Below are 138,960 nucleotides of genomic sequence, written 5' to 3'. Positions count from 1 at the left end.
TAGCCACTCAAATACTGGTTGAATGAAAAAAAATGAATGAATGAATTCTTGGTAGCAGTATAAATTGGTAGACTCCATAGAAAAATCGATTTAGCAATGTTAATATTTAACATGCATTAACCTTTTGAACCTGTAATACCAGAGCTAGGAATTTCTCCTGTTGATGACATATTCATGCCTGTGTCTAAAGCCGTAAGTGCAAGGGTGCTTCCTGCAACTGCTTGCCATAGGAGAAGGCTGGAAACCGTCAAACTGTGAACATTGAGGGGACGCGCTAAACAAATCGTGATAATCCTCTGCAGTGGAGTTCTGTGCAGAAGTGGAAGAGAATGAAGTAGATCTGTGTGTGCTGATACGCAGCAATCTGAGATATGTCAGTAAGTGAAATAAAGCAGAGTCCTGAACAGAGTGTCACTTTATTTTAATTTGCATTAAAAAGAAAAAGATATGATTTAAAAATATACGTGTTTATGTCTGGACTGTTTCTAGAAGGAGAAACACAAAATAGCTGCCCCTGGGGAGAAACAGTTGCCCCAATCAGTTGGATTGAATACTTTTCTTTTTTAAGATCTATTTATTTCTCGGCTGCGGTGAGTCTCCGTTACTGTCAGCAGGCTTTCTCTAGCCGTGTCTAGCTGTGGCAGGTGGGGGCTGCCCTTCGTTGCGGTGTGTGGGCTTCTCCAGCGGTGGCTTCTCTTGTCGGGAGCACCGGCTCGAAGCGCACGGCATCAGCAGCGGGGGCGCCCGGGCGCAGTGGCTCCGTGGCATGGGGGATATTCCGGGACCAGAGATTGCCCTTGTGTCGCAAGGCAGATTCCTTAACCACTGGACCACCAGGGAAGCCATTAGAATTCACATTCTTAGAGTATACTCCTTTTTAAAGGTGTTTTTTTTTTTAAGCAGTTTCATTGAAATACAATTCACTTATCATAGATCCATCCATTTAAAGTGTATAATTCAGTGAGTTTTGCAGTATGACATTCGTAATTTTTAGCAACTGTGGTAAATATATATGACACAAAAGTTGCCATCTTAACCATCTTAAGCTACACGGTCGAGTGGCACCAACTGCATTCCCAGTGCTGTGCAGTGTCCCCGCTGTCTATTTCTGAAACTCTGTTAGCCTCAAACGGAAACTCTGGAAGTGTCCTGGGTCAGTCGTTTGTGGTATTTGACTTTTTTAAATTGCAGTGTGGTTCCTTTATAACGTCACTTTCAGGTATACGCCATGGTGACTCAGTATTCTTGTACATCACACTCCGTTTAAAGTTATTACAAGATAACAAATGTGTTTCTTGGTGCTGTATGGCACGCCTTTGCTTCTCAGGTTTTATGCGTAGCGTAGTAGTCTGCGTCTCTTAGTCCCACGACCCTGTCTCCCCCGCTCCCCTTCCCTCCTCCCGTTGGTAACCAGCTTGGTCTCCACACCTGGGAGTCTGTTTCAGTTTCATTATTTACATTTCTTTATTTTTTAGGCTTTACCTGCAAGTGATAACATAGCCTAGTTGTCTTTTTCTGCCTGAGCCATTTCACTAAGCATAATACTCTCTAGGTGCAATACACACTGTTGCAGATGGCAGAATTTCATTCTTTTTATGGCTGAGTAATGTACTATTTTATACACACACACACACACACACCACACCTTCTTTATCCATTCGTCTGTTGATAGACACTTACGTTGCTTCCGTATCTTTTCTGTTGTAAATAACGCTGCTATAAACACTGGGGTGTATGTGTATTTTTGAATTAGCGTTTTCATCCCCTTTGTGGACGTAGCCAGGAGTGGCATTGCTGGATCGTACGGTACTTCTGCTTTTAGCGTTCTGAGGGATCTCCATACTGTTTTCCACAATGGCTACACTGAGCTGCATGACCAGCAGCAGGGTCCCGGGGCTCCCATTTCTCTGCGTCCTTACCAGCGTTTGTTGTTTTTGATGCTGTTGTCTTTGACGACAGCCATCCTGACGGGTGTGAGGCGATGCTTCACTGTGACTGTGATCTGCGTGTCTGACGGTCAGCGGCGCTGAGCATCTTTTCCCGTTGGCCATTATGACCGTGATCTGCGTGTCTCTGACGGTCAGCGGCGCTGAGCATCTTTTCCTGTTGGCCATCTGTATGGCCTCTTTGGAACAGTGTCTGTTCGGGTCTTCTGCCCATTTCTTAATAGTGTTGTTTGTTTTTGAAAAGCAATATTTATTTATTTGGTTGCATTGGGTCTTAACTGTGCATGTGGGCTCTAGTTCCCTGACAAGCGGTCAAACCTGAGTCCCCTGTATTGGGAGCACGGAGTCTAAGCAGTTGGACCAACAGGGAAGTCCCTGGTGTTTGTTTTGATTTGTTTTTTAATATTGTATGAAGTGTTTGTGTGTTTTGGCTATTAACCCCACTTGGTCATATAATTATAACTTGCAAACATTCTCTCCCGTAAGCCATCTTTTCATTTGTCAAAGCTCTCCTGTGTTGTGTAAAAGTTCTTAAGTTTAACTAGGTGTCATTTATTTATTTTCAATTTTATTTCTTTTGCCTTAGGGGGCAGGTCCAAAGAAATGTTGCTATGATTTATGTCAGAGTGCTCTGCCTGTGCTCCTTTAGGAGTTTTATGGTTCAGATCTTACATTAAGGTCTTTAATCCATTTTGAGTTTATATTTGTAAATGATGTAAGGAAATGTTCTAAGCTCGTTCTGTTACATGTAGCTGTCCCAATTACCAAGCAAAACTTACTGAAGAGACTGTCTTTTCCTTTTTGTATATTTCTGCCCCCTCTGCTGTAGGTTGATTGGCCGTAGCTGTGTGGGTTTGTCTCTGGGCTCGCGATTCTGCTCTGTTGATCTGCGTGTCTGCCTTGATGACTGTAGCTTGGTAGTATAATCTGAAGTCGGACCTATGATACCTCCAGTTTGTTCTTTTTTTCTCTCACTAGCAGTGAAATTTACTTTGTTATTAAACAAACAAACAAAAAATCCTAGCAAACAAAAGTGCAGGACTGTATAGCTTTACCAGGGGAATTCTACCAAACACATAAAGAAGAGTTAATATCTATTCTTCTCAAACTGTTCCAAAAAATTGAAGAGGCTAGAATACTGCCAAATTCATTCTACAAGCTCTCCATTACTAAAACCAGAGAAAGACAATACAAAAAAGGAAAATTACAGGCCAAAATCTCTGATGAACATAGATGCAAAACCCTCAATAAAACATCAACACAGTGAATTTAATCGTATACACAAGAATCAAATTTTAGCCATCTTTCAAGGAAAGTTATGACCAACCTAGATAGCATATTCAAAAGCAGAGACATTACTTTGCCAACAAAGGTTCGTCTAGTCAAGGCTATGGTTTTTCCTGTGGTCATGTATGGATGTGAGAGTTGGACTGTGAAGAAGGCTGAGTGCTGAAGAATTGATGCTTTTGAACTGTGGTGTTGGAGAAGACTCTTGAGAGTCCCTTGGACTGCAAGGAGATCCAACCAGTCCATTCTGAAGGAGATCAGCCCTGGGATTCCTTTGGAAGGAATGATGCTAAAGCTGAAACTCCAGTACTTTGGCCACCTCATGCGAAGAGTTGACTCATTGGAAAAGACTCTGATTCTGGGAGGGCTTGGGGGCAGGAGGAGAAGGGGAGGACAGAGGATGAGATGGCTGGATGGCATCGCTGACTGGATGGACGTGAGTTTCAGTGAACTCCGGGAGTTGGTGATGGACAGGGAGGCCTGGCGTGCTGCGATTCATGGGGTCACAAAGAGTCGGACACGACTGAGCGACTGATCTGATCTGATCTGATCTGGGTAAGGGATGTTGGATACCCTCTAACCCCTTCATTTTACGGATGAGAGAACAGACTCACAGAACTAAGGTGGCGGCCCCAAGTCAGGAGGCTCGTCGGTAGCAGTCCTCCCAGTCCAAGGGACCGTGTTCAGGGAAGGTCACGCAAGAGGACTCTTGCTCCTTGACAAGAAGTGGGGCTTGTGTCTCTCCTGGCTCAAAGGGGGTTTAGGAATCTCCCACAGGAGGTCTCTCTTGTGTGTCCCAGGTAGCCGTCTGTCTAGTGTTGGCAACGGGGCCGCTGCACCCTGATAACCGTGTGTCTGTTTCTCTCAAACTGGGCAGCAAGTCTTCAGTTCAGTCGCTCAGTTGCGTCCGACTCTTTGCGACCCCATGAATCGCAGCAGGCCAGGCCTCCCTGTCCATCACCAACTCCCGGAGCTCTTCAGGGCCCATCCAAATCCCCACTTGATTCTTAACTCTTGGAAACATTGTTACTTAAAGCATATAATTAGCAGTCAGAGAATGGTGAGGGACATGTAGTAGCTGCGTCACTGCCCGCGAGCGTAAGCTCTAGGGAGGCGGGAGCTGGTGGTTGGTTCACTGTAGTACGTGCCCGATCGGTGGGTCATGGCTGATTGGGTTAATTGAGCTGTGCTGTTCTGGGGGGAAAAAAAAGCTACGGTGTGAGATGTGAGTTCCGCACAGAGTTTCTCTGTGCTGCCCAGCAGAGACACCTGTTGGGTCTCAGAACACTGGAACCGACAGAGGTTGTGACTGACCCCCAGTCACCGAGAACCACGAGCGACTCCTGCTTTGCTGTGCTTACCTGGTGTCAGTGACACCCTCGTTCACATGGCTGATTACAGTTCATCTTCTTTCTCCTTTCTCTGCTGCCTCACCATCTGTCTCAGCACCAAGCCTGGTAAACAGCTGGTGCTCAGAAAGTACTTGCTGAAGGAGTGGATGAAGGAATAGATCAACTCGTTTTATAGATGAAGAAGCAGAGGCCCAAGGAGGTCGGGCTTCTCGGTGACAAAGCTGGGCCAGCAGTCAGGCCTCCTGGGTCTCAGGCGGGTCTGCGACCGCTCCGCTCTCCTTTGCGTTCGGTCAGTGTTGGGGTCTAGTCCAGCCTGCTTGTTTCCAGAAGGGAAACTGAGGCCCAGAGAGGGGAAGGACTCGCCCACAGTCACGGGAGACCACGACAGAGCCAGGCCTAGAGCCGAAAGCTCTTGACTCCCAAGCCAGTGCTCTTTCCTTGTAAGGCGCAGAGAAAACAAAGCTGGATCGGGCTGATTGCCAAGCCCCTGTGGGAGGTCACATAGCCAAGCGGCTCTCAGAGCTCCTCGTCTATTCTTAGCCTGAACTTTCAGTGACTTTGGTCTGCAGCGGCTTTCCCCCCCTTTTCCTCTGCGCTTGTTTTTTTGTGTATATGTGGTGCGGGTTTTATAAGGGGTGCTACGTGGAGGAAGTGGGCTTTGGCACCGTCCTGCTGCAGGGGCCCTGAAAAGAATAAATCTGAGAGGGGCCCTGAGAAAACAATTAGCTTCGCTCCTCTGAAGTGACCCCAGAGCTGCCCTCTCTGCTGCCTCTCACAACGGCAACGCCAGGCTGAACTCCTCACACAATGAGGAGGAAATGGCCAGAAGGCATTTACAGAGAGGGCTGACTGTTAGCATTGGCCGCTGCTGCCTCGCTTTGATGAAGACTGAACACGAGGTCTTGCGAAGCCAGACACCCTTCTGTAACTTCCACGTCGGCTTCCCGCTGCCGTGTCAGCCATCAGGTGTGAACTAAGAGCCCCTTTCTGCACAAGTTCTCCAAACCCCCTTCTCTACTTTGCCAAATGCTTGCTCTGGACAGCGACACACAAGAAATTCAAGCAGCTACTGACTTTGGGTTACTTGGAAAGGACCAGAAACCCGGAGGATAGAAGGCAATCGGTGCTGCAAGTTCAGAGGAGGCAGAAGCCGCTCTGCGCTGCCTAGGTGAGAGAAGTCACAGGCGGGCAGTTTGAACCAGGGCTGGCGTGTTGGCTGTCTGTTGCTGTGTAACAAATGACCTCAAAACTTAGTGGCTTAGAGCACAAGTATTTATTATTTCACAGCTTCTGTGGGTGAAGAATCGGATCCAGCTTAGCAGGATGACCCTGGCTCAAGGTGTTCTGGGAGGTTGCGGTCAAGCTCCTGGCCTAAAGGCTCGCCAGGACGTAGAGGGGAACCCAGTCTCAAGCTCACCGAACTGGTCGTTGGCAGGCCCATCCCTTGTGACACAGGCTTCTCTACACGACGGCTTCAGCCCTTGGAACTGGCTTCCCCCCGGGTGACAGCAAGAGTGACCTAAGAGGTACACCACCGCCCTTTGGTAACCTGATCTTAGACGCTCTCCCGTCACTTCCGCCGACTCTTCCCTGGAAGCAGCCACGAGGCTTAGCCCACCGAGAGGCAGAGGCCACGGGCGCCGCGTCAGGGGCTGCCCCCGCAACCTTGCCGGATGGGCACGATTTAACGAAGGCACAGACAGCGTTTCAGGTGGAAATGAGAGCGAAAGCACAGAGGCCTCAGAGGTTTGAGTGCGGCGACTTGGTTGGAGCAAAGCACTTAAGCAGGAGTGTGGGCAGTAACTGGAGAAGTTGTCTGGGCCCAGATTGAACTGGGTTTAAAAACACACCTAGCCGCAGAGTTTTACTTCTGCCCTTAGGCTCTTGTCTCCGCCGCCCCACTCCACAGCGAGCTCTGTAAGTTTGGGAGCCACTTCTGCTTCATGCTCAGTACGTCCCTGCGATTTACAGCAGAGGTTGGCAAGTAGTGGTGATCAGGGAGACTTAAGGAATAACCCTGTGAAGTCAGCGTGTCAGGAGAACACACAGATGCCTTCCTCCTTTAAGTGCCAGATGCCTTCCTCCTTTAAGGATTCAACGGAATTACTTGTGGAGCTCCTGATCAAGATTTAAACACTGTCCCTTATTTCTGAGGCACCGCTATGGAAATTCATAGCACACAACCCAGAGAGGGGTTGGGCTTTGGACCACAGTCCATGAGGTTGCAAAGAGTCGGACACAGCTCAGCGACCAAACAGCAAAAGCTCTTTCATCATCTCATCATTCTGTTGAGCCTCAGAATCTTGGTGCCTCGGCAAGAGAAGACCAGCTTGGTGTCTAAGGGCAGACAGAGCTGGTCTCCCTCAGCAGCGCAGGAGCTGGACTTGACTAGCGCAGCCGGACTGGGCAGGCTCCTCACAAGGGTGCTGACCACTTGCCGCGCCGCGCGCCCCCGTGGCTGGCTGGAGCGCCTCTCCGAGCTGCCGTCTTCATTGCCCTTTGGTGTGAACGGAGGGAGAGCTTATTCTGGGGGAAGGAGTAGAGGAATAAAACTATCAGGTGGCTGGTTTGTTTGGGGCTGCCCCGGTCTGGCAGCTTAACTGGTAGCAACTCCTTTCTGCCAGTTCTGGCGGCTACAAGTCCAGGGTCGCCGAGTCGGCAGGCGGGTCTCTCCTGAGGCCCTCCTCCGTGCCTCATGAAGGTGTCCTCCCATCTGGAGGCCTTTCTTCTCTGCTCACACCCCTGTGTCTTTTCCTCATACAAGGTCACCAGTCCTGTTGGATCAGGGCCCCACATTCATAACCTCCTTTGACTGTAACAGCCTTGTTAAAGGCTTGTCTCCACACACAATTGCACTGGGGCTTAGGGCTTCCTCATGCAAGGGAGAGGGGCCCAGTTCGTTCCATAACGGGGGCCAAAGTTTATTGCACACGTGCCTTATGTCCTGTCATCTGGGTTCTTCTAAGGGAATGATAACCTCCCGTTTGCAGAGATGGTGATCGATTATTCTTCTTGTTTTCCAAGGCTTTCCTTCTATTTATTTGTAAATGTATGTCTTTGGCTGTGCTGGGTCTGCATCATGCACGGGCTTTCTCTAACTGTGGTGGGCGAGGGCCACCCCCCGGTTTGTGGTGTGCCGGCTTCTCCCCGTGCTGGTTCCGCGTGCTGCTGAACACAGGCTCTAGGGCGCGCGGGCTCCGGTGGTGTGTTGAGTGGGCTCAGTAGTTGCGACTCGCAGGCTCTAGAGCACAGGCTCGATAGTTGTGACCCACGGGCTTAGTTGCTCTGTGGCATCGGGATCTTCCTGGATCAGGAATCGAACCTGGGTCCCCTGACTTGGCAGGCGGATTCTTATCCACTGTACCAGCAGGGAAGTCCTGATCCATGGCTGTTAAAGACGCTTCACAGACACCACCCCCCATGACATTACAGGAATCTCCCGGTTAGTAGAGATGATGTTACCTCTCGTCTACAGAAGGGGAAGCCAAACCGGGAGGGTTCCCGGGTTCCCGCCCAGTTACAAAGTGTCTGGACTCTGGTTTCCAGATCCTGGGCCTCTCTCTATCCCCTGCCTTGGTGTACTCTGCCCCTGACCACTCGGGACCAGCCCCTTAGCACCCTGACCTGGATTCTGACTGCAAGCTTCTTCCTCCCACCCACTCCATCGGAACCTACACCCCACTTCAAGTCCTTCCATTTGATTATCAAAGCGACAAGTAGCTGGCTGAAAACTGTCATTAATAATCCATGTTGACTCGTTGGTGCAAGATTACCCAGGGGGGATCCTAGCCACGGTTAACGACCTGCGATACTTTATAGCTGGTGAAACACTTTCTTCATATTCCACGTCTAACCTGCTTTCGCTCCCACAAGGGCTCTCTGCAGTGCATGCTACTATTATCCATACTGTTTAGACTCAGAGATGGGTAGTTAGCCCCGAATCACTCAGGTGGGGTGCAGAGGTTGGACTTGAACCAAACACTGGGTGCTCTCTTTACTCCGTCCTCCTGCACCTCCGAAGTCTACTAGACAGCTCAGAACAGTGTTTTGGGGCACGGATGCTCTCCTCTAAACATCCCAGCCTGTGGCTCGCACGCTTCCCTGTGCATTCCTTCCTGACCGCCCTCTGTTGAGCTCCCACAGCGCTGGGACTTGAGACTCTGCTCCGTCCCTGCTTAGCTGAGGTGACCGCAAACACATGTTCCGTCCTCACTAGGCCTTTGTTTCTTCATCTGGGATTAATTTCATCGACGAGGGTCCTTTTCCAGCTTTAAGAGTCTTAACAAACCGATTGTCTCTATCTTCTGTTTTGTCCATCCCATAAACAGTTATTGAGTATCTGCTATGCGTCAGGCCCTGTGCTATGCACTTTCCCCCCCTTTTCTCATTTCTTTTTAAAATAAACTTGGAGCTTTGACTTTCTTACCAACAGAAAACAATAGCAACAGAAGAGAAAACCCAAGAATGAAGAAGAAGAAAAGCTTCCTCTGCAGGTTCCCGCACTCCCGCCCCACCATGTGAATGCACAGGCCTGGACAGCAGGTCAAGCCCGGCAGGGACCCTGCCCTCGGGGCGTGCACTTTCTTACCTGCCAGGATTGCCCCTGGAAAGCATCTGGTCGGGTGCTTTTAGAGAAAAGCTCAGTCATGCGGATGAATGACTGAGGAAGCAAAGAAAGGGCCTGGAGTAAGACGTGGCAAAGAGGGGGCCTGGGAAGCTGGGTCTTTCCGTCCCAAGTTTGAGGTGCTTTTCTCCCGCACTGTGCCTGGCATCTAACCCTTCTGGCCCGCTGCCGAGCCTGCGGCCTTTCTGCCTGGTGTTTCTGCCGAGATCTGGCCTGCGCTGCTATGACAGGCCTCATGGGTCACCGTGTCAACACGCAGATGTCCAGTCTCCACCGAAACTTAGGACACAAAGCCTGATGCCTGGGGGTGAGCCCGCTCACAAGCAGGGCTTCCTTCTGGCCCCTTCCATGCTGTTGGGGCCAGAGTCACTTAGCCCTCTCTAGGAAACGGCACGCTTTTCTGACCCCCTCACTACACTTCTGCCCCCTGCTGCTGCTGCTGCTGCTGCTAAGTCGCTTCAGTCGTGTCCGACTCTGTGCGACCCCATAGACGGCAGCCCACCAGGCCCCGCCGTCCCTGGGATTCTCCAGACAAGAACACTGGAGTGGGTTGCCATTTCCTCTGCCCCCTGCTTTTCTCCAAATTAGGACCGGAAGTAGCGGCCTGTAGCTCTAGGCTCTGCTCACTCTGCATCCCACAGTCATTTGCTGAGAAAACCTTCCCCACTGCTTGCGTCTGGTCTCTCGAGGAGACATTCCGAGATTTAGGCCGCCGAGGAGACAGTCACCCCGGCGTGGGATGAGCCCCGTGCTCTTTCCGTGTGGGAGCACCCTCATCCGTGCGTCTTCATAGAAACAGCAGCCTGGTGCCTACGTGCACACAAACGGCTGTTTGCACTGTCGGCCCTCAATTAGGTGAACGTCACCACACTCATTTTAAAAATCGTATTTGATCAAAAGCAAACCGGCATGTGATTTAAAAAGGCAACTTCTACAGCCCTACAAGGTTTATTAAGACCGAGAGTGCTCCTTGGCCTCCCTCCACGCACCCCATCCCCACTTTGCCTTCCCTAGAGGGACCATTTTCAACTTGCTTGGCTCATTCTTTTACTAATACCTGTCTATAAATATTAGCAGCAGGTTTGTACTGCTGCTTCTTGGCTTTTCAGTTCAGGGTTTATCTGTTGATGCCCCCCCTACAGGACTTGAGGACTCGGCCCCCTTTTCTCCCCTACATGCGTGTGCGCTTCCCACGCTCCTTTGTTCCCACTATAGGCAGAGTGTAGTTTTGCGTAGACCGATAACTGTGCTCTTGTCCAAATGTCAGAGCTAAGCCGTGGAGTCAGCTAGGATGGCTTTTCCTTTCCACCGTCTCTCTCTGGTTTGAGTCTTGTTTTTTTCATACATTTAGGTTTCTAAGATCGTAGCACTAATTACCTCTCAACCCTGCCAGGTATCCAGATCTCTCAGTGTGCCCTTGGAGGCTTCCTTCTCTCCCGCTGTGGGGGCAGAGGTGCATGGCTGCCGTCTCAGGAACCCCCACCGCTTGCCGTCAGCCCGAAATTCCCTTGCCTCTTGCTTGTCTTGGATCACCTGTTTCTGGATCTCATGTCTTCTCATTTTTTTGCTTCCTTCCCTTTTTTGATGACTTATATTTTTGGAAACTTCTGAGAGTGCATGAAAGGGAAATGTTTTTAAACTGTGCATGTCTGAAATGTCCAACTCCTGCTTGATTAAGTGTGGGATCCTAGATAAGAAGTCATTTTTGCCTCAGAACTTCGACAGCATGGCTCCATTGTCTTGTAGCTTTCAGGGCTGCGGTGGAGGCCACGCCTTCTTTGCATGTGACCTGGTAGGAATTCTTTGTCTTCAGCATCAAGAATGTCACCAGGTCATACCTATCGTGTTGGCCACTTGGTGGCCCTTTCAGTGTGAAAGCTCACGTTCTATGATTCTGGAGTATTCTCTTGAGTTATTTTATATCTTTCATTGTCGTTCTAAAATTCCTGTGATTCAGCTGTTGGGATGAATTTCTCATCAGTTCTTCCCTTGTTTCCTTGTCTTTTTTGTCCTACTCTCTGGGAAATTTCCTCAATTTATCTTCTAATGCTTTTATTACATTTTTAAACTTCTGATGTCTTTTTTTTTTCCTTTCCAAGAGCTTAGAGACTTCCCCCCCCCCCCCCAAAAAAAAACCTGTTTTCGGTGGCGTTTTCGATATAGTGAGATTCGATGCATGCAGTTAGCCCACTATTTTTACCCAGTGTCTCTAAATGCATTGGTTCTCCAACAATTCCTACCTTCTGTTTGTCTCAAGTCCATTAGGCTTTTACAACGATGTCCCACTAGTTAATGTATTTGCCCTCACAGCCTGGAATGTGGTGTCTGTACAGAACCTTGGGGTCGTCCGGTTCATCCCCATCCCTGACAGAGAGAACACCCAGGTCTCCGAGACAGGAAGGGTCCTCTTGGAAAACACTTGTTTCCGCCAGAACTCACCAGGGCGGGTGAGAGGAATGATTTCACTATACTCTCGTACCTCGTTTGTTTGGGCTTCCCAGGAGGCGCTAGTGGTAAAGAACCCACCTACCAATGCAGGGGACATAAGAGATGTGAGTTTGATTCCTGGGTCGGGAAGATCCCCCGGAGGCGGGCATGGCAACCCACTCCAGTGTTCTTGCCTGGAGAATCCCATGGACGGAGGAGCCTGGCGGGCTGCAGTCCACGGGGTCACAAAGAGTCGGACACTGTTTACTCTTTTCCAAAAAGTGTTACTGAGTTATAATTGATGTATAATAAACAAACTGAAGATACTTAGAGTGTGTGACTTGATCATTTTGACCCACACACGTATGGCCCGCACACATATATACGCACATACTTAGGCAACCATCATCACAGCCGAGATTCCGATCACCCCCAGACCCCCATCCCCATTGTTACCCCGCCTCCCGCCTCCCGCGGCCTGCCCAGGCAGCCGGGGGCCTGCTTTCTGTCACTGTGGATTAGTCTGCATTTGCTCGGTATAAATTCAATCACAGAGTGCGGTCTGTCTTTCTGTCCGGCCTTTTCTGCACTGGTTTGCTGGGCGCTTTGGCGGCCACGCCTGGCTGTCCAGGTGAGACGGCTTCCCCAGCTCCACCCCTTCCACAGCCTTCCTCGTGGGCACGCCCCCCCATCTCGCCTCCCACAGGGGCTCCCACTGCAGTGTCCCGGCCTTCCGTTCTCCACCCAAGCCTGTAGTCAGGAAAGGACCGAGTTAACATCCCCAGTGAGGTGACTAATACGATTCTATATGCATGATTTGGGTGATTGTACAGAAGACAAAAACTCATGTGTGGCTTGTGCCAAAGAAGAAAAGCCCTAATGATGGACTTCTGAGCATGAGCACATAAGTTTGGGAGAGATTTTTGGACAAAGGCCTGCCCCGAACCTCTAGACTTGCACCCTGGTAGCAGAATCCCCGCGAATTGAAATCCTTTCTGGTTCCATTCAGAATTTTGGTTTCCTGAAATGTCAGCCATTGAGAAGCTAAAAAAAGAACTAATGTCTTGCTGGCCTTCCTTCCTTTCGGTCTGTTTGGCAGAGAAAGAAACCCTGTGTCGATGAGAGGTCACTCGCGAAGGCAGGGTTCCGTGTTTTGTCCTTGTGTCTCTGGTCTGGCCACCGAAAGTGGTCCCGGGCCGCCAGACCAAAGTCTGAAGCCGGCAGGCCAGCCCGGCTCCAGAGGTGCCCCGGTTCTTCCCTTCCTTCTTTGCAAGTTTAATCTTTAATTTTTCATCAGTTAATTCACATTTCATTCTTGACAGTGCTGTGAAGGAGGAGAATTGGAACTATTTCTACATGTTAAACACGAGAAAAGAGGGGTAGCACAATCTTAACTTCAACACACTCCTCAGCGGTAGCCCTGTCCGAGGGGAACCCCAGGCCGCTGCCCTCGCCGGGGACATGCTGCCAGGAAATCGTGGGCGGAAGCGGGGGAGCCAGGCTTACTTTGACGTGTAGCGTATGCACTTACGGTTTGTAACGATTGCCAATGCAACGATATTTATCACGTTACATAGTTGTATTTGTTAAGGCAAATTACCGTGTGTGTCCTTCAGGCTGTGCATCAGAACTCCACGACTGGTTCACGGAAGACGAGTGTGTCCTCTTAAACACCAGCACCGTTGCCGCAGACACACACACAGCGTCTCCTAGTACCGTCATTTATTCTGCTTTTTTAGTTTAACTTTTCTAGGTTCCATGTGCGAGGGGTATATAGCGCTCGTCTTTCTCTGTGTGATCTACCCAAGGTCCGCGACGTTGGTCCTTCACTCAAGGCCCCCGCGCTCGAGCGGCAGGGTGCCCTCACGTTCCGTTGTGTGTTTGTGCTGCGTCTTTTGTGCCCATTCATCCACCGATGGGCATTTGAGTTGTTTCCATATCTTGGCTGTTGTGACTAGCGCTGCGATGGGCGTGGGAGTGCAGATGTCTTGCTGAAATCCTGTTTTCGTTTCCTTTGACTGTGTGCCCAAGAATGGGTTGCTGGGCCACAGGGTGAATCTGTGTTTTTGAGGAACCTCCATAATGTTTTCCATAGAGGTTGGGCCAGTTTACATTCGGAATCACCAATAATGTACAGAGGGATGGAACTTATTTTCACATGCTTATTGATCAGCTAGACTTCCTCGTCTAAACTCTCTGGTTGTAACTCCACCCATTTGGCTAACAGGTGATTTTCACAGGAGCTGCGTCCTATGGACCCTCATCCTCTACTGATTGTTGGCTACCTGCACTATAGTTACTTTCTCCAAGTCTGTGGCTTTCCTTCGTACTTTTTGAATGTTTCTTGGGGGAAAAAAGTTGAAAATTTTAAATAAGTAGATTTCGCAGTATTTTCTCTTACAGCTTTTGTGTTTTAAGAAATCTGTCTTTCCCCAGAGATCATAAAGTTATCTTTGTTTTTTTGTAAGAGTTAAAGTTTTTTTAGCCACCTTTATTTTGTTTGCAGTCTGACTTTTCCATTAAGAATCTCTGATGTCTCCGAGCCATTGAATGAGCACCCTGTCCTTTTTCTGTGATCTGTAATGTCACTCCTGCTGCATGACCATGCCCATGCAAGACACAGCTGTCTCCGACCTTTAGATCCCACCCACTTTGTCTGTCTGCCTGTCTGCCTATTGTAATGTCTGCCTTGAGCTTTATACTTTGTATATCTGTTAAGGAACATTTTCACCTTCAAAAGGAGGAAAGTTGTTTTGGCTCTTTTTGGTCCTTTTTTCTTTTTTCCTCACATGATTTTTTTTTTTTAATCCAGATTGTCAAATCTCATGAAAACCCTCTTGGGCTTTTTTAGAGGTTTGTATTTCATTTCAAATTAATTTGGGAATGATCGCCAGTTGTATAATATCGACTCTTCCCACTCTCGAGCACGGCACGTCTCTGCCTTGGTTAGAGTCTTCTCTTTCTGTGCATATTTGTTAGATTTATTCTTAGGTACCCTCTAGTTTTTGTTGCTATTGTAAATGATATATTTGTAAATCGCTTCTTAGAATGGCTTTTAATTTTATCGTTATTTTGAATTTATGTCTTTTATTATCATTTTTGGTTGCACCTGGGCTTCGTCGCTGCGCGAGGGCCTTCTCTGGTGCAGCAAGTGGAAGCTGCTCTCCAGTTGCCATGCTCGGGCTCCTCGTTGCAGCAGCTTCTCTCGAGGCGCGCGGGCTCACGGGCGGCTCTGCGGTTGCGGCTCGCTGGCTCTGGGGCCCGTGGGTTTCAATCGCTGCAGCACAGCTGCTCGTTAGCTGAGGGTTGCTGGCTTAGTTGCTCTGTGGCACATGGAATCTTTCTGGGCCAGGGATCGAACCCGTTTCCCTGCATTGGCGGGCAGGTTCTTATCCACCGTGCCACCAGGGAAGTCCTTTTATAGCAGTTTTTGGCGGTCTATAGGAAGGCTGTGTTTTTAAATATCGGCCATCTATCCAGCAGTCTTGATGGCGCTCTTGTCAGTACAGTCAGCTCCGAGGAAATTTTTTGAATTCCTCGATAGAGAGAGTTAATGTATCACTTATTTCCTTTCGCAGTCTTGCATCAGTTTTGTGCTTATTGTGATCTCTCAGACCTTTATTACAATATTGAATAGTCTTTACTAGAAAGAGAAGGCTTCTAATAGTTCAGCACTGAATATGATGTTTGCCGTAGGTTTTCAAAAAATACTCTTTATTGGGCTAAGAAATGCTTTTATATTTCTAGTTTACAAAGAGTTTTCACCATGAATAGATGTTGAATTTTTAACATCATAATAATTTGCTGTGTCTATTGAGATATGTCTCTTTAATTTACTAATGTGAATAATATTGATTGATTATCTAATGTTAAGCCAGCCTTGCATTCCTGGGATAAACTCTAATGGGTCATGATTTATTTTTATACATTGCTAATACTGAATATTTTGTGTCTAAATTTGTGGATAATATTGGCCACAAGTTTTCCTTTTTCATACTTATAGTATATAGAGGTGTAAACAAACTATTTTTAAAAGGGTTAGAGCCATTAGAATCAGAAGGGAATTTAAAGAGCATCCCATTTGATCATATCACTATAGAAGGAAAAACTGGAACCCAGAGAAAGGAAATGCCTTTCCAAAATTATATAGAGTTACAAACAGAGTTGGGACTAAAGTACTTGGCAGAGCACTTATAAACTTCCAGTTGCTCTCCCATTCATGGTCTTTTTCTGTCTTTATAGCAGCCTTGCAGGAAGAGTGTTGTTTATTGCCCCTCAGTCAGTAAAGTACCCGCCTGCAATGCAGGAGACCTGGGTTCGATCCCTGGGTCAGGAAGATCCCCTGGAGGAGGGCACAGTGACCTACTCCAGTATTCTTGCCTGGGAAATCCCATGGACAGAGGAGCCTGGCGGGCTACAGTCCATGGGGTCACAAGAGTCAGACACGACTGAGCGACTGAACCACCGCGTTTAAGGTTGGGCTGAGGACCAGGGAAGTCCCATCGTGAATCATGTAACTGGAAGCCAGGCATCTGACTCCTAGACCAGAGCCCCGTCCAAGTCGCTTTTGTTCTCTGCCCAAGCCCCCGACAGACCCACTGCTTAGCCTGCAATGAGGGGAACCCTGAGACCCGCATCCAGGATGATGCTGTGTGGGGGTCCAGCGGTATCTTCACAGGCTCGTCAGACAAGCAGCCCGTCTGCCCGAGCGCATCTGTCTGAGCGGCCACTCCAGTGGGCAGGGGTGAGGCCTTCGTGGTCCCCAAGGGTTGTCGGGTGAAGGGACACCCTCAAGGCCAGAATAAGTCCAGGGTCTCTAAGGCTGTCCCTCATGGGGTCTCTGTTACAGAGTCAGCGCATGAGTCCCTGAGGGCCTGTCCTCGCCGGCCCCAAGAAAGGGGCTGCAGGTTCCCTCCCAGCACCCCCAGCCATGCCGCCCCTCCCCCAGGACCTCTCTGCAGCTTCCCTCCCAGCCCCCCAGCCACGCCGCCCTCCCCCAGGACCTCTCTGCAGCTTCCCTCCCAGCCCCCCAGCCACGCCGCCCTCCCCCAGGACCTCTCTGCAGCTTCCCTCCCAGCCCCACAGCCGTGCCGCCCTCCCCCGGGACCTCTCCGCACCAGCTTCCTGCACCAGGGCCTGGTTTTGCTCCTGCTATTTGTGTCTGCTGCTAACAGCTGGCCCAGCCCGGCAGCCCCTTGCTCGGAGGATTATCCAATTATCCCATTAGCCCAGCGTGTCCTTCCTTCCTCCAGAGCCATTAGCTCCCATCCCTCCCGCTCCCTCACTCCCTCCGAGGGCCGGTCTGCAGCCTCTGTCGCTCCTTCCCAGCCAGGCTGAGGGCCGGGTCAGCCCCCAGTCGCACAGACTCGGGGAGCCCCAGAACTGGAAGGGGCACTCTGCATGGCAGAAGGAAGCTGGCCGCCGAATTTCAAGTCACGTGAACCCATTGGGCCCCATGCAGGCCTCAGGCGCCACGTTCACAGCCGTGCTCGTCCCTAGGGCACCCGGGCACCACGCTGTATCAGGCGCTCACCGTGCTCGACCCTGGGCTGGAGGGGAAGCTATTCCCACTATACTGTCTGGAAATCTGTGGTTGGGATGAGAAGTTACGGTCTAAGAGAGAGAGAGCACGCGCCGGGGGCAACCAGCACATTTCCCAGGAGCTAAGTCAGCTTAGCAGAAGACGTGTCAGCGGGAGTAGGTGTCCGGCGCACAGAGCGGGCGCTGAGTGCTAAAGGCTTGCTGCGGAGGGCGAAGAGGCTCCCAGCAGGGGTCAGGGGGGCTTCCTGGAGGAGGTTGTGGTGAAGCATGGGCTGTGTTGAAAGTAGGGGGATTCAGAAGGTCCGCGTTCGTTCCCGGCAGAGGCCTCCCTGAAAGGGAGAGACGGGGAGCGGGTTAGGATGGGGAGAGCGGTTCAGCTGGCTCATTCAGGGCGGCTGGGGGACAAGTAGGCCGGCAAAAACAGAGGTTGGTCTGGAGCTCATCCAGGTGGGTGAGAGGATGAGGCCTCGCTAACGTCATGACTGTGGGGGGATCCCTGGAGGTAGGATGGATGGAACAGATTCAGAAGATGTCTGGAAAGAGGAATTGGCACGACACCATAGACTGGGTCTGGGGAGACAAGGATCCCAGCAGTGGGAAGAACTGGGCAGGGAGGAGGTGGGGTGGGTGAGGACCCTCCCCTCTGCACCCTCGGGCACATGTTAGGTGGAGTATGTCATAAACTGGCAAAGTCTGCTTAACCTGCGCTGCGTGATGCCTTCCCTACCCCACATCCGAGCTCCTCGGGCTTCTCCAGACGTCCATGTGCTGACCTCAGCAGACAGCAGGGCATTTCAGAGAAGCCTTCACTCCCCCGGCCCCGAGCCTTAACTGTGCGGGACAGGATGGGGCTGGAGACAATAGAGGATCGTTGTCTGCGTCCCTTGCAGGCCAGCAAGGCGGGGGTGTCCTCGAAGTGCCCTCCCACCCCCGAGGTCTTGAGCACCTTCCTGCAGTCACTCGTTGATTGCGCCGGGTGTCGCTGAGACTCCCTTCTCCGGGCGGGCGCGTCCTCACTGGGGACTTGAGTTTGCTGATGATCGGCTGTGATGTTGAGACTGGACCACCCTCCTGCCTTGAGCTGGGACCCAGACCCCACGGAGCTGCTCCTCCTCCCTGGGGCTCCCGTCAGCCGAAACGTGAGGCCGCTGGAGGCTGCAGCCGTTTCTTCGTGGGGCACTGCACAGAGTTCGCCACTGCTGACCTTAGCGGCGGCAACGTCCACCGTCACGGCGGGCACTGACGCTGCTGGCTGGGCTCCGTCTTCCCACTCGCCCTTGCACGCTTGCCTTTTCGGACTGGCTACAGGAACCTTTGTTTCCACTGATCTTTGCTCAGTTTTCTCTGCCTGGCCCCCCTGAGGTCGTTTTGAACCCCAATTTGGCAGCCCAGACACGTACAGTATCCCTTCTGTGCTCCCTCTGTGATAAGCTGTGAGTCCCCTGGACTTGAGACGTTCACTGGATGGGACGGGAGGGGGCGCAGACCCAGGTGACCACTGTTCGTGTTCCTCGCCAAGGCGGTCAGCCAGTGTCTGCTCCCAGCCCCACAGGAACCAGAGGCTTCCAGGCGCCCGGTTTAAAGCCACACTTGCCGCCTCCCTGAGTTGTGTTTGCGCCGGTCTTTGTTGGTGCACGCAGGCTTGTGTCTAGCTGTAGAGAGCGGGGGCTCTTCCTTACTGCGCGGCACAGGCTTCTCGCTGCAGTGACTTCTCTTGTTTAGAGCACAGGCTCTGGGTGCACGGGCTTCCAGCCGCAGCACGTGGACTCGGTGGTTCTGACTCACAAGCTGGGGGGCACGGGCTTAGTTGCTGTGCGGCATGTGGGATCTTCTGGACCAGGGATCAAACCTGTGTCTCCGGCATTGGCGGGCGGATTCCTATCCACTGCACCACCGGAGAAGTTTGCCACGTTTCTTTATCTCAGAGTTGGGCGTTTGTGGAGCATCCCTTTCAAAGCACTTTCACAGCTGTTATGTTTTATCTAAAAGCGGGCATGGCAGGTCAAAGGGGGACTTGCCCGCAGTCAAAGAAGTCAGCGGCAAGGCCGTTTGAACCTGGTACTGACCCCCAAGCAGAGCTGCGTGAGGCAGGGTGGTGGTTTCAGGAGTGAATGGGGGGATTTTTTGGCATCTCTGGATGAGGCAGAAAAGACAGTCAAGCCAAAACCCCAATGGGTAGGCTAGGGATGACCGCAGAAGGCCTGGCCCGGTCTCTCCAGTCCCCTAAAGATTCTGCAGCTGCCAACAGTTGTGATGGGCTCTGGGCATGAATTTTCCCAAGAGAAAACTACATAATTTTTATAATTTTATAAAAGTTTATAATTTTTATCTGATATTTCAAAAAAAAATCTCTGAATCTAAACCAGTTTCTATCACCCTCATTCTCCCTTCCAACCCAACTAGAGAGCGTGGGTGGATTGAGAAAGAGCAGAAAAGAAAGATCAAAACTGTGACAAGCCTCTGACAACATTTTAACTTGAAAATTGCCTGCAAACGGGAGGCGTAATCCCATGTGGGCAGATGCAAGTCAGGCGTGTGTCTGCTCAGCCTCCTCCGCAGCTCTTGACAAACACCCGGAAGGCACGTCCCTGGACGCGACCGTGGGTCTTGGAAAGATGAACCCATGTCGGCCGGCCTGATGCCCAGTGTCCCCAGCACACTCCCGGGGCCTGTGTCCTGATGGCGGCCTCACCTTCTGCAGCAGCTCTGCCGCCCACCCCCGACTGCCCCTCCCCAGCATCGCCAGCAGGTGCCCAGGAAGTGCTTGAGAGGAAGAGAGTCAGGAGACGGGGCTCCAGGCGAGCCTGCTCCTTCCCACCCCAGCCGGCTCTGCGCACTTCCTGGCCATTAGACGCCGGTCCAGATGGCAAGTCTCTGTGTGGCTCTTAACACACACGCACACTTCCCTGGGCAAGGCAGAGACGCATGGATGGTTCTACATCCAGCCTTTCCTACTGGCGGGGAAAAAAGTCCTTCCCTCAGAGGAGACGGATACCTCATACCCGTCACCTGTCCCCCCTGCCCCGGAGCCTCTCTCCAAGCCCGACTCACAGGAGGGCAGCAGGCTTGTTGGGGAGCTCTGCCAACTTGCCCTTTCCCCTCTGGCAAAAGACGGGGTGTAGCCAGAGCCCCTCAGAAGGTGCCTGCACACCCAGGCTCCATGCTCTGCGTGTCCAGCCCTCTCCTTAGAGTCTGTAAGCCATCCGACGTTCTCCCGCCCCTCCCAGCGCTGCAGCCCGACGGGGGCTGTCCCAGCCGTGCCAGCCGCTGCTCCTGAGGAGCTTCGGTGCCGTGAGGCGCCTTAGGACGCGGTGAGGTGGGTGAAGGCAGGAGGCGGCCATGGTAATCCGACCTCCGGTAGCACGTTTTCCACTTTCCAGAGGACACGGGGCCCTGAGGGGGCGACCTGCCTCACCGCAGACCTCAGGCCTCCCCAATTTCCTGCTCCCCTAACGCAGCCTCCGCCATGGGCACAGGTTGTCCCAGAGCTCAGGCAGCGCGTGGGTCCGGCAGGGGGCTCGGGGAAAGTGCTCACCATGGCGACAGCCCACGGGACCAGCCGCACTGGGAGCATGCGTGCGAGAAGGGCCAGGAGCGTGTTCTCGGCCCAGAGCGCCTTCCCTTAGGGACCGGCGTCGAGGCAGGCCGCACCGGACCGCTCCTCCTGCCCAAGCCACTGGTTTCCACAAGCCCCCCGGGTCCCTATTTCTCCATCACAGTTGAGAAGAAGGCCTGCTTCCAGCTCTGGGGTCCCCTGGCCCAGCCAGATAGATCGTGGGCTGCATTTCCTCTCACTTCCCAGGCTGCCCTCATCCCTGAGCTGCCGGGCTCTGTCTCTGGAGCTTGCCCCCCAGTGGTATGTGCAGAACTGGGGCTGGCCTGCTCGACCCCCCACAGCAGGCTCTGGGGAACCCAGCTGTTTTAGGTAAGAGAAAGGGGCCTTAATACAAACGGGGAGCGTCGCAGAGGTAGGTTTTCAAGGGGAAAGCGGGCCCGCCTCTCTTGGATCAAGTGATGAGCCAGGACCCAGCCTGAGCCGGGCCTCTGCTCACAGGCTTCCCGGGGAACCCTGGTGACACCACAGAGAGGGCTGGTCTCTGATAGAACCCCGTGCCTGGGACAGGCTTGCAGAAGTCTGCTGCCCACCCCGGGCCCCGGGAAAGGCCAGGAGAGGCCCGAGGGGCCCCGGGCCGGAGCCTCAGGGCTTCAAGCAGCCCCGACGTGGCCCCCAGCCACTCGGTGCACGGCCGGCACGCCTCTGCAGCCCCAGGGCTGGGCCGGCCTCACATCTCGCTGGGGCTGCTGTTGGGGTGACTTTGCCCAGATGTGCGTTCATGTGCACGCACGTGTGTGTATTCTTGTATGGCCAGGGCATGACACACACATCTGTTTGTGTCTGTGTACACGCACGCACAAGCCTGGCTCCCAGTGGGAGCCTGCACAGGCGCGTTGTGTGTGGTGAAAGGGCGCGGGGCCCTCTGCGGGCCCGGGGGAGCGTGGTCCCGTCACCCCGGGACTGCCCCCGCGAGGGCCTGGGCTCAGGGGTACTTGAAATGTCTTCTGAGGCCCAGCTCTGTTCCTCCCCAGCCCAAACCTCTGTTCCCCCGAGGCCTCAGCAAAGGCTGGAGAGACAGGCTTTCTCCTTCCCGGCCTCTGTGGGTCTCTCGGTGGCCTCTCCCCACCAGCTGGCCAGGAGGACTCAGAGCCTTTGTGCTCTTGGCCGCTTCAGGCCCCAAGCTGGCCACCGTTCTGCCCTCTGCCCGCAGCCAGCACATGCCAGGGCGTGCGGGGTGGAGGGGCCGGCGTGGGTAGGGTGGGCTGTGCATTGGTCTCTGCAGTTCTGGTCCTGGCTGCCTGTGAGAGGCCCTGGGAACCGCCGCTGCCTGCGTCCACCACATCTCTGCGGCAGAGGCTTGGGGGTCGTCCTGCGTCTCTCTGTGTAGCCAGCCCGGAGGACCTCTGATGGATGGGGCCATGGGGTGGTCACACATACACCCGTTTAGTAGGAGTAGGAAGGTGTGCAATGCAATGCCATGAGACCGGGGAGCAGGGTGAAGACACGAGGAGCGGATGGCTATCTCTCGTGTCAGCAGCGTGGTGGGAGCATGGCATGATTGCGTAGTTTTCGGTTTGGCTGAGACAGCTCATCGAGGCCTTGGACTTCCGGTCAGATAAACCTGGGTTTTAGCTCCCTTCTGCCGTTTGCAAGCTGGGGACGGGGATGGGTGCTGAGCCTCCCTCTGCTGTTTAGCCTCCTGCACAGGGGGCTCCCGGGGCTACGTGAGCACCACCTGCGGCTTCTCCTGTTCCGTCTCTGCCCCGAGTGTGCCTCTGCGACTCGAGACCAGGCCTGGCTCTCTCTGGGGCACCCCCCGCTTCAGGCTTCTCCGGAACAGAAGGAGGGCATCTGCTCCTTGCTGGAGGGGGCAGGGCCCAGAGACCGTGTCAGAGCAGGAAAGCCCCCTGGTGGGAGCAGAGAGGGGGGAAATGACTCCAGGGGAAGGCAGTGTGGGCTCTGTCCGCACCCCGCATCGATTCCAGATTCCTCTGTGGCCTCACAGAGGGCTGCAGGGGCATCGGGGAGGCGGGAGCCTGCTCCCCATGCTGAGGGGGCCCGGGAGGGCGCCTCCTTCCTTTGGGGCTGCACACGGATCTGTGGATTTTGCTGCAAGCAGACAGCCCACTCCGGAGGAAGAGGGGCGCCCCGGAGCCCACCCACCCACCGCGGCCCCAGGCAGGCTGTCTGTCCCACACCTGTAACACAGACCCACAGGTGTGCGGTAGGCCAGGCTGTGGGCAGGGAAAGGAACTCAGACACCGTTCTCACGGGACGAGCTTAAAACACGACGTGGCTCATTTTTATTTTATCTCAGAAAAAACAACAAAATAATATTCCCTTCAGAAGGCAAGGCAGTTAGAGAGGGCCTCTGCCCGGGCAGCTCCGAGCCACCTAGACTCACCCCTGCTGGCCGGCCCTGGCCCCCTCGGCTCCAACCCCCGTCCTCGGAGGGGACGCGCGGCCGCTCAGGGCAGTGGGGGCGCCTGCGGCCAGGTTAGCAGCAGGACCGAAACGGAGCCAGCAGCCAGGGAGGGAAGGTAAAATAAAAACGGTCTCCTCGGGCCTTCGTTTTGTCCTGGAAAAACAGAAACAAGTCCAACGCCGCCACCAAGCACAGCAGCTCTGAACCCTTGGAAAGCCCGAGGAGTGGGTGAGTGCGCAGGGGGCCCTGTGAGGCCGTTCCCCAGCCTCAGGCCAGCCGGCCTGCTCTGCGGAGACTCGGCGGCACTTGGTGCTTCAGCGGCTGGGGACCGGCCCTGGCCTGGTGCAGGGCCGCCTCCGCGGACTCCAGACCCTCCCTGCCGGGCCTCACGCCGCTCCAGCCGGTGGGGGGCGCCCTCCTCGGTCCAAAGTGGGAACCGACCGCGAGAAAGGGGGTCTCCGCACATGCACTCTGCTCCCAGCACGACGGGTCCTCCCACGCGGGAGGAGAAAGAGTCCCTTCCCTTCCGAAGGGGCGCACTCGGCGGGTCCTCAGGACACTCCTGCTCCGCCCCGGGGGCCCCCGAGGCCCGGGGACTCTGGGCGCCGGCCCTGGAGCTGCACGTCCTGGAGCTGCACGTCCGGGAGGCGCGCGTCCCGCTGGGACCCGCGGGCGCCGCCCGCGCTGGGCAGCGCCAGGGCGGGGCCGTCGGGCCGGGGGGCGCTGCCGTTGGCCCAGACGCCCCCGGGCGGGTGGCCGTTAAGGCGGAGGCCCACGCGCTCCGGGTCGTGAGCCGCCAGGGCGCGGGCGCCGGGGCCCCCCGCCTTGAAGGGCTCGCGCGGCCGCCGCCGCCGCAGCACGTGGCTGCGCATGATCCTGCGGAAGGTGTGGCGGAACTCGCGGATGCGGTAGGCGTAGATGAAGGGGTTCACCACCGAGTTGCCGTGCGAGAGGACGATGGTCAGGTACATGAGCCAGGGAGGGGCGTGGCCGCACGAGGGGCAGAAGAAGGTGAAGCAGTTGATGACGTGCAGGGGCAGCCAGCACAGGGCGAAGAGCCCCACGATGATGGCCAGCGACTTGGCGGCGTGCACCTCCTTCTGCAGCGTGGACCGCGCGCGCTCCCCCGGGGGCGGCGGCTGGCTCTCCGTCTGCTTCAGCTGCCGCCGCGCCGCCAGGAAGATGCGCAGGTAGACGCCCAGCATGAGCAGCAGCGGCAGCAGCACGCAAGCGAAGAAGTTGTAGTAGACCATGTAGCCCATGGGCACCACGTCCTCGAAGAGACAGGCCACCTGGCCCTCCCCGCAGACCTGGGAGCTGTTCCGGCTCTCCTGCTGAGTGCAGTTGTTCCAGCCCAGCATGGGGGTCAGGCCGATGGCGAAGGACAGCACCCAGCAGATGGCGATGATGCCCTTGGCACGCGTGCCCGTCACCAAGCCGTTGTACCTGGGGAGAGGGGATCCGCATCAGAGAGGAGCCTGGGCACCCGCAGCCCGACCCGTCCAGTGGCTCCGAGGTCTTGGACCAGGCGCTTCCTGCCACCTGGCCGCAGTGTGCTCTGATGGCCGCACTCCTTGACTTGGTTTGGTTTGAAGGGGCTAATGTGACTTGGGAAGGGGGAGGGGAGAAGTTATAACCTCCATGCTGATCTTAGGCGCTGTGAGAATGCATTTCCCTGTAGTGTGGGAATACCCTGGAGGGTGGTCGCTGGCTGGAGACAGCACCAGCCAGATCCAGCCTGTCAGAGGGTCACACCTCCTGTGCTCCATGCTGTTCCTTTCCTACTTGACCTGGGATCCCCAGAAGCCCCCCCAGGGAGAGGCAGCACAGTAGGGGAGGGGAAGGGTGGAGGTCCCAGGTCAGATGAGATGCTCATCTCCCTTCCAAATCTGCCCACAGCCCTCTGGAGAGAGGTCAGGATGTCTTAACGTTGTACAGCAGCCTTCATATTCAAGAGGACGCAGTTGCTCAAGATCCTAAGGTCCAGAGAGAAGTAATCTGGCCCGAATCACTCCATACTCTGGAGGGCTCCACACTTGGGGAGAGGCTGGACCCGCCGGCCCAGAAGCTGACGCCAACGAAAAGAGATGGCAGGGACTTCCCTAGTGGCCCCGTGGGTAAGACACCAAGCTCCCAACGCAGGAGACCTGGGTTCTATCTCCGGTCAGGGAACTAGATCCCACGTGCCACCAGAGACCCGGAGCAGCCAAATAAATCAGTTTGAAAAAAAGACGGCAGAGATTTTAAAGAACAGGCAGTCCAAAAAACTCATCTGCCAGACTGAGGAGGGCGGCCTCAGTGTTCCGAGGGATGAGCTGCGCTCCAGGGTTTTGGTTCCCCAACACCTCTACCAGTAAACCCGATCCATCCCTTTAAAGTTCCGGTCAGCTGTCTTCCCAGAGGAGTATCAAGTGCAACGAATCCCACCCAAGCTGGGCTCCCAAAGCTGGGGGCCCCGAGGATCCTGCGTCCACGTCTGCATCACCATCACTGAGAGAGCTGTGACAGGTGTCGGGAGAAGCTTGCTGCCCTTAATTCCAGGAAGTATCTGCAGAAACTAGCTCAAGGGGGAGCAGACCCGGGGGCCTGCAGGCCACACAGGTGCGAGGCCGGCGGGCTGCTGCGTGTCACCCAGTGTGCAGGAGGCTCCAGACGCCGCTCCGCCACCCCCGCGCCCCTACCGCCACACACGCCTGCCCGACGCTGCAGGATCTCAGGGCCCGGGAGCCCACTGTTCTGGGTAAAATTGCCCACGGGTTAAATTTTGTCAGCTGATTCACATTAAGGGAAAAAGAAAAGCTGGTACCTCTGATCTCTCATCGAACCCCTCATTCTCCTCTCCTGAGACCCTAGGAGAGGCGTGGCCTTGCCGTGGACATGCCAGGAGCCCGGAGGCTACTCGGGCCAAGGTGAGCTTATCAGTTCTGAGCCCACACAGTGCCCGAGCAGGACCCCACTCTCCCGAGCTCTGCGGCCCCAGTCAGCGCGGGCTTGGGTGCCTCCGGCAGGAAGAGGGTCACGGGCTTGCCCAGTTCGCCCATGCCACAGAAAGCCTACACTGCTCTATTTCCGGTTCTGGAGCTTCAAATGTAAGCCCAGAGGTTATTATTTTTTTTCCCCACTTAATTCTTAGGTAGCACTTGCTGTGTGCTAGGCACTGTTTCTAGTACTCCGCAAACAGTGATTTAAATAGTCTCGCTGAATAGGAGGCTATTTTAATGTTGACATTTTTCGGAAGCAAAGCACACCCCTCTCTGGGGTCTAGTGCTGGTGCGTTCTTGCTTAGCCATGTTCTGTTACTCTGAGCCCCAGTTTCCTCGTCTGTAAAATGGGGCTAAGAACGCGGGGCCTGGAGCAGTGTCCCATGAGGGCAGGACAGAGGGTCAGTGGGTGGACACCACAGACAGGTGGGTCGTGGTTCAGGGTAAGGGAGCTGCTCACAGGAGACATGGGCTGCCTCGGGCAGGGGTGACCCTCCTGCCACTGGGGACAATCAGCAGAAGCAAACCTCAGCTGCAGTCCCAGAGCGCAGCTGCTGAGGGAGAGGAGGCTGACCGGTATTCCCTGAGTAAATGAACTTGGGGGATGCCAGGGGCAAGCCGGGGCTCAGCGTGAAGGCTGCTGGGGACATGGTTTAAAAAGCCCACGCTGTCCAGCTGTCTCCATGCAGACGAGGAGACCCAGGAGAGGAAGTCTGCCGCTGCAAGCTGTAAAGGAAGCCCCTCCTGGGGGCAGGAGCAGACACCGGTGGCACTCGTCTGTGGGCAGAGGACGTCTGGAGGAGCCCCGGCCCTGCCTTCCCGGAAGGTGGCGGGGGCCCAGCTCCTCACCGTGCTTGCTTCTCTTCCTTTTGATGTTTTTAATACGTGCAGTTCTTTATTTAAGGAGCGCCCGGACAGATTAATCTTGTTACTCAAAAGAAAGCCTCTTAGGCCGAGAGCCCTGGACCCAGGCTCCCAGGGGACCGGGTCAATGTTTGGGCTCAAACAGGGAGCCACGGCCACGCCCCAGCCTGGCCCAGCGGCAGCCCCTGGGCTGTGTCTGTGACTGAGGCGGTCGCGTCCTGCCCCACGGGGCCTCAGACAGCCTGCCTGCCTGCCGGACGGGGGTGTGCCCAGGCCAGCTAGCGCTGCATGGTCCTGGGGGCCCGGAGGTGTCGCGGGGAGCTGGCACCCCCCACACTTTGTGCTGCTGACCCTTCTGGGGGCCCCCGTCTCTCCCACTGGGGGCTGCCCTCTGATCCAGTCATGCCCCCCAGTTCTCGGTGGGACTCACTGCGCACCTGCCCTTTGTCCAGGAGAAAGCAGAGCTTTCCCGTCGTCCAAAGGCGCCCGCGGCTCACGGCTGGAACCCACCCTCCCTCTCAGGCTCGGGCAGGCCTGAGCGGCCGCACAAGCCCCATGGGCCCGTGCACCTGTCCCCTCTCCCTGCCCAGGGCCTGCCCGCAGGCTCCTTCCTTCCCCGGGGCATCCATCCAGGTGGGGCCCCCCGTGACACCTGCCCCCCAACACCGGTGCGCCTCTGGTACGCCCCCGCAGGCTTGGCGTCATGCCCTGCAGGGAGCGCCCTCTCCAGCGCCCACTCAGAAGCCAGGGTGCTCAGGTCTGACCTCCGGGGCGATCCAGCACCAGGGCCCGGGACTCTGCTGCCCCACGAGGAGGCTGCTCCCCAGGGTCTGTGGGGGTTAACGAGAGAGGAGGGAGGCAGCCCTGGAGTTCCCCTGGGAGTCTGTCCGTGGGGGACATGGAGAGCGCCTGTCTCCGCCCCTGGGCAGGCCCTATACTAGGGAGGCGCACGGAGGTCTTTCTGAAGCTGCATTCTTCGTTTTTAAAGAGAAATTAACGGTGAATGGTGCGGGCCTGGGGACGGGCACCTTAGAGCATCGTCAGCGGCTGGACTTCAGAGCAGCCAGCGGGCCTCCTGAGTGGAGCCGGAAATGGCGCACGGGCCGGGCTGGCTTCCCACGGGAGGGGGCAGGGACAGGTGTCCCGAGCCAGGCAGTGCCCCGGAACTGCCAGGAGCTCCAGGCTCCCGCCTGCCTCTGTCTCGTCCCTCTCACGCCCGGCCTGTTCTCGGGCGCCCCAGCAGACACCGTCCCATGCCTTGTCCCCTGGCCCTCACATCCCAGGGCCTTTGAGTCCCAGGGTCAGGAGACACTTTTCCTTCGGAGCAGCCGCTGGCATCCTTCTGCGCAACAGGAGGGTCACAGCCGCCGCTGGCCGGGATGAGCGGAGACGTGAGCTCACATCCTGGCGGCGCTAGCGCCCGGCCCTGGAGGGATGCACATCACCTCCTCCAGCCCGCGGCCGCCTGACCCGGGAGCCAGGCCGGCCCCTCCAGAGCCCTGCCTCGCGGAGCTCAGATGGCCGGGGTCGGGGTGGGACTAGGCCCCGCTCTTGAAGGGCGTGGGGCTGGGGAGGTGTGGCCAGGCCCATGGCTCTGAGCCTCCGGCAGCTTCAGAAAGGCCTGAATCCCCATCCACCCTCCTGCCATCCTCCTGCAGGGCCCCACCACTCCAGTCCACTCACTGAGCCCTCAAAACACTCGGCCCCTGGGACAGATGGAAAACGGGCCCAGAGAGGGGCGGCGGACTCCCCACTGTCACACAGCACGGGCCACCCGCCTGCGCTGGGGAGGAGGAAGGGATTTGTGACTCTCGGAGAACAGACAAGAAGCCACAGGCCTATCTCGTGATCAGCGGCTAACCCCGATCACCCCCAGACCCGCCGTCCCTTGCTTGAATCAGGCCCACACTGGCCCTGGCCTGGAAAGGGATGTCAGTCAGACCAGCCTCTGTGTCCTGGACCAGCCTGGACTCCAGCCCGCCATTCAGGCTGGTCCTCGGTTAGGGCCAGGGTTGCCTTTCCTTCTGACGAGCGTCCTAGGCTCTCCCGGGACACGGCATCCCTGGAGCGCCACGCAGGGCCCGGGTCCTCCTTTGTTTGAGCAGCAGGATGTGGGCGTGTGCTGGCCCCCGAGAGCCCGGGGCAGTGACGGCCGCCTGACCTGGGGGCCTGGGGCCGTCCTGTGAGCAACCCCGCAAAGGACCGCAGTCCTGGGCACAGGCGCACTCCTTCCCAACCCGGCCCGGCTGTGCTGCCACGGGCTGTGCGGCCCTGGGGGCTGGCGCTTCTCAGTCTCGTTTTCCCACCCAGATGATGGGAGGAAATGACCTCTGAGCGTGCCCTCGGGTTCCACACGACATTTTCACTTGCTCATCAAGCCTCTTCCCAGGCCCGGCCGGGCGCCCTCAGCCCAGCGTGGGGCTGCTCCGGAAGCAGGCACCACCTGCTAGCATTCACCACCTCCCTCGGGCCTGCCGCCATCGAGGTTGTGGGGCTCAGCCCCAGAACAGAGGGGCAGAGAGGCAGGCCCGAAGCCCCCCAACCCCCTCCGGGGGTGGGGTGGGGAGGGGCAGCTTCCTAGCCCGCCTGGGGCGGTGGTGGTGTAGGTGGAGGCTGCATTTAAGTGAACTCAGCCTCGGGGAGAGTCTTTGATTCCACAACACTTGCCTGAAGTCATTTCACAAAAGTTTCACCAGGAAAACCCCACCAGCACGAGCAGGCCGTGAGGAAGAAGCACAATTTGCATAGAGGTCCAAATGACTCACCCGAGGCATCTGGCCAAGTCACTTCCCCTCAGGGTCATTTTCCTAACCTGCAAAGTGCAGGCTGGCCCGGAGGGGGTGGAAGAAGGCGGCTTCTAGCCGAGGCCCGTGGTTTCCCGTGGGGCCCACCCCACCCCAGCATCACGCTTTGTGACGGGAGGCCCAGATGCAGCCACCCCCAGGCCTGGAACACACGGGTCACCAAGAGCTGCAGCACGACAGCCTCTCCCGGGTAGCCCTGGGGAGGACCAGCCTGGCCCACGCCCACAGCTATCAGCCGGCATGCCGACTGCTGGCCGTGCCAAGCCCTGGGCAGCCCCACGGCCCCGGATGAACACAATGACACCATGCCAAAACCTGACCCCCAGTTCACCCTGACCCCCGGTTCACCCTGACCCCCAGGTTCACCCTGACCCCCGGTTCACCCTACCCCCAAGTTCATCCTGACCCCCGGGTTCACCCTGACCTCTGGTTCACCCTGAACCGAGTTCACCCTGACCCCCGGGTTCACCCTGACCCCCAAGTTCACCCTGACCTGAGTTCACCCTGACCCCCTGTTCACCCTGACCCCCGAGTTCACCCTGACCCCCCGTTCACCGTGACCCCCCGGTTCACCCTGACCCCCGGTTCACCCTGACCTGAGTTCACCCTTACCCCTGAGTTCACCCTGACCCCCGGTTCACCCTGACCTGAGTTCACCCTGACCCCTGGGTTCACCCTGACCCCCAAGTTCATCCTGACCTGAGTTCACCCTGACCCCCCGGTTCACCCTGACCCCCCAGTTCACCCTGACCCCCGATTCACCCTGACCTGAGTTCACCCTGACCCCCCCGGTTCACCCTGACCCCCCAGTTCACCCTGACCCCCGATTCACCCTGACCTGAGTTCACCCTGACCCCCGGGTTCACCCTGACCCCCGATTCACCCTGACCTGAGTTCACCCTGACCCCCCGGTTCACCCTGACCCCCGGCACAGCCCCTCACAGGTGCAGCCCCCGGCACGAGGCACCCCCGGGAGCAGGACTCACCGGAGCGGGATTCGGATGGCAATGTAGCGGTCAATGGCGATGGCCAGCAGGCTGAAGATGGAGCTCTGCGTGAGCACCAGGACAAAGCAGGCGAAGAAGAGGCAGGTGTGGCAAGCCGCGCAGAAGCCGGTGCTCAGGGTCACGGCGAAGGGGATGGCGAGCACCCCCACGGCGATGTCGGCCGCCGCCAGCGACGCCACGAAGTAGTTGGTGACGTTCTGCAGGTTGCTGTTGATCCACACCGCCCAGCACACCAGCACGTTGCCCAGGATGGCCAGCACGGCGATGGCCAGCTCCACCGCGATGTACACCGAGAAGCCGGACATGGCGCGCGCAGTGGCCGGCGGGCGGGCTCAGCGAGGACGCGGGCCGCGCCAGCGCTCGGTCCATAGCTGCGGCACGGCCGGCCCCGCCCAGGCCCCGAGCCCCTTCTTCGCAGGAGCCGGGCGACCCTGCCGTCGGTCGGGGGGCTCCCCCAGCACGCTTCACCGCCCACAGCGCGGTTCCAGAACGCAGACCCCCTGCAGGTGCTCCGGTGGCATCTCAGCTCTGCTTCAGGTCCTGAGACACCTGCCAAGGGAGAAGCCTCGTGAGGAGCTGGATCTCCAGGCACAGCCAGAGATACCCGGCAGCCCCTCCACAGACAGGCACCGGCCGGAGGACGACCCACCCTGCCCGGCCCTCCGGGAAGGCGGGGGTCAGCCCGAGTGCTTTTCTCCCAGAGGAGCAAAACCTCGCAGAGGTGAATCGCTTCTGTCGCCCCCGGGGCTCAGCTCGCTTCCCGAGCCTTCTGTGGCAGCCCCCCCACCCCCCCTCCTGGAAACCCCTGGGTCTGCCGGGACCACCCTCCTCGCTCAGCGTCCTTGGATGCCGGGAGCTGCCCAGAGGCCCCGCGCGCTCCCACTGCGGGGCGCCCCACTGGGAGTGCAGCGGGTGCTGGAGCGCTCGGAGGGGTCCGCCCCCAGCAGCCCCCGCCCGCTGAGGCGCGTCTGGGCGGGGCGCTAATCAGCCCCGCCCGCTGCCTCCTCCCACGCCCGCTGCCAGCCCCCTCCTCCGCCTGCGGGGCTGCTCAGCCAGGACTCGGCGGGCACCGGCCTCGGTTTCCCCACTGACACAGTGGGAAGGCTGGACCCCTGTCGCCTCTGGGGGCCATTTAGGCTCTCACCCGTGATTCTACGAGCAGGAAATGAGCACGCGTGAAACAGCTCCCCCCGCCCCAACCCGGTCAAAATATCCTGGTGTCAAGAATCCGCGACAGCTCTGCAGAAGCAGCCTGCCTCCCGGGGCCCCTGAGCTCCCCCGACACTCAGAGGCCTCTCCCCACCACCTTGGCTTCCCCACCACACTCCGTCGTGCTGCCCGGCAGGGTCCCCCGTGCCAAGTGCACCCTCCTCCCGCCCCAAGCTCCCCGTGCCGGGGGCCCAGGTGCACGCGGGCCGTGGTGGCCGCCGGCCGCGGGCATCGGCTGGACAGGCCACTTTGGGAGAAGGCTGCTTGTGGCCCCTAGCTGCATTCAGAGGGCCGGGTCCCCTCACCGGTCCAGGAGGTGCTGTGGCGCTGACAGAGAGCCCCGCAGCTCCCTTCCGACGGCTCCGCCCCTGCCTCCGGCAGCTGCAGCCAGCGGTGGGCACCCCGTGACACAGCAGCAGGGAGCAGGAGAGACGAGGCGGAGCCCCTGCCAAACCGAGGGTCCCTGCAGCCTGCGGGTTCTCCCAGGCCTGCCAGCTGCCACAAACAAGTCCCACTGAGCCCCTGCTGAACACAGGGCACGTGCCAGGCAGCGGCTTACAGAGCTGGCCAGCGGCAAAGGTGGGCGGACCGAGCCTCCCGGTGCCACCTCTGGCCACGTGGTGTCCCTTGGTGCCTCTGGCTGGCAGCCCAAAGCAGCAATCCCCCGGGGCACCTGACTGCTGAAGCTCCACGTCCAGGTCTCGCCATCCTCCCACTGGAGCGAAGGGGCAGGCTCCTCTCTGGGGGGCCTCTCGGGTCCAGCGCCAGGTCCTGGGGACCTGTGTCCCCCACCAGTGAACTGCCGGCCTCCTGCCGACCCCCTGCCATCCTTCTTGCCCTGCCTCGGCCTCTCCTGGGGAAGCTGCATTGGCGGCCCACGGCCCATGCTGGAAGCCTGACGTGGGCTCAGCCTGTCTCCCAGACCGAGGGCCCCGGGGCCGGCTGACCCAGGTTGGTACCGTGTTTCTGGGGAGCTGAAGCTGGACTGTCTGGGCCTCGTTTGGAGCCCCAGTGATGGGGGAATACCGCCAGCACATGCCCCAGATGTTGGCTGACCCCACAAGAGCCAGGATGCTTGGCACGGAAGGGCCTTGGGGCCCCTAAGCCAAGCCCTCTGGTGAGCGCCTCCCGGGACCTCTAATCCTGAGGGCATCCCCATCACCTTCTGCACCCGGGGCGCCCAGGCCTCTAAACTGCAGCCACCCTCCTGCCGTCCACCAGGGGCCGGGGGCGCCCTCCCACCCAGGTCGGCCCTCGAGGAGCCAGCGCGCCCCTGCACCCCGTCTGCCTCTCGCAGCTGCGAGCACAGCCCCATCCACACAGACCACCCGGGCATCGGCCAGACCCGGCCCTCCAGCGCCAAGCGGAGCGCGTGGGGGCGCCCGGGGTAGGCGGGCTGGAAGCAGCCAGAGCGTCCCTGCCGTCAGACTCAAGTCAGCCTGGGCCCTTTGCTGGACTTTGCTGGTTATCAATGCTCCTGTGACGGCCTGTTTCAAGCCAGTCACGCGTCACTGACAGGAACCGGGAATCAACGCGCACAGCTGGGGAGAACCAGGATCCAGCCCCCCGCTGACCACCCAGACCTGAGCTGTCCCAGGGCTCCCCCTGGACTCCACCTCAGAGCCCAGGCTCGAGCAGCCTGCTGGGGAGCTCAGGAAAGGAGGCTGCAGGGGCCTGAGAGCCCCCATGAACCTTGCTGGGGAAATGCCCATGGAAAACGGCAGCAAGGAGGCTTCCTGGGGCCTTTGGGCGCCTCCCCACCGCCCCGCCTTTAGAGGCGTCCCAGAGCCACAGGAAGGTCAGAGGCCCAGGGCCCAGGGCTGGGGCTGGGGCTGGGACCCAGATCTGGCAATTTCCTATCCCTCTCTGTTGGCCCTCGTTAATCCTTGAGTCATCTGTCGCTAGCCAAGAGGGGCAATTAGGTATTAATGATGCAGTATTTCCTTGTGATTGTCGCCGGCCGGGGACAGGGCAGAGGGCAGAAATCCCATGGCAGGCCAGAGTCACGTGCCAGGGAAGCAGCATGCTAAGCCTGGGGAAGGCAGCCTCACAGGATTCCCCAGCAGACAGGCTCCGTCCCACCTTCCTCCTCACCCTCACCAGCCTGGCTGCTCTGATTAAAACCTCTGTGTAATCAAAACGCACACGCTTCCTGGCTCCTCGTCCGTCCCACCGGCAAGGCCTTCTGTGCTGCGCATGCCCAGGTAGCGGGTGGGCCCCCAGGGCCTGCTGGACGGAGGTGCCTGGCAGCTAACACACAGCTCCCTGCACACCTGCCCCTGAGTATCGCGAAGGGTGGGGTACCGCCTGGGCCTGTCGCAGCCACGCTGGGCCTCTTCCCGGGCTCCAGAGCCCCAGCCTGAGACCCCTCCACTAGCTTCTCAGCAAGTGTTTCCGAGAACTTGACCCTGTGCCCAGCAGCACCCTGCCTGCTGGAGCTCAGGGAGCCCGCTGCCAGCCGCTGCCTGGCCCGAGCCCACGGCTGGGGTCTTAAGGCGCTGTCGTCCCGGGAGGCCGACCCGAGAGCTGCCGCCCAGCCTGGTGTGCAGGTCACACTCCACCTCCAAGACCTCAGCTCCACTCCGAGAGCCTGAGAAGCACAGTTTCAAAGCACGGGAGGAAAACTAAGGGTAAGACAGATAAGCAACCAGTGGCTAAAATACAGAGACTTGTTCCAGAAGAGACGAAGGCAATCCAGTAACCGAAAACGACGATCAAAGGTACTTAGGGTCTTCAGAGAGAGGAAGGAAAGGGCTCCATAAAGAACGAGAATTCCCGGCAGCACCGAAAAGAACAGGCAGACACGACAGAAATGAAAAAACCCTGGGAGGGAACCACAGAGGGACCGACAGGCACACGGTGCGGAGTGCAACGTGCACACGAGCCGAGAACGTCAGGGCGTGAGGACGCGCCGAGGACCGTCACGCAGGCCTCACAGAGCAGGAGGGCGAGAGCCGGAGGTGGCCTGGGCAACGCCAACCTCCGTCTCACGGGGGGGGGCTTGGTGGGCAGCTGCAGTCCTCTCCAACCGCGGGCCCCTCGCTGGCCGTCAGGGGGCCCTGAGTCTGGGCACACGCCTCCCCCAAACCCCCAGGGCCCTGGGACCCGCCCGGCCCCCCTCCAAAAGCATCAGCGGGGGCAGAGCAGTGACTCCAGCGCTGCCTGGAGGAGCCAGGGGGCCTCCTCCCTCCAGCCCTGCAGGGCTGCCAGCCCGAGGAACTCGGCAAGGGCAGCCCCCCGGGTGGGCACCGGCCGGCGATCCCTCCCCAGGGCCCCTGGGGTGCAGCCACTGCTCTCGGAGCCTGAGGGCAGGATGTGGCGAGGGGCAGGGCTGAGGGCACTCCCTGCACTGGGCCCCACCCCACGGGGCTTCCGCACAGCAGGCCCTGGGGCCACACACAGGGCCCTTCTTCCTGCTGGGGGCCTCGGGCCACCTCTCCGTCCCCTCCGGTCCAGGCCAGACGCTGGACAGGCTGCAGGCCCGGCCCCCCAGCCTCAGATGGCGCCCCCTGGCCACCTCCCCAACACCCCCTCCAAAGGGCCGCTCCTCATGCAAGGCCCTGGGTGCCCATTCCTCCAGCTCACGCTCCGAGACCCTGAGTAAGGGGTGGCCCCCAGGCTCTGCACATCCCTGGGGGGTCTTGGCTCCCAGAGCCCTCCCAGGCAAATCTTCAACTGGCAGGACTGGCTCCTGTGCTTGAAGAGGGCAAGGTGGGGGTGCTTTCCAAATGGGGACAGACCATAGCGGGCCCGGCTGGGGGCTGGCCTGCTCAAGGGGCGGTGCCCGGGGCTTGCGGAGGTGTCCACATGGGGGATGGGGGAGGCAGACCCACCTCTGGGCCTGGAGGCGTGGAGAGGTGCTGACGCAGCTCCAGGGGCGTATGGGGGTGGGTGGGCCAGAGCGGCTGGCTCCCTGACCCCTCAGTGGCCCCCGTCCCCGCCTGCAGTTTGCAGAGGCTACTGAGGGGCCAGAGGTGAACCCTCCTGTGAAGATGGGCAGAAACCACCGCCCTGCCAGCAGGGGAGGCACCCAGGTGGCCCCTGCCTGCTTCTCCCTGGCACACCCCAAGGCCCACCCCTCTCTTCCAGGGGACAGACGGCTGGACCAACGGGGGCAGCAACTGAGGTCAGAGCCGCAGAAGGACCCTGCCCAGCAACTTCTCACTCAGGCCTGTCCTGCAGGAGCAGGTGTGGGCCAGAACCGTCTAGCAGAGCGCTCCGGGGACGTGTGAGGCTCGGGGTGGCGGGGGGGCTGGACAACTGGAGTGCCCTGCCTCCCCGACCCCCACCCTCTCTGCCCCTAGAGCAAGGGCAGCCCCCCTCCACTCAGCCCCTCCTGCCCCTGTCAGGATCCCACGGCTTCCACGCCCAGGGGGCCCTCCCACGACTGTGGGAGGCGATGGGGGGACCCCAGCCTCCTCCCAGCCCAGCCCGGGAGGCGAGGGGTCTCCCGGGAGGGCTTCTCCCCGCATCGCAGCTCCAAGCTCCTGCCGTCCCTCCCGCTTCCAGGGCAAACCCTCCTGTGGCCGCCCACACTCCCCAGGCCCGGGGGCTGGAGCTCATCCTTCTGAAGCTCAGCACCCGAGGCCCGCAGTCTCCTCGGGGCCGCCGGACGCACACACCGCCCAGAACGTCTTTTCAAGCCAGCCTTCAAGCCCTCACCTGCCCTCTGGCCCTGCTGCCCTGGACTCTCACGTGTGCACAGATTTCAGCAGACAGGCAGAGCCCACAAGACCAGTCCCAGCTCACAGAGGCAGGGGGCTCGGGAGTCGGGCAGGTTAGGTGGAACGAGAGCTGCTTGCAGCTTTCACATCAGCGCTGCGAGCCCCCGGGGCCACGGCCCTGCACGGTGGACGCTGCCCAAGGCGGCCCCAGGGCCCCGCAGTTTTCAGGGTACGATGCCCTGGAGCCAAGCGCCTGCTCCCCACCCGGTGCTAGTCACTTGGCCCTCTGCTGACAGCGGTCTCTTGTGATGGCCCCCTCGCCCTGCAAGCCTAACAGCTTCTCTCCAGGGTTTCCCAGCTCAAGCACAGGCCCCAGTCTGCCCCCCTGCACCACCCAACATACACAGCCCCGAACATGAACTCCTGCACGCACCATCCCACGTTTCACAGGATGAGAAGGCAGATTGGCTGGGGCAGGAAGTCCAGTGAGTGGATCCAGACCAGAACGTTTGGACGTCCGGGCCTCTCAATCCCGGCTGCTCCTGAAGCTGCCCACGGCCCTCGTGAGCTGTGGGCTCCTAGGGAGCAGACCGGGGCGGGGGCTGGCTGGGGGCCTGCACGTCCCAGGCCCCCCGGGGAGAAAGGAAACGCGCAAGCCCACACAGACTCACCTGGCCAAAGTCTTGTCTCCCACCGGCCGTGTGTGGGCAGTCCTCCGCTTTCCCGAAGCACTGGAGAGGGAGGCCGGGTCAGCCCAGAACACGGTCTGCTCTAAGGGGACGGGCCAGCGGCCCAAGAGACATCCGGGACCTGGGAGAGCTCGGGGACCTCCAGAGGATGCTGGCGGAGCGAGGAGGAGCGGACACCTCGGGATGGGTTCCGGCCCCAGGGGCAGAGCCTCTCCAGCCCACCCCAGGAGGAGGAGCCCCCGACAGCACCCCACCTTCCCGGCCCGCTGTGCGCCCAAGAACCGTCTATCGCGGGCCCTGGGCCGGACACCCGGGGCAGCCCTACTGGGCTTGGCAGTGACATGGAGGATCTAACAGCGGGTGCTGGGGGGGAGCAGTCTGGGATCCCCGCAGAAAAGGGGCACAGGTCCCGCGGGTGGAAGCAGGCTCGGGGCCGCCTGAAATGGGGAAAAGGAGCCGTCCCCCGGGGGTCAGCTGCGGTACAAAGAAAAGGGGGTGGGGACACGCCCTCCGCTCCCAGCTTCTCTCCTCTCCCCCGCGGAGCCCTTGGCCCCCGCCTTCCCCCCATTGTACAGTCGGGGAAATTGAAGTCTACATCGCGGTGGCCGCGCCCCAGCGCAGACATCTCCGCTCGCTGGCCCGGGCCCCCCATCCCCTGGGCACCCGGAGCCAAGCCCCTCGAGGGCCGCCACCGTTCCCGCCAGTCCCGCCTTGGCTCAGGGCGGCCCCGGCGGGCCGCCAGGACTGTCCCCACCCCGGCCTCCCCCGGGGCGGGTCCCCGAGGCCGGTTCCCGCCACCAGCGCCCACCGGACGCGCCCGCGCTCGGCCGGCGCTCAGCTCCGTCCCTCGCCGCGCCCCAGGCGCTCGGACGCCGTCCGCTCAGCCTGCCTCCCCGGGACGTCGGGACGCTAGGGCGCTCCGCCTGTGGAAGTCCCGGCCCGCGGGGGCCGCCCGCTCCGCTCCGGCCGGCCTCTGCGGACCCCGCAGGCTCGGCGAGGGCCCCGGGCCCCGGGCGCACCGGGGCCGCCCCCGCCCCTGCCGCCGGGGCCGCGCGCTCTCGCCCCTTCCCCTCGCCGCCTGCCCCGCGCGCCTTCCGGTCCAGTCCGCGGGCGGCCTGGAGGGGTCCGCGCAGCGCCCCCCGACCGGGCTGGGGAGCCGGCGGCGCGCCCGAGCTGCCCCCGCGCCCGCCGCCGGCGGGGCGCGGACCACAGCCCTCGAACCCGCTGTCGGAGCGGCGGGAAGAGACGCAGCGGCTGCGCGCCTGAAGGAGGGGGTCCGCGCCGCCCGCGCTCCCGGCCCCACGACCCTGGCCGCCCGCCTGCGACCCCAGACCCGCGGCCCCCACTGACCTGCTGCTCGAGCGCCGGCACCCGCGGTCTCGGCGTCGCTGGGGCTCCGGCTCCGCCCGCGGGCGCCCCCCGCCGGCGGCTTCCAGCCCCGCGCGGCCCGCGCCCCGCCCCGCCGCCCTGCCGCCCTGCCGCGCGCGGAGCCCGGGTGCCTCGTGCCGCGGCTCGCGCCCCCCGCGCGCCCTCCACGCTCCCGGCTCCCGCGTCCGCTCAGGCCACCTGGCCCGTCCCCTCCGACGATTCTCTCGGCCTGGGGCGCCCGCCCGCACTCGCTCCCCTCCTCCGCGAAGTCCCAGGCGCGCCAGCCCCCGTGTCACCGTGTCGCCAACGGGAAGTGCCCTGTGCCTGGCGCCCCTCGGTCCTTTCCGCGGCGCCCGTTCCGGAAGGAGAAAGCTCAGCCTCAAACCAGGGTCCTGGGGGCTGGTCCCCAGCCTTGCGCGCCCTCCTTGAGTCCCGCCGGCCCCGCGCTGGTCCAAGATGCCGCCCCCATTCCAATGACCCCTCTGAGCCCTCCCCAGGTCAGGTCCTTTCTCCTCCCCAACTTCTCTGAGCAAAAGGAGGTGGCCTTCTCGACCCCCTGGAATCCCGCCTCAAGGATCCAGGGTTGTGTGGACTCGGAATGGGAACGCCCCACGTCCATCCGTCTCCAGCTCAGCCACTCAAGGGAGCCCCCTTCCACCCTGACTCTGGACAGACACGGGGCCACCCCAGTCCTGAGCACAGCAGGACAAGCCGCTCTGAGGCTAGGGTGTCACTGCCAAGGGTTCGCAGGAACCCCGGGGTGGGGGCCAGCGCTGTTTGCTGGCCCCTGGGGTGGAGGCTGGGTTGGGGGCGGGCAGCTGTCTCTGCAGCAAGCCCACAGGCTGGGGGAAGCGTGGGAGGAAGCGGGAGCTCCTCCGTCAGGGAGTGCAGCCTCCCCAGTTCGTCCCCCGCCCCATTCAGCCAGAGGGGACCCCTGCTCCCTGTCTCCGCTGATGTCCAGGGGCCCCCTCCCCAGGCACAGGGAGGCACAGGAGGAGGGCTGGGGGAACCAGGATGGAACCCTGAGGCCTCAGGGGAGAGGCACAGGAGCGTGTCCCCATGACCCCCGGGCTCAGCCCCCTTGCCCACCCCCCAGCCTGGGCCCTGGTCCAGCCCAGCTGGCTCTGTCTCCCCCTCCCGGGCACTCACCGTGGACGGCTGGCGAATTAGGACCCTGGTGCTGTGGCTTTCCCGCCGGCTTTGGGGGGGGGCCCCTTGCCTCACCTGTAGAGCACGGCTGTTGTCTTTCTGTCCTGCCGCCCACGGAGCTGTGCCATTCAGACCACGGAGGAGGCGCTCGGCTTCCCTCCCTGGCTTCTAGGCCTTCCGGTGGGACAAGCTCCTACAGTGGGGACAAAACCCTCCCGGCCACACCCATCAGCCCGAATTCACTCAAGTCCTCACTCAACAAACATCCAGGGAGTTGCCTGAGAGTCACCTGGGGCCCAGACGGGTCTGCGGGGGTTCATAAGGCGGGGACCAACACTCAGCCGACCCCAGGTCGCGCTCACCCCCGAGCCCCCCAGTGTGGGTCCCCAGTTCCCTTCCAGGGCCCAATGGCCTTCCTGCCCAGACCTCCGCAGGTGTGGCCTGGCACCAGCCAGCGCCCAGGGGCTGAAGCCGGCGTGGGCCAGAGGGCCAAAGCCCTTGGATTTCACCCGCGGGGCCCAGTGGGAAGCCCCTCCTCTGCGTGGGTTCCCCAGGCCTGGGGTAGCTGTGTCCTCAAGACGGGGTGGTCGGCTGGGCCAGGTGGGACTCCAGCCCTAGAGCCAGCTCACCAGGCACCGGAACCCACCTGGCCTGGAAACAGCAGGGTCCGCAGCCTTCCGGCAGAGGCAGGGGGTGGGGGGGGGGTGGGGGGTTCTGCTCCTGTGGTCCTGTGTTATTTGCCACGAGCCTCTGCCCAGAGTGGACGACAGGAGGCAGGCACAGAGAGGGGCCCTTCAGCAGGTCTTGTGTCCCCCGTGGCGATCCTCTGCTGCCCGCCACCTGGGGGCCTTGAGCGCGCTCCTCCAGGGCCAGGCCGGGCCAGGGGAGCCCGGGGAGCCCTGCGAGTCCGTAACCGCACCAAGGTGACGGGGGCAGGGTGCCCAGCAGGCCCCTCATGGGCCGTGGCGTTCCTGCTCAGCCCCACACCAGCCTGTGTAAGCTGTGGGCACCCACTCTTCCTTCCGTCCGGGCCCAGCTGCTCAGGCCAGGCGGGGGGCCAGCTGGGCTGCCAGCTGGGCTCTCCCCCAGCCCACTCCCATGGGCTGTGTGTTTCCGTCCACGATGCACCTGCGTGGCCTCTCCAGCTGGGCCGGCTCTGGGGCGGCGGGGCTGCACCAGGAGCAGAAGGCCAGACGTGGGGTGAAGCACCCCAAGGGTGCTGGGGCCAGGGTCCCTGAGAGCTGCCAGGCCGTCGCGAGTGCCCACCAAGCCCTCCTCTGCGAGGGGGAGGCTCTGGAACTGTGGAGGCGGGGGCCTCGTGGGCCTCCAGCTTGGGCTCCTAGGCCCTGGAGAGCAGACATGGGAGGTGACTGTAGACCCCGGCTCCGGCCAGGCCCAGGTGAGCGCTCCGGGAACCCTATGCCTCTGATGGATCTGTGCGCGTCCTTGTGGGCGGGGAACCTGAGGCTCAGGTGGAAGCAGGGCCTCCTCCTGAACAGCAGCAGCAGCAGCCAGGTTATCAAAGCTGCCCCACCCCCAGCAGACAGCTCCCCACTGTGCTTCACGGGGAGGGGGCGGGGGGGGCCTTTCCTGGGCTTACCCTGCTGCAGAGGCGGTGCCTCCCGGGAGATGGAGGCAGACCTGGGGGCCAGACCTGGGGGCGACCGGGCGTCCCCGCGTCCTGCCTGATGGGTGCTGGTGACCTGTGGCTCCAGGCCCCTCCCCGGCCCTCCTGGTCTGCCAGCTGAGGCTCCAGACCTCATGGTGGCTCCCTCCTTGAAACCCCAACCACCCTGGACACACACAGGACGCAGACGCCGCCATCTGGGGGCCCCAGTGCCCTGGGCCTGGCACAGCCCGCAGGCAGAGCCCCCCACACCCCCCAGTTCCTGGCCCTTCCTCCAGACGCCAAGGGCTCCCAACCACAGGGCAGGTCTCAGAACCAGGAAGCCTAGAGCCCCGTCCTGACCTTATCAGTGCTTTCCTAGCGACCTGGGCCCCAGTAAGAACCCTGCTCACCCTCCTCGCCCCTGACAGAATCCTGGGCCTGCAGGTTCGGAGCCCCCACCGAGGGGCCACCTCGGACAGCCAGGCCTCCCGGAGCCTGGGACGCTGCGTACCTCCCAGCCCCGCGACAGCCAGGCCTCCCGGAGCCCGGGGCACCCCGCACCTCCCAGCCCCGTGGAGGAGGCTGGCATGGCAGCAGGGGTGTCTGCCCCCCGCCGCCCGGGGCCCAGGGTGGTGCCTCCCCTCCTGCTGCCTCAAGCAGGGCCTGCGTGCAGTGCCGTCTCTGGCTGCTGTGGGATGGTCCCCGGCAGGGCAGCAGCAGAGGGGGCTCCGGGCCTCCCCGGACGAGGCTCTGACGTGGGGAGGGGGCTGTGGGCCCGGGAGGGATGCCCACGTTGCCCGGCACCAACAGGCACGGTGCGGCTGGGCTGTGCGCTCAGCCCCTCCACACGAGGAAGAAAGGCTGACTGCTTGGGCGCTGTGATGGTACAGCTGGCTTTGTTTCTTTATAATTTTATACATTCTCAAGATATCCCCAAGAAGATACACTTCTGAAAACACCCAGCAAGCCTCAAGGCGCCCTCCCCCAGCGGAGCAGCGCCTGCCCAGGCCGTGCCCCCCGCCACGCAGGCAGACGGCCGGGCCCCCCACGGGCCCCGGGACACCTCCTCACATCTGTCCTCCCTGCACAGCCAGACCCTGGAAGCAGTGAGCGTCCTGTTCACGGAGACCCAGAAAAGCCCAAGCCGATGTGTTACAACACTTTTAATACATTCAAGAGTATTTAATACAACAAAATTTAGGGTATCATCCAGTCAGCAGAATCCTGTTGTCAAGAGAAAGCCCACGGGTCCTTTTGCAGGAAGCTTGTGCTTGGTGGGAGGAGGCAGGCGGCCCCTGGCACCCTGGCTGCAGGCAGGCTGGGCCCAGCAGCATGTCCGGGACCAGGCCATCCAGACCGCCCCTTAGAGCCGGCAGTCCCAACGGGCCTCCTGCAGCCTCCTCACGGGACCCCGTGTGCACCGAGGGCCTGGCTACATGGGCTGTCATCAGGGGCAGCAGGGCCCCCGGGAGAGCCCTCGCAGCCCCACCAGCCCTGGGCCGAAGCCGGGCCCTCCCCTGGGGACACCGGGGCCCCCACCCCAGGGCCCTGCAGCGGGCGCCACCAGGGACAGCAAGCGGCCTGCAGACCCTGGGAGGTCTCCACCGGTCAGGAAAGCGGTCCCCGCTTAATAGGCTCAATCGCAGCCACAGGCCGGCACGCAGGCGGCCCCGAGCGTGGGGGAGGAGCCGAGCGGAGAGACGTGCAGGGCGGCCCTCCTCCCCAACGGCCACGGGCGGGCCCAGCAGCGCCTGCAGGGCCGACGCAAGGGCAGGCTTGGCAGGGCGGCCGGCAGGCGTCCTCGGGGGCCCCTGGGCTGCGGCCGGGCGCTGCTCACGGCTGACAACGGCGCTTCAGCCAAAGCCTCCCCAGGCGGAGCTGCTGAGCGGGGGCAGCGGCCCGTCCCGCCACGTCTGCCCGCCTGGCGGCCCGTCCGCGCCCTGGTCCAGAGCCTCCCGCCTCATGGAGCCGCAATGTGCGGCACCCGGCTGCCTCCTCGCTCCGAGCCCCGGGGTTGTGGGCCCGTGTCAGTCTGGGTTCTGGACGCGGGTCACCCCAGCGGCTCCGGGGCCCCAGGACGGGCTGAAGCTGGTCACCGGCCCGGACTGCAGAGCTAAGGCACTTTCGTCCACCCGCCGGAGGCAGGCCATGTCCGAGCGCCTCAGGGGCTGAAGTCGCAGTGTCTGGGCCTCGGCTCACTCAGCTTTTCCTCCTGTTTCTCGTGACGCTGGTCCTGGCTTTCACCGCCTCACGTCCGGACGCTGTTTCATCACTATGCTTAGTAAAACGATTTAACTTTGGTACTGAGAGAACAGGCGCTCTTCCCCCCAATATCGCTCATAAGAAAAAAACACTTTTTAACTCAAGAACTGCTTGTGGAGGACTCCTCTGTCAGGACCCTGAAGCTGGCACCGCGTTTCCAGGCCCCTGGAGCTGGAGGGCAGCCGACATGTCTGCGAGCGGGAGCCTGGGGGCAGGGGGCGGGCGGGTCCTGGCAGGCTCCCGACCCGGGTCTCAGGTGGGCGGCTGAGGTGCCCCCTGGAGCCGCGGGCGCAGGAAGCTGCGTGCCCCGGGCCGAGTCCCCACGGGGCGGGCGGCCGGGTGCAGGAAGCTCGCCGGGCACGGAGCGGCAGGCGCTGGCCCCGGTGATGGGCCGCGGGCGCTCAGGTCTCGAAGTATTTGTAGATGGCGGTCACGTAGAGCATCACATTCTGCCAGTCAGGCCGCTCGGTCCGCACCATCTCGTTGATGTCCTGATGGGAAGGACACGCCGTTAAAGCCTGGGCGGCTTGCAGGCTCCGGGCCCCGCTCCGTCTGTCACACGCCAGAGGGCAGGACGCGGCTCCATCCCCGCCGGGTACCTGGGGCGGCTCATCCCCACGCATGTGCACCCCACAGCCCCCAGCCGTGGTCTGGAGGCCCCAGGGCCTGCATGTGCGGGCGATGCTGCCAGGAAGTGGGCGGGGACCTGGGCTGTGAGCCGGCCCCGGGAGGCCCCCACCGGGGAGCTGGGGGTGCAGGGCACAGGCGAGTGTGGGCCAGCCGGACGGGGAGAAGGAGCACGCGTGTGCTCAGTGGAAGAGCCGCAACGGGAAGCTATCAGGGTGAGGGACTGCGCGCTTCTTAGACATCAGCACTTTACACGTGGCGTGAACCTTCCAGATAACGGAACCACTGCATAACCGCAACTTCTGTCTCTACGTTTACAATCGAACAGAAGCCACTCACAGCTACATGCTTCTGTGAGCTCACAAGACGTTTACAGACTCTGTGCAGACACTCTTGCAGGGTAAACACAACTGCAGACACTCGCTCAAAGCCACCAGCTGCTACCAGGCAGGTGGTGGGCACCCTGGGACTGGGGGCAGCCCTGGGGGCTCCTGACCTGGCCCCGGGGGGTCCCTCACTCTGCGAATACCCTAAGCTGTGTGTCTCTGGGTGCGGGGGGGGGCGGGCTTTGTACTTGGATGCAGCGTTTTCTCCCTTGAAGTCAGACTTGCCGACGAGGCAGCAGCCCCCACAGGAACAGTCTGCCCTAAGAAGGGCAGCCCCGCCCCACCCTGACCACACCCCCAGGCGCCCTGCACTCTGGGCCCCCGCCCTCCACTGGGGCACAGGCCGGGCTGCTGGGGTGCGCCTCCGATGGTGACCCTGACCACCCAGCTCAGGGCCCGTCCTCGGGTGCTCAATGTGAGGCAGAGGGTGCACAGCGTGGAGGAGGCGTCTGCACCCTCCCGAGGGAGTCCCCGCAGCTGGCGCAGGGCCCTGCCGGGCAGCCACCCCCTCAGGGTGAGGGCTCACCAGTGTGGACTTGATGCCGACGCTTTCGGCCGCCTGGAAGGCCAGCGTGAAGTTCCTCCGCTGGAAGAGAAGCCGCAGGACAGGTGCGTGAGCGGGCCAGGCAGGGCCACCAGCCCGCCCATACCTGCTGCGCTGACCGCCGCCCCGGGCCCTCCCGCCCCTCTCCTGCCCTCATAGCTGTGCAGTGACCCCCAAACAAGGGTCGGCCTGAGCTGCCTGGACACCCCCAAAGCTAATAAGAAACACTTATAGTTTTCCCCTTGTGGGGGTCTTCAAAGTCATCTGAAGAGCATGAGGGGCCCCGAGGTGGGGCACTGGGGGCAGCAGAAGGCTTCGGCTGCACTGAGCCCATTCTTTTCTGGGGGGTGGTCTTGATCCCTGCCTCCTGTACAATGTCATGAACCTCCATCCATAGTTCTTCAGGTGCTCTATCAGATCGAATCCCTTTCCACAGGACTGGAAAAGGTCAGTTTCCATTCCAATCCCAAAGAAAGGCAATCCCAAATAACCTTCAAACTACTGCACAATTTCACTTATCTCACACGCTAGCAAAGTAATGCTCAAAATTCTCCAAGTCAGGCTTCAGCAGTACATGAACCATGAACTTCCAGATGTTCAAGCTGGATTTAGAAAAGGCAGAGGAACCAGAGATCAAATTGCCAACATCTGCTGGATCTTCAAAAAGGCAAGAGAGTTTCAGAAAAACATCTATTTCTGCTTTATTGACTATGCCAAAGCCTTTGACTGTGTAGATCACAACAAACTGTGAAAATTCTTAAAGAGATGGGAATACCAGACCACCTGACCTACCTCCTGAGAAACCTGTATGCAGGTCAAGAAGAACAGTTAGAACCAGACATGGAACAACAGACTGGTTCCTAATTGGGACAGAAGTACATCAAGGCTATATATTGTCACTCTGCTTATTTAACTTATGTGCAGAGTACATCATGAGAAATGCTGGGCTGGATGAAACACAAGCTGGAATCAAGATTGCCAGGAGAAATATCAATATTCCTGCATACCTCAGATATGCAGATGACACCACCCTTATGGCAGAAAGTGAAGAGGAACTCAAAAGCCTCTTGATGAAAGTGAAAGTGGAGAGTGAAAAAGTTGGCTTAAAGCTCAACATTCAGAAAACGAAGATCATGGCATCTGGTCCCATCACTTCATGGCAAATAGATGGGAAACAGTGGAAACAGTGGCTGACTCTATTTTTCTGGGCTCCAAAATCACTGCAGATGGTGACTGCAGCCATGAAATTAAAAGACGCTTACTTCTTGGAAGAAAAATGATCAACCTAGACAGCATATTAAAAAGCAGAGACATTACTTTGCCAACAAACGTCCGCTAGTCAAGGCTATGGTTTTTCCAGTGGTTAGTATGGATGTGAGAGTTGGACTGTGAAGAAAGCTGAGCGCCGAAGAATTGATGCTTTTGAACTGTGGTGTTGGAGAAGACTCTTGAGAGTCCCTTGGACTGCAAGGAGATCCAACCAGTCCATCCTGAGGGAAATTAGTCCTGAATATTCACTGGAAGGACTGATGCTGAAGCTGAAACTCCAATACTCTGGCCACCTGATGTGAAGAACTGACTCACTGGAAAAGGCCCTGATGCTGGTAAAGATTAAAGGCGGGAGGAGAAGGGGACGACAGAGCATGAGATGGCTGGACGGTATCACTGACTCGATGGGCATGAATGAGTGTGAGTAAACTCCATGAGTTGGTGATGGACAGGGAGGCCTGGCGTGCTGCAGTCCATGAGGTTGTACAGTTGGACATGACTGAGTGAGTGAACTGAACTGCACTGAGCTGGCCCCGGCAGGATGGGGAGGAGCCTGGCCTGGCGTGGGTGGTGCTGCCCAGACCACTCTCCTCGCCAAGCCCTGAGCCTGCGTCGTCAGCCAGGGGGTGAGCCGGCAGCCCACCCCCCGCCCCCCCAGAAGCGCCCCCCTCCTCGACCGCGTGCCGGCACCTTGTCCTGGCTGTTGAGCTCCTGGTAGGGGATGTGCGCGGGGAGGTAGGTGTGCAGGAGGGCGCAGAAGGCCAGCCCATCGTTCCAGCTGCTGCTGAAGTTGGTGATGTCGATGTTCTGCAGAAAAGGAAGAAAGCACGTGAGTGACACCGCCCCCTGGGCTCCTCAGGTCATGGTGGAGGGGGTGGAGGCCCTCAAGTCCCGGCAGGCCGAGCCCCTACTGTGGGCTGGGGGCCTGGGCCAGCTGGTGTCAGGGGCCACGGGAGCAGCAGCTCTGTGTTAGGAAGAGCTGTGTCCAGCTGCCCCGCACCCCACGACTCACAGGACGCCCCACCTCACAGCGAGGGCGTGGACGCCAGTCTGCAGTGGGGACACCCAGAGCCGACGACACGGGCGGCAGGCCCCCGCAGCGCGTGTCCAAGGGTCAGCTTGGCTCCGACAAGTACCCAACTCCATCTCCAGGTTGCACTGTTCCCAACTACAGACGCAACACATCCCTTAGAATATCTTATCACATGACAGAGCAGGTCAGCCAGAAAGTAGCCTTTACCCTTATTGGCAAGAATGCTTTTGAAGCAGAAACTCACGATTACATTTGGAAATTCACACGCTTTATGAGAATGCCGTGAACTAAAGAGAGAGTGCCCCCAGCCTGGCACGTCCTGGGTGCTGTCTCAGGGCCGCCCTCCTAGGGGACGCCCGGGGCACCGCACCCGGCTCCCTGAGCAGTGGTCACAGAGCTTGCCCTGTGTCTGCAGGGAGCTCCAAGGTTGCCCACCAACCCCTGTGCAGACGGTTAGCTCCTGACCCCACACGGGGCCCGGGGCCCGGGGCCCAGGGCGGGGCTCCTGACACAGCCGCAGAGGGGCGGACACCAGCTCTGTTGCCAAAAGGAACCGTTGGGCCCTGACCGCAGGCACCGGGAACTGCCCGCTGGGCGTGATGAGCCGGAGGTCACTCCCCCAGTGGAGGTCACTCCCCCAGTGGCTGCCAATCCAGCCTGGAGGCCTTGTTCGAGGCCTAGACTGTGCTGACGGAAGTAACCAGGTCGAGGCGCCACGGGGGCACAGACCTGCCGAGAGCTCCGGGGCAAGTGCGGTAGCCTGTGGTGGACCTGCCACAGCCAGCGAAGGGCAGAGCCAGCCCCCCACGCTGAGGCCCGGGAGCCCTGTGTCACTGGTCCCCACTGTGACCACGTAACAGTCCTGGCGGGCTGGCCGCCCTCATGGCCTCTGCTCTGCGACGCCCGCAGTCACCACCATGGCCCCTGTGACCTCCCGGGGATCTCAGGACGCAGCCAGTGGGAGAAACCAGGATGGGAAGGAGGCTACCTGTTCACGGCCCCTGGGGGGCAGGGCCCCCACAGCAGGGTCTCCGCACTCCCACACACTGACGCATGCTCCCCACAGAGGCCCAGGTCACAGGACCCCCACAGGACCCCTCCGCCCAGTCCTGGGGGCGCAGCATCCCGACCAGGAGCCAGGACACGGGTGGCCTGTGGGCAGCAGAAAGGGAGCACCTGACGACGTGTCCAGCTCCGCACGGGCGAGGCCACGCCCCGGCCACTCATGCAGGCCTGGAGGAAGTACACCCCACTTCCTGCCCAGCGACCGGCCAGCCTGGCAGAGCCGCCTACGTGCCTGGCCTCAGCGGCGCGGCAGACCCCAGCTCCGCAGGAAGCGGCTGGGCCCGCGGTCAGGCAGCACCCGGTACGAGGCCCGCCAGAGCCTTCAAAGCCCACGGACACACAGGTCCCAGGGCGCCGACCACCAACTTCCGTATCGAAACGACCGAAGCCCAGACCCCCCACTGCAGCCCCTACGAGCCGGAGGCCTGACCAGCAACCCTGGGGAGGCAGCCAGGCCCCGAGACGGGGCGGGAGACCACACCTGTGCTCCGTCTCACCGTCCGCCTCTTCACATTTGGGGCAGAAAAGTCACACTACATGAACTGACATAGTCAGAGCACGGACAGCAGAGAGATGACGCTGTCCCCAAAGCTAAGAAACAGGTGGGACATGCCGGCCCCCGTCTCCGAGGCTCGGGGCTCCTGGGCGTACGGGCCGCGTGGACCTGCCCTGAGTGGACACAGGGAAGGGCCCACCCTAAACCAGGAGCCCAAGGGAGAGGGCGTGGGGCAGCAGACAGGGATCCCCGACGCAGCAGGACTGGGGCACCACCTGCGTGGCCACGCGACCTGCACTGACTTCTTTAAGCCATCTGACGGGGACTCCTCGTCTCAAGAAGCGGTTCGTCCAGGGCAGAGGAGGGCCGCCTGCACAGCCCGGCTCCTCCTCCCGGCGGGTCCTGACCCCCCACCGCAGCTGACCCCCCGCAGCCTGAAGCCGCGCCTTCTGAGGGGAGCCCGCCGCGATGGAGCAGCTCAGCCTGCTCACTACTCTGCCCTCCGAGAGGGAACGGTCCTCTCCTAAGATAGACTCACACGTAATCACAAGCTGTAATTGACTGCAGATCCTGCGGGGCTGTCTCTTCGGGGCTTTCCTGCTGTGAGAGATAAGTCTAAGTCTGGACAAACACGAGAGGCCACTGGACGAGCCGAAGGGAGAGCTCACAAAGCCCCGAGCACAGACTCACACAGGGCGCTCTGCCCACCCCGGGAGCGTCGCGGGGCCCTGCGGGCAGCTGGCCTGCCTGTGCCCGGGCCCCCGCTGCCATCTCAGCTCCCGTAGACTCACCCGTGGCGCCGCCCTGCCTGCGGCCCTCCTGACCTCAGACGCAGCCTGTCCCCCTGCAGCAGGCGGGACCCACCTCTGAGCACTGACGCTGGCGGAGGGGAGGGGGTTCTGAGGGTCAACAAGCTACACGAACCGTGTGTCAGGGACATCGTAACACGTTGTCACTTGTCTGATTTTTAATTAAGGGCCAGAAAATGCACCCCAGATACCTCGCGGCGGCGGCACAGACGGTACGTACTCCGCGTGCAGGAGACACGGGCTTGACTGCTGGGTCGGGAAGACCCCCCAGAGAAGGGCATGGCAACCACTCCAGCACCTGGCAGGCTACATACCGTCCAGGGGGTTGCAGAGAGCTGGACACGCCTCAGCGATGGACACTTTCATGTTTAAGGCAGTAAGGCAAAGGGCCTGAGCGCGGGGTTGGCCTCTGCAGCACACAGCCTCCTCCACCAGCTCAGCCATCACGGTGGGCTCTCCCGCCAACCACACTGCCCGGTGACAGGAGGCAGGACAGAGCCACAGACAAGCCCCTGCCCAGAGGCCTCCAGGCCTCAGCCCGGGCCAGGGGCAGCGTTTGGGGATGTTAGAGCCTGGGTGTGGATGGGGCAGAGGCAGGGCCCAAAGAGGGAGAGCCGGCAAGAGGCGGTTTCTGTGGCTCCCCAGTGACCCCTGAGTGACAAGTGACCCCTGCTGTGACGGTCAGCAGAGGCCCCGCTGGCCCCGGAGGAGCAGCCCGTGGTGCTGCGTGCACGTCTGCCCGGGCCCTTGGCCAGGCTCTGCTCCGGGTCAGGGGAGGGAGGGAGGCCTGCTCGTCATGCTGTCCACGTCGGGACTCGTGCATGAAGCGGAGGCGGGAAGGAGACGCGGGGCGGGCGCTGGCCCGAGGATGAACAGCCTCCTGCGCCCTGTGAGGGCAGGGCAGCCAGGCCCCAGGCCCCTCACCGAGCCTCAGCACGGCCGGCCAGGCCTCTCCAGGTGCCCCCGGCCTGCCCTCCCCCAGGGAGCCAGCCGCCAGTCGGGCACAGCTCTCCAAGGTCAGGGAGCCGGCCGTCAGTCAGGCACAGCTCTCCACGGTCAGGAAGCCGGCCGTCAGTTGGGCACAGCTCTCCACGGTCAGGGAGCCGGCCGTCAGTCGGGCACAGCTCTCCACGGTCAGGGAGCCGGCCGTCAGTCGGGCACAGCTCTCCACGGTCAGGGAGCCGGCCGTCAGTCGGGCACAGCTCTCCACGGTCAGGGAGCCGGCCGTCAGTTGGGCACAGCTCTCCACGGTCTGGAGCCCCAGCGTGCAGCCCGGAGGCAGGCCCACTGACCTGAAGACCAGAGTGGCTGCAGGCAGGAGTGGCGGGACGCCACAGCACGAGGGCGTCGGCCGCCGGACCCCACCCGGGACGCCGCCCGCCAGGGAGCCAGGCCAGGGTCGAGTGTGGGACAGAAGGCCACCAAGGAGCCCGTCTGGGAAGAGGGCTCCCCGGGCCAGGCGGCTGGAGTGGCTCCATCTGGCGACCATGCTCCACGCCGGCCCCACCCCCCCGCCTGGACGGACAGATGGACTCAAACCCACAGCTCAGGGGCTTCTGCCCAACACCTGAGCCAGGGGCAGATCTGGCCAATTCACCCCCGGACAGTGTTGCAGGGCTAGCCTCCCCAAGCCCAAACACAGACGCTCCACCAGACACACTGTCCAGTTCCTTCCAGACAGACACTGAAAGGAAAAAAGGCGACCTGCGGACCTTGTTTGGATCTTAATTCAAGCAAATCAACCGTAAGGCTGACCCGGATTCAGCTGGGAACTCTGAACTCTGTCCAGATGTGTGAGCGCGTGCGTGGGTGTGCGCGCGCGTTTAGTCGCTCAGTCGTGTCCAGCTCTTGCAGCCCACCAGGCTCCTCTGTGTATGGGATTCTCCAGGCACAAATGCTGGAGTGGGTTGCCGTACCCTTCTCCAGGGGATCTTCCTGACCCAGGGATGGAACCCAGGTCTCCCGCATTGTGGGTGGATTCTTTACACTTGAGCCGCCAGGGATGGTGTTGAAACGAGTGGTGATGTTACATGGAATCCTGGGGGTGGGGGAGTAACCAGGACACCTGGGCCTGGGGTGTGTCTTTTTTACTGTTCCCACTGCTTTAGCGCATCATATCTGAAAATTTCCTTGAAACACAAACCTACAACTCAGCAGCAAACAACCCAATGGAGCAAACACGGAAAGGGGCAGAGGCCCTGGACCGACGTGTCTCCAAGGCTGACGGATGACCAGCAGCACAAGAAGCTAGTGCCGCTGGTAACCAGGGAACTGCAGGCCAGAACTGTCCCACACCACCGCCTCCCCCGCCGGGCTGCACAGCGCCCTGAGAGCTGGAACCCCAGAAGCTGGGGACAGTGAGGAGAAGCCAGAGCCCCGTTCTGGCTGCTGCGGGGCAGGGGGATGACCCCTGGCCACGCACACAGAGCGTCACCACGGGCCCCGGGAAGGCCACCCCCAGACAGCATGGACACGAGTCCCCATGGGAGTGTTCACAGCAGCACGAGAGCCGGAAGAGGAAGCAACACAAACGTCTTCCGAGCGGAACACGGACACGTGAAGGGCACGCCCACAGGATGGGGGAAGGGTACGCGCGGCAAGCTGGATGCGCCTGGAAACACCATGCCTGACCCCGACCCTGGGCCAGGCTCTGCAGAGGCTGCTCCAGGGCTGGCTTAGGAGCACCCTGAAGGGAAGGAGGGAGAATCCAGGGGAAAAGGCCAGAGGATCCAGAGGCTTCAGTACCGAATGGGCTTTACAACGCAAGTTTCAGCTTCTGAACATGAAGGCTGGTGAAAATAAGACATCACTTTACAAAGACAAGTAGTAGGGAATTGAATGGAGTTAAAAAAATCTCACTTTCTCGAGGTAGCCATCACTGATACTTTGATGGGTATTTTTACTGAAAGGAAGTTATACTGTTAAGTATCTTTGAATTAATATACTGTAGTTATTTTCATGGTGATACACAGATTAATGTTATATTTCAAATGGCCCTATAAAATATCACTACCCAGATAATTCCTAATTTCTGTAGCCAACAATCTATTGATGAACTTTTAGGTTAATTTGGAGAAGGCAATGGCACTCACTCCAGTACTATTGCCTGGAAAATCCCATGGATGGAGGAGCCTGATGGGCTGTAGTCCATGGGGTCGCTAAGAGTCGGACACGACTGAGCGACTTCCCTTTCACTTTCACTTTACAAAGACAGAGAATGGACACCTGGGCTCATTCAAACACCTTACGTCTGAGAAACAGTCCTCGCAAGGCGATGGCCCGGGGCTCAGCCACCAGAGAAGAGCAGAGGCTCCGACCACAGCCCTGGGCCCGGCGGGGAGGCCAGCCCGCGCTCAGAACGCCGTGTGAGGAGGAGGGGGCCTGGAAGCACCAGGGTCTTCTCTGTCTGACCAGGCCGCCCTCAGGGCCCCAAGGGAAGCGGCGACGTGGGGACAGAACCGCTCAGCACACACACCTGGTCAGGAGCCCACTTCACGGCCTCCAGCAGCAACCGCTGCTCTTTCCCGTCTGTCGGCGGTTCGTTCTACACACCGACCAAGGGCATCCCGTCCAGAGGGGCGTGGCTCCCGGGACCCTCGGCGGGGTGGGGCGGGGCGGGGCAGCCTGCCGGCCCTGTGCCCTCCTGAGGGGCTCCAGCTCCCCACCCCCCATCCTGGTTTCAGTTTGCACACAGGTTGGTTTCTGAGGTAACAGGGTTCAGGACGCAGCCAGAGAGGCTGAGGGCCGCGAGGAGGAGGTGGGGTGTGCAGAAGTCTGAACGCCAGGCCCACAAGTCTCAGTCATCCGAAGGTGGCCTACCGCCCAGGAAAAGGCACCGCTGTAACAGGCCTGGAAATACAGTTTCAAAACAAATGTTGGAAGTTCCCTGAGGGCAGGGCTCATGCTCCAGACGGCATGACATCTCCCCTGGAGTGAGTGACCTCGCGATGGACACTTCACCGAGAAGGGTCCTGGACGTGTCACGAGGGAGCACGTGGAAAGACACCCAACATCATGGGCTCAGAGGCACCTGCAGAACTGAAGCCAAACCACACATGCAGGACAGGACTGCGGCTGCCCGTGCCCAGCCCCGGCCAGGGAGGACGGGGGCCCCGACCCTCTGACCACCACTTTCGTACGCCTCCAAACACGCCCACACAGACAGTCCAGGGGGCCTCTCCTCACAACAAGCGAGGGCTGGAAACAGCCCCATGTCCACCGACAGCCGAATGGATAACGAACGGGGACACAGCCGTAAACGCCGAGTCTCCGGGAAAGGTGGTGAATTACTGACACCCAACAACACAAACCAATCTCAGAACAGTCATGCCCGATGAGAGAAGCCAGACCCTCCCCAAACTGCACACATGGTTCCATTTGCACAAAACCATGAAGATGCAAGCCCTGCAGTGAGAGCAGGCCAGGGGCAGGCGCTCCTGAGGAGACAGAGACGTCTGTCCACGCGGGGACAGTTCCCCAGGCGTGTACGTGGACCCAGAGTCAGCAAGCTGTAAAACCTAAGCCCGGGCAGCAGCAGCGGTCACTACGCACAGTAACACCGAGCCTCTGAGATACGCCTCCCGCTGTGGTGGGGCTGCTATACTTCAAAAACAAACAAATAAACTTGGAGAAAAAGATCAGATTTGTGGTCACCAGAAGTGGGGTGGGGGGAGGGGAACCGGAGGGCAGAGACCTGCAGTTTGGAGATAAACAGGTCCTGGGGATGTAACTGGAGAAGGCAACAGCACCCCACTCCAGTGCTCTTGCCTGGAGAATCCCAGGGATAGGGGAGCCTGGTGGGCTGCAGTCCATGGGGTTGCGAAGAGTCCGGCCAGACTGAGCGACTTCACTTTCACTTTTCACTTTCTTGCATTGCAGAAGGCAATGGCACCCCGCTTCAGTGCTCTTGCCTGGAGAGTCCCAGGGACGGGGGAGCCTGGTGGGCTGCCGTCTGTGGGGTCACATAGAGGTGGACACGACTGAAGCGACGCAGCAGCAGCAGCAGGGACGTACCACCACCATGTGTCGCACATGAACGTGGAGAGGAGGCCCTCACAGTTCTCATCACGGAACGTCTTTCTGCTCCGCACAAATGTGAGCCAAGGCTCGCTCAGCTTCCTGTGGGCACACTCCACGTGTACGGTCGGACCATCACGCCCCACACCTGACGCTTACCTGCGCCGCGGTCAGCCCACCTCGGCACATCTGCTTAAAGGGCGCGAGGGGAGCGCAGACCACGCTCACAGTCAGACCCAGGCTCCACACGGGCTCTCACAGCTTCCCACCTTTGCAGCTCATCCCCAGTGTCTTGCATTTTGTGACTGAACACAGCGCAGTTAAACTACAGCAGAGCCAGCCCGGCCTGTGGGCTGACCGGGGTGCTGGCTGCACGGGGGCGGGGTCCCCAGTGAGCCCACAGGCACCCTGCGTGCGCGGCAAGAGCCCCTCCCCTCTTCCCTGACCCAGGCTCTGCCCAGGCGCCTCTCACCTGGGGTCCGCGTCGCATGAGTAGTGTCTCCATTTCCTTTAGAGATGGCCTGGACTCCTGAGAAGTGGCCTGGTGGTATTTCTGCCCTGAGTCCCCCTCAGAGCCTTGCTGCCCATCAGCGTGGGCTCCACGTCCCTCCCCTGCACCAGGTCATGAGAGGCAAGGGGCCATTACCCGTCCTCCTCTCAGGATGCCCGCCCTGGGGCTGTGGCCAGCACGCTGTGAGGAAGCCCTGGCCACAGGGAGGTGTCCACCGACAGCCCTGGTCAGGGTCCACCCAGACATGTGTTGGCAGGAGCCTCCGACGGAGCAGAGAACCATGCCTCCTGCGCGCCACCGACGGGCACGCCTGAGCCACGTCAGTACCGGCGAGCCTGTGTTGCCCCCTCTTGGCTGGGTGGCAGCCAGCCTGCCGTGTCCTGCACTGAAGAGCCTGCTGGCGAGAGACCCAGCTCCCCTCCCAACGGCGCGTGGAGGTTAGCCACCCTTCCCACGGCCGTGAAGCACCCCCACACATAACCGGCCTCCACCAACGGGGCGCTCACCCCAAACTTCCCGACGGACCTCAGGCTAAACTCACGCGTGCGATGAAATTAACCTGCCAGACCTCGACTCCTCTGTGGCCTTCACACAGTTAGGCTGGCCTCCTGTGCAAAGTCACTGAAGCACAAAAGGAAAAAGGACTCTCACGATGGAAGAAACTGAGGACTGTGCGAGCTGCTGGAGATGATACATAAAGATTATGTGACCCAGACAGAATTTAATGGTTCTGCTTTTAGCAAAAAAATTACACAGCACTTGAAAACATTGCTTATCTGATTTCTCTCTTATTTCTCAGCATTCCTCATAGAATAAAAAGGCCTGCTTACTGGAAACCTCCTGGAGTCCAGGGCACTGTCTGGCGGGAAGAGCCTGGGGCTGGGCGTCGGGAGACCCCAGGGCAAGCGCAGGGGCCGCAGGCACCTCTGGCTGGCGGAGCGGGAGCCCCTCATCACGATTCCTAGGGCCGTCTCGGGGGTGACCTTCGAGGTGTGGCTTCCGATGAACATGCGCACTCCTGAGACTTCGAGCTGACCGAGCACTGGTAGCCGGGCTGTCGGCCACACCCAGCGGCTGCTCTGTCTTTGCAGAGTTCATGGGAAGAGAGAAGGAAGGCCGAGGGGCGGGACCCTGAGTCCTGGAGTCAACGACCCCATGGACCCCTCCTGCCGGAGGAGCCTCAGCAGGTGCGTCTGAGAGGCTCTGCCTGGCCAGGGGACAGCCACCCCTCCTGAGCACCCTCCCGAGTGCACAGGCCCTGGAGGACATGCCCGGTTAGGAAAGTGGGAACTGCGGCTCAACCGGGGCTGCTGGGGCTGCCCGAGCCGCTCAGCGGTGCAGGAACCCTGAGTGCGCCGTGGGGAGTCTGGCTGGGCAGCGCCACCTGAAGGGAAAGTGGAGTCGCTCAGGTGAGTCCGACTCTGCGACCCCATGGACTGCAGACTACCAGGCTCCTCCGTCCGTGGGATTTTCCAGTCAAGAGTGCTGGAGTGGGGTGCCATTGCCTTCTCCTACCTCACACTAAAACGATGATCAAGCTAATTTATCGAAATGCTAACTAAGCAATTAATATAAAAATTAGAGCCCTGACATTTCTGTAAACACATGTTAGCAGCTGCTGTCAAAGCATGGTGAAACCACGGAGCACCAGAAGTACATCGTGGTTCAGGGAAAACTTGGTCTCCAGCTGCTGTGCTCGGCATGCCGAGGGCCCCTCAACACAGGAGGCAGCCCATGCACCCACTGTGGCCGCCGCGCGGAGCCAAGCCCAGGCCGCAGAGCCCGCTGGCACCCGGCGGACGTGTGAGCCCCAGGCCCAGCCGCCACTCCGGACGAAGACGGCGTGTCACCAGGTCAGGACGGTCAGACCAGCAGTTTCCATGGCTTCACTGGCGGGAACTTGTGAGTGTGTGAGTCCACATAAAGAACGGGTGGGACCACAAATCTGGCCACTCGTTTCCCTTTGTTCAAGTATTTTAAACCCTGGGACACGGTGATATTTACAAACAATGAGAGCTTTCTGTATGGGAACTCAGTTTCCATGCAATCTGACAATGTACAATAAAAAAGTTCAGACTTCCAACCTCGATTTGATTCAGATCAAACCCTTATCTGCTGCCTGCACCTTTTGGATTTTCACCTCTGGGAAGCCATTCCTGTGACATAAGCCTCCAGATATAGCAGAGGAAACTGAAGCAACGCTGAGCCTCGCTCAGGAGCCTCTTGGACTGCAGGAGCCCCAGCCTTCCCAGCCTCCCGCCCTGAGTCACTGGAGACGATGGTAGGAGGGAGGGGAGAGGATGGCGCAGGGATGCTCGCAGCGCCTCCCAGGGACCCAGGGCCTCCGGAATGAGGGCAGGCGTGGGAAGGGGCGCAGCTCTCCCTCCCTGCCCACCCCCGCCCCTCCCCCATCACACCCCCCCGCCCCCCCCATGGGGTGACCAACAGGCACCACAGGGAACCTGGGCCTCTGGGGCCAGCCTCTCAGGCAGGAAAGCTGCCTTTGCAGCTCCCAGGTGTGGAGTAGAGCCTGGGGGGTGGTCTCTCTGTGCAGAACCAGGGGGGCATGAACAAGGCCAGGGTGGGGGGCACCAGCAGATGCTGGGGGCAGCTCCATGCAGGGCCCGGGGGGGCACAAACAGGGCCTGGGGGCCATGTGGGCTGACGCCAGCTCGCTCCCAGTGAACGCATGCAGCTGCGAAGGGAACTTCCTTTTCCTACTTTGCCTACTGACTGTACCCTGCTTCAAAGGAAGCCAGGAAGGTCTGGCTATTTTTATCTGTCCATTCGTTCTCACTCTGCAGACTCTCCTCAATCCACAGGGACATACAATTCTGGGAGAATCTGCTGCTTCTTAGTGAAAAACAGTTGGGAATAAAAGAAGAACCCAGAAGGAAGCACGCTGGGAGACTTTCCCTGTGGTGGGGCAGGGGCCGACAAAGCCTCTCCTAAAAAGCATCACGGGACTGGACACGCTGGTCAAAAACAACCGCTTCAGGGCTCTGGAGAGCTGACTGATCTCCAGGAAATAAATTAAGGCAATTATTCAGGAAAAGGGACTAAAATGGCAGGGAAGAACAGAAAGCAGGCAGCCACCCCGCCAGAAGTCGCACTCATTACTCTCTTCTCTCAGGCTTTTTAAAACAGCACCACTGTATACAGGAGTCAACTGCAACGCCGCATGGGGATGGGGCCGCACGGCTGGGCTGACAACACAAATCCAACACCCAGGACAAGCGCAGGACAGAGGGGGACGGGGCCGCACGCAGCAAGCCTGCAGTAGTTTACCAAGCTGAGTCAGAAAACCCTCAGGGAAGCGGTGGCAAGGTGCATTCTGTAATCTCTAGAGCAACTGTTACGAAAACAACTTAAAACAGTGATATGGCAATACTTGGTTCTGCGCTACCTGCCTACCAGAAACACTAGAAAGATATACCCCATGCTAAACGCAATCCAAAGAGAGCCGGGGTGGGGGTATCGGCCAGAGGGCACTTCAGAGTAAAGAAGAGTAGCACGGATGAAGGTCATTTCAGGACAGAGGGAAGCTCCTCCATCCTCGACATTTATGTACCAAGTAACCGCTGCAACACACACAAAGCAAACACCCTCAGCCCTGCACGGAGACACGGAGAGCCCACAAGCTCGAGCGGACACCCCCGCTCCTCACTCAGCAGCCGACAGAGCCAGAGGATGTGGATGGCAGGCAACCCACGGCTCTAACTGACCTCCCACAGCAGCAGAACAGCGTTTAAAAACTACACACCATGTCCTGGGCCACAGAACAAGTCTCGAAAAATCTGAGAGCGACTCAGGTTACAGAGAGTGCGTTCTCTGACCACAATGCAATTAAGTTAGAAATCGATAACACAAAGCTCTCTGGAAAATCCTTAAGTGCTTGGAAACGAACTGGCACACATTTGTATTGTATGTATGTTTAAATGACACTTGTCTTTTACACAGAATTGAAGTTCTTAGCAGAGTCTGATCTGAGAATCTGTGAGTCACACACAAGTCCACCCAGAACTTTAGTCACTGACTTGTAGCTCACAAGCTTCCTGAGATAGGACCGCCTTTCTATTTCTTGACTCCTGTTTCAACGCCCAGCACACGACTTGGCGCAGGGCTTAGTGTGTATGTGATAACCTAATTTTATATTGGGAAATATTGCTAGAAGGCAAGGAGAGCACAGCACACATCCCTGTGAAACCATTCGTGTCCATCGATTCTGATTCCGCTCACCTCCACTCAGAAACGCAGCATCTTTCCTTCTTCGGTCCACGCGCTAATGAGCAAATCCTTCAATAAAACTGTATTCTTACTGTTTGAGATTAAGTCATCTCGGGCAGTACTAAAAGCTTCTGCTCATTTATTAAAACCATTCTGTAGTAGATGAAGTGATTTCATCGTCTTTGGATTAACTAATCCATCTCCAGGCCTAGCATTTTATCAGAGAACAATGAGATTTCAAAGGAAAGCTCTTAAATCAACCTTTAGCGGCTCCTTGATTGTATTCAATTAGGTTTTCCAAGAACAAGAAAACAATGGTACAACAGAAGCTGGTAGATATGAAATTTAGAACCGAAGGAAAACATGCTGAGAGGGTGAGCTACCCCGCTCCCTGGTTCCTCTGCTGTGGTCAGCTCACACTGCCAGGCCCTGGAGGGGCAGTCAGAGACCTGGGCCCGCCGACTCCCAGCAGCAGCGCGCACGGGCGATGGCAGAGGGCAGTGGGTCACCTCCTCTCTCCGTGAGCACTAAGGAACTAACTGTGTACTTAAATTGGCTTTAAAACACGACTGTCTACAAGCTGGGGTGCTGATTAGAACAGAAAAAGAAAAGCCTCAATCTGTAGGGCAGTGGTTCAGAAGCACCCCACGGCCTTCAGGGAGTCGTCTGTCCCAATCCCTGGGGGGTGCTCAGGCCCGCGTCTGCAAGCCTGACAAGCCCCTCCGATGGTGATATTCCCGTATTTAAAACTTCAGTGAACAGCTGGTGGCGGGGTGCAATTTAAGGGAGGAGAACGTGTTGGATAAAAGGCCCTCACAAGGCCGTGCAGTGTAATGGACAGTGACTCATATCACAGCGGCGACCACGGCCACTGCAGGCGCCTTCAGGAGGCTGAGCCTCTCAGGAGGCTGAGCGGAAGCGAGCCAGGTGTCGGCCGGGGAGGCTGCCCCCGCTCGCTGGCTGCGCCCACGACGGGCAGCAGGCCCGCTCACAGGGCGGTCGGGACCTGAGGCGCGTGCTGCCGGTCACGTATCAGCCCCGCTCCTGCCGGCTGCGGGACCGCTACTGCCGGGTGTGTCCCACGCGGCGGGCTTCAGGGAGGGGAGGCTCATCAGTACCTGAGGCCAGATGAGGAAAGGGCTCTGGCACGTCCGACATGGCTCTCGACGAATTAGGAGCTCTATCAGATACATCTCTCAGCTTAAAAAGATTATGCATATAAAATTATATCCAATTTTAACTCACAGACCTTGAAAATACAACAGCCAGCATCCTACCTGACTTTTAAACAGCAAAACAGATGTTAGTTTCACAGGAAACGAAAGCCAGACAAAGAGTAAAATAAAGCCGTATGTAGATACCACAGCAGAAGTCCACACGGTAAGCAAGCGGAAGCGCGTCTGCAGCAGACTGTCCAGTGTAGAAAAGAGCTTTTCTTTATGTACAGCGACCCATTTTGCTTTGCATTGTATTTCCTCTTGCATTTTAAGTATGCAGGAAATGAAAAAAATTTTAAATTATTAATGGAGGATTTTAAAGAATTGATTTGCGTTTTTTTTTTTAACCTAAGGCAATGTGCCTTAAAATCACAGAATCAGAGAATTTAAGTGGGAAGGAAGCAAGAGACATTAGTTAACTCATTGATTTAATGTTTAAATGATCTCAATCAACTTGGTTACTTAAATTTTTAAACAACTTGACATATGGCAAAGTTCCATAATCTAGGGGGAAGTACTTTCTAATTATCTCAAATTAGTCAATTTATGTAATGGTCTAGAAAAATTTAAAGCTCATGTTACAAGACGACACAAAGTAACAGAAAAATAATACTTTAAATCTATTAAACATGCAGCAAATGCTAGAATGTGTACGACTTCCTCACTTAAGCCTCCATTTTACAGGAATGGAGTTTAGGAGGAAAAGGGAGGCCCAGAGAGACTAAGTAATTTGCTAAAGGTCACACAGAAACAGGCAGAGCTAACAGCAAACCTTATGGACCCTCAAGTCCAAGGTCTTAATCACTACTCTGTGTGCGACTCTCACAACATGGTCCATGGATCAAGCGCAATGCCTACAGAAATGCAGATTTCAGAGTCTCACTAAGCACCTCTCGAAATAGAAATGTTGAGGGCTGGTCCTCAGGAATCTGCGCTTTCCCCACAGTCTTCACAGGATTTTACAGAAAAACTTGAGAACTGCTATTCTGAACATGAACCTCCAACGTCTCCCATGATATTTGATATACAAGTTCAGCCAGCCACTGAGCTCTGCCGTGTGCAGGGCCTTCTGCTGGGCGCTGGGAGGCACAGACGGGCCCTTATAAGGCGCTCACAGTCTGGACAAGGAGACACACATGCTGGCACGTCAGTACCCTCAGGGTTGGCAGGCAGGGCTCTGTGACACGGGGAACATGAACTGCAGATACAGAGAGCCCCCCCACACATGCCCTGAAATGCAGAAAAGCACGCATTCTGGACTGGGGTCCGGGATGCAAGAGGCAAGGAAGCACGAGCTCCAGCGCCGCTGGGAGGACGCCCCTGAGGGATGACCCCTCGTGGGGCGGGGCGGGCAGAAGCAAGGTCACAGATGCTGCCTTTGAAGCTGCAGGGGCGGATGCCCCCCAGACGGAGGGGGCGCAGTGAGAGGGTGGGGGGTTCAGGGGCGGAGGTGAGGCGGTGGAGGAGCCGACCAGACTACACAGAGGCCAGGTCAACCACCAGAGGCCTTGCTCTCCACACCAAGGATTTGGGGCTTTAACCAAATGGCAGAGGGGAAGCAGCCGACAGAGAAATAACCAGATGGCAATTTCAAACTGTTTCAGCAGCCAAGAAGCTGGACAGGAGGATGAGAAAATCACTTATGTCCACGCAAAGCCTCAGCGTCATATGTAACGCCCACAACAACCGCACACCGTCAGCAGGAGACGGGACGACCACAGGGGGTCACAGGGCGGACCTCAGCGCAGTCACGGGAGCGACCCACGGAGGCTCACACGCTGCGGATGAACCAAGCAAGCACGGCCCTGGATGAGAGCAGCAGTCACAGAGGCCCACGCGCCGTGACCCGTCTGGAACAGGCACGCGACAGAGGCAGCAAGCAGACCCACGGGGCCCACGTCACACGGGGAGTGGCTGCTGGCAGGCTCGAGACCTCCCTTCAGGTTGATGAAAACACTGTAAGACCGGCCGTGGTGAGGGCCGCGCGCCTCTGGGCACACGCCTCTGGGCACACCTGGACATGGGTGCCGTGTCTCATGTGAAGTACAGCTCAATAAAAACGATGTAAAGGAAAAAACCTAAGAGGCCGGGCAGTATGGACTTACGCTCCAGATCTCGGCACTGGTGTTCTCGCGGCTCGGCCACTGTCAGGGTGCAGGACTGACGTCGCTTTCACTCAGCATAATGTTTCCAGGATTCATCCCTGTTGTATCATGGATCTTGCAATCCATCAAAAAAAGGATCTTTCCGTTTACTTAGGTTTCAATTTCCTTCACAATGTTTTGTAGTTTCCAGCAAACAAACCTTGTGCCCCCTTGGTTAAATTTACTTATAAGTATTTTACTGTTTTTAAAAAATTTTTACTTTATCGATGTTGTGTTAATTTCAGGTGTACAGCAAAGTGATTCAATTATACACACAGGTGTATGTGTTCTTTTTCAAATTCTCTTCCATTAGATGAGCACGGTGTATGGAGCGGCGTCTCTGCTACACAGGAAGGTCTCCGTGGCTCCTCCACTGCGAGCACCGCAGCGGGCACTGCTCCAAATGCCTGGCCCCCACCCCCCGCCCCCCTGGGGACCATCAGCTCCCTCTCTGAGTCTGTGAGTCCATTTCTGTTCTGTAGTAAGTTCACTTGTGTTATTTTTTTAGATTCTGCATATAAGCGATACCATATTTGTCTTTTTCTGACTTACTAAGTATGATAATCTCCAGGTCCATCCAAGTTGCTGCAAATGGCATTATTTCATTGGTTTTAATGGCTGAGTAACACTCCGTTGTATACACATGCTACATCTTCTTCACCCACTCATCTGTTGATGGGCATCTAGGTTGCCTCCATGTCTCGGCGATTGTACACAGCGTTGCAGTCAACACTGGGGGATGTGTGTCCTTCTGAACCGTGTTTTCCTCCAGAGGCATGTGGGATCTTAGTTCCCTGGACAGTGATCAAACCTGTGTCCCCTGCAGTGGAAGTGCAGCATCAACCACTGGACCCCTAGGGAAGTCCCCCAGATATATTGTTCTCTATGATGCTACTATAAATGGAAATTCTGAAGTTCATTTTCAGTTTTCATTGCTAGTATAGAGAAACGCAGATAATTTTTATAGGACCTCAAGGTTGTCAAACCAGTCATTCCTAAAAGAAATCAGTCTTCAACATTCACTGGAAGGACTGATGCTGAAGCTGAAACTCCAATACTTTGGCCACCTGATGTGAAGAACTGACTCATTTGAAAAGAACCTGACGCTGGGAAAGATTGAAGGCGGGAGGAGAAGGGGACGAAAGAGGATGAGATGGCTGGATGGCATCACCGACTCAATGGACATGAGTTTGAGTGCGCTCCGGGAGTTGGTGATGGACTGGGAGGCCTGGCGTGCTGCAGTCCATGGGGTCACAGAGAATCGGACACCACTGAGCGACTGCACTGAAATGTATCCCGTAACTGTGGGGTTTGTTCACTAGCTCCACCAGTTTTTCTGTGAATCCTAGTGGTTTGCCAGGTGGCATTCAGGTCCTCTGCACACACACAGTTTTGCCTCTTCCTTTCCAACGCCTTTTCTCCCTTCCTCACACACCGCCACCCCAGGGGGAACGTGCAGCAAAGGTCGAGTAGACGGTGAGGAGCCGTCCTTCCTGCTCATGCTCACCAGTGAGCGAGACGGCAGCGCCGGGATTCCAGACGCCGTGGGCAGCTGGTTTGCTGAGCGTGTCCATCGTGAACGGGTTTTCCCTTTTACTCCGTGGCAGGGTGTGTTGGTTTTCCTTTCCGTACGCTGGACCAGCTTTGCATTCCTGGGACAAGCCGGGCTCGGCCATGGTGCACAAGCCCTGTTATTTGCCGCTGGACTCTGTCAGTACTTCATTAAGGATTTCTGCATAAGAAATATCGGTCTGTGGTTTTCTCTTCTTGTGATGTCTTTTTCTGGCTTTGTTAATCAGGGTAATACTGGCCTCACAGAATGAACGAGGACATGTTCTCCGTTCTATTTTTGGAAGAGTCTGAGAAAGTCGGCTGTTAATTCTTTGTAAATGTTTGGTAAAATTTACCAGGGAAGCCATCTGGCCCTGGGCTTTTCTTTGTTGAAATTGTTTTGATTACTAATTCTGTTCCTTTAGTTGCGATAGGTCTATTCAGAATTTCTTTCTTCTAGAGTCAGTTTTTTATAGCTTGTATATTGCAGGGAATCTAAATCGTCGAGGCTAAGTAATTCGTTTGTGTACTGTTCACAGTATTCCCTTTAATCCTTTTCGTTTCTGTAAGGTCATTTAGTAAAGTCCTTGCTTTTATTCCAGATTCTAGTAATTTCAGCCTCCTCTTTTTCTTTTTTGTCAGTCTAGGCAAAGGTCTGTACATGTGCTGATCTTGTCAAAGAACCAACTGCTGGTGTCAATTATCTCCTCTGCTGATTCTATATCTGTTATTTCTGCTCTGATCTTTATTATTTCCTTCTTCTGACTGCTCTGGGCTGAGTTTGTTCTTCCTTTTCTACTCTCGTCAGGTAGACGATTAGGTCACTGATTCGGGATTTTTCTCCTTTCTAAAGGCCGGTGCTCGCAGCTAGACGTTCCCTGGGAGCTCCTTTCCAGCATCTCCCCCAGTCTCCTTATGTCATGCTGTAAGTATTTCTTCCGCTATTACTTTCTAACTTCATTGCACTGTGATCAGAAAAGATACTTTGTATAGTCTCAACGTTTTACAGTTTATCGACATTTGTTTTATTGCTCAACACACAGCCTATTCTGAATGTTCCATGGGTGCCTGAGAAGAATGTGTATTTTGCTATTGATGGACAGCCTGTGAGAGACGTCGCACGGGTCTGATTAGCAGTTTATGAATACTGTCTATGGTTTGGGTCTCGTGTCCTTGGTTAGGTGTTTCTATCAGGCTGTATCCCAATCATTTACTGCTCTGCTTATTCTGCTGAACGATTGTTTTATAAGTGGACAGTTCAGTGGCATCAAGTACATTCATTCACACTGTTGCACAACCATCGCCAGCATCCATTTCTAGAACTTTCTTCATGCATGACGGCAAGTCTACTCTTTACACAGTGACTGCCCGTGACACAGGCCCCGGCAACCGCCATGCTACTCTCAGTCACCAAGAGTCTATTTCAGGGACTGCATATAAGTGGAATCACCTAAGATTTGTACTTCTGAGTTCAGCATAATGTCTCGGAAGAAACCTCAACGCCCACCGACAGATGCATGGATGAAGACGCAGGGTATAAATACACGATGGAGTACTACTCAGCCACAAAAAAGAGTGAAATGATGCTCTCTGCAGCAACAGGGACGGACACAGAGATTGTCGTACTAAGTGAAGAAAGCCAGAGACACATACATGCCATCACTTACGTGGAATCTACAAAAATGATACGGGTGAACTTACTCACAAAACACAAGCAGACCAGCAGACGTAGAGAACACACTTATGGTTAGCAGAGGACAGTGGTAGAGGGGTAAACCAGGAGCGGGGTTAGCAGACACGAGCTACTGTGCGTAAGCTAGGCGGACAGCAAGGCCTCGCTGTACAGCAAGGGGAGCCACGCGCAGGGCCGAGTAGGGGCCTGCGATGGAGAAGGGTCGCATGGATCACTGGATCACTCTGCTGTCCACCTGAAACTAACACATTACAAACCAGTCATACTTCAATTTCCACAGACAGGCTAATAATACCACAAGAGAGAGAGAGAGGCTGACAGAGGGCCAGGAGCGCAGGCTACAGAAGAGCCCGGCTGAGAGGCGACACGGGCACAGAGCCCGCACAGGGGAAGCGGAAACGCTGAGATACAGCTCAGCGGAACGAAAACTTTAAACATGATAAGCAACATCTTCATTTAAAGAAAGATGTATTTTCACTCTTAGTCCAGTGAGGCCTCCACAGAGCACTCAACCAGGACTTAGATGAGAAATGCTATGGCAGCTGAACAGGAGCAGCGTGGCAGTCCGCTGCTCTGGACGGGAAGGCACTATTTCTCCCAGGACACCCCACTACGTCTGGGGCTCGTGCTGCTCAGCGGGCTGCGCCGGCAGCAGCTCCCCTGGACAGAAGAACACAGTTACCTGATAGCCCTCGGTTTTCTTCTGACACCACTTCAGCAAGGCGTTCCTCTTGGACCCCCCATATTCTCTTGCCAAGGCCGACAGAGGATCCTTCCTTTCTTCCCTGCGAAGTGGAGAGAAGAAACATTTCAACTCGTGTTCCTTATCAGAGCACCCTTCCAAGCCAGAAATCCAACAGAACAAACAGAACACCTCAACAGAACACATGCACCCTCGGAGGCGGACAACAGCCAGAGGCATTTGCACGCATCTGATTCCTCTGTCAACTTTTACAGGCCCCACAGACCCACTGCTGTCGGGGGCTCAGCCGCTGAAGGGAGGCCCTGTCACCACCCACAGGGAAGCCGTGTACAGGGCCAGCGCAACGTGGCCCGGGACACTTGGAGTGCAGCGGCCACGCCGGCAGCGTGCAAGAGCCGCCACGGCTCCTTCCCCTTGGGCCTCAGGCTTCCTTGTTGTTACGTTTCATCTCACGCAACGTCTATGTCCTCAGTCACTTCACCTTCTTTTTAAAGCACTGAGTATAATCACAAAGGATGGGGCTAACCCAGGTGCAGGATCACTGCTGCCTTCAGAGAGCACACAACTGGGGAGGCAGATACGACAAAAGAGCAGCAAGCAGGAACACCGCCCGCAGCGCGTCTCCAAGTCTTTACTGCTCAGCTGCACGCTCCTTACTGACTGCAAACAATTAGCATTTTCCCTTGCATAAAAAATAGAGTTTTCTGTACACTCACTCACTCGGCACCTCCTTGCGAGGCTCGACCGTGTCAGGCCGTGCGCAGGCGCTGGGCGGCGGCAACACGGGGCCCGCCCTCAGGGAGCATCACCGTGCACACGGGGCGGGCAGCTCGCTGAAGCTGGGGAGGAGGCAACAGCCACACGGGTCCTCCCCAAAGATTCCACGTGGCGCACTTCAGGGCACTGCCCACTGCTTGGGTGCAGAAGAACATCCTGCCCCAGACCGGACACCGAGGCTAAAGAGACTGTGGCCAGCGTGCCAATGGAGCAAGGGAGACCCGAACCCAACCCCTCCAGCACCAATGCTTCCTTGCAGGGACCACTCCAGGGGCAGGACAGAACACAGGGGCCTGCGGAGAGCGAGCTCTACAGAACAAGCCGTCCCTGACCAGCAGAGCCCTCTGCACAGCTGGTTTGATTTCCAGCCATGACTGCAAGTAAAGCAGATTCCAGCCCCACAACGTCCAGCCCGTGTCCTGGACGTCACAGGCGGCAGAGTCCCCTTCCGTCTGCATTCACCCTACAAAGGATGATAGGACACCAGAGCACGCGTAAAGAACGAAGCTTTTCCAGTGCAGAGGTGTGTTGAAATAGCACCGATTTTTATTTTAGAACCAAAAGTAAAATACAAAAATATTCCAACCTGCAGTCAGACCCCTGTCTCGAAGAATGACACGCTTACCCGTGTGCGGGCTCACCGCGCCCCTGTTAGCTAAAGGGTTTATGCGCGTGCTGGCTCACCACGCCCCTGTCCTAGCTAAAGGGTTTACGTGCGTGCGGGCTCACCGCGCCCCTGTTCTAGCTAAAGAACGACACGCTTCTGCGTGTGCGGGCTCACCGCGCCCCTGTTCTAGCTAAAGAACGACACGCTTCTGCGTGTGCGGGCTCACCGCGCCCCTGTTCTAGCTAAAGAACGACACGCTTCTGCGTGTGCGGGCTCACCGCGCCCCTGTCCTGGCTAAAGGGTTTATGCGTGTGTGGCTCACCACGCCCCTGGCTCACCGCGCCCTGTCCTCACCGCGCCCCTGTTCTAACTAAAGGGCTCAAGGCGGTGTGTCACAACAGCACCGAACACAGGAAATGAGAATGAAGATAAAGGTGAGAAGTGAACAGAACAGAAGAGCAAGCCAAGAGAAAAACAAAGCACCTGTCACAAGCAGCATGAAAGGCTCCCTCTCCTCACACAGCCACTCTGCTACAGAGACAGCCTAGAACGGCACCACGCCCAGTGCAGCCCACGGGCACCGCGAGAAGCCGCAGGAGGGAGCCTCCGAGGGGGAGGGGTCGTCTCCTGTACCTTTACGGCCAGGCAAGGAAGCCGAGGCCAGGAGCGGTCCTGGGCAGGCGCATGGCTTCTCGCAGAGGGGCCGGAGCCGTGGGCACCCCCGCCGGGGGAACGAGACACAGCCCACGTGGACAGTGCTCCCCTCGCTCGGCCAGAAAGGCGGGTGCCCCCGCTGCTCACTGCGCCCGGGGCCGCTCTTCTAAGAGGTCGGTCGCCGAGAGGCAGGGCGTTAAACCTGAGTGTATAATCTGAGTTTGAGAGCCCAGAGAGTGCACTCTTATTCAGACCTGTAGGTCAACAACCAGGGGCAGTCCCGCCTGCGCACTCACTGAGGCTCGGGGCCTGCCAGCGCCCGCCCTCCTCCCCACCCTACGCTCCACACACAGCTGGAGTTCCAGCGTCACCAAACTCACTTTTGTACTCAGCCATTCGCTACTTTAAAAAAGCAAAACTGGGGAAAAAAGAGAAAAACCCACAAAAAACAAAAATAAAAACACCCGCTGCTTGGGGGAAATTATATCTCTGTAACTTTGTTTTATTTTTGTACTTTTTATCATCTTTCTCCACTCTGGGCATAGCAGAATGGATCAGAAAATACCTAACCCACAAAGAGAGAACACACACCAGGGCTCGAAACTTTCACAACCCGATCATTCACTCTCAAAAGGCCTGGGATGGCCTGAGGGCAGTGCCCCCGTGGGAAGCACCCTCTACCTGATGCGGCTCCGGGCAGTGGGGGTCACGGAGGCCGTGGGCGAGGAGGAGAGCGAGAGCTGCGGCGAGGCGGCCCCCATGGCCATGAGCGCGGCGGGCGACGCGCCCTCGGGAGCAGGCACGTCGCGCTTCATCTCCTCGCTGCTTCGTCTGGACACTGCAGGTTAGAGCAGAAGCAGTTTAAACCGAGCTCTTGAGACATCTCATTCAGCAGGTCCTCCACAGAGCAGAAACCACCGTGTGTGTGTTCCTCGCTCAGTCGTGTCCTACTCTGTGACCCCAGGGACTGCAGCCCGCCAGGCTCCTCTGTCCATGGCATTCTCCAGGCAAGAATACTGGAGCAGGCTGCCATTCCCTTCTCCAGAGGATGTTCCTGATCCAGGGCAGATCGGGTCTCACCCGCATCGCAGGCTGAGTCTTTACCTTCTGAGCCACAAGGGGAGGCCAGACACTCCCACACAGGAGGAAGGACTAATGTTGTCTCTATCTGACTGATAACGGGAAAGGGTCTTTATCTGACTGATAACGTGAATGGATCTTATTTTTTCACTTCAAAAAAACTGTAAAAAAAGGTACAGCTGTTGAAGTGTGCACAGAAGCCCAGCCCACATTCTAGCACACACCTGGCCACAGCGAGTCCCTCCAAACCTGGTTCAATCACAAACACAACCAAGACCAAAGTAACACTTGCTCTCAACTATCATCAACAAAACCCTTCTAAACTTGGCCAAAAACGGAGGAGACAGAAAGGAGAGACAGGGGCCACGTGTAATTTGCAGTCAAGCCAAATTTTACAAAAACAGGAATCAATGAGACTGAAAAGCAAAAGATGTCAAGTCAACTACTGAGAAGTAAGAACTGTCAGGAAAGTCCTACTTGAAGAGTCTGACAGAGTCAGGCAGGTGCCGGGTTGGACTTACAAAGCCCTGAGAACCGGAGGTGGAAGCAGCCCGACAATGGGGCCACAGGGGAGGCAGCTTTCTGTCCACGAGGCGCAGGGGACCAGCGGGTGCTCACAGCGCTGGGCTGAGCACGAGAGCCGTGAGACACGAGGCCAGGCCCTGACCCCAGACGGGCCTCCTCAGAGGCGCTGGAGTGGGAGCGCTGCGGCGCCAGCCCTGCGGGCACCAGTCACCTCCCCAGCCGGCCGGCTGGCACCTCCTGGCGGTGGAGGGCCTGCACCTCTGCATCCGCGCAGTCATGTGCTCCAAGGCCTGAGGAGACGCGCTTTCTCTGATGACAAGGTCTTAGGAGAAGGATGCGCTTGCGCGTCCGACACAGTTTTATAATCATTCTGCCTTTTTCTTCCACTGTCAAATCCCTGTATAAATCTGCAGTTTCTTTCAAGCGCTGTGCTAGGAAACTGGATGAGAAGCCTTCATAATTTTATATAAAGCACAAGATATAGACTAAGGAAGAATGGGAAGAACCCTGTTACAGGAAAAGGCTCTGGACCCTGGCTTTGCAGGAGAGATTTTGGTTGCACTTCCCTCTCAGCTAAGGTGTCCAAAAACTGTACCAATTGAAATTCACATCCAAGTGGGATGGTGCCCACAGGAGGCAGGTTAAAAAACCTCTCCTTTGCTGGTCCAACTTCTTGTTAAGATATTGAGGGTTAAAAAAAGCCACAAAGGGAAATTAACAAGGACGCTGACAAAGTGGAATGTTAGCTCAAGGAAAGCGGCGTGTGCCCATCAGACACGCCACTGCAGCCCGGCCCGCCACACTGCACACTCCGGCTGCAGGGCGTCTCCGCTCGGAAACCACCTCCAGAACAGTCGCAACACATCCTGCCGTAAATATCCCAACCGTCCACGACTACGGGCTTCTCTGACAGCTCAGTTGGTGAAGAATCCACCTGCAATGCAGGAGGCCCCGGTTCATTTCCTGCGGGGGGGAGATCCTCCGGAGCAGGGATAGGCTCCCCACGCCAGTATTCTTGGGCTTCCCTGGTGGCTCAGCTGCTAAAGAATCCGCCTGCAATGCAGGAGACCTGGGTCTGATCACTGGGTTGGGAAGATCCCACATTTGTTAAGTGAATGGAACTATCTAGCTCTTTTTATTTTTGAAATCAGGGCCATGAAATATGATTTCTATGAGATCTGTAAGATACAATGGGGACATTCAAAGTGAAAAACAATCAATTAAAGAGACAGGTAAGGTTAAACGAGCCTAAAGAGAAGGAACTCAGCTCCATCAGCAGACCTTCCAGATGCACCTCTAAAGGCCGACTCAGATGAAGGGCAGTACCTGAGATGGTCTTTGCGCTCTCCATGGCAGGCACTCTCGGCAGAGAAGCAGGTCGGCTGGTCGAAGACGTTCTCAGTAGATGCTCTGCAGAGTGGAAAGTGCGCAGTGAGGAGACCTGACCCCGAACTTCAAGGACACAGGGAGCAGGACGCTCTCCTCTCGCCCCAGAGGCTAGTCCCTCCTCCCGGTCCAGGCCCCTCAACGGCTCCCAAACAAAGTGCCCGATACAAACACCTCCAGCCGACAAGGGCCATTTCATTCACTTGTATTTCCAGGGATGAGACATCAGTGCAAACGCTTCCAAACCACTGGGAGCTACTTCCGTCTGATGCGATTCAACCAGGAGCCCGAGACCCTCTGCTGCACCAGGGTCCTGAGGCACTAAGTCCACACCCTGCTGGCAGCCCACAGTGTATGTCTGTGTATCGGGGGCACACAAGCCCACGGCCAGAGGCGAGTCAGGACGGACAGGAGTACAGGACGACTCAGGGTCATCAAGCCAGAGGGAGAGGCCACCACCACGACTTGGGGCGACCGGAAGCCTTCAGCAGCGTTCTGACGAGACCCTGTCTGGCCGGCTGTGCTGGGGAGCAGCACTCAGCCCAGGACACACCACAAAGGTCGGGCCGCAGTCCCAGCCGCTGAGCCTCGGGGCTGCTGGAGAGCAGAGGCGGCCGCGGGGCGGACGACAGCCTCCCCGGCCACTGTGTGAGCTTCAGTCTGGGGGCAGCAAGGACCCCCAGGGAGGACAGAAGCAGTCCCCCCACCGCCGCCTGTCCCCCTCTCCGCCACACCAGGCCGGGTCGGGGGACTCTGGAGTCCCCGGCCCTGGGGCAGCAGCTCCCCTGCCCCCTGGCCCAGCCATCTCACCACCTTGGGGCCTAGCTCCAACACCCCCTCCCCGGCACCTGCTTCCCACAGTGGGCGCCCCAGACCCAGGCCAGCTCGCCTCCGTGCCCGGCGCCACTGCAGACAGGCCGGGAGGACAGGCACAGGGGGGCCGGATGTGCTGCATGTGCCCGAGACACGTGCCAGGTGGGGCAGCGAAGACTGCTCACCTCTTCTGAGAGCAACACCCTTGGATGGGAAAGGAGAGCGCGACCGACACAGCCAGCCCCGTGCTCATTGCCCGCTTAAAACACACTCGCTCTCAGCCATCAGGATGTCAGCTGTCTCTCCAGGACAGCGCATCTCTCACTCTGACACGTACTTCCCAAGTGTGTAAGGCACGTACGTGAGGCCATGCCCACACGGCGCCCTGGAGGGGAGGCAGGGCAGCTGGACTCACGCCCCGTGAAGACAGGTCCACCCAGCCCAGAGCCACCACCCCTTCCTCGTCCTGAACCGATGCACCCTGAGCCCCGAGCGGCTGCGCGTGCCCTCACAGAAGCACCCATCGTGCACGCAGACGGACTCAGCAGAGCTGGGAGAGCACGGAAGCTGCAGGAAACACGAGTCGGCATTGTAGATGGAGCCCAAGTGCCCACTTCACAGACACAAGACGGGTCCTGTCCCAGAGACTTCATCGCCCGGGAGATGAGAGTGAGACCAGGTGATAGAAACACACGGGTGCAGGGCGAGGGCCACGGGGCACGCGACAGGGGCGCAGCGCACTGAAGCCCACCCGCCCGCCACAGCCGGCTCACTGCACATCCAAGGACCCACGTTGTCTCAGCTCAGCGCAGGCTGACACCTCCCTTCTGAGGAGGCACCTTTCTGAGGGCCAGGGGGGCGGCTGCGCCCCCCACATGCACACACCCTCCGCTCTGCCGTGTGGGTCAGAGCCGCACGTGAACTGCCAGCGCGCCCCTTTGAAAGGCCAGCGCGTCACGGCAGAGGCGGCAGGCAGGAGACAGCAGACGCTGTGGTGACCGGGTCTGTTCTCGGAAACCCTCTCGTCTTTAACCCACGTGAGGGACACAGGGAAGCAGCAGCCCCGGGCCGTGAGCTGCCCGAAGGCTCTGGAGAGGCCTCCCCGGGGAGCGAGGCTGCAGTGAGCACGAGGGTGACTGACAGCCTTTACGCAGGCAAAGGAGAGGGGCTTCCTCAGAGCTCAGCAGACGGAGGAAACGCCCAGACCGGCAGTGCTGAGGGCAGGGCTGAGGAGCGCGGCCCCACCCCTGGGGCAGGGCGTCGGGGACGGTCCCAGGCGGACACCCTTCCGTCCCAGGGGTGGGGTGCAGGGGGCGGGGTGCGGTAGACGCGGGTGACGAGCGGACTGCAGGGCAGAGAGCGGGCGGCCTGGACGTGGGCGGTGTCAGGGGAGACAGAAATGGGCTCAAGGCTCCTCAGGAGCAGACTCACAGACTGCTGACCACGTGGACGAGCAGGTGAGAGAAAGGAGGGTCCCTGTGCACAGATGCGCTAGGAGGAGGGCTGTGGGAGGGAAGCGAGGGTCACAAGCCACACTGAGAGCCGGGGAGATGCCCAGGGCCACCAGAGCCGGCAGTCAGCGCGTTCTGGGGACAGCGGTGAACACACCCAGCTCTGTCACCACCCAGCGGACGAGAGGGGGACGACCTGGTGGCAGGAGGCCACGGTGGCCGGGGTCGGAGCCGCTGCAGACGTTGGGGACAGGGAGAGGTGCAAGCGTGCTGAGGAGAGTGCAGCCGGGAAGCGGTGGGTGTGCGAGGTGAAGAGGTGGCAGGAACCGCGGGGCTGGCCACACAGCAGCCACAAGAGAGCCCGAGGGGTGAGCTGGGGCCCAGGCGGAGGGAGAAAGCCGCACAGAGACCCCCGCCCACCCTCAACGCACAGGCACATGGCCTGCTCCTCAGTCCTCCCGCCTGAGACTGGCAGCTGTCCTCACTTCCCTCATCAAACTTACAGGCAGCGCAGCGGGTTTAAAACCAGGAGCCGAGGGCTTCCCTGGAGGTCCAAGGGCAGGACTCTGCGCTTCCCCCAAGGACACCCATTAGATTCCTGACCCAGGAATTAAGATCCTGCATGCCGCAGGGCAGGGCCAAAAGAAAAGAAACACCTGTGACAAAACAGAAATACGTGACTTCTTTCCACTTTTCTGACAATACGCTGGAGAAAACATGAGCGCCTGGACAGTCTGGTTTATCAAGACGGACAGCGAGAAGCACCTTCAGGAGTGAGCGGACGCACGCCAGGCTGCAAGCACAGCCGGGCACGGATTCTCTCTCAGCCTCTGCTGGGAAGCTCCTCGCTCGTGCGAGGCCAGAATCGGGCTTGGGTCCACCCTTTGGAGAAGGCAAACTGCTGGGAAACTTTTCAATAAAAGGTTCTTTTCTTTCTGACTTAAGAGACGTGGCTTTCTTTCCACTGAAGCCTCTGAACTTCGTACGACACTTGTTACATGTACCCTTTATCATAAATCAGTTTTTTCAAAATACTGAATTTTTTAAAAGGTGTACATCTCTGTCCGCAAATAACACAACTCAGTGGGACGATCACAGCAAGTCTCCTTGCAGAAGGTGACTATCAAAAAAAAAAAAAAAAAAGAAGGTGACTATCCGTGGACCGGTCCGCTTTCTTGGACGTCTGAGCTGAGGACACCAACACGACCCTCAGGCCACGCCGACCCTAGGCAACCCCAGCTCCCAACCATCTGCAGGACCAACCACAGTCTCCGCCTGACCATGGGCCTTAAAGATCACTGTGCGAGGGGGCAGTGAAGACCCTCCCGACTGCCTGGACCCACGTGCCTGCTCAGGCTACAAGCACGAGCCCACACGCAGTCTACAAAGGCCCAGCGTTATGACCCAGACCACCGAATTCAACTGCCAACCATACCAACAGAAGTCTACTTATACCAAGATCTCTGGTCTGAAACCCCTTTCTGTGTCTGACATACAAGCATGACGAAGAAAAGAACAAAAAAGCTACATCTTTTATAACGTACTTCACTGGAGAAACCAGCAAATTACCCACTATCGGTGCAGGAGCAGAGGCAGCGCCTCCGAGTTTCTGGGCTCTTCAACCTGTAAGTGCAGACTGTGCTGTCTGAGCCACGCCGGGACAGGGGACGCGGCGCAGCAGCGCTCGGGCCTCCCCCTCAGGCGGCCTGGAGAGCCAAGATGGCTTCTGAGGACCGAGACTCAGCTGCTGGCTCTTGGTTTTGTAAGTGGTTGCTTTCCCTAGTGAATGTTTAAGATAAAAGGCTACACTATGAACAAATGCTCCGGTAAGAAGTCCCCAAAAGTGTCTCCTGCTCTCCGTATTTGCAGTTTCAAGCAAGCCCAGTAAAGGCACCAGAGCAGACAGACGTGGAGGGTGAGGCGGCTCTCACAGGGGACCGCAGACCCCCCTGCCTGGTGGCGTTATCACCCAACCGTTACCAGGAGATAAACAGAAGGCAGCCAGAAAAAGCCCCGAGACACTTACCACACTAGTCTGTGTCTTCAATAACCCTGGCCCACAGACCTGATACACCCATTTTCCACCAACAAAACCAGGGTCACAGGGAAACTCAACGGCAATCTTTGCCCAGTTCCCCAAGCTGGTCCGTTCCTAAGAGCCACTTGCGGTGCTCGTGAATAGAAGTGTCCATGCCCCTTCCCTTTCCACGCCACACACCTGAGGTGAAGCCCAGGGGTCCACATTTTATCGAGTGATTCGGGTGAAGCTCATCCACAGGTAAGTTTGATAAACACTGCTGGGGCTAGCACGGCTCCCCCACAAGCCTCGTGCTGCTGTGAGCCGACCAAGGTGAGTGGGTATGGCAGCCTGGAAGGGGACAGGCTCCTCGGACGCGGTTACAGAGTGACCACACACAGGAGAGGGGGCCCTGGAGAAGGGCCGAGCGGGGAGCCGGGCGCACACGCGGAGCCAGCATGAAGGAACCAGGACGCGTCCGGGGAGGTGCTCAGCACGACCGCAGGCGGCCCGCAGCCACCGCGACGGTGGAGCACGGCCGCTCAGGGACAGGGAGCAGGCGAGGCTGACCGCAGGGGGCGTGAGCCTGGGGGAAGAGAAGGCCCTGAGCGAGGTGTGCCCGTGACCCCCGACTCACACCAGGAAGCAGCATCAAGGGTCAGCCCCGGGACCTGTGAGCACACGCACAATCCTGGACCCACCTGGGGGCCAGGAGGGGACCCTTTAAACTGCCACGGGCCTTCCCTGGGCAGGAGGCCCTTCCGGGCGGAGGGGAGACCCCGGGTCCCCCCGGCGGGTGAAGTGGAGGCGGCAGCAGCCTGCCCTGGGCCGCACTGGCCCCGTCCCCACAGCTGCGCGGGCCCAGGGGGCAGGCGGGCCGGCGGGGCCTGCCAAGTGTCTCCACAGCCGCCCCGCCCCGCACGGCCCCCCACAGCACTTCAGCCCCACCCGACGGAGGCAGTGGGGAGGAGGGGGACCCGACCCCCGACGTGGGTGCCACGAAGAGCCCGTGCTGACGGCACCGCCCGGGCCCGGCTCTCAGTCCCCTCTCTCACAAGTGCCCTGGAGCACAGGGGCCAGGGGAGCGGGCTCTGGAGCCAGGCTGCCCGGCTCCACCGCTCAGCGACTACGTGAGCCTGTGTTCCTGAGACATTCAGCTGCTTGATGCCTCACTGTCCGTACTTCCAGAGTGGGGCTAACGGCGCCCGCCCCACGGAGCGCCGAGAACAGGGCCTGGCAGTGTGCAGACTGCTGCCGCCCACGGTGACGCCAGGAGCGTCGCATTCCCACGTCTGCGAGTAACTTCTCCCGATCTGTAATCAGGGCATGTTCTTAGTAAACCCGTGACACAGACGTATACCAGGGTGGCGGAAACAACACCAAGAACAAATGAAGAGAGTCAGATGAAAATTAACAACGGAAGTGAAACGCGGTGCGCGAGCCGTACCTTGCACAGGGATCTCCCCGTAGTTTGGTCTCTTATCTGAGAGGGCTGTCAGGGGTTTGGACGTGGAGATCGGTCCACTGATGGAATGTCTCTGAAACCACAGGACAAAGGGTGTCAGACGGCCCTGTCGTGGTCACTCAAGTGCTGGCATCACGGAGGGGACGCCCCCCAAACTTGCTTCCTCCCCCACCGGCCCCCTCCCAGAGGCCTGGGATATTCAAAGTCTTTCAAGTTTCCACACAAACTGCCTGAAACCATCCATTTCCACAGGACCACGGAGGAGACAGAGAGAGGAGTGCCCCAGACAGGACCGCGTCCGCTCCCCGCTTATCACCCTGCCTCACTCTGCTCATCAGAAGCGAGTCACTGAGCCCAGCCCCCCCGGGAGGGGCAGACGACACACGAGCGGGGCAGAGGCGGCCAGGATCTCGGGGGCAGCTCAGAGCCCGCTGCCCTGTGACTGAGGGATCTCCTTGGCCCTTTGCTTCTGAGGTCGTTTAGGGCAGGGCTGTTTAGCTCCACTTCAAGGTGCGGCCCTTGAGGGCCCTAATGAACACTCCAAGGATTCAGAGAGGACTTCCCACAGTGGGCAGAGGAGCAGAGGCAGACAAACCCTGCCTCGTGCAAACGCTGAGAAGCCCCGGGAGCTGCTCTTCCCTGCAGAGCGGCCCCCGCCCGGCTGGCTGGGCCCACCCTGTGCTGCACGTGTGGACACCCTCGGCCGGGGCCTGGGGGAGCCCTGCAGGCTGCGGCCTGTCCGCGCGGCTCTTGGCCCCGGGCGACCCCACCCCAGCCCTTGAGCTCCCTCCTGGCCTCCCCAGAGGCAGCCTCCCTGCTCCGTGTGGGTGCCTCCTCCCTGGTCACCACAGACAGCAGCCTGGCCTGCAGCAGGGCTCAGCCCATGTCCCAACCACAGATCTCAGCCCCACGCCACCTGTCCAACGACGTCTGAGTGGAACTGCCTCCAACCCCTGGTCTGGCCTCCCAGCTGCCCGTGGTCCAGGGCCACCCAGCCCAGACCCTTCACGGCCTCAGCGAGGCCTGAAAAACCACCACTGCTCATCTCGAGCCCCGTTCCTGGACACCCGTTCAGTGGGAGGAGGCCTGGGGTCTACGTGTGTAAAACTCCACACGACCTTCGTGCACAATCAGGCTTGAGGAGCGTGTGCTGGGATATTACACAAGTGCTGAAATGCTGCTGACTGGGGCTTCTATTAATAATTACGTCTATTAATAATTACTTCTATTAATAATTACTGGTTTGTTTTCCAAGGTGGAGAGATGAAATTTTTTAACTTATCTTTACAGAAGTTTACAAAGTGACATCATGAGCGTTAAGCCTCCGCTGACAGCCACTTAGAGCAAGTCCACCGGATTTGACGCCTATCACGTCTTAGTGCCTTTACTTGCTTTCATTTATATCTTCACGCCTTTGAAAAACCTGATTGATAGAGAGCAAGAAAAAGCTCCCTACAGATGGAACACGGCGCTTCCGCTGCCCTCCTTCCAAACGGAGAGCGTGGCGCTTCCTACACGCGCGCAGACACCAGCCACAGGCACCTGCATGGGGGGGACGGCGGCCGCAGGGGGCGTCTTCATGGGGCTTGGGCTCAGAGGCGTCCGGGGCATCGCTGCCGCGGCGGGGCTGGGCACTGGAAGACAGCAAGCGCACGGTGAGCGAGGCCATGACAGAGCGGAAGCTTCAAACCCCCCAGGAGCACCGAGCAGCCAGACGCAGGCTCCCCGGGAACAGCTGCCGCCCCACCTCCTCAGCCCCAGCAGCCCTGCCGCCAGGGGGACAGTCTGCTCCCTAGACAAGCGGTGCTGACTCCCAGGCCTGGCTGTGCCGGTCACGTCACTCTTGCTGTTTAATTACATGGTTAAGTACTCCACAAACCAAGGACTCCACATGCAAAAACCTCAGCAGTGCTTCTGTGGCTGCATCAGGTGAGAGGTTGGGCACATGGTGGACGTTCTGGGCATGTTACATGAAGGGGAGCCGGGCTCAAAGCAGCTTTCCTCCCCGCCCCTGTGGGGCTCAGCACGTCCCCTCACGTGGATTTCCACAGGTGGTGCATTTAACGCACAATGTATAATAGCTGCTCACATGTCAACCTCCCTCTCTGGAATGAACTGCTCAGAAGGAGGCTTCCGGGAAGTCCCTGGGGGCCAGCGGCTGGGGCTCTGTGCTTCCACTGCCGGGACCCAGGTTCAGTGTCTAGTTGGGGAACTAAGATCCCGTGTGCCGTGTGGCCAAAAACAGGAAAAAAATCTGTATTACAAAATAAAAAGGGGCCACCGAATGGCAGTGGATGGTGGCCTGAGCTAGCCGCCAACTGCGCTCCCAGAGATGAGAGAGCAGAGCAGGTGTGTGCGAGGGGCTGGGTAAGAGGCCTTGATGACGGACTGACGCCGGGTGAGCAGGAGGGAGGCTCCGAAACTCCTGGCCTGGTAACTGGGCGGCATGGCACTGCCTTCACAGGGAGAGACGGCAGCTGAGGGGCCAGGTCTGCTTCTGGACGAGAGACGACATCTGGAGATGCCGGGTGTCGGGGTCAGGCAGCACCTGAGTACACAGGCCTGAGGGGCTCGGAGGACGAGCGGGCCCGAAGTCCCACACCTGGAGGCTGCCCGGCTCGGAGAAGACACCTGACCCCCACGTGGGGTCAGCCCGAGCCTGACACCGAGATCTCTGTGGCCGAACAGACCCCAAACCTCCTGTTAAAACTCTCCTTGCAGGAAGACGGACTCCCTGACATTGCCTGGAGTGTGATGGGACTCAGAGCAGGACGGTGCGGCACGCCAGCCAGCCCAGAGAACACGTGTGCATGAGTGAGCCGTCGCCCGCACGGCACATGAGCTACCTTGCGACGCGCTGTCGAAGGACTTGATGAGGGTCTTCACCGTGGGCGTCGGCTCCGAGGACGTCGAGGACCTTCTGCTCAGCCCCATGCCCTGCCTCAGGGCCGCCAGGTCTCTCTCCACAGCATTCATGTAGTTATACACCCGGCCACGCTCCTCCTCCTGCCTGAAAACAACATCCGAGTCAGGGCTCTGAACATGCCCTAGAAAACACACATTCCCCTTTTCCAGCTGAGAAGCATTAGAAAGTATCAGCTAAAAAACAATCGTATCACTTGAGCTGAGTAAATCACCTGGTCTGATAATCTTATTAGATTCGCGAATTCCGGGAAACGATATTAAAAATTTTTACATCAGGTTATTCTAACTAGATTAAGTAACCATCGGTTTCCATCTCCATCTGTGTTAAGTGTAGGTGAGGACACTGGTAATCAATCAGCAGTGAGAGGGGAGGTGGCCTGGCTGAAGACCCTGACTCAGAACAGGGGGGCCGGCGTCTGGGCTGCTGGGAAGGCCTGTCCTGCCCCAGGAGGGTGAGTCTGGCTCCATCCAACGTGCCATTCGGGCTTCCCCGGTGGCTCAGGAGTAAGAATCTGCATGCAATGCAGGAGATGCAAGAGACCCCGGGTCGGAAAGATCCTTTGGAGGAGGAAACAGCAACCACTCCAGTACTTGAGGAGCCTGGGGGCTACAGTCCACGGGTCACAAAGACCGACACAGCTTATCACTGAACAGCACAAACAGAAGAAGAGCAGGGTCCCCACATTCCTGCACCTCCTCAAGGCCTAGGCTGAGACGACGGCCGGACTCTCATTCCTTCTGTATTCAGTCTACTGAGATATGAGAAAAAAAAAGCAGCCTCATGGGTATGTAGCTGGAAAAGGGAAAAGTATTTTAGTGATACTGCACTGGTCATACAGACGCAACAGCTCACAGAGTTACACGTATTCCCCAAACGCTGATGCCTGTCATTAAACGATTTATCTTTCAAGTCTCGTGTTAGTATCACTAGTGATATCATCGGGAAGCCCGTTATGGGGAGCTGCTGAGCTTGCAGTGGCAGATACGAGTTTTCCAAAATCCTCGCATTTACTTAGAAGCCCACGTCTCATCACTGGTGGCACACACTGTCAGCTGTTTCCTTGAAGTGACCAGCTCCTTTAATCATTTTCAAGAAATACCCACCAAGCACCAGAGTCTGAATACCAACCGCTCGAGTCAGTCATTCTCAAGTAAGCATTTTCCCGCCATGAAGACACGCGGGGCTCTCCGCCAGCCCCCCTCACACCGGTGCGTGCAACACAGCCGGGAGCCGAGGCCCGGGTCCCCCAGCACTCACGCCTGCCTCCTCCTCGACGGCAAACGGCAGCACAGTGTGGAGGGCACACCGCGCGTCCGCGCGCCCATAAGAAGCCTGAGCCTTGAGGAGGAAGGGTGTGTACGAGTGAAGCAGCAATGACCGCCCCACTCACTCCATGTTCTGCTTACTAAAGATGCCAAAGAAAAACAGTTCACCATGACTTTCCACCAGGCCATCCGCTAGACCTGGGCAACGATAAAAGTCAACAGCTTTTTCAAGTTGGCCTGTTAAATATTTTTCTGAATTTTTTCCCTACGGCTATTTAAGAATTGTTCAACGTAATGAACAATAAAATTCTTAATAATAACCTCCAACTCTGATACTTAGAGATACTTGGGGATTCCCTGGTGAATCAGCTGGTAAAGAATCCTCCTGCAATGCAGGAGACCTCAGTTGGATTCCTGGGTTGGGAAGATCCCCTGGAAAAGGGAAAGGTTACCCACTTCAATATTCTGGCTTGGGGAATTCCAAGGACTGTATAGTTCATGGGGTTGCAAAGAGTTGGAAACGACTCAGCAACTTTCACTTCACTTCACTTATACTTAATTAAAAAAAACCCCTCAAAAACCAGTCTCTCCCCTCACAGACGGCCCCCTAGGAACTTGGGGTGCATCATCTAAGACTTTTCACAGGATTCCAAAGATGTCTATGTTAAATGGGAGAAATTCCACGGGTTACAAGCACAAGGCACTCTGCAAGTGAGCGGCAGAGAGAAATCGGCCTGCGTCCTTCACTCGACTCTCTGAGACACCCGCTGACGGACGCCGGCCACGGCCCTGAGCGGCATCCAGGCATCTCGTTTCAGCCCCACGACTCTGTGCTGGAAGCAGCACCGTGTCCACTGTGGAGACGGGCAAACTGAGGTCCGACCGAGACCCCCAAGCCCAGCAGCGGCAGAGCTGCACGGGGCCGAGTCTGTCTGTCTCCAGGGTCTGCACCCTCCGTGACGACGACAGCCCATGGCAGAGCGAGGGGCTGGGGCGGGGGCAGAGGACAGGCGGGAACCGCGATGGACCACGTGCGGTGGCCATTCCAGCCCCTCCAGAGTCGGGCACTGCGGACGCTGACGACAGCTCGGGAAGGCCACGGAGCCCGTGCTACCTCACGGGGCTACTCAAAGACTGACGGGCTCCTGGGAGCCCGGGAACAGGCCTGGGCTTGGGTCACGCCCACTGGAGCCACACTCAGTCACAGCAGCGTCAGGACGCAGTCTCCCCGAAAAGCCGCATCACAGAACCAGGACTCGTGAGTTCCCTGTGGAAACTGGGGCACAGCTGGCTTCCCGACTCTTACTTGCGTGACTTTATTTCCTCCAATTCTTTCGTGAGCTTCTCGTTTTTCTCTTGAGCTTCATGTAAGCGGCGCTTCAGGTCACCAATCTCCTCTTGGGCTTCAGACTTGATGTCATTAGCGATGACCACCGCGGTCTGCAGATCAGCCTGGAACTGCCGCCATTCCGCTGATTCCTCCTGCGTTAAAAAACTACGTTTTTATTTCCAAAAGAGAGCAATGAAGACGTACTTTAAAACAATAAAACGTGCTTATGATTAGACTGCTGTAATGCGCTGTCTCAAGTGATGACTGATTTCTTTTAAATCCCAGAGAACTGCTGTGACCTGTTTCTAACGGGTTCGTAACGACGTCCAGTGAACGGTGCTCCTGGTGAGGAAAGCGGCCAGCTGACCTGCTTGCTGAGGCAGCAAGCACGTGGACTGCTCAGTAAGCATGACCAGGTCAGGCCTCCCTTCCCTGTGGTAAGCTTCAAAGTTAGTCTTGTGAAAATAAACATATCATCCAAAATATGCCTGTGAAGAGCTCAAGCAGGTAGATACGTGGTGTGTGAACTACAGTGGAAGATCTTACAGTGAAAAGCTATAAACATCCTGACATCAAAAACCAACAGGAAAAAAAAATCAGAAGGAAGAGGAAGCAGAAGGAAAACACTAAATTTAATCTCAGCAGACAAAACACACAGGAGGAGGCGCTCAGGACTGTCCTCTGGGTGGCCTCCCACGGCGGGGAGGACACAGGCGCCCCCGGAGCCACGGCCGCCAACCCCAGGGGCAGCGCCCAGCACCCCTCACAGCCCGAGCAACGGAGAGAAAGAAAGAAAGATGGCGCCAAGTCATGTCCAACTCGTGTGACCCCATGGACTGGGGCCCGCCAGGCTCCTCTGTCCGTGGGCTTCTCCAGGCAAGGGCACTGGAGTGGGTTGCCATTCCCTTCTCCAGGGGAACTTCCCGACCCAGGCATTGAACCCAGGTCTTCCGCACTGCGGGGTCAACCCACACCTCGAGACCAGCTCCCCCGCCCTCCGCGTCAGAGCGTCACCGAGCCCACAAAAGGCAGCTTAGCTTGGGACCCTTCATCAGCAAGGGCTCATGACGTGTCTTCCCAAGATATAACCCCTGCTCCCCAGGTGCAGCCCGTCAAACACGGCGCCAGCCCCTCTCTGAGGGGGCGCCGCGCCCCGCCCGCAGCCCGCGGCTCTGGGTCAGGGCCCCCCGCGGCGGGGCGCAGGCACGGCGCAGCTCTCGGGGAGCCGCGCCTCCCGACGGCGTGGCGCGCACGCTCCTACCCGCAGTCGCCTGTGCAGGGTCTTGATCTCTCTTTCCATGTCATGCTTTTGGTCCTGGAGTTTTTTAACCGTATCTGAAAAGACCACAAAAGTTTAACTATTTATTCTTAAACCACGTTTAAAAGGAAAAATAGAAAGGGAGGGGGTACTTAAATATACTATTCAAAAAGTCATCCTACCCAAAGACATTCTATTTTTAATACAAAACTTGAAAAGGAATTCCAATCCAAGTATAAACCAGCATGACTCTGTAAGGAAAAAATCAAATTTAAATTGCGACTTTTGGATGACTTCCTTCCGCAGTGTCCTAATTCTGAAACAAAAAGCTAAGTTAAATCAATTGTTGGAAACGTACATGCTGTTGGCTCAGAACCAATCAAAACAACGCTGACCGCAATTAAAACGGGGGCTGTAATCAAAAGGGCTATTAATCTGTTTTCACAAGCGTAACTTAACTCTGCACACTGCAACAAATTCCAGAAAAGTCATGACTTTACTAAAGTTTTTACAAACTTAATTATTTAATAGCTTGGGGAGCTGCTATTTAATTCTATAGAAAAATCTTTCCACAAAGGATTAAGTAAATCAATACTCCTCAAATTATTTCCTGCATAACGTGAATTTCCCTCAAACAGCGTCCTGCACCATGAACACCTGACGCGTGCCGCGAACGTGCAAAGGCCGCTCTGGACAGAGCAGAGCACACAGGTGCGCCACGGCCCAGGGAGGAGCATGCAGCCATGCCACGGCCCGGGGCCAGGCGGGACACAGCAGGGCCGCAGAGGAGCACGCAGGCACGCCACGGCCCAGGGCCAGGCAGGACAGAGCAGGGCCGCAGAGGAGCACGCAGGCATGCCACGGCCCAGGCAGGACAGAGCAGGGCTGCAGAGGAGCACGCAGGCGGGACAGACCAGGGCTGCAGAGGAGCATGCAGGCATGCCACGGCCCAGGGCCAGGCGGGACAGACCAGGGCCACAGAGGAGCATGCAGGCACGCCACAGCCCAGGCAGGACAGAGCAGGGCTGCAGAGGAGCGCGCAGGCGGGACAGACCAGGGCTGCAGAGGAGCATGCAGGCACGCCACGGCCCAGAGCCAGGCAGGACAGAGCAGGGCCACAGACGAGCACGCAGGCACGCCACGGCCCAGGGCCAGGCAGGACAGAGCAGGGCTGCAGACGAGCACGCAGGCACGCCACAGCCCAGGGCCAGGCAGGCACAGGGACATCATTGGCTACTATTCCAAAAAGTCAGGTTTTTATGAAATAAAAAGTTAATTACTTTTACTCAGTAATTCAAGAAACTGCCCATAAGTACCTGCTTTTGTGTTAAATTTTTGCACAAGGTGCCTGAGATATAAGGAAAGGAAAAATAGGTGCAGTTTGTACCCTTTCAGAGACAGAAAAGAGAATGTTTTCATTGCAAAGGATTAAATTTTAACAGTCTGGCTCTATACAGCTGCTTCAGACCTCACTTCACCTGGAAACTCAGGGGCCAAACGGGCCACCCCGCTTGGCTCAGGGCAAAGTGGGAACACGGGTGAGCGGGCAAGTCCAGCACCCCGAGGCGAGGACGACTCTGGAACCAGAGGGACCTGGGCTCTGTCTGACCTACGTGTGGATGAAATCGGTCTTGGTGGTTATCAGCAGACACGGCCAAGGAACAAGGACAGAAGCTGTAACATTTCTAGCGTGGAAAACACTAGGGGTCACACACCTTTCCTTTATACTACACTTACGCGCAAAAGATATTTTACAATTAAAACAAGCGAAACAGAAGTGTGTATCTCTCCTCTGCTGAAAACTGCTTTCCCTCCCTTCTGGCGGCAGACGGCCAGTCGTGTAAGGGGACGCACATGAGGCGCGCGACTGCGGGTCTTACTGCCCTGACCCTCAGGCGACACGTAAGCCGCACGGCCGTCTCAGGCTCACCGTAAGACCCCAGGTGCCCTTCTTCTGCTCTCACCCTTTCCTCTGTAGCAGGCTTGACGTTCACGGCCACAGGACTCACGGGACTGCGGCTCTCAGAGGACACCCCTTACCCTCAGCACCGCGAGTCCACTGCGGTCGCGTCTCCACTTAAACAGAAGGCACTGACGGCCAGTGGACACATTCAGGCGGAATAAAGGACTTCACAGAAGCACGAGAAGCAACAACAGGCTTTCCCTCCCTGGAAACACGGGCGGCGGTGGCCCAGTCCGCCTGTCACACAGGGCAGCGTGGGCCTCGTCATCCCGGGGCCTCGACACACAGCTCCCGCCTCACAGCCTGAGTGGGAGAGACGCTGCCGTCTACTGCCTCCATCTCACACGCAACATCACCTTCTATCAAAGAAGAGAACCGCAGCGACCTCCCTCTCTCGGTTCTAGCTCTGCAGAACTGCGGCGACCTCCCTCTCTCGGTTCTAGCTCTGCAGAACCGCAGCGACCTCCCTCTCTCGGTTCTAGCTCTGCAGAACCGCAGCGACCTCCCTCTCTCGGTTCTAGCTCTGCAGAACCGCGGCGACCTCCCTCTCTCGGTTCTAGCTCTGCAGCACCGCGGCGACCTCCCTCTCTCGGTTCTAGCTCTGCAGAACCGCGGCGACCTCCCTCTCGGTTCTAGCTCTGCAGAACCGCGGCGACCTCCCTCTCTGGGTTCTAGCTCTGCAGCACCGCGGCGACCTCCCTCTCGGTTCTAGCTCTGCAGCACCGCGGCGACCTCCCTCTCGGTTCTAGCTCTGCAGCACCGCGGCGACCTCCCTCTCGGTTCTAGCTCTGCAGCACCGCGGCGACCCCCCTCTCTGGGTTCTAGCTCTGCAGCACCGCGGCGACCTCCCTCTCGGTTCTAGCTCTGCAGCACCGCGGCGACCTCCCTCTCTGGGTTCTAGCTCTGCAGCACCGCGGCGACCTCCCTCTCGGTTCTAGCTCTGCAGAACCGCAGCGACCCCCCTCTCTGGGTTCTAGCTCTGCAGAACCGCGGCGACCTCCCTCTCGGTTCTAGCTCTGCAGAACCGCAGCGACCCCCCTCTCTGGGTTCTAGCTCTGCAGAACCGCAGCGACCCCCCTCTCTGGGTTCTAGCTCTGCAGCACCGCGGCGACCTCCCTCTGGGTTCTAGCTCTGCAGCACCGCGGCGACCCCCCTCTCTGGGTTCTAGCTCTGCAGCACCGCGGCGACCTCCCTCTGGGTTCTAGCTCTGCAGCGCTGCGTACACTCTGGGAACCGCTGCGCCTCTGTTCTGTCACTGTCACTGGGCCAACCTTGCTCTGAACAATTCTGGGCACCAGTCTGCCCATCTAACAGTGGGCTTCACAATCTTCCCACCATCGACGACAAACCAGAACCATCAGCTGGGCCTCTGCGCCACGTCCGGCCGCGGGCCCGTCCCCCTGCGGGCGCCGTGGTCAGCAACCTCACTATGGGACCCCCCACGACCCCTGCGGTGTGAAGGGAGCAAAGTGCCCGCAAGCTCCCCTGCCCTCCGATGCCAGAAGATGCCCAGTGCTCAGCCGGCCCTGCACCTGGCTGGCGTTGCCAATGGCCGTCAGGCGCCGTTTTCAGAGGCAGGAAGGACCCGGGAACCTGTCAGCTAAAGCTGCACCCCTCAGGGCTGGGCGGGGCGGCGGGCAGCCAGCCACCAGGCCACAGCTGTACCCCCAAAACAAAGCCCCTGATGCAGGAGGAGGATACGCGTGAGTTTAGAATAAACCACTTACTACTTCTGTCTTCGTTTTCTATGTTGTGGCCACGCCTCACAGCATGCAGGATTCTAACCCCCCATCCAGGGGCTGAACCCGCGTCCCCTGCCTTGAAGTGTGCAGGTTTAATCCAGCGGGCTGCCAGGGAAGTCCCTACTGCTTTTTATTTTACTCATTTTTATCCCTCCCCCCAAAATGTGGCTATAACTTTTACCCCTTGATTCTAAAAGTACTACACGTATACAGGAAAAAAAAATTATACTATTTCTACTGCTTTACAAGCTCTCCCACTAGTCAGTAGATACTGGACACTTTTATCAATAAATATGGACCCGCAGCACCGTTCTGATGGCCACAATCATACTCCATCAACTGGAAATATCATGATTCGCCTCAGCAGCCTCCTATTAACAAAGAGCCAGCACGGCCTCAGCATTTCTCATGAACACTACGAGCGCCTCCAGGTTTCAGGCGCTACCTGAGGACTCACCCCCAGAGAGAGGAGCAGCGCTGAAGGACCACCCGAAACCGTCAACAGGGCCCAAGTCACCCACTTGCTCTAGAAGACAGAATTCTTTCTGAGAAGTCACGAAGTTAGAGACTTCATGGGATGGGATGCACTGAGGTCGGTGTTTCTTCAGGAACGCCACTACGGCTGGCTGCAGCCTGACTGTGACGCTGTGGTGAAACTGCCCTGGTCTTCATCGCAGGTAACACCCCCGGCTCATCCCCTGGCGCGTGCTTTCTTTCACACGCACGCTTCTCTGGCATGGGCACGCCAACCAGGCGTGCCCACCCCGGCTGGTGAAAGGGCGGCGTGGCAGGGACGCACCGAGCCCACGGGCTTCTAACTGGACCTCAACTGTTGAAAATATAGGTCGTTTCCTGGTCTCTGGTGACCTGCACCTCGGGAGCATCCACATCTGTGTGCACAGCTGCAAGCCCTTCAGCGTTGTCTGAAGAGCAGGTTCTGCAGGCAGGCTGCTGTGGCAGTGTTATCCGCGTAAGAACTGTGGCCAGTGCTCCAGGAGGGACTGTGGCCAGTGCTCCAGGAGGGGCTGTGGCCAGTGCTCCAGGAGGGGCTGTGGCCAGTGCTCCAGGAGGGACCCTTTGCTCCTCCCTTACACGCTAGCTCTTCAATTCCTCACACCCCCATCTTGTCTTGTTTCACTGCCTTTTTCAGAAGTCAAGCATCTTCCTGTATCTTTTTTGGACTTACTTATCCACACACATCATTTAGCTAACAGGTCAGTCTAGTCTTACTGAACCTCTCTACATATTTGATATATGTTACAAATACTTCTCCCAATGCCATTTATTAATAATTCTGGTACTTCACTGAAAGTTTTAATCATACACAGTCAACATGACTCTTCTCCACGAAGGCTCCCCAGTACTGTGCCTTCCAGGTCGTCTCATCACAGCAGGACACAGCTTTCCTCCTCTTGTTCCTGCCCATTCTCTTGTCTCGAGCTGCCCATGCTCACCACGGTCATCAACTTCCATGTATCAGGATGCCAGGCCCTAGCTGGCCTGAACCTCAGGAACTGCAGAGGGCAGAACGCAGCTGCAAGTGTGCAGGGCACAGGGCTATGCAGACAGCGAGTGGGAGGTGAGGTCACGGCCAAGCTGGACCTGAGGTCTGGCTGGCACCACTGTTCTTGATACCAGTCAGCTGTGTTTCGCTTGGCACGTTAGCAGCTTTATTTTGGAGGCTCTGTTGAGCTGTTTCTTTCTGCTATTCTCCTCTAAGCTCTTCTAAGATGTTAAAAGGTGCTTTCCTGGTGGCTCAGAGGTAAAGAGTCTGCCTGCCAATGCAGGAAACAGAGGCTCGATCCCTGGATCAGGAAGACCCCCTGGAGAAGCAAATGGCAGCCTGCCCCAGCGCTCTCGCCTGGGAACTCCCATGGAGGGAGGAGCCTGGCAGGCTAGTCTACAGGGTCGTGCACTCTTGCCTGGGAACCCCCATGGACGGAGGAGCCTGGCGGGCTAGTCTACAGGGTTGCGCACTCTTGCCTGGGAATTCCCATGGACGGAGGAGCCTGGCGGGCTACTATGGGGTCGCGCACTCTTGCCTGGGAACCCCCATGGACGGAGGGGCCTGGCAGGCTAGTCTACGGGGTCGCAGAGTCGGACTTGACAAAACAACAAGAAGGTATTAAAACGTCTAGTGAGTCCTGGCTGGTCTTTCTTACTTACAAAGAACGATTCGCATCAGAGACTTCTGGACGGACCACCGGCTAAAGAAGGCTCTGCTGACGACAGGAGCCTTTGCTGGGGGTGGGGGGACACACTCTGGACGAACAAGAGGGAAAAGGCGGTTTCTGCGGAGGCGACAGGGGCGCGCGCACTCGTTTCACTACGGGGCCGAGCTGCCCTGCCCTCTGTGTGGTCTCCTTTTCAAGACAACACGGCAGCCGGCAGTTACCCTGGCACAGTACGGAGGGCGTGGTGCTGGGGGCCCCCGGGCCCACAGCCCCACCTTCCTTAGACAGAGACGAGCCCAGGGGCAGCGTCGGGCCAGCAGCTGAGCCGGTGCCCAGCAGAGGAGGGCGTGTAAGGATCCCCAGTGCCTTATCCCTCGGCCTCAGACCCCACAGGGAGGATGGTGCCCTCAGCCCCAGGGCACGGTGGGGACATCACTACTGAGAGGTGCAAAGCCCTCTAGGCCGCAGACCTCTCTATTCCCGCTGATGCCCACGGCCAACTCCATCGGCTTTATAGATACATAAAGTCTTCCAGAGACTGCTTAGAACTCTTGGCCTATGGACAGGATCCTTCCCGTTTTCTCTCTGCTCTACTGTTCAGAGTATTTTTATAATGTCTCTCCCGCTATGTCCCTAGGACTGTGGGAGGGAAAGGAGGTGCCATCGTCCTGAGCTGGAAGTCCTTTAAAGAGTATTTACTGGGAGAGCTGCTACTCAGACCTTCCCGGCTCAGATGTGACGTCCTGGTGCGGCAAGGACACCGCAGGCCAGGCCAGCCCGGCACGCCCTCCAGGTCTACATGGCGCGGGTGCCAAGCTCTCCAGGGGGCCGTGCAGACCCTGGATAATGTCTACAGATTGACGTTCAAGGTCAGTGGCTCTTCCACATCTCTGATTTGCAGTTTAAATGACTCAGTAACTTTCTGTATTTGCTGTCTTAATGTTTCAGTTCCAGAATACCTACTAGGTTCCTTTTTAACAGTTTTTACCTCTGAAGATTTGCTATTTGTTCATCATGACGAGTACGCTTTCCTCCATGTCCTGAGTACATTCACAAAAGCTGTTTTGAAATCTTGTCTATTAATACCAAAGTCAGAACCACGCTGGGGTGAATGATCAGTGACCCCTAATGGCGCAGGATTTCTTTGGAGAGGGGGGTGATTAAACAGGTTCTAACACTGACCATGGGATGCTTTCATTCCACAGGAAAAATCCCTCATTTCCCAATTGGCAGTATTCCCTTTCATGGACTCCCCTAAATCAAGTGCTGACTTAGCATGCATCCCAAATGCTAGAATTCTTGAGGAAAAAACTAACTCCTATCAGATTATGTAGCTATAACAAAAATTACATGAAATGTGTCTGGATCCTGGATCCTATCAAACAATTATAAAGGACATTCCAGGATCAGCTAGGGAAACCCGCACATGGGGTGTTCGATGACACTGGGCACTCGCGCCCAACGTTGTAACTGACACCACACCGTGGTTACAAGGAGAGGCCTGGCCTATCCCGGAGGTCAGTGTCCACAGCTCACCGCCAACCGGCCGAGCTAAACAAGGAGAGGTCTGGCCTACGCCGGACGTCAGTGTCCACAGCTCACCGCCAACCGGCCCAGCTAAACAAGGAGAGGCCTGGCCTATCCCGGAGGTCAGTGTCCACAGCTCACCGCCAACCGGCCCAGCTAAACAAGGAGAGGTCTGGCCTACTCCGGACGTCAGTGTCCACAGCTCACCGCCAACCGGCCCAGCTAAACACACTCAGAAGGCAAACGCCGCAAAACGCCACTGACCGCCGCGTCCAGGCAGCAGGTGCTAACTGCCACCCAGCTCTCCAGGTACTCTGCCTATTTCAACTTTTATTTCAAAAAACTGGACATGTACACACTGCTGTATTTAAAACGGATAACCAACAAGGACCTCCTGTGCGGCGCAGGGAGCTCTGCTCACGCCGTGTGGCAGTCTGCGCGGCCAGGAAGGAACACATGCATGCGTGTGGCCGAGTCCCCTGCTGTCCGCCTGGGACCCTCACAATGTTGTTGATCCGCCGTCGTCTCTGTGCTCGTGCTCAGTCGCGTCCGCCTCCCTGCGACGCCGTGGACTGCAGCCCACCAGGCTCTTCCGCCCGTGGGATTTCCCAGGCGAGAATACTGAAGCAGGTTGCCATTCCCTATTCCACTGGATCTTCCTGACCCAGGGATTGAACCTGTGTCTCCTGCATTGAAGGTGGATTCTTTACCCGCTGAGCCATCACAGAAGCCCATTAATCAGCTATCAGTTCAGTTCAGTTGCTTAGTCATGTCCCACTCTTTGCGACCCCATGGACTGCAGCACACCAGGCTTCCTGTCCATCATCATCTCCCGGAGCTTGCTTGAAATTATGCCCATCGAGTCAGTGATGCCATCCAACCGTCTCATCCTCTGTTGTCCCCTTCTCCTCCTGCCTTCAATCTTTCTCAGCATCAGGGTCTTTTCCAATGAGTCAGTTCTTCGAATCAGGTGGCCAAAGTATTGGAGCTTTAGTTTCAGCATCAGTCCTTCCAGTGACTATCCAGGGTTGATTTCCTTTAGGATTCACTGGTTGGATCTCCTTGCAGTCCAAGGGATTCTCAAGAGTCTTCTCCAACACCACAGTTCAAAAGCATCAATTCTTCAGCGCTCAGCTTTCTTTATGGTCCAACTCTCACATCCATAAATGACCACTGGAAAAATCATAGCCTTGACTAGATGGACCTCTGTCAGCAAAGTACCGTCTCTGCTTTTTAATATGCTGTCCAGGTTGGTCATACCCTTCCTCCCAAGGAGCAAGGGTCTTTTAATTTCATGGCTGCAATCACCATCTGCAGTGATTTTGGAGCCCAAGAAAATAAAGCCTGTTACTATTTCCATAATTGGCAATACCCAAATACAAAATAAAATATTATTTTAAAATTCGGGAGAGAAACTACATGGCTAAAAAGATTTTATTAAGGATTTTCAGCCATTTTATAATTAAAATCCATACCCTGTTTATGTAATTTTTATTTTGGCATTGATATGGAAAATTTTGTCCCTGGAAACCTCTAACATTTTTCTAGCTATCACCCCAATTACCACAAGGTGTCACTCTTTCCACATTCAAAGCAAAAGGTTTGCAAGGGAAAAGGCTATTATCTGTACTAAAGGACGACACTGAACTCCCAAGTTAATCTGAAACTTTAGAACCATCTGTATTTAGGAAGTAAAACGCAGTAACTTTCTCAGTTCAGACAATGAAATACAAACTGGACATAAATGTTAAATTAAAAGTTTTCTGAAACTTTAGATGAAAAAGTGCATCACTATGTCCCTCAGGAATACAGTACCACAAGCCACTTCAGTACCCTCACACTTTGGAATAGTCTGAATAGCCCTGAGGTCATCCTACAAATGCCAGGTCAACCAGCCAGAGCTCAGAATCACCACCAGACACCTTGAGGGCTGATGCAAACAATCCCCCCTCTCCTGGGAGTAGGTCAACCCCCCGCCAACCCCTGCACCCACGGCACAGGTGCTCCAGCTCCACGTTGCATCTGCCTGTCGGTCCGCAAAGAAGCATGACCCGAAATTTCAACAGCTCTAGCCAAGGCTGGAAAAGGTCCGTTTTCATTCCAATCCCAAAGAAAGGCCAAAGAATGTTCAAACTGCCACACAGTTGAGCTCATTTCACATGCTAGCAAGGTAGTGCTCAAAATCCTTCGAGCTAGTCTTCATTAGTACTTGAACCGAGAACTTTCAGATGTACAAGCCAGATTTACAAGATGTACAGACATACGAGAGGAACCGGAGATCTAACTGCTAACATCCGTTGGATCACAGATAAACATCTACTTCTGCTTCATTGACTACACTAAAGCCTTTGACTGTGGATCACAACACACTGTGGAAAATTCTTAAAGAGATGGGAATTCCAGACCACCTTACCTGCCTCCTGAGAAACCTGTATGCAGGTCAAGAAGCAACAGTTAGAACCAGACGTGGAACAACAGACTGGTTCAAAATTGGGAAAGGAGTATGTCATGAAGACTGTGTATCATCACCCTGCTTATTTAAGTTCTACGCAGAATACATCATGTGAAATGCCAGGTTGGATGAATCACAAGCTGGAATCAAGATTGCTGGGAGAAATTTCAATAAATTCAGACATGCAGATGACACCACCCTTATGGCAGAAAGTGAAGAACAAATAAAGAGCCTTTTGATGAAGGTGAAAGAGGAGAGCGAAAAAGCTGCCTTAGAACTCAACATTCAAAAAAACTAAGATCATGGCATCTGGTCCCATCACTTCATGGCAAATAGATGGAGAAAAAAATGAAACCATGACAGACTTATGACACTTTTTCTTGGGCTCCAAAACTACTGCGGACAGTGACTGCAGCCATGAAATTAAAAGATGCTTGCTCCTCGGATGAAAAGCTAGACAGCGTATTAAAAACCAGAGATGTCACTTTGCCCACAAATGTCCATCTAGTCACAGCTTTGGTTTTTCCAGTAGTCATCTATGGATGTGAGACTTGGACCATAAAGAAGGCTGAACGCGAAAGAATTAATGCTTTGAACTGTGGTGCTGGAGAAGACTCTTGAGAGTTGCTTGGACAGCAAGGAGATCAAACCAGTGAATTCTAAAGGAAATCAACCCTGGATAGTCACTGGCAGGACTGAAGCTGAAGCGCCAATATTCTGGCCGCCTGATGCAAAGAGCCAACTTACTGGAAAAGACCCTGATGCTGGGAAAGTTTGAGGGCAGGAGGAGAAGGGGGTGACAGAGGATGAGACGGTTGGATGGCATCACTGACTCAATGGACATGAGTTTTGGCAAACTCTGGGAGATGGTGAAGGACAAGGAAGCCTGGCATGCTGCAGTCCATGGGGTCACAAAGAGTCAGGCACGTATGGGCGACTGAAAAACCACCAAGGCATCCAGAAAGGTTACCTCCATCCTCCCCATCCCCACTAGGCCATCCTTAGCAGCCATTACTACTTAAAATTTGCTGATATTCAAGGAATCCAGGTAAAGAGTACATAAGAACTTTTAAAACGTATCATTTGGAAATAACTTGAAAGTTACAAAAAGATACAGGAAGTAACACAGGACCCAGACCTGAGCTCCCACGCACCTCTGATTCAGCCTCGCCTACCTAACGGTGCACCGTGTTCCATCGTCTGCTGTCTCTGCTCCCTGCCTGTCTGCCTGTATTCATCTTTCCTTCTTAAGGACACACACCACGTCCCTCACCCCGGCACAATGCAGTGTGTGGTCCTACCAGCACTCAGACCCAGAGAGCTGTCCACCTCACGCGTTTGTGCCGACGTCCGTCCCCACAGCCTGAGGGCAGCCCGGGGCCCGGCAGGCAAGGGAGTAGGGGCTGGCCCGTCCCCACTCCTGCAGCCTGGGACTCCCCCTCAGCCTCGGTCCTTCATGACACCGGCATCTTTGGGGAAACACCACTCAGTCCTCCCAGTACAATGTTCCTCATCTTTTTGTCTTAAGCGTTTCTCTGTGACGAGGTGAAGTCGCATCTCAGCCAGAATGTGGCCCAGCCACATCACGTGCCCGTCGCAGTGCTGCCCGACTGCCCCACTGTGCAGCTTTTTCCTCACGTGCAACATAATGCACAGTCTGTGAGAGGATCACGCAAACTTCCATTCTTCATCAAATTTTCACACAGAAATGCTTGCACTATTTTTGCAACTTTTTTTATAAGTCTGAAATAATTACAAAAGAGTTTCTAAAAATCTTTTAAAAAAGCAAACAGACCAACTCAAAATCCAAATCCAAAATCCGAATCCAAATCCACCATAAACCTTCACGGAAAGGAGGGCAAGTAAAGAGGCAAACAGAAACCCGTGCTGCAGCCCTAAAGAGCAGGAGCTTTGGTCTCACTACACTTCAACCGCTAGACGCTGGTGACAGACGGCTTTTCCTAAGATCTAGAGAGTTAACAGCCCCACTAATGTCTCACTGAAATGACTTTTCACAGTTACGCAGTTTTAAAGAGATGCTTCTGTGTAACAGTCCTTCAGGAGCAAAACAGCGGCCGGGAGACGGGCGGTTCCATGAGGCCCCAGCCCACAAGTGCCTGCCCGGCCACAGCGCTGCTGCCCCAGAGCCCTGCCCAGGCAGAGCCACCCACCATGTCCGTCCTGAGCGTGCACTGTCCCTGGGTGGGGGGCCTCACTTACTCTCTAAGTCGGAGACGGGCAAGCACGTCCCTGGGTGGGGGGCCTCACTTACTCTCTAAGTCGGAGACAGGCAAGCACTATCCCTGGGTGGGGGGCCTCACTTACTCTCTAAGTCCGAGATGATGAGGTTGTCGTGAAGCTTCACCGCCCGGTGCTGTTCCACTTCGTCTTCAAGTTCAAAGATCGTTTCTTTCATGTCACTCCTTTCTGTCTCTTTTTCTTCCAGCTCTGATCGTAGTTTTTCTAAGGTCATGTTCAGATCTTCTATTTGCTTCTTAGCTTCCTCTTGGAAGGCTCGGTATTCGTCTTCTACCTGTGTGAAATTGATCAGGAAAGTGAGTGCTGTTCTGAGCTAAGTCCCAGGACGGAGGCACAGGCCCCCTGGGCTGGGAGTGAAGGGGGCACTGCTCTGCCAGAGTGAGGAGGGCCGTGTGACCACCCTGGGCATCCAGTGCCTCGGACATCACACAACACGCTTCAGCACGGCGCTCTGCCTCACCACTGACCTCGCGCTGACATCACACTGAACCTCGCTACAGTACTTACGAAGAGGTTTTGGAAGTCTTCCCTTCTCCAAAGTTTGGACTGAAGGCATGCATCTCATCAACGATTAACATGCTTTCCTACAAAAATGATGTCTGCTTTCTGACGGTTTCAGTATCAAATTAAAAACAGAAACCAAAAATTCTCAAATACTGTCAAACTGTTAGTTCACACGGGCCCCCAACATGTACGCACCAACACATATATCTCCTAAACTGTATCTCTGAAAGTCATGCCTTAAAAAATTAAGATTTACATATTAAGAAAAGACTCTCATACAAATTGCACAGCAGCTTAACCCAAACTCCTAGAACTCTACTTGAAAAACCACACCACAGAAGAAGAGGCAGACGCTGCTGGCCCCACAGACTAGAATTCTGGCTCTCCGTTTTTCTTGTGTCAATATAGCCGCGAGGGCGCTGTGACCCTGCGTGCCACGCTCCCCTGGGCACCCCCAGAACTGGGGACAACTTCCGTCAGGTGTGACCCCAGCCTTAGCCTTTCACAGGCAGGACCACGGTGGAAAAGTGAGAGTGGAAGTGACATCGTTACCAGAACACTTTTCACTCCCTCCCAAGACAAGCAGCTCAGAAAAAGAGGCCCTCAGGAAGCGCTGGTGGCACGCCCCCCGGGCTGCCGGCTCTCGGGAAGCGTGCCATGCGCCACAGCCACTCCGCGCGGCTCCAGAGCCCTCCATCTACTGAAACGGTACCTTTGCAATGGCGTCCTGCAGCCGGTTGGCATCATTCCGGGTGTGGGCCAGGTCTTCCTGCAGGCTACTGGCCAGAGTCTCTGCTTTCTCCTTGTCCAGCCTGACGCTCTCCAGGAGGTCCTGAATGTCAGACTTGTCTCCAGAGTTATGGATAGAGTACAGCTCCGCCACCTTCTGCTTCTCGTTCTCCAGCTGGGCCTTCAGGCGATTCATCTCGATCTGGTCACTGGCCAGGGTGGCTTTGAGCTCCTCCACGGTGGCGGCCAAGGCTGCCTTGCCCTTCTGCTCGGACTCGACGGCCCGCTCCATGTGGTGGGTGCGCTCCTTGAGCGCCCCAATCAGCTCCTGAGCCTCCTTGTTGTCCTGCTCGGCCATCTTCAGGGTGTTGCTTAGGTGCTGCTGGACGCCAAGGAGCTGCTCCCGTTCAAAGCGGCTGTTCTCGGCGAGGTCCATGTAGCGCTGCTCCAGCTCCATGTAGCGACCGCTTTTCACGTCTTCGTCGATGACGTAGGAAATGTGATGCTCGTCCAGGAGGGAGCGGAAATACTCAACCTGCCGGCTGAAGTGCTCCAGCTTGTCGCTCTGCTGGCACAGGGACTCCATGAGAATCACCTTCTCCTCGCCGAGCCGCTCGTTCTCGCTGTTCAGCTCCTGCGTGATCTGCTGCAGGTCGGCCAGCTCCTGCAGAGTGGCCTGCAGCTCCTCGCTCGTGCTGTGCTGGTTCTCCTCCATCTGGTGTATCCGCTCCGTCAGGCACGCAACGGACACTTCGCTGGCGTTCCCGCTGCTGCCCTTGCGAGAGCGCTCTACGCTCGGAAGGCCTTCTGACTCCGAGGACGAGGGTGCGTCCAGGGCGTCGTCGCTGGACGTGAGGGGCTGGTACACCTCACTGCACTCGCTGTCCAGGTTGTCCAGGGAGTTGCTGTGCTGATGGTCCATGAGCGTGTTTTCATCCTGGCTCAGCAGATCCTCCACCGAGCCAGGGGCCGAGCCCTCCACCGAGGAGGTCAGCGTCCCGCCGCCGTCGCTCTGGTTACCAGGGGTGATCTCTGGGCTCAGGGACTGATAGCCAAACAGCTTTTCGGAATGGTCCAGCCTCTGCTCCAGGGAGAAGCCCAGCGCGTTCAGCCGGTCCTTCAGCATGCGGTTCTCGTTCTTCAGCTGGTTGAGCTCTTGGCGGATGGCGGCGTTCTGCTCCTGCAGCTGCAGCAACGTGGACTCCACGTCAGTTGGCTGGTGCACGACGCTGGCCTCCTTCTCCTCGCACCTCTCGGCGCCCTCGGTGAGGGGGTCCTCGCTGATGCCCAGCTGAGCACGCATGTCCCGGAGCTCGCTCCGCAGATGTAAAATCTCCACGTCCTTGGTTTTGGCCAAGGTGAGAAGATCCTTCACTCTGGCCTCCAGAGCAGCTTTGTCACTGATCTGATTGTCCGACTTGGACTTGCTCATGCGGACGTCGCATTCCGCAGCCGTGCGACTGCGGGAGCGTTTGGCCGACGCCACGTCATTAGCCCCCTGACCTGCAGAAGGCAGTTTTTTGCTCTGGTTTAGTCGGGTACGTTCACGTAATCTTTCTCTAGTAGAACTGGACTCTTTATTACCTGTGGAAGTGCTCCGCTTGGTTGAAGAACTCGTGCCTACATGATTAAGACAGAGAGTTTAAGGCAGAACATTAGCAAGAGACAGGCACACAGCTATGCCCCAAGGAAACGAGGAATGATCTGAGGCCCTGCACAGGGACCGTCACGCTGGCCCCGCCTGCGAGTCTGGTTACTGTCAAGTTCGGCCCCCTCCAAACAGGAAGATCAATCACCCTTTATTTATCAATGAAAAAAGACGTTTCACACTGGGCTTCATGCTGTGAAGGGCCAGGTTTATGGACTGTGAGTCCTATCTCAGTACACGTGGACTTGAATCCCAAACCGTGGATTTCCACAGGCGGCCGGAGCCCAGCGTCCAGGGAGGCTGTAGGAAGGTGCCTTAAGGGACAGCTGGCCACACAGCAAACCACCTGCAGAAGCAGGAAGGGAGGAAGACCACGGGTGACCAGAGGGAGGGGCAGCCTCTGGACAAAGAAAAACCTAAGCTGCCCACAACAAACACAAGAGCTGTGATCACAGAAAACGCAAAACGCGTCCACGTCATGGAGCGCCACATGTGCGTGCCGTCGCTCGGTCGCGGCCCATCCCTGGCGACCCTACGGGTGGCAGACCACCCGGCTCCTCTGCCCGCGGAACTGTCCAGGCAGGAATACTGGAGGGGGCCACCATTTCCCCTTCTTCAGGGGGGTCTTCCCGACCCAGGGATGGAAGCTGCGTTTCTGGCACTGGCAGACAGATTCTTTGCTGCTGCACCACTTGGGAAGTGTCGCACAAACAGCAGCAGTAACAAGAATTATTCAAACAGGCAGCGTGCACTCATCCTCACTACACACACGTATTACCAGCTCACACACGGTAATTTACACAGGCTTCATTACCATCATCCTGTTTTACAGATGAAGAAACCCAAGAAGAGATGATACATAATCTGCCAATGTCCCACAGGTAATACATGGGTGAGCCAAGATTCAAACGCAGGCAGGCCGTGCGGCAGAACCTGCAACTTACCAGGACCGCTCGGCCTTTATCGGTGTTGGAAGCGACGCAGCAGCGCCGCTAGGGCCTTGGCGACACGTGCACGAAGCAAGCACAGTGTCACCTGCTAAAGCTGGACCTGTGCAAACAGCTGGCGTGACGCGCATTCAATTAACACAAGAAGAACGTGCTCATCCACAAACACTTAAAGAAATCATTAGACTCTTTTTTACTTTGAAAAGTAAGTTCTAGACCTGACCAATAACGATTCGTGTCAGCACCAGGCTAACCAGGGGGCGGAGGGCGGAAGCTCTGCCTGACGGGGGACGCTGTGGGAAGCCCCTGCTTCTGCCGCGGCTAGGGGAGCGCAGGCAGGGGATGCTGGAGGCCTCGGCAGACGGGGACGAGGCGCTAGATGCGGCATCGCACGCAGGAAGGAAAAGTAAGGCCACGTGGCAGATGGGGCAGGAGAGGAAGGCTTCCACAGGCCCTGAGCAGCAGCAATGTTCAGTGAATCTTCTAGAGCACTGTGGCGGAGAGTAAGCCAGAGGGCGCCTCGTGAAGCAGGAGGAGGAGGAAGAGCAGCAGGAGGAGCACGAGCAGACGGAGCAGCGAAGCCCAGGGAGGCCACGCTCGAGGCGAAGAGCACGCTCTCCGCAAGAACTGAGACGGATTACAAATCTGCACTAGATTTCAAAGGCAGAGGAGCGACTGCAAATGGAGGCTGGGAAGGGGAGACACGGTAAAGGGCCCGGGGAGTGGCCACCGAAGGCAGCCTGCGAGGGTGCGAGGCGGGAGCAGGGGAGCGGCGTCTGCACACAGGGAAACCCTGAAGGCCAGGGAGGGAGGGATACGAGGGGTCAGAGTACTGGACCTCCTTTTCGGCACACAAGCCAGAGCGTTAAATGTGGTGACGACCCGGGCTCCAGGGCAGAGACCTATGGTCCAGGGTGCTCCATCACCAGCTCTGAGGCCTGGCACAGAACGGGCGCCCAGGAAGCATTCACTGAGCGAAGGGGTGCACGGCCTGGGCGGGGCACTGCAGCTTCTGTGCGGGGCTCTCACGATGCTGAGCTGAGAGCCTCTAAATGACACCCCTGAGGATGGCCTCAACCTCCAGGGCTGCGGTGAGGAGAAGATGGAGTGACACCTGTCACTGAGCCGAGTAAGGACGGCCACGCTCCCTCCTGCTAACCGCGGCGCCGCAGTCGGCGTGGGCCGGGGTCTGCATGGAAGGAAAAGGCCACGCGGGGTCAAGGCGGGGGCACAGCTGGCACGCCAGCCGAGGAGGAAGTCCAGTACACAAAGAGGGGACAAGAACCTGAACGACGAGAGCAAGGGAGGGCCTGCTCTAGTTTCTGCCGATCTGCTTTCACACACTTACTACAAGCACAGTATCTTAAGACTACTGGAAGTTTCCAAGTTTTTTTCTTTCAGTGTAAGAAGCAACATATGAAAGTGTTACTCTCCGGATTACAGAATGAAACCTTAAAAAAAAAAAAATTGCTGCTAATGAAGGAAGAAAGAAAGGCAGGACTGGAATGAATGGATCTAGGCACTGACTATCAGAGGCTGCTAACGTCAGGCAGCGGGAGACAGCCAGACATCACGGGCAGATGGACAGACAGCAGTCCTGCGTGAAGGAGCGGGCGAGAGGAGGGGAGGACCCTAAATCTGCCCCATCGAGGCTCTAAATCCAGGGCACTGACAGTGAACAGAGAGAACACAGGAACACGGCAACGGGCATCACAGGAGCGCAATACCAAAATCCAGATCGCCAGAGGGAACTCGCTGGAGGCCCCGTGGTCAGGACTCCGTGCTTTCACTGTTGGGGCCTGGGTTCAATCCCTGGTGAGCGAACTAAGATCTTACAAGCCGCATGACATGGCCAAAAAGGAGGAAATAAAATCCAGAAACTCTATAGGTCAAACAACCAGTTTCTACAAAAGCTAAATTGCGAGGAAAAAAAGGGGCGGGGTGAACTCACAGATTTAAAAATGAAGACTTAAGAGACACCAGCAATTACTGTATGTGGACCTTAAGTGAATCCTGGTAAATCCTAATCCAGACAAATAAGTAAGTGTATGTATGTAACACTTATAAGACAGTATGAAATTTAAATATTTACTGAATAACGATATGAGAAGTGATTATTTTAAGGCCTGGTAATGGCACTGTGAATATAGTTTTAAACACGCACTTATCCTTCAGAGATGATCAGGTATGTGTGGGTGACGCTTGGAGCTGAGGGTGGGCGTCAGGGCGCCGAGAGCGGCCTCAAGTGACAGGGTGATGAGCATGTGGAGGTGAAGTACCAGACAGCTGTGCACAGGCCAGACACTGCCCAGGACCGAGCGGCACTCCCTGCACACTGCCGCCCCACCTGCGGGACCCCGCCGAGCGCGCACCTGTGCTGGTCCTGGGCCTGTTCTCTGCAGCGCTCACGGCAGGCGCGGGCGCGGACGGCGCGGCGGAAGAGCAGGCGTTCTTCTTGCCTTTGACACCATTGGTCACGGTCACCCCTCCAGCCATCCCAGCTAAAAGGTCATCACTGCTCTTGGTCTAGAAGCAACAAAAGATTAAAAACAAGCTGGTTAGATAAAGCGAGATTAAATAACATTCTGACCCTAACCAAAGTCCTTGACTTTCAGGCTGAGTCCAAGGCCTCTGCAAAGACCTCCTGGCAGCTACCAGGCAGCACATGCCTTGGTGCTGCAGAAACGGAACCTTCTCGCTGGCTCACAAACAGCTGCAACTTCTTTCTAAAGATATGAAGATCACAATGGACTCAAAGACGTCATGGGAGCCCACCATATGCCCCCACGTGCCAGATTCAGTGCGGGGTGAGAAGAGGTGAGGACACCCTACTTGCTGCCCCTCATCTCAGCGGTGACTCAGCAAGCAGGAGCCGCGGAGCCGGCACGCGCCACCGGGCAGTTCCTCGAGAAGCAGCCCCACTGCTCTGAAGTGATCCAGTGATGGAGCCAACATCTAATAGAAGTTTCTCTCAAGTTTATTTTCTTAACGTTTATCTACTTTTTTTTTGGTAGCCTAAGCCAAAATTGAAAGAAGGGGATTTTTTAAAAAGCCCACATAACATACAAATAAAAAACTAGAGACTTTATGGTTACAGTGAGGGTTAAATGATCATTCTACGTGAGAAAGACCATTTGATTTACTTATGCTTTATGAAGATGACAGAAAAACATGTGAGCTTTTTAAAAAGGAAACAAGTACTCTAGATAACTGGGTTGGGCATAAAATTATTACTTGAGGAAAAAAAGTGAAAAAATCTGATTTTACTTCTCCTAGAAATGAGAGAGAACACAGAGGAGTTAAAGATCTACGGGAGGAAAAAAAACAAAAATGTGCTTTTAAATCAAAGGACCAGGGCTTCCCCGGTGGCTCAGTGGTAAAGAATCCACCTGCCAATGTAGGAGATGGGGGTTTGATCCCTGATCTGGGAAGATCTCACATGCCTTGGAGCAACTAAGCCCGTGCTCTGGAGCCCGGGACGCACACCGCTGAGCCACGTGCCACCGTTACTGAAGCCGGGTGCCTGGAGCCCGCGCTCGGCAACAAGAGGGGCCACCGCAGCAGGCGGCTCAGCACCGCAACCAGAGAGCCCGAAGCGTACCGAAGACCCACCACAGCCAAAAATAAATGAAATCATTTTTTGAACAAATAAAGATCCAAAAGTTTTGCCCACTAAGGTGAAGTGGTCCTCCCCTGCATCTTACTAGGCCTAGCCACAAACAACATCTGAAGTAAGAAGCAGACACGCGTACACTCGGGGGCTTCCTGGCTGCCCAGTGGTTAGGAACCAGCACTTTCCATGCTGGGGCTGCGTTCAATCCTTGTTTGCAGCCAAAAAACAAAAGGAAGAAACGGGACTTCCCTGGTACTGCAGTGGACGAGGGTCTGCCTGCCAATGCGGGGGCATGGGCTCCACCTCTGGTCTGGGAAGAGCCTCGGCCACGAAGGAACTGGAGCCCTCGTGCAGCAACTTCTGCAGGCCGTGCCCTCGGGAGCCCACAGCCCGCGCCTGCGGAAGCTGCGCCGCGGCCGCTGGAGCCTGGGGGCCCAGAGCCCACACTCGCAGAGAGCAGCCTGCGCACCGCAACTCGAGAGGGCTCCCACCGCTGCAGCTAGCGCGAGCCTGGGCACAGCAGTGAAGACCCGGGGCGGAAAAAGTAAGACGTTATTTCTTAAGAAAGAAAAAGGCACATCTCCACAGCCCACGACCGCAGGAACAGTGCCACATGGTCCACGAGTGCTGGGCAGCGACAGACCTCGTGTGGGTGTCCACGGGAGCGGGTGTGTGCACACAGCACCCAAGTGATTAAACGTCCGACACCTCATTCTTGGGGTTAATCATCAAAGCTCATCAGTGACAGGCGTGAATCCGGTTGTGGGACGTGGCCATCTACTGAAGCAGCACAGGGAAGCGTGCAGGGAAGATAGAGCGACGCTTAGCTTTGTGGGCTCTCCAGGCCCTTTTGCTTCTTCCAATTTTTCCATTTTCACTACTTTCTTCTTTCCTTCTTACCTTTCACTCCAACAGTGAAAGCACGTGCTGCAGTGGAGGCACAGCGCCCTCCTGAGTGCCCTCCCCGGCGCGCACAAGCTCCTCACAAGTCAGCCAGCTGAGCGGAGCCCAGGCCACAGACACGGGCGCACAGCGAGAACGCGGCTCTCTCCGCCTGACGGTGGAGAAGGACTCACTGCTCAAGACCAGGCGCTATCAACGGGGCCCAAGCCTCTCGAGACCTGACACGCTCAGGGCGCGCTCCAGAATGAACCGCACAGACGCTGCCTGCCAGCGAGGAAGAGGCAATCCAGCTGGCCGTGTGCACGTCCCGAGCCAACGCTTCAACCTGCTCCTCCAGCCCCGTAAGTCATAGGTCACCCAGCTACACAGGCGCTCCGCTGCAAAGACAGCCCAGCAACTGAGTGGCCGGCAGAAAACCCCGGTTCTCCTATAGGAGAGGCAGCTCTGTCGCAGAGGAAATGGCTCAGTGTGCTGATTCAGACTGAGGAAGCAGGGCAAAGGTGAACTCCGGGTATCACCCCAGGGTCACAGGGTGACACCCAGCCACTCAGCACGGCCCCAGCGAGGAGAAACGTGGAGGCATCTCCCAGCCCCTGGAATGAGTCTGTCTTCAGGTTTGACAACCTTGGGATAGAAAAACTAGATCTAGATCCTGCTAGATCTTTCCACACATGCGAGGAAGTCCCTCATCAGCTGCTCCTGCGAGGCGCCCTGCGAGGCACTTCTTAAAATAGTTAGGTCACAGTCCGTGAAGCCCTGAGTGGACAGAGGCTTCTGGACAGCCTGTGTTTCAGGCACTGCTTGGCTTCTCCCCATCAGACAAGCAGCAATGCGCTCCAGGTTTTCTGCAGAGGCAAAGTCTCCACCCCAAAACAAGCAAGCAAAGAATAGGCACGATGAATTCTGGCCTGAGAAAGTCTGGAGGAAGACCGTGGGGCCCTCCGCCCACCGAACCGAACACCGGACCAGCAGAAAAAGGCCCGCAGCAGCCTCCCACAGACACCGGGAGTGCCGCGGGGAGACCGGCCCTGTCGGGGATGGACCGTGGGCCGAGGGCGCTTCCCGGGCCGGGCCGCACAAGCCTGCTGCCATTGCTCGCAGGCCGGCCCGTGCGCCGCTGCAACCTGACCGCAGCCCGAGGGCGCACAGCCAGCCTGGCCAGCCTGCCCCAGAGCCAAGGCTCGAACACATCACGCCCGTGACCGACAGGGAGCAAAGCAGCCTCCAAAGGAAGGGGTGTAACGAGAACACGAGTCACGCTCTACCTACACTGATACCACCCAGTTCTACGTGGGATTAATACTAACCAGCACACTCTTCAGGGCAGTGTAATAAAGGGTGGAGCGGGAAGAAGAACCGTGCGGAGGTTCGGGAATGTCGCACTGGCCATCCAGCCAGACCTTGCATGCGTGCGCGCCCCATCAGCCTCCTCAGGCAGCAGCAGCGTCTCCCTGCTGGAAACGGCGCAGTCCACTCTCCTGCTCTCCCAGACAGCTGACTGTTTCTCAGTACTTGAACTCTTCCTGCAAATGACTGCCTCCACGCCACGCTCCGCGGGCTCCCGGAAGGGGGCCCTTCCCCGGAGGCACAGCACTCTGCTCACAACCGAGCTGCCACCCGGCATCGCTGGTAATGACGGGCCCAACACAGGGAGACATGCTCCTCCTACACCCGCCGTGCGCGCAAACACGTCACACGAATACCTTCGACAACGCTGCTGCGGCCCCAGGCTTCACGGGCCTGCTGCCTGCAGAGGCTGAGGAGCTGCTCTCGGGCCTGGTTTTGTCCGCTGCCTGCACTCTGCTCGTCCCCGACACCTTAGGCGCTGAGCCGACACTCCTGCTTGCTTTCTTCATTCTGGGCTGCCTCTCCGCGATGCATTTACAGGCAAATCTGTGGAGAGAAACGGCGTTATCCCGAGAACAAAACGGCAAGAAAGTGCTTTAGAAATTTGTTTTCAAAGGATCTTACCATGAAATAAAAATGTCTGAAAGCTAGATGTCGTTACAGAAAATGAGGAAAAATTCGTAGACTAGTTAATCAGAATGCACTTCCTTCTTGAACACTACTGATCGGAAGTTACTCTTTGCATTCTGGTTCTCTCAGTACAAAGAAGACCCCAGACCTCTAACGGAAGGGGCCAACTCAACGCACGCGCAGAGAAGCAATAACCGTCCTGGCAGTGAGCACAAGCCGCTTTACAGGTCCCCACGGGGATCACGCTTTCCAAATTATCCAGCACAGTCCCGGGTTCAAATATTTGTCCTGACATTGCACACAGACCAGCAGAACAGCCCAGAAACTCCAGCATCAGGATCTAAATGTTTCCCAGCATCTCTCTTTTATCAAGAGGAAGCTCCAAAATGCCCTATCAGAACATAAGACTCAACGCTTCGTTCAGAAAGTAAGGCGTTCTGTACGCCTGTGAGAACCGTGACAGGAAACTTCCCGCCTGATTGGAAGAGACTGGGCTTCACAGCTCGGAGGACCTGGAGAACAGAGAGCACACAGAGCCGTGGCCAGACAGCCGCCCAGCACACCTCTATCAGCAGAGCCAGAATGCAGTCTCTGCAGCAAGATTGTGTCTGGGGAGACACGCTGGCCGGGTCTGGGTAAAGAAAGTCACACAACTAACACAAGTGAAAGTCTGCTGTGAACAGAAGGGCCTTTGCACTCAGTGCCGCTGAGCACAAAAAAGAGGCTGGTCTGTTTCAGGAAGGTTTCTACACACTTAGAAATAAAGGGAAAGTTACAGAATAACCTTTTGGAAGAGAAAAGCTCCCTTGCAACAGCCTCAACGACCACTTCACCCAGACTTTGCTCAAACGCTCCCGAGTCATCTTGCCCGATCTGCACAAACTGTACCAACTGGTCTGGCGGCAGGAACAGTGAGACAGAAGGAAGGGGCTCCGCTCCACCTCTCCTTGGTAAGGCCTCAGAGCAAAGAGAACGCTGTGACTGCCACCACACCCCACAAGGGAAGCACAGCGAGACCTCGGGCTCCTCTCTGGCCTCCCCCCAACTTCTCAGTTATTCCTTCCAGAAAATGCTGTATGCGGTGATCAGATCACTGTCTGCTTGCCTTCTTCTTCTTCCGCACGCCATGAGCGCTTGGCCCGAGGCCGACGCTCCCTAGACTTCAGACCCACCAGCTGCTCGTTCCAGGCTCCCTCCAGGCCCCCGGAGGACACTGAAAGTAACCCAGACAGACGCCTCCCAGGACACACACAACACGGCTATGCTGACCCTGCCGACCAGCGACTCCGCTCTTCTACCTGTACCAGCAAAGAACTGGGTTGGACCTATCACTAAGTCGATTTTGTAGAAAAATCAAGATCCTAAGAACGTTTCCTTCAGCCTCTCTTTCCTTTTGTATCACCTTCTCTTTTCTAAGTCTCTTGTCTTGTCAATGGTTCCCCGAAGTGTCTCTGCTCCAAATTCCAAGGCAGCCCTCCTTCCCACACCACTCAGCCCCACTCCCAGTCCCTAAACTTTTCCTTGGTCTGCACAACCCAAGGGAACTTACTGCAACAATGCAGCTGTCCTGTGCCCGCCTGTGCTGCCCACGGGTGGCTCCTGGGCACCTGAAGTCCGCCTAGTGCGACCGTCACTGCCTTTGCCCAGAGGCACAGCCAAGTGAGCAGCCGCTCCCCACTCCAAGGGTGGCTACGGGCGAGCAGATGGCCGCTGACGAACGCTGGTGAGGCCGCGGCGCGGCCGGAGCCCTCACAGGCTGCCGGCAGAGGCACTGCCTGGCAGCTCCTCAGGAGGTGACGCAGGCCAGCAGTCCTCCTGCCGCACACACGCCCGAGAGCAGTGAAAACATGTGTCCACACGGGAACTGACGTCCAATGTCCATGGGAGTATTATGCACGATGGTAAAAAAAAAAGGAAACAACCCAAACAACCTCAAAAACGACCAATTAAACCACGACAGAATTCTTTGCTAGCATTTAAATAAGTTTCTACTTATTAGCATGTATTTGTTACTTACTGGATATACATTATCATATAGTTCTGTGTTTACATGCTTTCTGCATACAAATAACATTTTGTTTCAATTTTAAATGTCCATTAATTGGGCAATGGCACCCCACTCCAGTACTGTTGCCTGGAAATCCCATGGACGGAGGAGCCTGGTAGGCTCCAGTCCATGGGGTCACTAAGAGTCAGACACAGCTGAGCGACTTCACTTTCACGCATTGGAGAAGGCAATGGCAACCCACTCCAGTGTTCTTGCCTGGAGAATCCCAGGGACAGGGGAGCCTGGTGAGCTGCTGTCTATGGGGTCGCACAGAGTCGGACACGACTGAAGCGACTTAGCAGCAGCAACAAACAGAATGTAAGGGCTTCCCAGGTGGCTCAGTGGTAAAGAATCCACCTGGAGAGGTGGGTTTGATCCCTGGGTCGGGAAGATGCCCTGGAGTAGGAAATAGCAACCCACGCCAGTACTCTTGCCTGAGGAATGCCATGGACAGAGGAGCCAGGTGGGCCACGGCCCACGGGGCCGCAAAGAGTCACATGCGACTGAGCGCGCGCGCGCACACACACACACACACACTCACACTCTCTCTCTCTCTCACAAACGCAGTCCATCCACCCAGTGAACTACTTGCTCCTCGGCTGTAACTGGCACAACACGATGAGCCTTGGAAATACGGTACCGGATAAAAGACCAGATCCAAATGAGCATGTGCTCTGTGACCCCCACTTACACAAATTTTCCAGAAAAATCCAACCCAGAGGCAGAAAGCTGCACAGAGGCTGCCTAGGGGAAGGAGACAAGAGTACTAACCGCTCATGGGTACAGCTTTCTCTTCGGGATGAAACATTCTAAACTCACCTTGTGACGGTGGTAACCCTGTGAATATACTAAAAACCACTGAATTTACATCTTTTTTTGGTCGCACTGTGAGGCTTCCGGGATCTCAGTTCCCCAGCTCAGGGTTTGACCTCGGCCTCAGCAGTGAAAGCATGCAGCTCTAAACGCTGAATCGCCAGATAATTCCCACATTTTACATTTTAGTGGGTGAGGTGTGTGGCATATGAATTGCTTCTGAATAGTGCTACTCTTCAGGGAAACCGACGGCCGCAAACCAGAACCTCTGGAAGGCAGGCCCCAGTGCTGTGCAGCGCCCGGCAAGGTAAAGAGGGGACGGCGGTGCGCAGGCGCCTGAGACGAGACGCGCACGGCAGTGGCCCTCGGGGCTGAGATGCAGACAGACCGCCCGGGGCGCTGGCAAGTGGGGTCCAGGCACACTCTCGGGCCAGTGGCTCTCACCGCCTGACCCGGGTCCCCCCTCCAACAGATATGTAAGCACACCGTTACTGCTGAGATGAAATCCAGAGACAGCCTATTCATTACACACGTTCTTCCTAAAAATGTCCACACAATGTGCCAACAATGTGAAGGTGATTTATAGTAACTCGCACATGAATCTCGACAGGAAACTGCTCAAGCAAGAGTATACTAGGAACTAAACAGTCAGACATCCACAGCTCTGGGCGGAACCCCTATGGCAGGCACCAACAGTCCCGACTTGGGCCCAAGCTCCTGCAGCTCGGGCGCTCGCTGTCTCCCGCGCACGCTCTAAGAGTGTCGCCTTCTGAAAGGGGAAGCCACACTCGTGGGATACGGCTAACCGTCTGTCAACTTAAGCAGCGGGGCACCCAGACATTCTGTCGAGCAGTATTCTGGGTGTAAGGGCATTTCTGATTGAGATCAATAATTGAGTTCACTGGGTGGGTGAAGCTTATTGTTCTCCTTAATGTCGGTGGGCCTTACCCAACTAAGTGAAGATGTGAATAGAAAAAGGCTGGAGTCTGATGGAACTCTTCCTCGCTGGCTTGAGGTGGGACGTTGGTGTTTTCTGCTACCAAGTCTCTGGGCGGGGGGGCCCAGCCTGCCAACTGCAGGCCTCGGGACGACTCAGCCCCCATGGCTGCGGAAGCCAAGCCCTTTTACCAAGGCTGCTTCTGCCCTACCGGCTCTCTCCCGTGGTGGTGGTGCTTTAGTCGCTAAGTCATGTCCAACTCTTGCGGCCGCATGGACAGAGGAGCCTGATAGGCTACAGTCCATGGGATTCTCCAAGCAAGAATGTTGGAGTGGGTTGCCATTTCCTTCTCCATCTCTGTCTCCGGAGAACCCTAACACACTTCAAAAAGCTGAGAACAGAACAATTTCCCCTCAGTGTCTACAGTAATTGCAATCTTGGAAAATTCCACGTATATCAAAAAAATATACTTTAAAAAAGCTTTCTTGGTGCAATAAGATTCTAGACTCAGTCATAAGTTTGTTTGTTTCTATCCACATAAATAATTTAGCAAGATATTTCCGAGCTTCTCAGGTTTCAGGAGGAGTTTTTATACCCGGAACTGTCACCTCATTGCATCTAGAATTCCAGGGCCCCCACCCGTAAAATGTCAACAGTGTCCACCAACTGCTGAGACAGGTCAGTAAAAAAAAAAAAAGGCTACAATTTTCTAAAATGATCCCTATTAAGGGCAAGGATCCCCTGGTGGCTCAGATGGTTAAGCGTCTGCCTACAGTGCGGGAGACCTGGGTTCGATCCCTGGGTTGGGAAGATCCCCTGGAGAAGGCAATGGCACCCCACTCCAGTACTCTTACCTGGAAAATCCTATGGACGGAGGAGCCTGGTGGGCTACAGTCCATGGGGTCGCAAAGAGTCGGACACGACTGAGCGACTTCACTTCACTTCAACAAGCTAAAACTACACCCTCAACCTCCCCTTCTAGACTTATCTACTTGTCCTAGGGGCCAGTGCTGGTCCTCTTGACCCGTCTTTTTCATTTTGAAGGTGTAATTAATTACTACGTTATTCAATATAAAAGCTACCTTTCGGAGAGATCGTAGAAAACTTAGCACCAGGTCCAAATCAGTATGTGTTACGTTATAGATGTAAATGTGAACACCTGCGCCACGGTCCTGCTCGTCTGCAGAGGCCTGCGACTGTTTCATTTAGAACTCTTTGCTAGGCGAGGGCAGAGATACAACTGCTCCCATTTATAGGAGTGCCCGCGCTCAGCCTGGGTGGCCAGACCTCTCACCAGGATGTTCCCGGACAGGACTGACCGCTCCAGGAGCCCGGCCTAAAGCTAATTACACATCCCCAGACACACAGGAAGTGGGCGTGCCCTCTACAGGTCCCAGGAATCCCCGAAGGAAAACCAAGGGCCACCCCGCCTTCCACAAGCGGCAGATCAAACATTGCTTACAAGTCAAACCACGGCTCTTAAGGATGCAAAGTATCCTGGAGGCCACTTACAGGAAACCCCACATGCAGCGTGTCCCCCCGCCCCAGCCAGAAGGCGGACGGTGCTGACCACTAAGTCAGGAGGCAAGGCAATGCTTCCTCAACAGGCACTGAACGTGTATTTTGTACCAAGATGAGCCAAACACCAGTTCTCTGCTAAGTGTCGTGGTCCAGGTGCGGTTTGGAAAAGAATTTCCAGATATGAGACACAATGAGAGGGAATAAAGTTTATTAGAGAGGGAGACGCTGTTAAAACAGCGGGCCAGCTCAAGGGAGAACCGACTGAACAGGGGTCTTGCGGTCATTTGATGACTGGACGAGCAGGGCAGACGCTGTCTCCCCGGGGGGCAGGAGGGGAGACAGGTGATGCTGTTCCGTCAACAGTCACACCATGGGGAGGGGAGGATAGTAGGGTCTGGGCTTCCATTCCTTCATTCCAAGGCCCTCCTGGGCTCATCTGCTCTCGCCTTGGTCACCAGAGGAAGCAAGTGCAGCAAGGCACAAACAAATGCATGAACGCCCAAAGCTGATTAAGACACAGATATCTACTTTTCCCTGGTGGCTCGGACAGTAAAGCATCTGTCTACAATGTGGGAGACCCGGGTTCAATCCCTGGGTTGGGAAGATCTCCTGGAGAAAGAAATGGCAACCCACTCCAGTATTTTGGCCTGGGAAATCCCATGGACAGAGGAGCCTGGCGGGCTACAGTCCATGGGGTCGCAAAGAGGCGGACACGACTTCATTTGCACCTACTTTTCAGGGGCTCACAGTCCGGGGGAAGAATGAGGTGCCTAAGTGAACAGGGCCACCCTTTACAAATCCCACTGAAACCCGAGGTCTGTACACGTGCAGGCTGACGCGGGAGCGGGGAGGGAGGCACAGGGCAGAGGCGGCGACCGCACAGGCCCCTGCAGACCTGCGTCTGCTCAGAACAGAGAAGGGGGCTGAGGGTGGCGCCGCCCCGACTGGGGTCCTTCCCACAGAGAAACCTGGGGTTGTGCAGGGCAGGCCGAAGGCCGCACGGAGGCGCTCGGGGAGAGGGGCTGGAAGGGCCTCGCTGCCCCCGGAGCGAGCTCCACGCTCAGAAGCGCCCTCAGCCCAGGCTCGCCCGGACCTGAGGGCCGCACCCCCGCCTCCCAGACGCTGGAGGACCCGGTCTGCAAGCAGAGCCCGCCTGCTCCCACCTCCCCCTTCCAGACGCGGGGCCTCGCCCTCACCAATACTACAAGGTCCTCTCACACACACTCCTGCTGAGTTGCTTTCCTTTCTCCCCTACTGATAACACTTTAGTATGAATCTCTCCAAACACACAGACACGCTGAAGAAACCGGACAGCCAACACTCCACCACTCTCCTTCCACAGCTGCGTCATTCACATTCTGAGAAAGCCCTACACTTGGATCTGTCAAAACTATCATTAGGTCAAATTCAGCTGCAGGTCCAGCCTTTGGGACGTTCTGAAATTCTGACTCTGACTTGAAACCCACTAGCTCTCCCTGTAAAAAGTGCTGTTTTCAATCTAAGTAATTTGTCCAATCAAGATCCTCACCTAAAATAAAAGGAGGCTGAGTTTAAGGAATCTCGACGGTTACCTCCTGACTCCAAAACCCTTCCAATTTAACGCACTTCTCGCACCTGATGGCGATGTCACAGGCAGAGAGCAAACGGTGATGAGGGCTTGGGCTGCATCGCGGACCCCGCACCCCCACCTCGGGCCTCAGCACAGCGCACAGCGCTGGGCCCCAGCGGGGCGCCCACTCGCGCTGCCTCCTTTCCCAGAAAGGAGAGTCGATAAAACCCAATTTACAGAGTTACTATACAAAATAACACGTGCAGACCAAGGAAGAGAACAAAAATCCCACCATCCTTGTTCTAGAAGTTATTCACCAGGGCTCAAAGGTTAGAAAAGTGTAGCAAGAACCCAGGATTGGGGACGGCAATTTTTCTCAGTGATTCAGAAACTCCACCCTCCCCAACCATCCACCCATAGAAAACACACTAACCACGTTTCAGAAATAATGCAAAAGGACCGGAAGATTTACCTTAACCGTCACTGCCCTGCATCAGGAAGGCTCCTCCCTGAGAGGACTGTCCTGGGAACCACGAGGGAGCTCTGCGGCCATCCCCGGCGAGAAGCACCGCCAGGCCCCGGCACGGCGCCCACAGGAGCCCGCGTGGTGACCACAGGGGCCGGCCTCCCGCGGGGAGCCGCGCCAGGATCCTGACCCCTCGCCACTTCTTCCTTTGAAGGCCTCTGTGCTCCGCCTAGTCCCCTCCGAATAGAACCACTCTCCCCTGTTACACTCAGGGCACTGGTATTTACAACTATTTAAATGGACCCGTGGGGCCCTCCCTGTGGTCCAGTGGTTAAGACCCTGCACGTTCATTGCAGGGGGCCTGGCTGGTCCTTGGTTGGGCAAACTAAGATCTCACATGCCGCACGGCTCAGTAAAGAAAAACGGATTTGTTACTTAATTGACAGTTTCTATTGATTTATTTATTTAGGACACACTTCGAGGCTCGCAGCTTCCTAGTTCCCCGACCAAGGATCGAACCCACGCTCCCAGCAGCAGGAGCATGGAGTCCTGACCACTGAACCACCAGGGAGTCCCTAAAAAAGATCATTTATTAAATCCACTGTGTTATTTAAAAAAAAAACAGTATTGGGAGATTTTCCTAATGGTTCAGTTGGTAAAGAAGGAGATGGGGGTTCGATCCCTAGGTCGGGAAGACCCCTTGGAGAAGGAAATGGCAACCCACTCCAGTATTCCTGCCTGGAGGGCTACAGTCCATGGGCTCGCAAGAGTCGGACATACCTTAGTGACCAAACCACCACCACTGGGAGACTGCCCCACCTGCGGTGTCTGATCAAACCTGTATCCTGAGGCAGGTAAGTCGGCCTCTCTGAAATCTGTTTCCTCATCTATAAAATGGGATGGCAATAATACTACCCACCTGATAAGGATTTGGGGAGGATTAAATGAAATAATGAACCCCCCAGTGCTCAGCAGGGTGGCCCACAGCAAGGATGGCACAAATGTGAGCTGGCATGATTTATACCAACACACGGCATGCCCCAAGTATGACTAATGCCTTGTTAAAACAAAAGCAGCAACTCAAAGGACTCTCTGTCAGAGAAACCCTTCATCAGGAATGACTAAAGATTATTTTTACTCACTACTGCATTAAATTATACACTGCGGCACATCGATGTCAACAAACAGCACTTGCCCCCGGCCCACTGAAAACCACACACCAGGAGCGCGGCCAGTGCGTGGCGGGGCTCCCGGAAGGGTGAGCAGGAGGCCGCACTGGGGCCCCAGGCCCGCCCGCACAGCCCTCAGAAAGTCACGCCGACTCTGCCGGCCTTGCTGGCAAGGCCAGGAGGACGGATTAGGAGCAACAGAAATTCAAACGTTCTATCTCATAATTCATACCCTCAGAGCCACGATCAGAACCATTAAAAAAAAAAAAAGGAAACTGCTTTGGTGTTTAAATTATGGTGTTGGGTATTAGCTATGGTGTTTTTATGTTATATATTGGTAACACTCCACTAAAATTCAAAAAAAGGTTTCAATCCAAGCAATCTAAATATCTCTCTCTCTTCACAAACTCCACATTCAAAATGTAAGAATATTAAAATTTTAAATTAAGAAAAGAGACTTAAAACACTAAGAAGGAATCACTGTCAAGGGAAAATGGAAATTTAGCAAACTAAATTGAAGCCTGTGAGCAAATGTTGCTAAATATATCAAAACAAATAACCAATTGATAAAATCATGAGTACTCCAACAGAAGGTTGAAAACTACTTCAATTAGAAATGTTTTAATTAAGTAAATCATAATGCAACAGACTTTCTATTCTGAATTCCTCAACATATACATTTTTTAAATCTGTGAATTCTAACACACAACCAGAAAGTACATTTAAAGATGTACATTAAAAAAGAAAAATACAGACTTGGAAGGACTTCCCTGGTGGTCCAGTGGGTGCGACTCCAAGGCTTCGGGAGTCAGTCACAGGCTCCGCAGTGCTGGAGCTCAGGCTTTAAAGGGCAGGTGTGTCGTACAGGCTTAGCTGTCCCACGGCACGTGGGATCTCCTCAGACCAGGGATCAGACCCATGTGCCCTGCCCTGGCGGGTGGATTTTGATCCACTGAGCCACCAGGGAGTTCCTTCAAGTCCATCTTTAATAGAAGCACAAGCTACCACTTACTGTTGCGTAAGTGTGGCTTCCCAGGTGGCGCTCGCTAGTGGTAAAGCACCTGCCTGCCAATGCAGGAGACCTAAGAGGTGTGGGTTTGGTCCCTGGGTCAGGAAGATCCTCTGGAGAAGGAAATGGCAACCCACTCCAGTATTCTTGCCTGGAGAATCCCATGGACAGAGGAGCCTGGCAGGCTACAGTCCATGGGGTCACAAAGAGTGGGACACGACTGAAGCGATTTAGCTCAAACATTACACAAACCACAGATGTATAGTATCGTGATCCACAATTTTTAAAGGTTATGTTGCTGCCTCTCAGTCGCTTCAGTCGTGTCCGACTCTTTGCAACCCCATGTTATAATAAAAATAAACATTTAAAAGACTCACAGAGAGAACAAACCATGAGTGGCAGTGGGGAGAAGGAAGGGGAAGGGTAGAGGAAATGAAATTTTCTCATTTTTAACACAGATTTTACTGCCTGCCTAAAATTAGGGTGTGGCCCATCGACTAATGTGCACATTTAGTAGGCGTTCTCCCTGCTCCCAGAAACCAGTGACGCAGACTCCGGCCCCACGGAAAGGCGGCCTTCCGGTGGGCCTCTCCTCCACCTCCACCACTAACCCCAAGTGTGCGCTCCCCTCCAAACGCTCTCCTGGCCACAGAGGAAGGGAAAGGAAAAAGCAGCCCCTCTCCCACTTCCACCCCTGCCCCTCAGAGCCACCTCCTCTCTGCCTGGCCACGCTGGCAGCGAGGGGTCTGGGGGGCAAATCCACAGGACCACGTGCCCGAGTGGACACTGAAGTCGACCAGAAGGGCGGGGACGGCTGGAGAGAAGTCAGATGTCACTGGAATGGAATAAAAGGTTGAGTAGGAGACAAGGATGAAGAACATTTCAAAAATGCAGCTTTGTGAAGGGCAGAGAGTCAGACAGTAATGAGGTGGCTGAGACACTTTGCTGGTGTTGCTGTTTAAGCCCAGAGCAGGCTGCCGGGGGAGAGCCGTGCTGCCCAGACCAGCACAGTTGATTAGAAGCCACCCTATGTGCCTGGAAAAGAGGAGACTGAGGCCAGGGTGGCAGGTAAGCAGCCTGCCCTGAGTCTGAGCTCGTCACTGAACTCCAGCTACTGACCAGACACTAGGAGAAAGGCACCAACTACCAGCAACAAAAATCCACAAGTGCGAGTCTGCTTCTCTTTGCTCTGGTCACAGAAAAAGTCACTTACACGAACTCACCATTTCTATTATTCTGCAGGGTTTAACACAAGGGAATATCTGAAAACAACTAGAAGCTCCCTGCATTTTTTCAAACGTAGAACTCTAAGTCGTCTTCTTACTGCTTTGCAAAGAATAACAAAAACAACAAACCAACCAACCCTAATCTTATACGAAGCCCGCTTCAGATCCACCCTGGAGACCTCCTTTTTAATACAAGCTGCTAAAAGACCGCTCAACTACTGCCGATGCTTAACATTCCAGACGAGTGACACGGCTGGAAAAAGACAGCCCAGAAGAATTTCTGGCTATAGTACACAAATGATTTCTCCAGATTCAGTCCAAAACAAATCAGTTCCCAAAGTTCAAACTCCCAGAATGCAAGAAAATTTGAGCCTCCTTTCCCTGCTCAGCCAAGGTTTTTGAATATTTACAAAAAGAAAATGTTTATTCATGATCCTTTCAAACCATGGCTTTATGCTCAGATTTTTGGCAGGCAGTTACAAAATTGCACAATACTGTATTCATAAAATTAACTGTCGGCCATACTTTTAATTAAAAATACCAATTCGATATATTTGAACATGTTTAACTCTGAAATACAGAAAGAAACATTTTTTGTAATTCGCTAATTATTCAAATGTAACAACAGTACTCTTTCCTGGAAAATCCCATGGATGGAGGAGCCTGGTGGGCTGCAGCTCACGGGGTCGCAAAGAGTCGGACACGACTGAGCGACTTCACTTTCACTTTTCACTTTGACGCACTGGAGAAGGAAATGGCAACCCACTCCAGTGTTCTTGCCTGGGGAATCCCAGGGACGGGGGAGCCTGGTGGGCTGCCGTCTATGGGGTCGCACAGAGTCGGACACGACTGAAGGGACTTAGAAGCAGCAGCAGCAACAATATAATAAATCCCTAAAAAAAAAAGCTAAAAATTTCAGATTTGAGAAATGTTTTGCCAATAGCACAAAGAAAGTCTTTCCAAATTAAAATAGATTAGAACTTGAGTTCAGTTTAATAAAAATGAAATCTTTTTTCAGTAAGTGTTTTGCTGATTAGATAAAATGAAAACTCATGAAAAACCGAAAGGATCACTTTTCCCTTTGCCCTTGGAGGATCAGGCAGCAGTCACCATGCGGGCGGTCCGGCCTCCAGGGGACACTCGGCACCGTCAGGAGACATTGTTGGTGTCGCAGCTGGGGTGCTGAACACCCTACAATTCAAGGGCACTCCTCACCCCAAAATCAACAGCGTCCAGGCTGAAAGACTTGGGCACAAAAAGCCCGGTTTAAACCCAGGAGGGAAGGAAGATGCTCGTCTCTGCGCAGCAGACCACAGATAGGGTCTCATCTGCACAGACAACCTGCTGAGCTGAGAAAGCCAACCCAGCAGAACTGGCTGAAGAACAGGGAGCAGTTATGACACGGGCCAGTTACACCCCTGGTTTCTAACCACGTTTTCTGGGAAAGGACAGCCGCTCGGAGGCGGCTCGGAGCTGCAGGGGCTCGCGCTGACCTGTGCCTCCTGCGGTCTCCTCGCTCGCTGCCGGGCAGACCCACGGCCCCAGACGGACAGTGAAAAGCCACTATGGCCCGGCGCCCCGACGGCACACGGGTGAGGGAAGGCGGGGACTAACCCTGAGGGCCCACTGCCTGCGGGCGCTTTGCCCTGGATTGTCCCCTCCCTACTCTCACCCGGAGGCGCAGACCTGAGCCAGCCGGCCGCCGAGGGCAGGGCATGAGCAGCATCGACCAGGCTCCCCACGACGGGCTGCCCTCCTCAGTCTCAGGCGCAGCCGTGGTGAGACGTGAGACGCCAAACCCCAGTGGAGACAAGTACCAGCCCCCAAGGCAGGCGGTAGCCAACACAACCCTTGTCTCTGTGCCCACCCCTCCTGCAGCCCTCTTCCAGCATCTACGCCAGGAGGGCAGCACAGCCTGGAGCCCCTGTCTCCGCCCCAGCACTCCACACCACCCGCCTCTCAGGCGTGACAGCCCCTCAGGGCGTGCCCACTCCCCTGCACGCTGCGCCCCCGCCCAGCCCCGTCCCCCGGCACTGGGACCACAGCAGGCCTCACTGCACGCCGTCCCGCAACCTTTGCGACGCACCTGGACCAGAAAGTATTCGCTCTTCACCCGCAACGTAAGTGCAGCTGGCGTCCAGGAGCTCACCTGGCAACCCAGAGCTGGGCACAGGCTCGGCAGTAGGGAGGGAGGCGCGGTCAGCCAGTCCTCCACAGAGCTCCAGACCCAGAGTTCAAGGCCACGCGCTGGGGTTGGTGCCCGGCTGCACCCGGCGCCTGCTTCACACAGCGCTCCCCGCTGGCCCGTCATCCGCAAGTCCAGAGTCCGCCGGGTGAGAAGCCCCCTGCCTTGGAAGCAGTCTCAGGACAGGCGCCGCTCGGAGGCCCCGGATGGCAGGAAGGCGCGCCTTCCCACACGGTGAACACGAGGGCAGCACGGGCAGGCCTCTCCCGGCCCCACACCCGAGGCGAGGCAGGGCCAGTGCCACGCACATCTTCTAAGGACCACACAGAGAGAGGGGAGCCAAATATCCGAGAGGCGGAATCGAAGCCAGGACCGGAGGGGCCCGATCTGCCACTGGAGGGACCTGCGTGTCAGGGGAAATCCTGGAAGCGCTCTCCAGACCCCCGTGACACAGGGCACGTCCCCTCACCACGTCCTGCAACCGCATGAATGACTCCGCTAGGGCACTTATCAGCGGCAGGATGAGGATGCAGGAGGGAAAGAGGAAGGCCGAGGCAAGCACTTCCTCCTGAGATCCAAATGTCACGGTGCCTGCTTCCGTGTGGAACGCTGAGCCGCACCGTGCGCCCCAAGCACACCGACGGCTGTTGCCAACTGCGGACCACGCGGTTTGTCTTTACTGCGTGAGTAACGATTACACGTCCAAACTCCCCACTCAATCACGGATCAGAAATTCAATACGACACAACCCATCGTGTGTCAAGAAAACAGAACACGTGAGATCAATCTTTCTTCCTAGTACCTCATTCTAATTCTTAACAAGTAAAACTTGAAAACAACATTGCCTGATTTAGCAGACTCTGGGCTATTAGTAACAGATATCAAGGACAAGAGGCATCCCTCAAAGGGCACAGCAGCTCACCCCAAACTCAAGTCGGTGGGAGGGTCTTCGGATTCTATCCCTCCAAAACTATTTCTTAAATTCAAAACATTTCCTCCAAGGACCAAATCCTACCTCTGAGAACGTTGCCTATCTAAGCTGATTTACTGTAAATGAGTAATTTAACTATTTCAGCCTTAAAAAGCAATCATCCCTTCTAAGGACTCCAGAACACAAGAGAGATCGTGCACTAGAGGAGAGCACGTGGGTCATTCAGGCGGAATCTGGGTCCAAGCGCCAGCTCCACCACGCACTAGCTGCACGACTCTGGACACGCTACTCACGTCCAGGAGTCAGTTCTCACACCTCTGGGTGGAGGCCCGGAGTCCCACCAAAGGGTGAGCTGCAGACTTCCTCCCTGCCCCACAGAGGCGAATTCCCTCATCCTGACTTCTTACTTCCTCTTTCCAAACAGCCGTTTTCAAACTTCAAAAGGTCCAGGAAGGCAGGAAGAGCAGTAGTGAGTGAAAGCTTTCCAGCAACAGATTCCGAGGCAGCTAATAATCAGCGAGGCCCCTACGCCAACCGCACGGCCAACCGCACAGCCGGGCCCTCCGCTCAGCAAAGGCTCCCACTCGCGCGGGGCCGGGCTGGGAGGTCAGCAGCAGACACCAGGTGAACGGGGGCTTCCCGCACTAGGCTGGGTTGGTGAAGACCCTCTGACAGGCACCGCACTGCAGCTCTCGGGGCCCCAGGGAACAGTGGGGGAACACCGGCTTTCATGAGCATCGCAGGGAACTTTTCGCAGGGGAGTTCGCCGGGCTCACTTTCTCACTGGCCTGTTTCCTGAGGGAATCTCCTTTGCAGGGCAGTCGCCCGTCCACCCCTTCCAGCCCCAGTCACCTGGAACGTCCCTGGTTCACTCCTGAGACGCAGCAGGGCTAACATGTCTAAGCTCCAGGCTCCCGACAACAAGGCAGACGAAACAGTAACTGCTGTGTACAAAGCAACCAGCGGCTAGAGGGGGGACAGGCCTCTCCCCGACCTCACCACGCTCTGAAGCTTCACCTGCAAGGCAGTTCAGGGACGGGGAGCCCTTCTCGGAAGCCACTCTGTGGCCTCGATGCAGATGCGGCCGCGGCTGACCACCCTCTCCACACCTGCGGGACGCCTTGGCCGGACAGACACAGCGCCCACGCAATGGGCAGCCACGTGCGGCGAGGACTGGAACAGCACAGCGGCCTTGAGGGGTTAGCTCTGAGTATAATAAACCCTGGGGGAGAAAGGAAACCCTTTGTTAGCCGTTCAGCAGAAACTCTCATGCAATAAATCCCCCGCCTTCAATTTTTATTTCCAGCTTTAAAAAAAAAATCCCTACAGAAACAGCATTGGAGAAAAAAATGACAAATTCCAAATTCATATCTGTCACTGTATTTAAAACATGGAAGGAGTGAAGACGGACTGCATACGTGAGAAAAATGAACCAAAGCCACCAGTAACTATCCGACGACCGTCCCGTACGCAGAGCTTGGCTCTGAGGGGCTGCAGGGAGGAGAGGCGAGACTCGGGAGAGGAGGGGAAGCGGGGCGGGCCTGTGAGGCCGGGGGCACCGCGGCTGGCCCCCGCCCGCCGGCCTTCGTCACAAGGGGCCCCTTCAGTTCTCGGGCAGGTTCTCACACGTGGAGCCGAACGTCAGTGCGACGGTGACTGCCATTTACTAGGGGACCTGCCAAAGCAGCACAAAATCAATCCAGTGCTCTTTCCACGTGAAGGCTCTTCAAACAGTTCAACCTCAAGAGGAACAACGCCCAGCCCCACCTTCTGTTCTCCAGGCGGCAGGGCGCTGCGGCTCCTTCAACCGCAGGGCAGAGCATTCCAGCTGAAAAGCAGATCACAGTGGAAAGAACACGGGAAACCTGGGCTCAAAACCGAGCGTGGCCCCTGGTGAACTCTGCATTCTTAACCTCGTCTCCTCATTTATAAAATAAGGAAAATAACAGTCATGCTAACTACTTTAAAATGTGTTGTGAGAGGACCCTCTAACGAACAGTACAGGTGGGATGTGTGGTTTTCAACCACGCTGCCATGGAGGCTCACTAGATTCCACCTACTAATAACCTAAACCTCATAAATCTTATGAATTCAACTAGTTTTGTAAATAAAGTGCTAGAACCCAATCCCAGTAAGCACATGTGTGCTGGGGGTGGGAAGGAGGGCCAGCAGCAGAACCAGGGGAGGAGGAGAGGAGGAGCCTGCGCAGCCAGGCAGCACCGGGCTGGCACTTATATACAGTACATTATATTACACTACACCAGACCTTCAGGAACATTACTGCAACACAAGCCTGCAGGCGTGTTTTGTTTTGTTGCTTTTTCAAAATACAAGGCACATTAGTAACCGAACTGCCCCCAAAAACTTCTGCGGGATAATATTTTATTCATTAGAGTGACATTCTGATTATTCATAGACAACCAGCATCCCGTGATGATGGAGCTGGCCTCTTACCTGGATGGGTAACAAGAAGGGTGAGTAACTGTGCATCTACATGTGCATTTCTAACTTCATTTCAAAGCCAAATAAAAAAACCAAAATAGAACCAAACATTTATTTTACCTGCGTGACCCCCAGGGCCAACACAGAAGGATCAGCGCAGGCCCAGCTAGGCTGCATGTCAATACAAAGCTGCCCTCGCTGGAGGGAATGCCCTCCAGGCCTAACCATTTCAGATGATCCAAACTGTTTTCCCTAGGCTTCACCACGAGTAATTTAGAGTAGGCTTTACTGGAGGGACAACCTCAATAATTCAAAGGGCCACATAATAAATACAGAAGGTTCAGGAAGAAAACAAGACTGGGGTGCGAAGTTCTGCCACGTCCCCCCAAAGTCCTCTCAGCAGCACCTTTCAGAAAGCACCCCCACGCCCTTCACCTGGCCCCCACGGAGGGGCGTCTACTACTCGGCACCAGGGTAAGAGGCTCAGTCCAGTCGCTCAGTCGTGTCCGACTCTTTGCAACCCCATGGACTGCAGCCCGCCAGGCCTCCCTGTCCATCACCAACTCCCGGAGCCTACTCAAACTCATGTCCATCGAGTCGGTGATGCCATCCAGCCATCTCATCTTCTGTCGTCCCCTTCTCCTGCCTTCAATCTTTCCCGCATCAGGGTCTTTTCCAGTGAGTCAGCTCTTCACATCAGGCGGCCAAAGCACTGGAGTACGAGGACTTGGATGCAATTCATAAACGTGCTAACTCGCTCACCAAGGACTCCTGCCCTGACCACCCGACCACAGATCAGTGGATCACCCAGAACTCTTCAGCCACATTAACCAGTTAGATCTTTTATTTATTTTCTCCTATTTTTTATTTTATGAAAATGTTTCTACCTTCTCCTTAAAGTAACCTGCAACAACATTTAGGGCCGTCTAGCCTTGGTAACTCATAGGTGCTCCTCAGAAAGCTGCCACAGACTCAGACTGCCCTGGTGAAACCCTAGGCTATGCTACCTGTTTATTTCTTGATGTCTCACTCCCACCCCTACTAGAAAGTAAACCCTAAGAGCACAGAGCATCATGTTTTATCGCCTCCGAGTCTAAATCGGTGCCTGATACATAGCAGCCTCTTACTATCTGCTGAACTGAATGAATACACAGTATATTTACACTATGGAATATTATCAAGACTATGAAGCTATTCATCATAATGAGTCAGAATGGTACGAGCTAATTTAATAGAATTTCCAGAAGTATCAAGTGAGTGAGAAAAACAAAAAGCAGACGGACCAAAAATGTCCCATGTTTTTAAAAGTACCCCCGAATACCCATACACTGATTAGGAAGTGGAGAACTCAGAACGTGACATGGGCCTGGAGGGGCTGTAAAATGGAGCAGCTGTGGAGAACAGTTGGTGATGACGCTAAAGGCTTAACGTTGCTATGATGTGACCCAGCGATCCCACTCCTAGGTACACATCTAAGACAAGAGAATACATCTGTCCACACAGAACTCTGTACATGGAGGTTCACAGCAGCATTATCCGTAACAGCCAAAAGCGGAATAAACCAGGCACTGCCCTGGTGGTCCAGCGGTTATGACTCTGAGCTTCCAATGCAGGGGGTGCAGGTTCCACCCTCGGCTGGGGAACTAAGCCTGCAAACCTCGCAGTGCGGCCAAAAAAGGAATATAAATGAAGGAACCAGGCTTGAAAACCCCAGCAGATAATGTGTAACAGGAGAGGTGAAGCACAGCTGAGCAAGTGCAATGGCGTGATGGGGTCTGCAGAAAACGCCGACCCCAGGAAGAGAGAACTAGAAGCCGGGATGGAAGACTGAAGACTGACCTGAATCATGGGACTGCCCGGCGTCCAGTGGTTGGGACTTGGTGTTTTACTGCTGGAGGCCCAGGTTTAATCTGTGGTTGGGGAACTAAGATCTGGCGAGCTGTGAGGCCAAGGAAAGACTGAGACAAACCCATCAAGGTTTCGTTTTTCGTTTTCCAAAAAAGTATGCAAGGAGAAAACTCAGTATCTCCTGCTCAAGAACTCTGGGGCCTGGTGAGCACAACAGCTGTGACCGGGAGACACTTTCAGGGAAAGAAAGGAGTGGGACTCGGGACACTGGTGTCTCCTGCGTGGGAGGAAAAGGGTCCCTCGTGGGAGAAAGGAGTCCAGTTGTGACTGCTGTGGAGAAAAGCAGCTTTAACAAACTGCCTCAAGACTTCCTGGGGGACAAGGTGTCCCGGGAAAATGGCTGAGTTGGGACTTTCTCCAAGAACATGAGAAGGGAGAGAAGAAGAAAGGGACAACTTTCATTTTTAACAAGTATTTCTTGACAAATTTTAACCCTGTTGCCAGTTTCTTTGCCTGTTTTCTAAACTTAATCAGGATTTCTCTCTCTTTTTTCTTTGGTATAAACTCAGTTCTTTTGACAAGTAGTGCAATATGGGTTTTGGTTTGTTTTGTTTTGTTTTTAAGAGACAAAGTATTTTTTCCCCTTTAACATTCCTGTTTTCCCTGGGCTATATGCACAAAAGACAAACTTGAAATTTGATATCATTTCTTAATATTTTACCATTCAGTAACATCAGATTTTTAAAAATCACACGGCAGAAGGCACGCAAGGAGGGGAAAGGAGACAATATGCAACAAGTAAAGATGATGCCCGCCTCATTTCTGTTGATAAAACAGACATTACAGAGTCTTCTCTATCAAGAAGCCAGATTTGAAGGAGACGCTAAGACACAATTAAATGGACTCCGCAAGTTGGCGTGCGTGGCTGGGAGGTGTCGCAGGGCTGGCAAGGCCAGTGGACCTCTGGAGGGGCTGCGCCTGAGGGTCTCTGCACCCTGCTCTGCGTCAGGCACCAGGGGCCAAACCCTAAGGCGAGGGGGCTGGACGGGCCTGCGGAAGACAGGGCCAGGGAGGCCCTGCAGGCAGGGACTCTGAGCCGAGTTTTGCAGGACGAGGTGAATGAAGAGCATTCCAGCAGGAGATGTGTGAGTACCGGGGGAGGGGGGGGGGGGGGGGGGCATTGAAGGGTTTTAAATTGTGCCAGGGCGGGGAAGTAACTCAGCAGATTAACATTTTAGAAAGACAGGCAGGAGCAAACCTCAGGATTTAACCAAAAAAATAAAGCCAGGACAACAATGAGGACGTGAGGAAAGGTCAGGAAAAACACATCTGCCCTCTTTTCTGTGGACAAATGTCCTTTACAGAGTTACCACATTCTCCTCCGAAACTGGAGCACTCAGAGGTGAGTGAGACCGGTCCATCCTCCAAGGCGAAAATGAGTATTTCAGGAATTAGAGATTATAATATTTTGAGACACCTTAAAAATGCATGTCTGATACACATTATACATTGCAGTTTTAAAAGTACAAAAAAAACTTACAATAACTCTAAATCTGCTAAGAGTTTTTAAATCTTTAAAAATGTTTAAGATTTCATGGACACAAAGGCCATCTGTTACACATCCACTCTAAAACGGACGAAGCCAGCCACGTCTCCCAGCAGCACAGCGTAACTTCTTGATGTCACGGTGCTTCACAGCCAAGACTGGGGCCACAGTACTGAGAGTTCCCAGCGGACTGCGAATCCCCACAGGGGTTCTTTACCTCAGCAGCCAGTCTATTCAACATGAACAATCCCAACCACCGGGAGGAATTCCCCTGCCTGGGCTTACACACACACACCCACGAATATCCTGACATTTTATATCTGGTAGAAAGGGTGATCAGAATAGAAGTATCGTTAATACATAACAGAGCCTTCTTAGCTGCCTGTGGATCGTGACAAACGAGTGACAAACCACAAAGTAAGCTCATATTTACTCTTAAAAAGTATCTATATTTTAACCTTCTTTGCAGCAAAAGCCCCAGGAACTTTTTCCTAAACTCCCTCACTGCAATAGCAAAACAATAGATTCTAGGTTCTTTTTTCTAAAAAAATCTTATTGTGATAAGGAAACGAACCTTGTAGTTGCCATTTACAATCCCATATACCACCATTTACTATCCCCATCATGCCATAAAAGATGCTTTAACATCAAGAAAATGACATTTTTAGAAAGAACAGCCTTTTAACTGAATAAATTTAGTTTTACAAAGAACTCTCTATACTGTCCTTGCTCTTTAACACACTGAAGCCCACTCAACACTTCGTTTCATGGCCTGACCATGGTCTGTTCACCCCAGCTTTCCGACACCACCTCTCCAATCTTTAAGGAAGGACCAGTGTCATGGAACTGGTGAGAAGGCCCAGTTCTACCTCTGGCTGGAGAGGACGAAGTAGCCAAGGAGCCACTGAACATTAAAGCCGACACCTCAAGCAGAGCCCTTCCATCTCCACTTCCAAATCCCACCTTTACACGTGGGGAAATGACGCCCAGAAAGGAAAGCTGACTTGCCCAAAGCCACAAAGAGCATTTACCTCGCCTAACACCTTGTCACTTTTCCTCTACTGCATAATAACTGCGCATAAGTGAGCCGCGTGATTTGAATATGTGTATGGTTACACACCAAGTCTTAATGCATTACGAAACCCAACCCTGATAATTACTTTGAACTAAAGCAGTATTATCATCTGAGTCATCTGAAATACGGGCTTCCCAGGTGGCGCTCGTGGTCAAGAATCCTCTTGCCTACGTAGGCAACAGGGGTTCTATCCCTGGGTCGGGAAGATCCCCTGGAGTAGGAAATAGCAACCCACGCCAGTATTCTTGCCCGGAAAATTCCACGGACAGAGGAGCCTGGCGGGCTACAGTCCACTGGGTCGTCAAGAGTCAGACGTGACTGAGCGCGCACACCCGGTCTGGAATACAAGATGCGCTGGGTCGAGTCAGCTGTAGAGAGAGCCTGTGCCTCACAGAAACCCCGTCTCAAGACGACGCAAGGCGGATACGCACCCCCAAAGGCTGAGTTTAAAACAGAAATTCTGATACAGGCCTCACCTTAGCCACAAGCACCGTGATCACTTTCCACTCACTGTGATGCGGAACTGGACACTCAGGTGCCTGGACTGCTGCCAAGGTGCGCAGCGATAAAGCTTTACCACGGCACAATGTTCTCGGTCTTACTAAAAACGAACGTCAAGGAAATCCCTACATACCAAGAATGCGCACAGGCAATTCAGCAAAGAGCGTCCTCCAGCTGTCTCAAGTTGAGTCTTTAAAGACTGCTTGGAGCGCAATCAAAGGAGAAAAGGAGAGGAAAAAAAATCAGCGGCCCAGCTATCTCTTTATAGGAAAAAAAAAAATCTTACCCAGGCCAATACCCCACTTCTCCTCACAGCGTACACCCTTCATCGATGTCTTTATTTGATAAGCTATCCATAGGTACTGATGTCTGCTGTATCTACCAAGCCCCCAGGCTCTGATTTCATCTCAAGATGCAGCTCCCGGGGTGATAGCAAACATTATCTGTAGTTTCTTGCATCTCTTGCAAATTTACGAAACATTGTCAATGTCTGGAGATGCCTTAAAAAAAAAAAAAAAGACATTTCCCCCATAATCGATACAGGACGACGAATTTATGGTCATTTCCCTCGGGTCCTCGCGTGCTTGCCGGAGAATTACCAAGGGCATCAGCAAACCCAGATTCTCTTGCGTTTGAGTGATCACAGGGATTCTTCCTCGGTTTTGTTAAGCAGGCCGAAACTATGTGGTCACTGATTTCTTTTTCCCAAGTCATCTATCTCCAGGGGAGCTGCCCAGAGACCAACTCCGATGCCTTAAGCGTTAACCACTGAAGCCATACAATGACCGGATTGCGGGAAATGCAAAGATGTCCTCGGCAACTAGAATATTCACGTTCAACCGGAGGCAATGAACCGGGTTTGGAGAATTAAGGACCCTCCGCCCGCTCGGTTGACCCCGCCAGCAGAGAGCGGGGCGCAGGTGGGGGGCGCGCGGCCGACGGAAACGGAGCCCGCAAGAGGCCCGGGCCAGGGAGCCAGCCGGGGGCTGGGGGGCCAGAGCACTACTGGCCGGGGGCTGTGGAGCGGTGGCCCCGGCCGCTTCTGGGGCGCGAGGGGAGGGCGGCGGCGGGCGCGCGCGCGGAGCCGGCCCGGCCCCGGGCGGCCGGGGTCGGGGGGCGAGGCTGCCGGCCGCGACGGCCTCGCGGGCGGCTCGGGGGCCGGGGAGCGGCCGGCGCAGGCGCGCGCCGGGCTGGGGGGCCCGGGAGGGGACGGCGCAGGCGCGGGCCGCCGGGGTCCGCGGGGCCGCCGGGGCCGGGCCGCGCGGGCGGCGCGGAGGAGAAGAGGCGCGCCGGCCGTCGCTCGCGCTGAGGGGGCCCGGAGCAGGCTCTTACCGCGCGCCGCCGCCGCCTCGCTCGCTCGCTGGCTCCGCGGGCTGGGGCCGGGCGGCGAGCTCGCCCGGTGGCGCGGCCCGAATCCGTTGAGTCCGGCCTCAGGGCGGCAGCCAACCCCGCGGCGCCGTCCGCCCGGCCCGGCCCAGCCTCCCTCACGGCGCCCCCGCCCCCGGGCCCGCCTCTTGCCCGTCCCCCCACGGCCGCCGAGGACTGCGCAGGCGCGGCGCAGGCCCCGCCCACAGGCGCCGCTGCGCAGGCGCCGGCCGCGCGGCCCCGTTCGCGTCCCCCCTCCCCCCGGCCCGTAATCGCGCAGGCGCCGTACCGTCCGACTGGTCTCGGGCAGCACTGCGCATGCGTCAGGCTTCTCGCGGGCGCTCCGGGTGGCGGATGCTCTTGGCGATGGATTTTCCTGGCGGCTGTTCCAAGCGTGGCCCAGTGATGCGTTAGCGCTCCCCCCATCCTGTCCCAAGGTTCGGCTTAGCCCAAAGGTCCAGCTTTCATGCAGCACGTATCTACAGCTTGCCAGGAACAGTGCTGGGCTTGAGCTGGACAGGGGTGAGAAAAACACAGAAGCCCTGCCCTCCCGGTACCACCCGGAGGTCTTGGAAGAGATGGGGTGCAGGTTTTAAAATAAGCACAACATTAGCCGTTCTAAGTCTAGACAGTGTCTTCCCATATCATTTTTACAGAGTTATATGTTTTCAGGAAAGTGTTCATGTTTTCAAAACCATTGGCGTAAAGTTGTTCACGTAATTCTCTGGTGGTTTTTATTAATATAAATCTTTGTTCCTTTTTGCTTCTGAATAAATTTCTAATACAGTCACATGTTTAAAAGTTCAGAAAGCGCCTTCTCCACCCCAACTCCCCTGCTGTAGTTGCTCTTCCCAGCTGCAACTAACTGCATTGAGTTTCTTGATATCCTCCTAAAAAAATTTTATGAATATAAGCAAATATCCAAAATAACCGGATTGCTTCTTTTGATTCTCTTTTTATATATACCACAAATGGAAATGGTAGTCTACTATGGGCTTCCCTGATGGCCTACTTTACATCATGATCTGTACCTTTTTAAAAAAAAATCAGAATAGCCACGATGGTTTAATAGCCTGGAGATAATCCAACATGTGGGTAGGACTTGACTCATGGTCCTCATCACCAGACAGCCTGGGTTTAAATCCTGGCTTCCTCACTTTCGAACCATTTGTCTTTGCATTTCAGTTTCTTAATCGACAAAATGGGAGCTGTTACGGGTTTTGGGGATTAAGTGGGATAATGCATGAAGGGAGCTTGGCGTGATGCCCAGCAGCCAGCAAATGCCTGGTGACCGTGAAGGGCATTCACGTTGCATCCGTTTTGGCCTTTACAGTTCAAACAGGTCTCATCATCATTTAGACCTAACGCCAGCCCTGTAAGAACTGCACAGAGGAGGACAATCTAATATAAAAGACGAACATAATATATTAGACTGTAATTCACTTCATGGGAAATAGAGGGGGAAACAGTGGAAACAGTGTCAGACTTTATTTTCTTGGGCTCCAAAATCACTGCAGATGGTGACTGCAGCCATGAAAGTAAAAGACGCTTACCCCTTGGAAGAAAAGGTATGACCAACCTAGATAGCATATTGAAAAGCAGAGACATTCCTTTGCCAACAAAGGTCTGTCTAGTCAAGGCTATGGTTTTTCCAGTGGTCATGTACGGATGTGAGAGTTGGACTGTGAAGAAAGCTGAGCGCCGAAGAATTGATGCTTTTGAACTGTGGTGTTGGAGAAGACTCTTGAGAGTCCCTTGGATTGCAAGGAGATCCAACCAGTCCATCCTGAGGGAAATTAGTCCTGAATATTCACTGGAAGGACTGATGCTGAAGCTGAAACTCCAATACTTTGGCCAACTCATGCAAAGAGTTGACTCATTGGAAATGACTCTGATGCTGGGAGGGATTGGGGGCAGGAGGAGAAGGGGATGACAGAGGATGAGTTGGCTGGATGGCATCGCCGACTTGTTGGATGTAAGTTTGAGACAGGGAGGCCTGGCGTGCTGCAATTCATGGGGTCACAAAGAGTCGGACACTACTGAGCGACTGAACTGAACTGAATATAAACGTATGCAAAATAAGTATATGAATCAATGAAATACAAAAATCTGAAGGTCAGGAAAAAGAACTTGAGCTGTTTGCCAAGTCTCCCCTCTCCCTTGCCAACACTGCAACTTCCCCAAGGGTCACCACATTCTGACCTCTAACTCAGGATGAATATGGGCCAATTTTGAACTTATACATGCGAAATTCTATCGTATTGATTTCCAAGGGCCGCAGTAACAAGTTACCACAACCTGGGTGGCTTAGAACTACAGGAACATATCATCTCAGAGTTCTGGAGGCGGCAAGTCCAACCCCTGGGAGTCAGCAGCTCTGAGTCTCCTTGGAAGGTCCTTGTCTCTTCTGCCTTCTGCCGGCTGTCTGCATTTCTTGATGCTCCTTCACTTGTCGCTGCTTCGTTCCAACCTCTGCCTTGGGCTGTGGTCTTTGCTGTGTTTGTGTGAGACCTCCCGTTGATTCTTAGGTAAGGACACTCATGCTGGTGTTTAGGGCCCAGCCAGATAGTCGGGGATAAACCCCCCATCTCATGATTCTTAATCTATCACATCTTCAAAGACTCTTCCAAATTAGCTAACATTTACAGGTCCCAGGGAAGCACTGGGTATCTTCAGGGGACAGTGTTCAGCCTGTAGCAAGTATCCTCCTGTGTCACTCTTTCATTCAACATTAAGTCTGCAAGACGCATCCATCTTGTTGCGTGCATCCGTGGCATGCGAAATGAGCATCACCGCCCTGTATGAATTTACCATGCCGTGGTTCATTCTATTGATGGACATTTGGGTTGTCTCCAGTTGTGAGCTATTTGTGGAATGAAAACTGAGCTAAGCAAAAAAAACATTCCTGGTATCGCCAATGGGAAGCTATATGCATCCTTGGTACACGCCCTTAGGTTATCTGATTCTGAATTCTGGGGGGCTCTGGGCCTTATGGGCTTCCCTGGTGGCTCAGGTGGTAAAGAATCTGCCTGCAGTGCAGGAGATCTGGGTTCGATCCAGTGCAGGATATCTGGGTTTGATCCCTGAGTCTGGAAGACACCCTGGAGAAGGGAATGGCTACCAAATGCAATATTCTTGCCTGGAGAATTCCACGGACAGAGGAGCCAGGAGGGCTACAGTCCTTGGAATTGCAAAGAGTCAGGTAGGACTGAGCCACTAACATTTTCTCGCTTTTTCACTTCCTGGGCCTTGTATTGTCTTTGAGCTCCTTTGCAATATAGAAGATTGATAGCAATGCAAATAATTCTTGTCCTGGGACAACCCTCCCCCACAGTGGAAAAACCAGTTTTGCCTCCAAGTTCATTTCAACATTTCTATTCTGTAAATGTGTCTGACCTTGTGTCTCCTTTCAACTGATGGTAACATCTTGCCAGTTCCCTCACTTAATGAATGAGTTCAGTAGACTCTTTGATTATGTTTATTTTATATTTGTATAAGAGTCACGATTTTACTTTTTTAAAAAATTACTCGTTAACATTAGGAATCAAGTTCCCATGACCCTTCTGATACACAGCAAATTACTTTTCATGCGTCAAAACCACGAAGTTAGATTTTCTGCCGTTGGAATTCCAAAGTAAAAGGGGCTGCTGACATTTTCTGAGTAGCAGCCAGTCTGCACACCTGTGCAGGGGGTGGGTGGGCGTGAGAGAGGGCTTTGGCCAGGTCCCTAGTCTCTCCGGATAGGCAGCCGTGTAACTTGGTCCCGAATCAGGTGAGATGGGGCCCAGGTGTCCTGGAGGCATGAGCAGGATTCCAGGAGGAGATGGCAGTTGAGGAGGATCTGAGGCAGAGAGCGCTTCCCCCGCTAGACCTCGAACTTGGCTTCTGTATTGTGGACAGAAGCCGGTCACTGCAGCTTTGGGACTGGGAAGTGACATGCGGGAAGACTGGGAGGCAGGCCCTGAGAGCCTGGGGACCTGGAGAGGCCGGGAGGCCTGGGGGGTGCTGGGGTCAGAGGAGAGGTCACAGGTCTGCAGGTGGGGTACACAGACCTGGCCAGACCTCACCCCAGCCTGTGGCTGGGCCTCACCGCACCTTGTCCCCTCCTCCTCCTCTGCTCACCAGGAGTGGAGGGGGCAGGAAGAGCAGGCACCTTGGGCCGCTGCTGGCCAGAAGCACGGGCTGTCCAGAACATCTGTCACCATGGGAGCCCCTCCCAGGGCCCAGCCTCCACTGCCCCGACCACCAAGTGGCAGGATCTGGGACGGTGTGATGACCAGCCTCAGAGGCGGACATCGCCTCCTGGTCAGGCCCTGCCGGCCCTGCAGCTGAGATGGGTGGAGCTCTGCAACCTGGAAGGCCCTTGAGCCCTGTGCTCTAGTTTCCCCGCTGACCGACTCGGCTCCCCCAGACGCCCACCCCCAACCCTGCCCACCCTGCTGGGGCCCAGCTGCTCCGTCTGCTCCACAGCTGGAGGGGCCAAACAGGGAGGGCCCACAGGCCAAGTTTTCATCAGAAAACAGGTGTCCCCAGCAGTTAGCAAGTCGTCGGCTCCTAGCATGCCAGGACAGCGAGCCCAGGACTCCGCTCACGCCTCTCCAGGAGCCAGGGCTGCTGTGTCCCAGGACGTGCAGCTGTCCGCAGAGCGCAGAAGTGTCCGCAGGCCGAGATGGGCTGCCTGGCCTCCGCGGCTGCGCTGTTGGCCCTGGAAGGGACTCACGTACCGGCGGCCACGCTCTGAAGCCTGGTGGGGAGGGGAGGGGGGCAGTCCAGAGGAGACACAGGAGGGCCACCGACTCAGGACAAGGTGGCCACCCTTCCTCATGGCCCACAAAGATCAGAGAACATGAAACCCTCTTAGGGACTTCCCTGGTGGTCCAGAGGGTAAGACTCCATGCTCCCAGCGCAGGGGGCCTGAGTTTGATCCCTGCTCAGGGAACTAGATTCCCGACGCCGCAACAAAAGGTCCTCCGTGTGGCAGCGAAGATATCCCAAGTGTTCCCACTGAGACCCAGCGCAGCCAGAAAAAGAAAGAGGCGCCTTACTTCACAGTCAGGGAGACTGATGCCAGCAAGAAGGGGACCTATGTAACAGCTCTGCTGGCCCCCAGACTTGAGCCCAAACTCGGGCCGGGACGGCTGTGTGACCTCGAGCATGGCCCTCAACCTCTCTGCACCTCCAGTTCTTTTCTGAAGAATACCGGTATTCCCACACCGGTCAGGAATGTTGGAGAACTAAATAATAGGTCCCCACCTCAAAAAGCAGCCCCTGCACCCTGTGCTTCTCTGCACACGCAGTCACACGGCTAGTAAACAGTAATGTCTGTGGCCCTGGAGACAGAGAGCGTCCCAAGGGCACAGCCTGCCACACACCAGGGCTCCGGAAATGCTTTCTTTATGCCAGCAAACACGGAAACCTCAGCAGTGGCCACAGGGCTAGAAAAGATCAGTTTTCATTCCAATCCCAGAGAAATGCAATCCCAAAGAATGCTCAAACTACTGCACAATTGCACTCATCTCACACACTAGCAAAGTAATGCTCAAAATTCTCCAAGTCAGGCTTCAATAGTACATGAACCAAGAACTTCCGGATGTTCAAGCTGGTTTTAGAAAAGGCAGACAAACCAGAGATCAAATTGCCAACATCTGGTGGATCTTCAAAAAAGCAAGAGAGTTCCAGAAAAACATCTATTTCTGCTTTGACTACACCAAAGTCTTTGACTATGTGGATCACAACAAACTGTGGAAAATTCTTAAAGAGATGGCCTCCCTTCTGAGAAATCTGTATGCAGGTTAAGAAGCAACAGTTAGAACTGGACATGGAACAACAGACTGGTTCCAAATAGGAAAAGGAGTATGTCAAGGCTATATATTGTCACCCTGCTTATTTAACTTATATGCAGAGTACATCATGCGAAATGCCAGGCTGGAAGAACCACAAGCTGGAATCAAGATTGCAAGGAGAAATATCCATAACCTCAGATATGCAAATGACACCACCCTTATGGCAGAATGCAAAGAAGAACTAGAGAGCCTCTTGATGAAGGTGAAAAAGGAGAGTGAAAAAGTTGGCTTAAAGCTCAACATTCAGAAAACTAAGATCATGGCATCTAGTCCCATCACTTCATGGCAAATAGATGGGGAAACAGTGGAAACAGTGTCAGACTTTATTTGGGGGGCTCCAAAATCAATACAGATGGTGACTGCAGCCATGAAATGAAAAGACGCATGCTTGCTTCTTGGGAGAAAAGCTATGACCAACCTAGACAGCATATTAAAAAGCAGAGACATTACTTTACCAACAAAAGTCAGTCTAGTCAAGGCTATGGTTTTTCCAGTAGTCATGTATGGATGTGAGAGTTGGACTATGAAGAAAGCTGAGCGCCAAAGAATTGATACTTTTGCACTGTGGTGTTGGAGAAGACTCTTGAGAGTCCCTTGGACTGCAAGGAGATCCAACCAGTCCATCCTAAAGGAGATCAGTCCTGGGTGTTCATTGGAAGGACTGATGCTATGAAGCTCCAATACTTTGGCCACCTGATGTGAAGAACTGGCTCATCAGAAAAGACCCTGATGCTGGGAAAGACTGAAGGTAGGAGAAGAAGGGGACGATAGAGGATGAGATGGCTGGATGGCATCACCGATGCCTGAGTTTGACTGAACTCCGGGAGTTGGTGATGGACAGGGAGGCCTGGCATGCTGCAGTCCATGGGGCCGCAAAGAGCCAGACACGACTGAGCGACTGAACTGAACTGACTGCCCTCAGCTTTGGGTCCCCATCCACAGGAAGCGCTCACTCTAGTCCAGCCTCCCGTTCCACCTCCACGAGGGCCCCGAGAAACAACAACATGGAAGGGGCGGAGGGATATTGAGCCGGATCAAGGGATTCCGTCCAAACGGGCCTGAGCCTCCACTCATGTTCCTCCACTTGCCTGTGGCCCTTTCCCGTGCCACAGTGTCTGATTAAAACCCGATTTTACAGGTGAGGAGGGAGCTCCCTGGCGGTCCAGTGGTCAGGATTCGGCGCATTCCCTGCGAGGGCCTGGGTTTAACTCCTGGTTGGGGAACTAAGATCCCACAAGCCACCACGTGGCCAAAAAAAACCCAAAAACAAACCCGCTTTGCAGGTGAGGAGAGTGGGGCCCAAGGACCTATGTGAATGGCCCCCACCGTGGCCTGTGGGCCCTGGGGCCCCTCCCTCAGCCGCCAGGGCCCCCTTGCAAACTAGCCTCCCGACAAGCCTGCACACACCCCAAGGCTCCCAACACACCCGTGTCTCCTCTTTGAGAATCAATCTCGAGGCTCGCAGCCCTTTTTTTGAAAAATTTTCCCCGCGAGGGTAGCTTTCACCTTGGGGAGACGTTAAGCAAAGGGGTAAAGAGGGCGGACCTAAGAATAAGAGTCCCTTACCCCGCGTGGAACCCAAAGCACGGCTCTGTGTAAACACGCCGGGGTTGCAGGAAGCCCTGAAGGTGGTTCCGAGGAGTTCTGGAAAGACCCGGAGGAAGGACCAGCCTGTTGAGGAAACATAAGGCACCCTGGGGGGCTCATTTAACTGGGTCAGCAGGCCCGCCCATGGCAGCAAGAGGGGCCGGGAGTGGGTTGGCTTGGCCGCGAGAGGCCCGGGGTTCCAGCCAGAACCAGGCTGGCCTGGGCCTGGTGAGGGAAGTGGGCCGTGGCAGCCAGGGGCGGGGGGAGCAGCGGGAGAGCCATGAGGCTCGCTGGCCTGGACCGGGCTGGGGGTGGGGGTGAGCACTCCCCGAGCTCAGTGCGGTCACTTGCCCACCCTGGGGCCCGGCGAGAGGGCCGTGCTCCCGGAGTGGCACGGGGAGGACACGGGTCCCAGGCTTGGGTCCGCAGCCAGGGGTCAGAACAGCCAGAGGCCTCCGGCCGGTGGGCCCAGGCGGACCCGGGCGGCCGTGACAGTGAGAACCGCGGCCAGGGGCTCGCGCAGCCGGCACGGGTGTCCCATGGATCTGGAGCCCAAGGTCAGGGTGCCGTGGGGGTTGGTTCCTCCCCCGGCGTCTCCTCTTGGCTTGCGGCTTCTCTAGTGTCCTCACACGGCCTTTCCTCTGTGAGCAGCGGAGACAGAGCTCTGGCCTCTCACGCTCTTTTTCTCCCCCCGAGCCGTGCCTCATGGCTTATGGGGTCTTAGTTCCCCAACCATGGATCGAACCTGGGCCCTCAGCACTGAAAGTCCCAACCACTGGACGGCCAGGCAGCCCTCTCTCGTCCTCTGCTTATGAAGCCATAAGGCCTGTGGATCAGGGCTTCACCCTTAACCTCTGCTGGGCCTTAGGGCTTCAGCACTTGAAGCTGGGAGCACAGCTCCATCTGTAACCACCTGGAGCGGTGGAGTCTGGAACTCCAGGGGTGCGGGCTTGGGGGGGGTGTCGGAGGCGGGGTTACACCAGGTGGCCTGAGACTCAAACGGGCCAGAGGCCAGGCTGCCTGGTGGATAGGCTCCTGCAGCCGCCACCCACCGACCACAAGCCCCCGGAGCCTCTTCCCGGCGGTCACCGTAAGGCACCCTGGGGAGCGCCCCTCAGGGGTGCATCATCTTAATGGGGGACACACACAAAAGTCAGGTATCACAGCCTCACACCCCCGAGTCCTGGGGAGGCCCCAGGTCTGGGCCGACCACCATCCAGGCAACACCCCCACCACCCCGTCCCAGGGGGTGGAGGTGGGCTGCTCCCTTGTAAACCCCACCCCTCAGGCCCCTTCCTCAGCCAGAATCCCATTTGAATCTACCCTTCCCCAGCAGCTGCGCTTCTTAACTGGTGCTCCTGGTAAAAGAATCCACCTGCCAACACAGGAGATGCAAGAGACGCAAGTTCGATCCCTGGGCTGGGAAGAGGCCCTGGAGGAGGATGTGGCAACCCACTGCAGCAGCCTTGCCTGGAGAATCCCTGTGGACGGAGGAGCCTGGCGGGCTCCATTTCCACGGGGTCGCAAAGTTGGACACGACTGAAGGAAGTTAGCACATATACAGAGCTTTTATCTCAGCAGCCCGGCTCCCATCTACCAAGGGACTTGAAAATCCCAAGGAAGAGTTTCCGGTCAGGTCCGCCACAGGAGGGGAACGGAAGGGAGCTGGTGTGCAGACCGAGCCCTCAGTGATCTGGCTGAACAGGCCAGAGAGGCTCCCAGAAGGTCTGTTCCAAGACACGTGGCCTGTGATACCGGGACACACGGAGGAGCAGCCTTGCCCCACCCCGCCACAAGCAGTCTCCCTTCCCAGCCTGGGGCATCTCAGATGCAGCAGGGCCCCGTCTTTCAGG

General features: G+C 56.4%; 2 protein-coding genes and 1 long non-coding RNA gene across 7 annotated transcripts; 1 reads left to right on the top strand and 2 right to left on the bottom strand.

Moving 5' to 3' along the window:
• Positions 1–23,013: 23,013 nt before the first annotated feature.
• On the bottom strand, positions 23,014–38,813 carry ADORA2A (adenosine A2a receptor). The gene is given in 5 exon segments (XM_044930631.2): positions 23,014–24,604; positions 30,794–31,128; positions 31,130–31,363; positions 37,359–37,527; positions 38,727–38,813. Coding segments are annotated over 3 exon segments (1,284 nt in total). The 5' UTR covers positions 31,184–31,363; positions 37,359–37,527; positions 38,727–38,813; the 3' UTR covers positions 23,014–23,709.
• Positions 38,814–42,650: 3,837 nt separating this feature from the next.
• On the bottom strand, positions 42,651–129,802 carry SPECC1L (sperm antigen with calponin homology and coiled-coil domains 1 like). 5 transcript variants are annotated; one of them, XM_044930629.2, is made up of 17 exons: positions 129,645–129,802; positions 121,918–122,122; positions 106,774–106,963; positions 102,927–103,080; positions 97,943–99,579; positions 96,793–97,000; positions 84,613–84,686; positions 83,328–83,503; positions 80,677–80,840; positions 79,373–79,464; positions 77,813–77,903; positions 72,025–72,108; positions 69,775–69,931; positions 67,035–67,137; positions 47,281–47,397; positions 45,304–45,363; positions 42,651–44,255 (listed from the first exon to the last, which is right to left on the bottom strand). In XM_044930629.2, exons 3-17 carry the CDS (start codon positions 106,924–106,926, stop codon positions 44,166–44,168), a joined length of 3,360 nt encoding a protein of 1,119 aa, XP_044786564.2. In that variant the 5' UTR covers positions 106,927–106,963; positions 121,918–122,122; positions 129,645–129,802; the 3' UTR covers positions 42,651–44,165. The 5 variants fall into 5 exon arrangements, with proteins under 5 accessions (XP_044786564.2, XP_044786562.2, XP_044786563.2 ...); XM_044930627.2 differs by lacking the exon at positions 129,645–129,802 and having other exon boundaries at positions 97,943–99,462; positions 99,544–99,579; positions 121,918–122,103; XM_044930628.2 differs by lacking the exon at positions 121,918–122,122 and having other exon boundaries at positions 129,645–129,777.
• LOC123330034 lies at positions 121,126–121,911 on the top strand. The gene is made up of 3 exons (XR_006545732.2): positions 121,126–121,247; positions 121,325–121,524; positions 121,717–121,911. It is a non-coding gene; the product is annotated as an uncharacterized LOC123330034 (long non-coding RNA).
• Positions 129,803–138,960: the final 9,158 nt, after the last annotated feature.

Source organism: Bubalus bubalis, chromosome 17 (assembly GCF_019923935.1).
Source record: "Bubalus bubalis isolate 160015118507 breed Murrah chromosome 17, NDDB_SH_1, whole genome shotgun sequence".
Lineage (NCBI taxonomy): Eukaryota > Metazoa > Chordata > Mammalia > Artiodactyla > Bovidae > Bubalus > Bubalus bubalis.
The sequence above is the reverse complement of the archived record's forward strand: the minus strand, read 5'-3'. Positions and strand labels throughout refer to the sequence as shown.

Bases quoted from the DNA above. Each gene is read 5' to 3' on its own strand.
- SPECC1L (XM_044930629.2), bottom strand. From the start codon at position 106,926: ATGAAGAAAGCAAGCAGGAGTGTCGGCTCAGCGCCTAAGGTGTCGGGG. The intron at 103,081-106,773 runs GTATTCGTGTGA...TGTTGCTTCTAG, and splicing joins CCGCAGCAGCGTTGTCGAAG to ACCAAGAGCAGTGATGACCT. The intron at 72,109-77,812 runs GTACGGCTCGCG...TCCACTCTGCAG, and splicing joins CGGGGAGATCCCTGTGCAAG to AGCATCTACTGAGAACGTCT.